The sequence below is a fragment of the Engystomops pustulosus genome, chromosome 7 (genome assembly GCF_040894005.1).
Source record: "Engystomops pustulosus chromosome 7, aEngPut4.maternal, whole genome shotgun sequence".
Classification (NCBI taxonomy): domain Eukaryota; kingdom Metazoa; phylum Chordata; class Amphibia; order Anura; family Leptodactylidae; genus Engystomops; species Engystomops pustulosus.
The window spans coordinates 10571762-10705122 of NC_092417.1; the positions used below are offsets into that span (position 1 = coordinate 10571762).

The following is a 133361-nucleotide window of genomic DNA, read 5'->3' on the forward strand; positions in this document are numbered from 1 at the left end:
GGCGATTCATGAAGGTCCTGCGTCCGATGTCCACCAGGTGTCGCTGCTGCGCCGAGGTCCGCCAAGTTGCGTCGGAGTTCACTGATCTCTTCCTGGTGCATGTAAGTATGGTGTGTGCGCCCAATTTTTTTTAAAATGCGCCGGTTTTTCCAAATCCGTCAGGTCTTTGTTCGGCCACGCCCCCGATTTCCGTCGCGTGCATGCCAGCGCCGATGCGCCACAATCCGATCGTGTGCGCCAAAATCCCGGGGCGATTCATGGAAAATCGGCGCAAATCGGAAATATTCGGGTAACACGCCAGGAAAACGCGAATCGGGCCCTTAGTAAATGACCCCCAGTGTTTTGTTTTGGGTACAAAACCCACTATTAGACCTCTTTATTTGGGTCTTGTCCTCTTGTAATCTCCGCCTCTCTGACTCTGGTGGTTGATGAGCTCCATGACTCCTGATAAACATGACTCCTCCACCTTCAAGGCAATTGTAATGGAACCACTAAACCTAGAAACCCAACAGAACCATAGAGAAGGCTCAAGAATATTGCTATAAAAATGAGTCCTGATATTTTCAGATAATAATATTATATTATAATTTCTCATTTGTTGATTATTTTTATCTGATAAATATAATATAAAAATCATATTGTTATGTAACATATTCAGAATGTCAGAAAAAAAGACAAATGACACAATTTTAGCCGCAGCACAAAAATGATGGTGATACATATAGACCATGGTAAAGATCTTAGAGTCCATGGATGGTCCAGAGGAGGCACAAAGGCCCCGCCTGCTCCATAAGAAAGGCATGCTGGGAAATCAAGGATACCGTAAGGTCATAAAGGACATGATATGTGTCCCCGGACAGGTCTTGTCTCCATCCATAAGACATAGTATAGAGCCAGGAGGACACATATGGATGGACATGAGACATCATCCATGTTTTCCTTCCATAGTTTTTGTCTTTTCAGTTTTTTGAAATTGGAAATTCTGTAACAAATAACAGAAAATGAGAAACTTTTGAATTTAAAGCAAAATTTCCCTGGATTAGAATGGTCCTTTAAAGGGCACCTACCACCACAAATCTACCTATAAAGGTAGATCGGGTGGTAGGTGGATCAATGGGACGTGAGGATAGCCCTTTAAAGGGCTAATCCTCACGTCCCCGCACTTCTTTAGTAACTTTTATTTGACTTTTATGGTAATTTTATTATGCGGCTACTGGGGCGTGGAGTAGCCGCATCTGAGGTTACACGAGGCGGCTACTCCGCGCCCCAGTAGCCACTTTAACCCTCCGACTCACCATCTTCGGCGCGCAGCTGCTCGTAGCTGCGCGCCCTCGTCCGACGATCCTGCCGTCTGCGCATGCGCAGAACAGCAGGCCCACGCCTGTGCAGCCCCGACTTCGGAGCAGTGACCGCGCAGGCGCGGGCCTGCTGTTCTGCGCGGTTGCGCAGACGGCAGGATCGTCGGACGAGCTGCGCGCCGAAGATGGTGAGTAGGAGGGGTAAAGTGGCTACCGGGGCGCGGAGTAGCCGCCTCGTGTAACCTCAGATGCGGCTACTCCACGCCCCAGTTGCCGCATAATAAAATTACCATAAAAGTCAAATAAAAGTTACTAAAGAAGTGCGGGGACGTGAGGATTAGCCCTTAAAAGGGCTATCCTTACGTCCTATTGATCTACCTACCACCCGATCTACCTTTATAGGTAGATCAGCTTGAAGTCGGCTGTAATGTTTAAGGGAGCCTGGAAGAAAGTGTTCACCTACAGCACCCCCGCAGGAGAAACAAGGCATTACACTGTTTTTAGTGAATTCATCCCAGAATAATACTGACCTTTAAAAGTTCTCCTCATTGTCCACGGCAACGACCTCATCTCCAATGGTTTCCATGGGCACTGGAGATACATGATAAGATAAGAGATGACACTATGGTTACAGCACACATCGCCCTATAACTCTACACCCAACCCAGATTGTTCAATGCCACTACAGATAACTTCTTGCCACATACAAAGTGCTACAGCCCAAAAGTCAATAATTTAGGGGTACAGGGGTACAACAACAAATTTGAAGTTTAGGTTTGGAAGAACTTCGGAAAAAAATTGCAATTCCTTCACTCGTATTTGACACGACCTTTAACCCTGACTTTGGTGGGGACCTGAGAGCCTAAAAAGAAGTACTTAACATAATAATATAAAAAAAAAATAAAAAAATAAAGAAATTATTTAAAAAATTATGTAAAAATAAATAAAATGCTGTTAATGTTACTGCGCTAGAAGACGGTACGGGTAGTGATGATTGGACCCGACCAGGTACTGTTTGTAGGTGAGGAAACAGCTAGAAATTTTGAATAATTGCCCTTTTTAGGGCAGTGTGAAGGGCTGTCTGTGTATTGCCATATCTACTAATGGAACAGTGACAAGAACTGTGCGTATGTTAAAATGAAGAAAGCCACCCTGGTGCTGCTGCTGGAGGTGATGGAGCTGTTGCTGTTACGTCTATGCTTAATAAAACTTCCAATGGTGCAGGCAGGTGCCAGGGTCTGCAGTGTATTCTTGTAGGCCAAAACATCATCGCCACCACCAGCAGCACAACCATCACCAACCCATTCCAAACCATCCCAGGGAAGGGATCAGCTTTCAATCCCCCAACAAACACTGAATTTCCTGCATAGTTTATAGTGCCAATAAATCTAGCAGAGGCACTAGAGGCCGAGTTTCCAACCAACGTTGAGGGTTCAGTGGCAGCATGAGGTGGAGAAGGATGAGGAGGAAGTCACCAACGCAGTGGGAACATCAGGGGAACCTGATGAAGAACAATCAGTCAAAGAAGACAGAGGAAACTAAGCTGAAGTTTTTGAAGAGATTTTTTATGAAGCTCTGTACACAGATGGTGAAGAACTAGGACCTGCCTAAGGACTGTCGGAACGGTACAAATTTGGCAGTTTTGGCCACACTGTGTTAAAATGTTTTTGAATTATGTCCCCTCCAAGATGCCAGTAAAAGAGACCATTAGTGATCTAAATACAACAGCGAGACCTTTGCAGGAGGACCACATAAATTTCACTGAAAAATCTTTTTCAGTTGTGGTCTTACTAAGGAACTGGTCATCCCATACAGAAGACCCTCTCTAGATTATGGAGAGTCAATGATTTAGTCTTTCGAGGAGGTTTCTCTAGACCTGAATTGTTGTCCCTACCCTTATTAAAGTATAATTCTTACCACTTTTTGGTTTTCCTTGAAGATGGTAAGGTATATGTATCTTGTTCTGATACATATAAACAAAAACTATGAAGATGGAGATCAGGAGGATGAGCGCCACCACCAGGACGATCACAAATGGTTGGAGGTAGGAGTCACCTTTACCTATTAAAAATAAAGATTTGATAAGTCGATTAGTAAGGCAGGATCTCTTAGTGCTGTTGTTATTCATGGTCAGAAAATGAACTGGAGACACAGACACAGTGGTCCCTGAACATTCGCACCGGCCTCCACATTAATGTCAGATGTCCAACAGAAATGTGACCACTTAGAGAACCAATCTTAGAGAACCAATAGGCACCCATTGCCTGAATAGACATGCTCAGAATCAAAGGAAGAGGATACTGGTTATTGACTGTGCTGTTATTAAATTCAAAACATGGTCTGGGCCACCATCCTTCTTCTCAACACGGTAGATATCTGCTCCCATTGGATGGTTAGATGGATGGATGTGTCCCTTCTGAAGGTGATCCTGTGTCTTGTCCCTCTGTGTCTGTGGCTTACAAACTGTAAGTAACTGCTCCTGGTTTATAATGATAATTATTGATTCTAGATTTTTTTACTGATTGAAAAAGTCAGTGTTTAAAGCGAGTCTTCTAGGGGGGCTCTTACTGGTTGAAAGTCACATGGTGCTTTTTGAACTCCTCAGCAGAGCATTTACCTTGGAGGGACAGAAGGCGAGATTCAGCACAAAGCAATATCATCTGGCTCAGGATAAAAGGAATCCAAGGGATGAGAAAAATAATCGATCCAGCCATCCCTCTACTTCCAGAGGAGGTTTGAGGGTCCAGGACTAGGGATCTCCTCGCAAAAGAGAGACAACTACTCTTACCATCTGGGCTCAGGGGGTATGGGGATTCACCCAGAAACACAGTAAACTCAACACACTGATTTTTCAAATTTATCAAGGTCACATGAGGAATGAACCAGGAGCAACATCTTGACCTTATGTCTGAAGGAGGGACTGTTGGACCATAAGTGGTGCTGATAAAGCCGTGTCCCGATGTTGTTAGAGAACATGTAGGTTAGCCAGCTCAGGACCCAGGCCTGCCAAACCCTCTACCCACTTCTCAAGATTTGGAATGGTGGTTATCTTAAACTGGACCAGGAGGAGATTTTTTGTCTTTGGGCCTGCTACAATGTTATGCAGGGAATAGAATGGGGACACAGACACAGATAGTGGGCTCTAAGTCTAAACTTCCCAGCTGTCTCTGCCTACTTTGCCAGTCAAACACAAGACAATACAAACAGAGAGGGAAAGTTGCCAAATATGAGTCAAAACAAAGAGGACAATGCAGTACAAAATAGCTAGGCAACTAGACAGTCAAGTATACAGACAAAGGGTCAAAGACACCAGAATACAGAATATCAGAGATCCATGTACAAGACCATAGCAAACACAAAATACTGATCCACAGGACCTTATGTCAGGATTCATAGCCCTGTTTAAGAAGGTGATTGGATCATTTGTATGGTAGGATGACAATGGAAGGGGAGACTCCACAGGAAGAAGATGAGGAAGGCACAGATGTAACGTTTATCTTTGATGTCTCTATGATACCAGACTGGTGGAGACTTACTTGAGATTTTCAAGATCCGAACACCACTTTTCGTAACAAATGTTGCTCCTGAGGGGGTGTCCTTTTCCACCCCACATTGGTAGGACCCCTCGTGATCAGGTTGTGCAGACTTTATGTGCAGAACTTTTCCTCCTTCCATGAACTCGTGTGTAGATGTGTTTTGTTTCAGGTTCTGCTCCTTGTGTATCCAGAAGAATTTGGATCCATTACCTTGAGGGGATGAGCAAGTAAATGTGATACTGTCTTCAGGCATCAAGTCAATGCCTTTTATGTCGGCCTTGAGGAAGGCGTCACCTACTGGCTCTATAAAAGAGAAACTTTCTATAGTGAGATGTCTTCAAAAATAGACTCTGGTTGTTGAGTTGGGATCTATTACATCTTATCTAGAAGTGTCTCTCACCTATGACCGTGATCTTCAGCTCATCACTCATACTAGAGGAGAAGTGATTACTGACATTACATCGATAGACTCCAGAGTGCTGCTGCCGAAGAGCTTCTATGAAGAGCACTCTACCTTGGAAGAGCATCCTATGAAAAACCTCTTCTTGGTGATTGGATGATTCACAGTTCTTGGCTATCTCCTTGTCATTATGGAGCCATGTATATGAAATAGGTGTACCCTCATGTACAGAACATGTGAGCGTTATATTACTTCCAGCCAACATATCGGGATCTTGCTGGTCAATGTTGATTCTTGCATCAACCAATAGTTCTGTAAAAAAAAAAAAAAAAAATTACCAAAAATTATTTCTGTCTGTAGAGCAATGGTCTACAGCAGGACCCCCCACTGCTCTGTAGGCTGGTGGTGTCCACACGTTCAGCTTCCTACCCTGGACGGTCTGCCTGACATAAGGATGGTTATTTTTCCTTTTGCAATAGGGTTTGCAGATGATAAAATCCAACATTCTGCATTTGGAGCAATTTTATTTGGACCCATATTTTGTGTGGTCATCCTTTTCGTTGTCCAAAATTCTTTAACAATTTTTTTTTAACACTGACCGATCATTGCATCTCTACTGACAATAGATGATGTCACAGCTTATCTCCTTCCCCTCCCTGCACAATGACCTCTATATAGATAACACTGACCCATCATTACATCACTACTGACAATAGATGATGTCACAGCTTATCTCCTCCCCCTCCCTGTACAATGACCTCTATATAGATAACACTGACCCATCATTACATCACTACTGACAATAGATGATGTCACACCTTATCTCCTCCCCCTCCCTGTACAAAGACTTCTATATAGATAACACTGACCCATCATTACATCACTACTGACAATAGATGATGTCACAGCTTATCTCCTCCTCCTCCCTGTACAATGACCTCTATATAGATAACACTGACCCATCATTACATCACTACTGACAATAGATGATGTCACAGCTTATCTCCTCCCCCTCCCTGTACAATGACCTCTATATAGATAACACTGACCCATCATTACATCACTACTGACAATAGATGATGTCACAGCTTATCTCCTCCTCCTCCCCCCTGTACAATGACCTCTATATAGATAACACTGACCCATCATTACCTCACTACTGACAACAGATGATGTCACAGCTTATCTCCTCCCCCTCCCTGTACAATGACCTCTATATAGATAACACTGACCCATCATTACATCACTACTGACAATAGATGATGTCACAGCTTATCTCCTCCCCCTCCCTGTACAATGACCTCTATATAGATAACACTGACCCATCATTACATCACTACTGACAATAGATGATGTCACAGCTTATCTCCTCCCCTCCCTGTACAATGACCTCTATATAGATAACACTGACCCATCATTACATCACTACTGACAATAGATGATGTCACAGCTTATCTCCTCCCCCTCCCTGTACATCGACCTCTATATAGATAACACTGACCCATCATTACATCACTACTAACAATAGAGGATGTCACAGCTTATCTCCTCCCCCTCCCTGTACACTGACCACTATATAGATAAAACTGACCCATCATTACATCACTACTGACAATAGATGATGTCACAGCTTATCTCCTCCCCCTACCTGTACACTGACCTCTATATAGATAACACTGACCCATCATTACATCACTACTGACAATAGATGATGTCACAGCTTATCTCCTCCCCCTCCCTGTACAATGACCTCTATATAGATAAAACTGACTCATCATTACATCACTACTGACAATAGATGATGTCACAGCTTATCTCCTCCCTCTCCCTGTACAATGACCTCTATATAGATAACACTGACCCATCATTACATCACTACTGACAATAGATGATGTCACAGCTTATCTCCTCCCCCCTCCCTGTACAATGACCTCTATATAGATAACACTGACCCATCATTACATCACTACTGACAATAGATGATGTCACAGCTTATCTCCTCCCTCTCCCTGTACAATGACCTCTATATAGATAACACTGACCCATCATTACATCACTACTGACAATAGATGATGTCACAGCTTATCTCCTCCCCCCTCCCTGTACAATGACCTCTATATAGATAACACTGACCCATCATTACATCACTACTGACAATAGATGATGTCACAGCTTATCTCCTCCCCCTCCCTGTACAATGACCTCTATATAGATAACACTGACCCATCATTACATCACTACTGACAATAGATGATGTCACAGCTTATCTCCTCCTCCTCCCTGTACAATGACCTCTATATAGATAACACCGACCCATCATTACATCACTACTGACAATAGATGATGTCACAGCTTATCTCCTCCTCCTCCCTGTACAATGACCTCTATATAGATAATTCTGACCCATCATTACATCACTACTGACAATAGATGATGTCACAGCTTATCTCCTCCTCCTCCCTGTACAATGACCTCTATATAGATAACACTGACCCATCATTACATCACTACTGACAATAGATGATGTCACGGCTTATCTCCTCCTCCTCCCTGTACAATGACCTCTATATAGATAACACTGACCCATCATTACATCACTACTGACAATAGATGATGTCACAGCTTATCTCCTCCCCCTCCCTGTACAATGTCCTCTATATAGATAACACCGACCCATCATTACATCACTACTGACAATAGATGATGTCACAGCTTATCTCCTCCCCCTCCCTGTACAATGACCTCTATATAGATAATTCTGACCCATCATTACATCACTACTGACAATAGATGATGTCACAGCTTATCTCCTCCCCCTCCCTGTACAATGACCTCTATATAGATAATTCTGACCCATCATTACATCACCTATTTAGTCCTCCTATCAACACACAGCATGAATAGCTCTAGATTATTGCTGTTTGCAGCCATGAACATCTTTTTAGCTATAGGGGCCATGGAAGTCCCAGATTGTTCCCATAGGACCCCTTGCTACTAGCAGAACATATGCTGGGGCCCTGCTAAATGTGTCTGGATAACATCACTGCGTCTACAGAGCCATCCAAATGTGCCATGAGCAGGGTCATAACAAGAAAAGACAGGGCCCCATAGCAGACTTCTGAATGGGGCCCCACTTCTCACTTTAAAATATATAAAAATATAGTGTTAGGTTAGATGATTGGGCCCCCTGACACTGTGGGCCCCATAGCAGCTGCTATGGCTGCTGCCACTGTAGTTACGCCCCTGGCCATGAGAGTTAAAGGGGTTGTCCACTTTCAAATAATTGATATGGTTTGTGTAAGGAACAGTTATACAGTTTTCCAATATACTTGCTGTATCAATTCCTTACTGTTCTCTAGATCTCTGCTTGCTGTCCTGCTATTGGAAGTATATGTTTACTTCCAGTGGATAGAAATCTGAAAAAATTCTCATTTAGTAGTGCAGCTCCTAAGTTTCTCTATTCTGGGTTGGGTGTGGACACTGATGTGTAGGGAGCAGGAGGTGCACCTATAATTGAGGACTTACCTTCCACCAGGACGTGCACGCTCTTGCTGACCTTGGTGACTGTACGGCTGGTATCTGATACCACACACTGATATTCTCCAGAATCAGAAAGTTGAGCAGAGGAAATGTGGAAACTGCTGTTCCCTGAATAATTCTGACCATTTTTGATGATAGAAAGCAAAAAAGTTTCCTGTGCCTTTTGTGGATGGATTGAGTAATCACAGGTTACATTCATTGGTTCTCCTTGCTGGATTAAGACAGGCTCCACCCTTAGGACAGGAGTAGTAAAAAGCTCTAAAATCAAGAACCCAACAAGACGTGAAGATATTATTATATTTTCCTATACAAACATCACACAGAAAGGCAAGCGGATATACAAAGTGAAAGTAAAAGTTCCAAATTCTCAAAGGAGGAGGCCGCCACTAGGGGGAGCTAAGGAGCGTAACTATATGTTTTTATGTTTAAAATGAGCTGTAAACACTCTGATCTTCCTAGTGGCACTTAAGGAAATAACAGGGAGTTAAAAAATGTGATTGAATGTACGATCAGAGATATGAAAAAAAGAAAAATTCAAAAAAATATGGGGGTGGGGCAACTTAAAAAATTTAAATGGGAACCCCAATTTTTTTTTTTGCAGAATCAGATACCCCAGGAGAAATTCCATTGGTTTGTTCCACGTCTTTTTCAATGTTGCTGACAGATGGCGCTGTAATTCACCTAAAATCAAAAAGTTTGCAAAAACATTGAAAAAGTGGATATTCTGATAAATGCAGATCCAAAATCTGAAAATAGACGTATGAAATATTTTTGTAAAAGCCCCAATGTTCCCAAATGCGAGCTCTTATTGTAGAGCATTCGAGATTTGAAAACATTGTAGCCGCTATTTATTATGTACTGTAAGACCCCAAATCTGAAGGGATCTTTAGCCCCTCGAAAAGTGTACAATAACTATGGAGGTTGGTGACAAGATCAAGGGCACCCAGTCCGTCACTGGTAACACTCTTCTCTGTTCACACATTCAATCAAATCCATCAGAATGCAAATTTTCCATTTTCGAGTTTAGATGATGTTAAGTGAATTATTGTTATATGTTTAATGTAATTTTTTAAAATTTTTTATATGCTTGCTGAATGCTGAAACTAAGAGGACGTCTGACTATGGCTGAAGCTGATCAAAGTCTACTCCTCTGCACCAAGGAATACCAGACTCCCTGGGCCAATGTTTATATACAGTGGGGCACATTTACTTACCCGGCCCATTCGCGATCCAGCGGCGCGTTCTCTGCACAGGATTCGGGTCCGGCTGGGATTTAAGATGGTAGTTCCTCCGCCGTCCACCAGGTGGCGCTGCAGCGCCGAAAATAATCTTAACGCCCCGGAATGCACCATCCCATAGAAGGTGAAGGTGAGCGCTCCCCAAGCGACACATTTTCGGTTTTTAAATGCGGCGGTTTTTCCGAATACGTCGGGTTTTCGTTCGGCCACGCCCCCCCGATTTCTGTCGCGTGCATGCCGGCCCCGATGCGCCACAATCCGATCGCGTGCGCCAAAAACCCGGGGCAATTCATGTACGAGCGGCGCAAATCGGAAATATTCGGGTAACACGTCGGGAAAACGCGAATCGGGCCCTTAGTAAATGACCCCCAGTATGTCACGAGTGATTTACTATACTATCTACTCCAGGGAAAACAGAGCCTTTGTTTCTGCGATGCCCATGTAATAATTTACTAACCAATGGACTATGGACATCACTTCTTTCTCCCCAAGTAACCAAGCCCAGGTCCTGCCCCACTGAAAGTTTCTGTATATTACTTAATAAAGCATCTCACATCTGCCTAGCCTTGCATGGCATCACTTCTCCACAGAGATTGAGATAATGGGGCAGATTTACTTACCCGGCCCATTCGCGATCCAGCAGCGCCTTCTCTGCGGTGGATTCGGGTCTTCCGGCGATTCACTAAGGTAGTTCCTCCGCTGTCCACCAGATGTCGCTGCTGCGCTGAAGAGCATCGGAACGCACTGGAGTACACCGAGCCGGGCTGAGTGAAGGTAAGCGCGTGCCGAGCGACAATTTTTTTTTTAAAATGCTGCGGAAAATAAATACAGGGAAAATCGTCGCAAATCGGAAATATTCGGGTAACACGTCGAGAAAACGCGAAGCGGGCCCTTAGTAAATGACCCCCATTATAGCATGCTTTGTCTTGGTGTGATTTCTTTGAGCCCACTCAGTGGATTTTATTAACAATTAGAGAACCTGAGGTTGTGTAAACATGGGCAGACCTCAACAGTTACTCCCCATCATCATGTGGAAATGTGGGAATAGTAAATTACAGACAAATCTAACATCTTAATGACTTAATATCTAGGGTGATTGGGCTGAGCTAGTTGTTGACCCCCAACCACCTCCCTCCCTGAAGATGGACATAACCCACCAAACTGGTCAATGTCCATTCTGATTACCTTTCACAATGATTTCCCACGCAGAGCCATGCTCAACTATGTCTCTGGGTTTGTACTTGTAGTAACATGTATAAAATCCAGAATCCTTTATCGTGGCTTTCGTGATCTGATATGTAGGACTTGCGCCATAATCCTGGACTTTTATGTATTCTTTGTTAAAATAAAATTCTAGCATTGTTATGCTACGCAGAGGTGTGAAGGTAGGATTCAGCTCAATAGAACAGGACAGGGTGATGGAATCGCCTTCAAATAGTTCAGACTTTACTGTTTGCATGTGTCGTGTGAGACCTAGGAAAAACAGAAAAATCTGCTGTAAGGGAGAAGCAGGTCCATCATAGACTGGAAGCTCGTGTGAGCAGGGCCTTTCTTCTCATTTATTTTACATGCTGAGAAATGCTGTGGAAAATTATATTACTATAGATTTATTATTATCAAGTGACAGGTCCAAACTATAATCTCAATTTTTATCTAGAATATAAAACCCACCGAGCAGATTGCAATAGTCCCATATTTTTTTATCCCGATATTGTGAGATCAGTAAAAATTCCTGGATCTATCACCAAAAACTGGTTGTGGCGATTCAGGCACTTGTACAAAGATCACCTGGCTGGGACTCGCATTACACCAGCCCCCGATGTGTGAGAGGCGGGGACTCACATTACACCAGCCCCCGATGTGTGAGAGGCGGGGACTCACATTACACCTGCCCCCGATGCGTGAGAGGCGGGGACTCACATTACACCTGCCCCCGATGCGTGAGAGGCGGGGACTCACATTATACCAGTCCCTGATGTGTGAAAGGCAGGGACTCACATTACACCAGCCCCCAATGTGTGAGAGGCGGGGAATCAAGTTACACTGGCCCCCGATGTGTGAGAGGCAGGGACTCACATTACACCAACCCCCGATGTGTGAGAGGTGGAGACTCACATTACACCAGCCCCCAAAGTGTTAGAGGCGGGGAGTCACATTACACCAGCCCCCGATGTGTGAGAGGCGTGGACTCACATTACACCAGCCCCTGATGTGTGAGAGGTGGAGACTCACATTACACCAGCCCCCAAAGTGTGAGAGGCGGGGAGTCACATTACACCAGCCCCCGATGTGTGAGAGGCGGGGAGTCACATTACACCAGCCCCCGATGTGTGAGAGGTGGAGACTCACATTACACCAGCCCCCGATGTGTGAGAGGCGGGGACTCACATTATACCAGTCCCTGATGTGTGAAAGGCAGGGACTCACATTACACCAGCCCCCAATGTGTGAGAGGCGGGGAATCAAGTTACACTGGCCCCCGATGTGTGAGAGGCAGGGACTCACATTACACCAACCCCCGATGTGTGAGAGGTGGAGACTCACATTACACCAGCCCCCAAAGTGTTAGAGGCGGGGAGTCACATTACACTAGCCCCCGATGTGTGAGAGGTGTGGACTCACATTACACCAGCCCCCGATGTGTGAGAGGCGGAGACTCACATTACACCAGCCCCCGATGTGTGAGAGGCGGGGACTCACATTACACCAGCCCCCGATGTGTGAGAGACGGGGACTCACATTACACCAACCCCCGATGTGTGAGAGGTGGAGACTCACATTACACCAGCCCCCAAAGTGTTAGAGGCGGGGAGTCACATTACACCAGCCCCCGATGTGTGAGAGGCGTGGACTCACATTACACCAGCCCCCGATGTGTGAGAGGCGTGGACTCACATTACACCAGCCCCCGATGTGTGGGAGGTGGAGACTCACATTACACCAGCCCCTGATGTGTGAGAGGTGGGGACTCACATTACACCAGCCCCCGATGTGTGAGAGGTGGCGACTCACATTACACCAGCCCCCGATGTGTGAGAGGTGGAGACTCACATTACACCTGACCCCGATATATGAGAGGCGGGGACTCATATAACACCAGCCCCTGATGTGTGAGAGGTGGGGACTCACATTGCACCAGCCCCCGATGTGTGAGACTGTAACCTCTTGTGTCACCCGCTCATCCTCATAGACTGTAACCTCTTGTGTCCCCCCTCATCCTCATAGACTGTAAGCTCTTGTGCCCCCCCCTCATCCTCATAGACTGTAAGCTCTTGTGTCACCCCCTCATCCTCATAGACTGTAAGCTCTTGTGTCACCCCCTCATCCTAATAGACTGTAATCTCTTGTGTCACCCCCTCCTCCTCATAGACTGTAAGCTCTTGTGTCACCTCCTCATCCTCATAGACTGTAAGCTCTTGTGTCACCCCCTCATCCTCATAGACTGTAAGCTCTTGTGTCACCCCCTCATCCTCATAGACTGTAATCTCTTGTGTCACCCCCTCCTCCTCATAGACTGTAAGCTCTTGTGTCACCTCCTCATCCTCATAGACTGTAAGCTCTTGTGTCCCCCCTCATCCTCATAGACTGTAAGCTCTTGTGTCCTTTCTCATCCTCATAGACTGTAAGCTCTTGTGTCATCCCTCATCCTCATAGACTGTAAGCTCTTGTGTCATCCCCTCATCCTCATAGACTGTAAGCTCTTGTGTCATCCCTCATCCTCATAGACTGTAAGCTCTTGTGTCACCCCTCATCCTCAAAGACTGTAAGCTCTTGTGTCACCCCCTCATCCTCATAGACTGTAAGCTCTTGTGTCACCCCCTCATCCTCATAGACTGTAAGCTCTTGTGTCACCCCTCATCCTCAAAGACTGTAAGCTCTTGTGTCACCCCCTCATCCTCATAGACTGTAATCTCTTGTGTCACCCCCTCCTCCTCATAGACTGTAAGCTCTTGTGTCACCCCCTCATCCTCATAGACTGTAAGCTCTTGTGTCACCCCTCATCCTCATAGACTGTAAGCTCTTGTGTCACCCCCTCATCCTAATAGACTGTAAACTCCTATGCCCCCCCTCATCCTTATAGACTGTAAGCTCTTGTGTCACCCCCTCATCCTCATAGACTGTAAGCTCTTGTGTCACCCCTCATCCTCATAGACTGTAAGCTCTTGTATCACCCCTCATCCTCAGAGACTGTAAGCTCTTGTGTCACCCCCTCATCCTCATAGACTGTAATCTCTTGTGTCACCCCCTCCTCCTCATAGACTGTAAGCTCTTGTGTCACCTCCTCATCCTCATAGACTGTAAGCTCTTGTGTCCCCCCTCATCCTCATAGACTGTAAGCTCTTGTGTCCTTTCTCATCCTCATAGACTGTAAGCTCTTGTGTCACCCCCTCATCCTCATAGACTGTAAGCTCTTGTGTCACCCCCTCATCCTCATAGACTGTAAGCTCTTGTGTCACCCCCTCATCCTCATAGACTGTAAGCTCTTGTGTCACCCCCTCATCCTCATAGAATGTAAGCTGTTGTGTCACCCCTCATCCTCATAGACTGTAAGCTCTTGTGTCACCCCCTCATCCTCATAGACTGTAAGCTCTTGTGTCACCCCCTCATCCTCATAGACTGTAAGCTCTTGTGTCACCCCTCATCCTCATAGACTGTAAGCTCTTGTGTCACCCCCTCATCCTAATAGACTGTAAACTCCTGTGCCCCCCCCTCATCCTTATAGACTGTAAGCTCTTGTGTCACCCCCTCATCCTCATAGACTGTAAGCTCTTGTGTCACCCCTCATCCTCATAGACTGTAAGCTCTTGTATCACCCCTCATCCTCAGAGACTGTAAGCTCTTGTGTCAACCCCTCATCCTCATAGACTGTAAGCTCTTGTGTCACCCCCTCATCCTCATAGACTGTAAGCTCTTGTGTCACCTCCTCATCCTCATAGACTGTAAGCTCTTGTGTCACCCCCTCATCCTCATAGACTGTAAGCTCTTGTGTCACCCCCTCATCCTCATAGACTGTAAGCTCTTGTGTCACCCCCTCATCCTCATAGTCTGTAAGCTCTTGTGTCACCCCCTCATCCTCATAGGCTGTAAGCTCTTGTGTCACCCCCTCATCCTTATAGACTGTAAGCTCTTGTGTCACCCCTCATCCTCATAGACTGTAAGCTCTTGTGTCACCTCCTCATCCTCAGAGACTGTAAGCTCTTGTGTCACCCCTCATCCTTATAGACTGTAAGCTCTTGTGTCACCCCTCATCCTCATAGACTGTAAGCTCTTGTGTCACCTCCTCATCCTCATAGACTGTAAGCTCTTGTGTCATCCCTCATCCTCATAGACTGTAAGCTCTTGTGTCACCCCCTCATCCTCATAGACTGTAAGCTCTTGTGTCATCCCTCATCCTCATAGACTGTAAGCTCTTGTGTCACCCCTCATCCTCATAGACTGTAAGCTCTTGTGTCACCCCCTCATCCTCATAGACTGTAAGCTCTTGTGTCACCCCCTCATCCTCATAGACTGTAAGCTCTTGTGTCCCCCTCATCCTCATAGACTGTAAGATCTTGTGTCCCCCTCATCCTCATAGACTGCAAGCTGTTGTGTCACCCCTCATCCTCATAGACTGTAAGCTCTTGTGTAACCCCCTCATCCTCATAGACTGTAAGCTCTTGTGTCACCCCCTCATCCTCATAGACTGTAAGCTCTTGTGTCACCCCTCATCCTCATAGACTGTAAGCTCTTGTGTCACCCCCTCATCCTAATAGACTGTAAGCTCCTGTGTCCCCCCTCATCCTTATAGACTGTAAGCTCTTGTGTCACCCCCTCATCCTCATAGACTGTAAGCTCTTGTGTCACCCCTCATCCTCATAGACTGTAAGCTCTTGTATCACCCCTCATCCTCAGAGACTGTAAGCTCTTGTGTCACCCCCTCATCCTCATAGACTGTAAGCTCTTGTGTCACCCCCTCATCCTGAAAGACTGTAAGCTCTTGTGTCACCCCCTCATCCTCATAGACTGTAAGCTCTTGTGTCACCCCCTCATCCTCATAGACTGTAAGCTCTTGTGTCACCCCTCATCCTTATAGACTGTAAGCTCTTGTGTCACCCCTCATCCTCATAGACTGTAAGCTCTTGTGTCACCTCCTCATCCTCATAGACTGAAAGCTCTTGTGTCATCCCTCATCCTCATAGACTGTAAGCTCTTGTGTCACCTCCTTATCCTCATAGACTGTAAGCTCTTGTGTCACCCCCTCATCCTCATAGACTGTAAGCTCTTGTGTCACCCCTCATCCTCATAGACTGTAAGCTCTTGTATCACCCCTCATCCTCAGAGACTGTAAGCTCTTGTGTCACCCCCTCATCCTCATAGACTGTAAGCTCTTGTGTCACCCCTCATCCTTATAGACTGTAAGCTCTTGTGTCACCCCTCATCCTCATAGACTGTAAGCTCTTGTGTCACCTCCTCATCCTCATAGACTGTAAGCTCTTGTGTCATCCCTCATCCTCATAGACTGTAAGCTCTTGTGTCACCCCCTCATCCTCATAGACTGTAAGCTCTTGTGTCATCCCTCATCCTCATAGACTGTAAGCTCTTGTGTCAGCCCTCATCCTCATAGACTGTAAGCTCTTGTGTCACCCCCTCATCCTCATAGACTGTAAGCTCTTGTGTCACCCCCTCATCCTCATAGACTGTAAGCTCTTGTGTCCCCCTCATCCTCATAGACTGTAAGATCTTGTGTCCCCCTCATCCTCATAGACTGTAAGCTGTTGTGTCACCCCTCATCCTCATAGACTGTAAGCTCTTGTGTCACCCCCTCATCCTCATAGACTGTAAGCTCTTGTGTCACCCCATCATCCTCATAGACTGTAAGCTCTTGTGTCACCCCTCATCCTCATAGACTGTAAGCTCTTGTGTCACCCCCTCATCCTAATAGACTGTAAGCTCCTGTGTCCCCCCTCATCCTTATAGACTGTAAGCTCTTGTGTCACCCCCTCATCCTCATAGACTGTAAGCTCTTGTGTCACCCCTCATCCTCATAGACTGTAAGCTCTTGTATCACCCCTCATCCTCAGAGACTGTAAGCTCTTGTGTCACCCCCTCATCCTCATAGACTGTAAGCTCTTGTGTCACCCCCTCATCCTCATAGACTGTAAGCTCTTGTGTCACCCCCTCATCCTCATAGACTGTAAGCTCTTGTGTCACCCCCTCATCCTCATAGACTGTAAGCTCTTGTGTCACCCCTCATCCTTATAGACTGTAAGCTCTTGTGTCACCCCTCATCCTTATAGACTGTAAGCTCTTGTGTCACCCCTCATCCTCATAGACTGTAAGCTCTTGTGTCACCTCCTCATCCTCATAGACTGAAAGCTCTTGTGTCATCCCTCATCCTCATAGACTGTAAGCTCTTGTGTCACCTCCTTATCCTCATAGACTGTAAGCTCTTGTGTCACCCCCTCATCCTCATAGACTGTAAGCTCTTGTGTCACCCCTCATCCTCATAGACTGTAAGCTCTTGTATCACCCCTCATCCTCAGAGACTGTAAGCTCTTGTGTCACCCCCTCATCCTCATAGACTGTAAGCTCTTGTGTCACCCCCTCATCCTCATAGTCTGTAAGCTCTTGTGTCACCCCTCATCCTTATAGACTGTAAGCTCTTGTGTCACCCCTCATCCTCATAGACTGTAAGCTCTTGTGTCATCCCTCATCCTCATAGACTGTAAGCTCTTGGGTCAGCCCCTCATCCTCATAGACTGTAAGCTCTTGTGTCACCCCTCATCCTTATAGACTGTAAGCTCTTGTGTCACCCCTCATCCTCATAGACTGTAAGCTCTTGTATCACCCCTCATCCTCAGAGACTGTAAGCTCTTGTGTCACCCCCTCATCCTCATAGACTGTAAGCTCTTGTGTCACCCCTCATCCTCATAGACTGTAAGCTCTTGTGTCACCCCCTCATCCTCATAGACTGTAAGCTCTTGTGTCACCCCCTCATCCTCATAGACTGTAAGCTCTTGTGTCACCCCCTCATCCTCATAGACTGTAAGCGCTTGTGCCCCTCCTCATCCTCATAGACTGTAAGCTCTTGTGTCACCCCCTCATCCTCATAGACTGTAAGCTCTTGTGTCACCCCCTCATCCTCATAGACTGTAAGCTCTTGTGTCACCCCTCATCCTCATAGACTGTAAGCTCTTGTGTCACCCCCTCATCCTCATAGACTGTAAGCTCTTGTGTCACCCCCTCATCCTCATAGACTGTAAGCTCTTGTGTCACCCCTCATCCTCATAGACTGTAAGCTCTTGTGTCACCCCCTCATCCTAATAGACTGTAAGCTCCTGTGTCCCCCCTCATCCTTATAGACTGTAAGCTCTTGTGTCACCCCCTCATCCTCATAGACTGTAAGCTCTTGTGTCACCCCTCATCCTCATAGACTGTAAGCTCTTGTATCACCCCTCATCCTCAGAGACTGTAAGCTCTTGTGTCATCCCCTCATCCTCATAGACTGTAAGCTCTTGTGTCATCCCCTCATCCTCATAGACTGTAAGCTATTGTGTCACCCCTCATCCTCATAGACTGTAAGCTCTTGTGTCACCCCCTCATCCTCATAGACTGTAAGCTCTTGTGTCACCCCCTCATCCTCATAGTCTGTAAGCTCTTGTGTCACCCCTCATCCTTATAGACTGTAAGCTCTTGTGTCACCCCTCATCCTCATAGACTGTAAGCTCTTGTGTCACCTCCTCATCCTCATAGACTGTAAGCTCTTGTGTCATCCCTCATCCTCATAGACTGTAAGCTCTTGTGTCACCTCCTTATCCTCATAGACTGTAAGCTCTTGTGTCACCCCCTCATCCTCATAGACTGTAAGCTCTTGTGTCACCCCTCATCCTCATAGACTGTAAGCTCTTGTATCACCCCTCATCCTCATAGACTGTAAGCTCTTGTGTCACCCCCTCATCCTCATAGACTGTAAGCTCTTGTGTCACCCCCTCATCCTCATAGTCTGTAAGCTCTTGTGTCACCCCTCATCCTCATAGACTGTAAGCTCTTGTGTCACCCCTCATCCTCATAGACTGTAAGCTCTTGTGTCACCTCCTCATCCTCATAGACTGTAAGCTCTTGTGTCCTCCCTCATCCTCATAGACTGTAAGCTCTTGTGTCACCCCCTCATCCTCATAGACTGTAAGCTCTTGTGTCATCCCTCATCCTCATAGACTGTAAGCTCTTGTGTCACCTCCTTATCCTCATAGACTGTAAGCTCTTGTGTCACCCCCTCATCCTCATGGACTGTAAGCTCTTGTGTCATCCCTCATCCTCATAGACTGTAAGCTCTTGTGTCACCCCCTCATCCTCATAGACTGTAAGCTCTTGTGTCACCCCCTCATCCTCATAGACTGTAAGCTCTTGTGTCACCCCCTCATCCTCATAGACTGTAAGCTCTTGTGTCCCCCTCATCCTCATAGACTGTAAGCTCTTGTGTCACCTCATCCTCATAGACTGTAAGCTCTTGTGTCACCCCCTCATCCTCATAGACTGTAAGCTCTTGTGTCCCCCCTCATCCTCATAGACTGTAAGCTCTTGTGTAACCCCCTCATCCTCATAGACTGTAAGCTCTTGTGTCCCCCCTCATCCTCATAGACTGTAAGCTCTTGTGTAACCTCCTCATCCTCATAGACTGTAAGCTCTTGTGTCACCCCCTCATCCTCATAGACTGTAAGCTCTTGTGTCACCCCCCTCATCCTCACAGACTGTAAGCTCTTGTGTCACCCCTCATCCTCATAGACTGTAAGCTCTTGTGTCCTCCCCTCATCCTCATAGACTGTAAGCTCTTGTGTCACCCCCTCATCCTCATAGACTGTAAGCTCTTGTGTCCCCCTCATCCTCATAGACTGTAAGCTCTTGTGTCACCCCCTCATCCTCATAGACTGTAAGCTCTTGTGTCACCCCCTCATCCTCATAGACTGTAAGCTCTTGTGTCACCCCCTCATCCTCATACTCTTTAAGCTCTTGCGTCACCCACTCATCCTCATAGACTGTAAGCTCTTGTGTCATCTCCTCATCCTCATAGACTGTAAGCTCTTGTGTCACCCCCTCATCCTCATAGTCTGTAAGCTCTTGTGTCACCCCTCATCCTCATAGACTGTAAGCTCTTGTGTCACCCCTCATCCTCATAGACTGTAAGCTCTTGTGTCACCTCCTCATCCTCATAGACTGTAAGCTCTTGTGTCCTCCCTCATCCTCATAGACTGTAAGCTCTTGTGTCACCCCCTCATCCTCATAGACTGTAAGCTCTTGTGTCATCCCTCATCCTCATAGACTGTAAGCTCTTGTGTCACCTCCTTATCCTCATAGACTGTAAGCTCTTGTGTCACCCCCTCATCCTCATGGACTGTAAGCTCTTGTGTCATCCCTCATCCTCATAGACTGTAAGCTCTTGTGTCACCCCCTCATCCTCATAGACTGTAAGCTCTTGTGTCCCCCCTCATCCTCATAGACTGTAAGCTCTTGTGTCCCCCTCATCCTCATAGACTGTAAGCTCTTGTGTCACCCCCTCATCCTCATAGACTGTAAGCTCTTGTGTCACCCCCTCATCCTCATAGACTGTAAGCTCTTGTGTCACCCCCTCATCCTCATACTCTTTAAGCTCTTGCGTCACCCACTCATCCTCATAGACTGTAAGCTCTTGTGTCATCTCCTCATCCTCATAGACTGTAAGCTCTTGTGTCACCCCCTCATCCTCATAGTCTGTAAGCTCTTGTGTCACCCCTCATCCTCATAGACTGTAAGCTCTTGTGTCACCCCTCATCCTCATAGACTGTAAGCTCTTGTGTCACCTCCTCATCCTCATAGACTGTAAGCTCTTGTGTCCTCCCTCATCCTCATAGACTGTAAGCTCTTGTGTCACCCCCTCATCCTCATAGACTGTAAGCTCTTGTGTCATCCCTCATCCTCATAGACTGTAAGCTCTTGTGTCACCTCCTTATCCTCATAGACTGTAAGCTCTTGTGTCACCCCCTCATCCTCATGGACTGTAAGCTCTTGTGTCATCCCTCATCCTCATAGACTGTAAGCTCTTGTGTCACCCCCTCATCCTCATAGACTGTAAGCTCTTGTGTCACCCCCTCATCCTCATAGACTGTAAGCTCTTGTGTCACCCCCTCATCCTCATAGACTGTAAGCTCTTGTGTCCCCCTCATCCTCATAGACTGTAAGCTCTTGTGTCACCTCATCCTCATAGACTGTAAGCTCTTGTGTCACCCCCTCATCCTCATAGACTGTAAGCTCTTGTGTCCCCCCTCATCCTCATAGACTGTAAGCTCTTGTGTAACCCCCTCATCCTCATAGACTGTAAGCTCTTGTGTCCCCCCTCATCCTCATAGACTGTAAGCTCTTGTGTAACCTCCTCATCCTCATAGACTGTAAGCTCTTGTGTCACCCCCTCATCCTCATAGACTGTAAGCTCTTGTGTCACCCCCCTCATCCTCACAGACTGTAAGCTCTTGTGTCACCCCTCATCCTCATAGACTGTAAGCTCTTGTGTCCTCCCCTCATCCTCATAGACTGTAAGCTCTTGTGTCACCCCCTCATCCTCATAGACTGTAAGCTCTTGTGTCCCCCTCATCCTCATAGACTGTAAGCTCTTGTGTCACCCCCTCATCCTCATAGACTGTAAGCTCTTGTGTCACCCCCTCATCCTCATAGACTGTAAGCTCTTGTGTCACCCCCTCATCCTCATACTCTTTAAGCTCTTGCGTCACCCACTCATCCTCATAGACTGTAAGCTCTTGTGTCATCTCCTCATCCTCATAGACTGTAAGCTCTTGTGTCACCCCCTCATCCTCATAGACTGTAAGCTCTTGTGTCACCCCCTCATCCTCATAGACTGTAAGCTCTTGTGTCACCCCCTCATCCTCATAGACTGTAAGCTCTTGTGTCACCCCCTCATCCTCATAGACTGTAAGCTCTTGTGTCACCCGCTCATCCTCATAGACTGTAAGCTCTTGTGTCACCCCCTCATCCTCATAGACTGTAAGCTCTTGTGTCACCCCCTCATCCTCATAGACTGTAAGCTCTTGTTTCCCCCTCATCCTCATAGACTGTAAGCTCTTGTGTCACCCCCTCATCCTCATAGACTGTAAGCTCCTCCCCCACCATTGTAACTCATCAGGACATAAGTAAAACAAAGGACAATGATGAATTTGAGAAACATTGATATGATATATATTATTTTACCGTTGATTGGAACAAAGAGTTGTGCTGTGTAGTATTCTGGTGGATACCTACTCAGGCAGGTATAGACTCCATACATACGCTGTTCAGCTTTTCCTAGTTGCAGATGAAGTCTGTTTTGCAGATTTTGTATTTGTTCACCATACCTATAGAAATTTACCAATGGTACACGTAGACCTCGACGCATGTGACAATTAAGGGTCAGGTTGTCACCTTTTAAGATCAACGCAGGACCCCGAAGAATGAAATCACCTGGAAGACAGAAGACACAGTATAGAGATAAGGACGTCTGTATGTAGGAGCAACATTCTGCCCGTCCTTCCAGTTGCTGTTGGAATAATTTAGCAGGATTGTCAACAATCTTCGAAGATTATCTTATAGACATGCCCGAGAGGAGGCCTGAAGAGGGGAAACCGGGGTCAGGCGAGGTGCTTTGGTATCATGTGATATTGAAGTGATTTTATACTGTTACACTGTTTATATAACTTTTTTTTAATTACAGTTTCTAAAGGTTTTTAAAGGACACCTGTCATCAGCATAGACAGGGGGCATCCTCTACACCTAGAGGAGAAGAAGTTCTACTATCACCATAGACAGGGGACATCCTCTACACCTAGAGGAGAGGAGGTTCTACCATCACCATATACAGGGGGCATCCTCTACACCCAGAGGAGAGGAGGTTCTACCATCACCATAGACAGAGGACATCCTCTACACCTAGAGGAGAGGAGGTTCTACCATCACCATAGACAGGGGACATCATCTACACCTAGAGGAGAGGCGGCTCTACCATCACCATAGACAGGGGCATCCTCTACACCTAGAGGAGAGGAGGTTCTATCATCACCATAGACAGGGGGCATCCTCTACACCTAGAGGAGAGGAGGTTCTACCAGCACCATAGACAGGGAACATCCTCTACACCTAGAGGAGAGGTGGTTCTACCATCACCATAGACAGGGGCATCCTCTACACCTAGAGGAGATGAGGTTCTACCATCACTATAGACAGGGGGCATCGTCTACACCTAGAGGACAGGAGGCTCTACCATCACCATAGACAGGGGGCATCGTCTACACCTAGAGGAGAGGAGGTTTTACCATCACCATAGACAGAGGACATCCTCTACACCTAGAGGAGAGGAGGTTCTACCATCACCATAGACAGGGAACATCCTCTACACCTAGAGGAGATGAGGTTCTACCATCACTATAGACAGGGGGCATCGTCTACACCTAGAGGACAGGAGGCTCTACCATCACCATAGACAGGGGGCATCGTCTACACCTAGAGGAGAGGAGGTTTTACCATCACCATAGACAGAGGACATCCTCTACACCTAGAGGAGAGGAGGTTCTACCATCACCATAGACAGGGGACATCCTCTACACCTAAAGGAGAGGAGGTTCTACCATCACCATAGACAGGGGGCATCCTCTACACCTAGAGGAGAGGAGGTTCTACCATCACCATAGACAGGGGGCATCCTCTACACCTAGAGGAGAGGAGGTTCTACCATCACCATAGACAGGGGACATCATCTACACCTAGAGGAGAGGCGGCTCTACCATCACCATAGACAGGGGACATCCTCTACACCTAGAGGAGAGGAGGTTCTACCATCACCATAGACAGGGGACATCATCTACACCTAGAGGAGAGGCGGCTCTACCATCACCATAGACAGGGGGCATCGTCTACACCTAGAGGACAGGAGGCTCTACCATCACCATAGAAAGGGGGCATCGTCTACACCTAGAGGAGAGGAGGTTCTACCATCACCATAGACAGAGGACATCCTCTACACCTAGAGGAGAGGAGGTTCTACCATCACCATAGACAGGGGACATCCTCTACACCTAAAGGAGAGGAGGTTCTACCATCACCATAGACAGGGGGCATCCTCTACACCTAGAGGAGAGGAGGTTCTACCATCACCATAGACAGGGGGCATCCTCTACACCTAGTGGAGAGGAGATTCTACCATCACCATAGACAGGGGGCATCCTCTACACCTAGAGGAGAGGAGGTTCTACCATCACCATAGACAGGGGCATCCTCTACACCTAGAGGAGAGGAGGTTCTACCATCACCATAGACAGAGGACATCCTCTACACCTAGAGGAGAGGAGGTTCTACCATCACCATAGACAGGGGGCACCCTGTAAACCTAGAGGAGAGGAGGTTCTACCATCACCATAGACAGGGGCATCCTCTACACCTAGAGGAGAGGAGGTTCTACTATCATCATAGACAGGGGGCATCCTCTACACCTAGAGGAGAGGAGGTTCTACCATCACCATAGACAGGGGGCATCCTCTACACCTAGAGGAGAGGAGGTTCTATCATCACCATAGACAGGGGGCATCCTCTACACCTAGAGGAGAGGAGGTTCTACCATCACCATAGACAGGGGGCATCCTCTACACCTAGAGGAGAGGAGGTTCTACCATCACCATAGACAGGGGGCATCCTCTACACCTAGAGGAGATGAGGTTCTACCATCACCATATACAGGGGGCATCCTCTACACCTAGAGGAGAGGACGATCTACCATCACCATAGACAGGGGACATCCTCTATGCCTAAAGGAGAGGAGGTTCTACCATCACCATAGACAGGGGGCATCCTCTACACCTCGAGGAGATGAGGTCTTACCATCACCATAGATAGGGGGCATCCTCTACACCTAGAGGAGAGGAGGTTCTACCATCACCATAGACAGGGGGCATCCTCTACACCTAGAGGAGATGAGGTTCTACCATCACCATAGACAGGGGCATTCTCTACACCTAGAGGAGAGGAGGTTCTACCATCACCATAGACAGGGGACATTCTCTACACCTAGAGGAGAGGGGGTTCTACCATCACCATAGACAGGGGGCATCCTCTACACCTAGAGGAGAGGAGGTTCTACCATCACCATAGACAGGGGGCATCCTCTACACCTAGAGGAGAGGAGGTTCTACCATCATCATAGACAGGGGGCATCCTCTACACCTAGAGGAGAGGAGGTTCTACCATCACCATAGACAGGGGCATCATCTACACCTAGAGGAGGTTCAACCATCACCATAGACAGTGGACATCCTCCACACCTAGAGGAGAGGAGGTTCTACCATCACCATAGACAGGAGGCATCCTCTACACCAAGAGGAGAGGAGGTTCTACCATCACCATAGACAGGGGACATCCTCTACACCTAGAGGAGAGGAGGTTCTACCATCACCATAGACAGGGGGCATCCTTTACACCTAGAGGAGATGAGGTTCTACCATCACCATAGACAGGGGGCATCCTCTACACCTAGAGGAGAGGAGGTTCTACCATCACCATAGACAGGGGGCATCCTCTACACCTAGAGGAGAGGAGGTTCTACCATCACCATAGACAGGGGGAATCCTCTACACCTAGAGGAGAGGAGGTTCTACCATCACCATACACAGGGGGCATCCTCTACACCTAGAGGAGAGGAGGTTCTACCATCACCATCGACAGGGGGCATCCTCTACCCCTAGAGGAGAGGAGGTTCTACCATCACCATAGACAGGGGGCATCCTCTACACCTAGAGGAGAGGAGGTTCTACCATCACCATAGACAGGGGGCATCCTCTACCTCTAGAGGAGAGGAGGTTCTACCATCACCATAGACAGGCGGCATCCTCTACACCTAGAGGAGAGGAGGTTCTACCATCACCATAGACAGGGGCATCCTCTACACCTCGAGGAGAGGAGGTTCTACCATCATCATAGACAGGGGGCATCCTCTATACCTAGAGGAGAGGAGGTTCTACCATCACCATAGACAGGGGCATCCTCTACACCTAAAGGAGAGGAGGTTCTACCATCACCATAGACAGGGGGCATCCTTTACACCTCGAGGAGATGAGGTTCTACCATCACCATAGACAGGGGGCATCCTCTACACCTAGAGGAGAGGAGGTTCTACCATCACCATAGACAGGGGGCATCCTCTACACCTAGAGGAGAGGAGGTTCTACCATCACCATAGACAGGGGCATCCTCTACACCTAGAGGAGAGGAGGTTCTAAAATCATCATAGACAGGGGGCATCCTCTACAGCAAGAGGAGAGGAGGTTCTACCATCACCATAGACAGGGGGCATCCTCTATACCTAGAGGAGAGGAGGTTCTACCATCACCATAGACAGGGGGCATCCTCTACACCTAGAGGAGAGGCAGTTCTACCATCACCATAAACAGGGGGCATCCTCTACACCTAGAGGAGAGGAGGTTCTACCATAACCATAAACAGGGGCATCCTCTACACCTAGAGGAGAGGAGGTTCTATCATCACCATAGACAGGGGACATCCTCTACACCTAGAGGAGAGGCGGTTCTACCATCACCATAGACAGGGGACATCCTCTACACCTAGAGGAGAGGCCGTGCTACCATCACCATAGACAGGGGGCATCCTTTACACCTAGAGGAGAGGAGGTTCTACCATCATCATAGACAGGGGGCATCCTCTACACCTAGAGGAGATGAGGTTCTACCATCACCATAGACAGTGCACATCCTCTACACCTAGAGGAGAGGCGGCTCTACCATCACCATAGACAGGGGGCATCCTCTACACCTAGAGGAGAGGCGGCTCTACCATCACCATAGACAGGGGACATCCTCTACACCTAGAGGAGAGGCCGTGCTACCATCACCATAGACAGGGGGCATCCTTTACACCTAGAGGAGAGGAGGTTCTACCATCATCATAGACAGGGGGCATCCTCTACACCTAGAGGAGATGAGGTTCTACCATCACCATAGACAGTGCACATCCTCTACACCTAGAGGAGAGGCGGCTCTACCATCACCATAGACAGGGGGCATCCTCTGCACCTAGAGGAGAGGCGGCTCTACCATCACCATAGACAGGGGGCATCCTCTACACCTAGAGGAGAGGAGCTTCTACCATCACCATAGACAGGGGGCATCCTCTACACCTAGAGGAGAGGAGGTTCTATCATCACCATAGACAGGGGCATCCTCTACACCTAGAGGAGAGGAGGTTCTGCCATCACCATAGACAGGGGGCACCCTCTACACCTAGAGGAGAGGAGGTTCTGCCATCACCATAGACAGGGGACATCCTCTACACCTAGAGGAGAGGTGGTTCTACCATCACCATCGGCAGGAGGCATCCTCTACACCTAGTGGAGAGGAGATTCTACCATCACCATAGACAGGGGGCATCCTCTACACCTAGAGGAGAGGAGGTTCTACCATCACCATAGACAGGGGGCATCCTCTACATCTAGAGGAGAGGAGGTTCTACCATCACCATAGACAGGGGGCATCCTCTACACCTAGAGGAGAGGAGGTTCTACCATCACCATAGACAGGGGGCATCCTCTACCCCTAGAGGAGAGGAGGTTCTACCATCACCATAGACAGGGAGCATCCTCTACACCTAGAGGAGAGGAGGTTCTACCATCACCATAGACAGGGGGCATCCTCTACACCTAGAGGAGAGGTGATTCTACCATCACCATAGACAGGGGGCATCCTCTACACCTAGAGGAGAGGAGGTTCTACCATCACCATAGACAGGAGGCATCCTCTACACCTAGAGGAGAGGCGATTCTACCATCAACATAGACAGGGGGCATCCTCTACACCTAGAGGAGAGGAGGTTCTACCATCACCATAGACAGGGTGCATCCTCTACACCTAGAGGAGAGGAGGTTCTACCATCACCATAGACAGGGTGCATCCTGTACTAGAGGAGAGGTGGTTCTACCATCACCATAGACAGGGGGCATACTCTACACCTAGAGGTGAGGAGGTTCTACCACCACCATAGACAGGGGGCATCCTCTACACCTAGAGGAGAGGTGATTCTACCTTCACCATAGACAGGGGGCATCCTCTACACCTAGAGGAGAGGAGGTTCTACCATCACCATAGACAGGGGACATCCTGTACTAGAGGAGAGGTGGTTCTACCATCACCATAGACAGGGGGCATCCTCTACACCTAGAGGTGAGGAGGTTCTACCACCACCATAGACAGGGGGCATCCTCTACACCTAGAGGAGAGGTGATTCTACCTTCACCATAGACAGGGGGCATCCTCTACACCTAGAGGAGAGGAGGTTCTACCATCACCATAGACAGGGGGCATCCTCTACACCTAGAGGAGAGGAGGTTCTACCATTACCATAGACAGGGGGCATCCTCTACACCTAGAGGAGAGGAGGTTCTACCATCACCATAGACAGGGGGCATCCTCTACACCCAGAGGAGAGGAGGTTCTACCATCACCATAGACAGGGGGCATCCTGTACACCTAGAGGAGAGGAGGTTCTACCATCACCATAGACAGGGGGCATCCTCTACACCTAGAGGAGAGGAGGTTCTACCATCACCATAGACAGGGGACATCCTCTACACCTAGAGGAGAGGAGGTTCTACCCTTAGCATAGACAGGGGGCATCCTCTACACCTAGAGAGCTATACTATACTATCATGCTATACGATTGCCTATGTGCCTTTACTGCTTTAATAATTATATCTGATGCCTCCTTTATTGCTGCCTGTAGACTCTCTGTGCACTCCGTAAACAAAGATCCTGACTAATAGGAGGGACCTACAGCAGTAGATTATGGCTCATCCATAGGGACGGAGAGAAAACAGACAAACTGGAGGCTGCCATGGTGGACAAAAGGAGCAAGAAACAGGAAATTGTGTAGGGATGAAAAGTGCAGCATGTGGAGAAAGGGAAAGATTCTCTTTGCCGATGTCATGCCGCAGGAAGGGCTTGAGGCAATGGGGCAGATTTACTTACCTGGTTCGTTCGCGATCCAGCGGTGCGTTCTCTGCGGTGGATTCGGGTCCGGCCGGGATTCACTAAGGTAGTTCCTCCGCCGTCCACCAGGTGGCGCTGCTGTGCTGAAATTCACCGAGCCGGACCAAGTGAAGGTAAGCGCGTCCCAAGCGACACTTTTATTGTTTTAAATGTGGCGTTTTTTCCGAATCCGTCGGGTTTTCGCTCGGCCACGCCCACAGATTTCCGTCGCGTGCATGCCGGCGCCGATGCGCCACAATCCGATCGCGTGTGCCAAAATCTCGGGGCAATACAGGGAAAATCGGCGCCAATCGGAAATATTCGGGTAACACGTCGGGAAAACGTGAATCGGGCCCTTAGTAAATGACCCCCAGTATGTCACATATAAACATGCCCCTCCCCCTTTTTATTTATATGATCATTTCTAAAAAGACTATAACCATCTATAGCAACAGCCCAGTCATATTTATTGTCCAGCCATGTCTCGCGGATATCATGCTTCCCTCCAACATGAGGAGTTCCAGTTCCTCCATTGTGTTTGTGAGGCTTCTGGCATTTGTGTACATGCACTTTATATGGTTTTCCCTATTCCTTTGGTTCTCCGATCTTATCCCAGCCCCCCTTCCTCCCCCATGTATCATGACTCTTCCCAGTTCGCTATCTACACTGTCTCTTTGCCCTTCCCCCCCAAGTCCTCCAACCTTCTAGCCATTTTTACCCCAGAACAGCTGCCCCCTCCCCATTGAGGTGCAGCCCATCCCTACTGTAGAGCCTGTAGCCCACAGAAAAGTCAGTCCAGTTCTCCATGAACCCAAAACCCTCCTTCCTACACCAACTTGGGAAAAGCAAGGCATAGGAAGCTTGTGAGTGAGCAGAAATGAGAGGTGGTAAAGGGTATGGGGGTTGTTGAATAGGAATTTAGAGAAGAGGGCCACTGCGGCTTGCTAGATGCTGGGGGAAGGGGAGACTCAATATTGCTAAACTGGGTGCAGAAGAATAAGTACTGAGAGATCTCGTGAGAGTTAGCATGGTGGGGGGTGGGGGGGGGGGGGGGGAGGCGGGAGTTGTATCCTGTGGCGTTTGCTGTTGTTGTTTGTCCTGCTCCCTGCGGTAGCGATACCATGTGAGGTCAGAAACCAATGAATGTCGTCACTGCTGAGACTTATTAAGTTTTACCAGTTCTCCTGTATTTTACGGGTCCCTTTGACCATCAGGGGATGAGGAAGGTCTGGCTAAGGATTAAAAGCTGATGAAAGTAGAGGCTGAGTTTTCACTCAATGCATCTCAATCATTCTATCTCTAGTCCAGGACCATTAAAAGTAGGAATAAGAAGTCCTGAATAACCAGGGGGGGGGGAGGGGGGAGGGTTCCATAGACCAAGTGAAAGGGTTAATGTCGCCAGCAAGGAGAAAGGATATTGCTTGGAGATGAGTGTAGGGGTCCTCCACCAAAGTCTCCCAGGGTCTAGCAGCCCTTCTGATATCCAGCTGAAATTATGAGGCCTGACAGGTTGAATTAGGCTCTGCAGATGACTGTAGGTCAGGAGGCCATGTTGAGGGGTGCACACAAAGAGTCCAGGGGTCATACGTGGTCTTGGAGAGGCTGGTGGAAGTTACCAGAGCTGGCGGGAGACAATCGCCATGATCAGCTGCTAGGCCAAAGCCAAGAATCCTGGCTGTAGTAAGCTGCAATCACACAAAACTCACCCAGGAGTCTTAAACTTCCTCCTAAAGTCTCCTGAGGGTAGCGGAGGGTGAGCCAAGCCACAGGGAGGCTGGATTACCAGCGACACAGGTCCCAGATGATAGCGGAACCTGGAGAGATTAAGGGTGCCCCCCGACTGCCTAAGGAGGGTGCCCTCGGACTTGGGGTGTCACGGAGTATATATATTTAACTCTGTGGTGTTTGCACTTTAAGGGGGTGGTGTGCTCCCTTGTTCTCCTCCCTGTTGCTGCGCAACCCCTCCCCCAAGTAAGACTATATAGTGGTGGCGCGGGGCTAGGCACTTCCTCCTGCCCGCCCCTTCTGTGGAAGCTGTCCCTCCCTCCAGTGGCGTACCGACCGCGGTCGCAGCGGTCGCCATTGAGACCGGGCCCATCAGACGGGGGGGCCCGGACGACCGTCTCAATGGCGACCGCGGTCGATACACCACTGGCAGTCGGGCAGGGGCCTCCGTCCGTCCGGACAGGAAGCTCCTGCCTGTCACTGAATAGTGCTCGATGCGGCAGTAAGCGGCCGCTCGAGCACTATTACTGGAGCGATGTGGCCGGAAGACAACCCCGGCGCACATCGCTCCATGAACTGGGATGCGCGGCTGCGTGATGACGTCATCACACTGCCACGCACCCCTTCCTGCCCGCCCGCGACAAGAAGATAGAAAACGCGGGACCCGCTGCCAGAGGTGAGTATAGGGTTTTTTTTAATGGGGCTTATTTTATAAAATCATTAATTTGATCTGATAACTCATTGGGGGGGGGGGGGGAATATGTAATAATTCATTGTGGGGGGAGAGTATATTTAATTCATTGTGGGGGCAGAATATGTAATAATTAGTTGTGGGGGGGGAGATTGTAATAATTAATTGTGGGGGGCAGAATATGTAATAATCACTGAAATTTCAGTTAGCAGAAAGGGTTTTTTTAGGTTTTTTGTTTTTTTTTAGGTATGGTTGGGAAGGGTGGGGCCCCATTAGGAATTTTGTCCCGGGGCCCAGTGGACTCTAGTTACGCCACTGTCTCCCTCCCTACTGTTATATTTTTCATATTTCTGTTTTGTAGTAATCAAGTGAAGTCACAGCTGATGGAAAAGAGAGTTGATGGAGATTTGCCCGGAAGTCTGTTTGGGAGTCCGGCCGAGCAAACCGCTTCGGGCAGCTGCGGTTTCATAAAGAAAGAACTAAACCGATGGCGGTAAAATTTAGAGAATAAGCCAAGATGAATAAATAGCTGCCCAACAGGAAGCACCGTGTCATCTTTTTACTATTAGTTACGTGGGGTTAGTAATTATGTTGGTTTAATGTTACGGGTATGGGGCAGGTGCCTTAAGTGTGAGTTATGGGTAATGTTTACTACCTCCCAGTCTCCCAAGGATCAATAAATCCAGTTAGGATGTAGTTACATTGTTACAGGCTACAGACTGTGTTTCCTGTATATATAATTTCATATCAATTTCTATGTGAAAAAGTTAATCCTCCATTAAATTTAAAGGAAACCTACCACTTTAAAATGACCCTTCTGACCCACAAATACCTTTAGCTAGCTCAGGATGAACTGATGCCGGACCATATTTTCATTTAACACAGAAACCGCTGTAGTCGAACATATTTTATTTCTTTCCTTTAGTAAAATCTTCCTTCGGCGCTTCTGTGTGCGTCACACAGCGCGCACCACGGATCCTGCTCCTCCATCAAGCTCGCGACCGTCGATCGCGTCGGCGCCGCGCCAGTGTGAAATTTTGTCGTGCCCGAGAGCCGGTGACGTCACTGAGCTCTCGGGCACACTAGCGCATGCACACCACCTTGTCAACTCGCGTCTCGGCCGGCTTTTCACTGCGCCTGCGCGAAGTCCCGAAGCCTCGTAGTATCGCGAGGCTTCGGGGAGAAGACCGTGGGGGTTCCCTCCACTGCCACCAATGATAGATAAAGTTTTAATGCACCTCAAGCCCCCTGACAAATTTTCACACTGGCGCGGCGCCGACGCGATTGACGGTCGTGAGCTTGATGGAGGAGCAGGATCCGTGGTGCGCGCTGTGTGACGCACACAGAAGCGCCGAAGGAAGATTTTACTAAAGGAAAGAAATAAAATATGTTCGACTACAGCGGTTTCTGGGTTAAATGAAAATATGGTCCGGCATCAGTTCATCCTGAGCAAGCTAAAGGTATTTGTGGGTCAGAAGGGTCATTTTAAAGTGGTAGGTTTCCTTTAAGAAATGAGAAGGATATTAGGGATGGACAATAGGTATTTTACCGACTTGCCGCCTATTGATGCAGTAAAGGTTCCTTGGGGGACGGTTGCGTCACTTCGAAGTCTGGAAAGAGTAGAGCCAACGTGAGAGCATTGCAGAGCATTGGAGGCTGCCGGACCATCATGCATTGTCCCTAAAGTGCCAATGTAAAATGGTAATGTAGTCACCTCCGTAGCTCTACAATGTTCCTTACTCTGAACATATTGGGAATAGTTGGATGTTTGCTTAGAAGAAATAGACTTAACTCTTAAAAGAAGTGTAATGTGATGTATTTCCTATATCAGGGGAATCGGTATGCTGGGTCTCAGGTTATCATAGGGACAAGAACCAGGCACCTCTGGTCTACACCCTGAATTTGGCAAATTTACATTGTATATGTTGTACAAAATCATGGTTTAAGATTGCCCATGACTTACCATTAGAGACGTCCAGCCTGAGGGCCTCGCTCATATGAGTATTAGTGGAGCGGCACTGGTAATACCCGCTGTCACTGACACCCGCATCCTGAATAGTGAAGCTCTGATGAGTTCTGTCCATCTGGATCCCGTCCTTGTACCAGAAATACTCTTGTTTGTCTGTGATTTTAGGATCCACGTTACACGTCAGGGTCATCTTTTCTGTCGTCAGGATTTTTCCAAAATTGGGAGTAAAATTCACCACGGCCAGACCTGATGGAAGAGGTAACACAGAGATTAAGGGGCAGTTGGGGGCTCAGGGTTATTACACTTCTTGATAGGACTGACGGGAGAAGAACATTATGGGTTTGGGTTCCTGAGTTTAGACTTCAGCCTGAAGGTTCTGGGAAAAGCTGGGTGATGGGCTGCTGAGCAGATTTTCTGGTGATCTGTAACAGTCACTGACAGACCATTAGAAATCTGTCGGAATGACATGTCCTGGAGTCTTGCAGAGGGTCATCCTCTCCACCCCTATTAACGTCACATTTGGGGGGGGGGCAGCATAACGGCAGCACTGATGCGCTGCGGGCATTTATATACTGGTGTAGCTTTGGCAGAGCCAATTAAATAGCTAACTCTAATGATGTGCGAACCAGAAGCACACAATTTGGGTCTGTACTAAATTTGGCATCCAAATAACCCATAGACTGAACAAGTGCTACTGTTCGGGATCTGGGTCCATGTCCAGGAAAAAATTCATTGAAACAGCCAATCAAGCAGACCGGAAGGCACTTCTAAAAACACCAGCAATTGCCTTGTAAAGGGCAATTTGGTGTATAGAGGAAATCTGAAATAATTGCCCTTATCAGGGCACTCTGAAGAACTGCATTTGGCTACTCAAAGGCTGCAGTTAGTGCAGAAATGTTCTAACTGATTATAGAGGATTATGGAGCAATTTTGCATAGACTTTTGTGGACAAAATCAGATGCGCACTACACAATGCTAATAGCCCTCTCTTGCTTTTTCAGCACAGCACCCACACAGTTTTTTAGCAAAAACATCTGGAAGACCACACACCGCTCCGGAGCTGTGGACTGCGATCGAGAAGCAAACAGATGACTGGTTGCTGCCACTGGACCTAAAGCCCGGTAAGGCGGAGTGCAACAAGAGTCGGAAGCTTGTAGCAGCTTTGGGCCAAGTCACAATGACGCATGTCAAATGTATTGCGCATGTGTTCCACGTGGTGGTGCAAAGGTTCATGGCCAACCATGCAGACCTGCCAGAGCTTCTGCTTAGAGTATCACCACTGAGGTCGACGCGGTCCAAATCTCACAGTAATTCCTAAGGGTAGTTGGACAGCAAAGCAAAGTGCGACACTTTTTGGATAAAACATATAATTCATTTTATTTATCTACTCATAAAGAGTTAAAAGCCCACGCTTTGTAACTTCCTAAGGTTAACATTTTTTTTCAAAATACGTGTGTAACGAGAATTAAAGGAACAGGAAACTTGCCAACGACCTGCCCCAGATGAAGCCGGAGGAGGCAAAACCAAAGTCAGGGGAGGCGACTTTGGAAACTTAAGATTTTGATACGTGTGCTTTTAACTATTTATGAGTAGGTAGATAAATAAAATGAATTATATGTTTTATCCAAAAAGTGTTGCACTTTGCTTTGATGTCCAACTACCGTTAGGAATTACTGTGAAATCTGGACACGCTTAAGAGTCGACCCCAGTGGTGATATCGAGTATTGGGAGTTGGAATACTGGATATTTCTAAAGAGGGCTCATCCTTAAACTTCTCCGTCTTGCGTTGATTTCAAATTTAAAAAAAACTCCCATCTCCCATATAGCTCCTCCCCCCATTGCTTACTCCCTCAGGATGTCATGAATGTTTGCCCCCCTCCTCACTGGCCACTCCCATGGGACTAGGGACACTGCTCTACATACAGAAAGGTAAACTTTCATCTAACTTCTTCGGAAATAGACAATTTTACTATAAAACCTCTTTGGCAATGTGTACACTATTCTCTATGGGGACAAGGAGGAGCCAGAAAAAGGCTCCTGATGACAGGTTCCCTTTAAGTGGCTAAGGAACCTCAATTTTACAAGACCCTTTCAAACAATTGAAGGACATTTTTCATTACTAGACACACAGTTGACTTACTTTGTACATTAATGAATATGGTCTTGCTTATTTTCTTCACTAAATATTGCACCTCACAGGAATAATTCCCAGAATCCTCCAGCTGGGCCGGAAAAAGTTTGTATTTATTTGACTTAGAAAAATCTTGCACAATCTTTCCATCTTTATAAAAGGCAAATGTCAAGATGGAGTATCTGAGTGGACTGTGTGTAGTGTGACAAGTCAGCGTCATGTCAGCTCCTTCCACCACCGGATGTAGATTTAGTCTGATTTCTGGGGAGGTGAAAAGCTCTGAAACGAGATTATACATAGAAGAAAGTGATTACCACATCTCACAAACCAATATAACTACTAAGTACCAGTAGGACATTAGCGCACTAGAAGAACTACCGTCAGCAGCGCTATGTCAGCTCCTCACCTGATCTCCAATACATTGGTCAGGAGAGACCGGCAGTGCTGAATCCTCCTGACCTGCGGACTATAAGACACAGGCACTTTTTAGTGTCAGGATTTGGGATCAGTGGATCCTCTGGACCAGTGCTGGAGATGGTACTAGCTGACACCTGGGACAGGAATCTAAGTGGCACCTGGTCTTCACCAGAGCCCGGTGCAAAGCGGGATGGACTTGATACGGCGTGGTGCTACCAGGTCGTTCCACAGGTGCGACTATCCTAGGTCGGGGTACCTTTGCAGGAGACAGTCTCGTGGTAAAGTTCAGGCATAAGGTCAGGGCAGGCGGTAGAGATGCAAGGTCAAGTCCAATCCGGGGTCAGCAACGGGAGGTCCAGAAGGGAAATGGGAACGCAGCAACAGACTGGAACACACAGGAGCACATGAGCAGGAAGGCAGGAACACAAAGGAGCACAGGAACAGGAAGGTAGGAACACAAAGGAGCACGGGAACAGGAAGGCAGGAACACAGAGGAGCACATGAGCAGGAAGGCAGGAACACACAGGAGCACATGAGCAGGAAGGCAGGAACACACAGGAGCACGGGAACAGGAACGCAGGAAGATCACAGGGAGACTTTCACAATGGCATAAGCACAAAGATTCGTCAGGAAGAGGCTTGGCATATACAGGTAGTCACATGGCCAGTGCCAATTAGCGGTGCGTTGGCCCTTTGAATTGCAGATACCCAGTGAGACCATCGGTGGAGCGCGGCAGGGTGAGTGAGACTGCTGGTGAGAGGATGCACACGAGTTCACCTGCAACCCGTGACATTTAGCAATATTTTTTCGTGCTAAAAAGTGCCACTTATAGCCCGAAAAATATGGTAAGTACATTCTCCAAGTATTATAAAGATGTAAATGATAGAATTACGAAGTAAATTTACCTGTAACTGAAACATTCTCCTCAGCAACATAAGTTTTAGAGCCGGATCCCGTGTTTATAACTCTTGTACATTTATATTTCCCTGTAGCGTTTTTATAAACTTGTCCAAGATTTAGGTCAGTTCCAGAACCCAAAAACTTTATCATCTTGTCGTCTTTGTAAAAGGTGGTATTTACAGCGGAGCCGCTGTGCCACGTGTTACACCTCAGCGTCACCTCGTCCCCTTCATGGATGTCAGGAGGCATCTGCAGGATGAGATCCTCTGAAATACAAACATAAAACATAAGAGAATCTCAGTGAGGATCAGACAGGAATAAATGATCCCAGCGGCACAGGAACAAGAACAGGAAACTGAGGCTACAATTTGCACAAGCTCATCGAAATTGGACAGTAGAAGATTGGAAAAACGTTGCCTGGTCTGATGAGTCTCGATTTCTGCTGCGACATTCGGATGGTAGGGTCAGAATTTGGCGTCAACAACATGAAAGCATGGATCCATCCTGCCTTGTATCAGCGGCTCAGGCTGGTGGTGCTGGTGTCATGGTGTCTTTGGGCCCCTTGGTACAACGCCACAGCCTACCTGAGTATTGTTGCTGAGCATGTCCATCCCTTTATGAGCACAATGTACCCTGTAACATCTGATGGCTACTTTCAGCAGGATAATGCGCCATGTCATAAAGCTGGAATCATCTCAGACTGGTTTCTTGAACATGACAATGAGGTCACTGGACACAAATGGCCTCCACAGTCACCAGATCTCAATCCAATAGAGCATCTTTGGGATGTGGTGGAACGGGAGATTCGCATCATGGATGTGCAGCCGACAAATCTGCGGCAACTGTGTGATGCCATCATGTCAATATGGACCAAAATCTCTGAGGAGCTTCCAGCACCTTGTTGTATCTATGCCACGAAGAATTGAGGCAGTTCTGAAGGCAAAAGGGGGTCCAACCCGTTACTAGCATGGTGTACCTAATAAAGTGGCCGGTGAGTGTATGTGTGTATAACATATGCATTTGTACATAAGTATATGCTGTATGGGGCCTCATTCTATACCATAAAGAATTGTGTGATGGCGACTTATCCATCACCTGCTGAACTTACCATAGGCGACATCCAGATGGACGCGGTTGCTGCGTTCACCATAACTGCCCGAGCACTGGTAATAGCCGACATCAGCATAAGAATTTGCCTTTATACTTAGAGTATCAGATCCTGAGTGGAAGTGGACATTATCCTTATACCAGGCGAATGTCACGGCACTGTCCGAGTCCCCGCATCTCATATGTACGGTGTCCGATTTGTAGATTTTGTCCCAGTCAGTTGTCAGGACTGGTCTGTAATATTCTATGAATAAAACAATATAATTTACTATAATATACATCTGGAAACCTCTATAAAGGTAACACAGGGTCCAATGCTTTAGTTCCTCTCAGCCTGGACAATAATTCTCAATAACTTCACTGATTCAGTACATTAACCCCTTAACGACCATTAACCCCTGTTTTTTTCATTTTTCATTCTATAAAATCTATAACTTTTTTTATTTTCCCTGTACAGCGCTGTGCGAGGGCTTGTTTTCTGCGTAACAAATTGCACTTCATATTGATGGTATTGAATATTCCATGTCATGTACTGGGAAGCGGGAAAAAATTTCCAATTGTAGTGAAATTGGTGAAAAAAACACATTTGCTCCGTTTTCTTATGGGCTCGGATTTTACGGCTGTCACTGTGCGCCACAAATGACGTGTTTACTTAATTCTTTGGGTCGCTGCGATCACAGGGATGCCAAACTTGTATAGGTTTTATAATGTTTTCATACATTCAAAAAAATTAAAACCTCCTATAAAAAAAAAAATTCTTTATTTTGCCATCTTCTGGTGCTAGTAACTTTTTCATACTTTGGTGCACGGGGCTGTGGGTGGTGTCATTTTTTGACACTTTTGATGACGCTTTCAATGCCGCCATGATGAGGACTGTACGGCCTTTTGATCACTTATTATTGAATTTTTAATATTTTTCAAAATGGCATAAAAGTGACATTTTTTCGGCTTTGGGCGCTATTTTCTGTTACAGGGTTAAACACCGGGGATAACTGTTATTATATTGGAACGCGGCGATACCTTCTCACAGTATACACTGGCTTATTGGACAATGGGCCACATTAATAAAGCCGTCGGCACCAGTATTCTGGCATTACATACAGTGTACATACATTTATGAACTGTTTATGGCGGAAGTCCAACATAATTTTGGCGCACGCCGGTAAAACTGGTGCATTCAGTCCATGCACTTTGAGCTCCCCCAGGGGGCGCCATGGTGCTCTGTTCTAAATGAATTGGGAGCACTCTGCACAATACTGAGGAAAACTAAACGTGGGTCAATGAGGTTTACTGTTTGATATACGATTTTCCTGTGGATTTGAATTCATGGGAAAACGCCTTTTAAACATCAGCAGAACTTCAGCTGGAAGGAGACAGATGGTCGGAGTCAGGGCCGGCGCTATGGGTAGGCAAAGGTGGCAATTGCCCAGGGCCCCTGGGAGAAAGGGGAGAATCTCTTCTTTCAAATGAATCTTGAATTTTGTTTCTAGGTGATATGGATCCAGAGATATTCAGGTTTAAAGTGAGAATATCAGGTGCTATTCTTATATATAAAAATCACTCCCAACGGCAGTTTAACAGTTATTATCTCAGTTTTCCTAAATTTTAGAAACACAAATTTATATAAAAGAGGAGACTCTCTTCTTCCATAAGAAAAAAGAAGTGAGGTTCTATGTGTCACAGAACCAGAGATACAGCCCCCTGAAGTGTCTCCCCCATCTCCAGATTCTTAGCCAATAGGCTGCAGGGAGAATTAGCTGCACACAGGAGCTGCTGCACCTCACAGATAATGGAAATATTCACTGTATATGTTACTACATTTTGAGAAGGGATAATATCAACTAATATTCATGTTTTTAACCCTTCTCTATGCAGAATTATCTAAGAACACACTTTGGGCCACATGTATCAAGCGTTTTTTTCTGTTGTTTTTGCGCCTTTTCATTCAGGCGCACCGTTTTTGTGCCATTTTTGCGACTAAACGCCAAACTAGCTGCGCAGCAAATAAGCAGCTTTCCCTCATTTATCCTAGCAATCCAGATGTTTTGCTGCGCCTAATGATATTCATCACTTGCAACGTTTCATTTAGGCGCAAAAACAGGCGCAAAAACACTCCAGCCCGAAGGTGCCGTTATCTGAGAAGAAAGCACTGGGCCCCTTTGCAGAACAGCTCATTTCTAGCAGCAAAGCTCAGCCAGACACTGCAGACACTAGTACAGATCATACAGACATGAGATACTCTGCAGACACTAGTACAGATCATACAGACATGAGATACTCTGCAGACACTAGAACATATAATACAGACATGAGATACTCTGCAGACAGGAGCTGCAGACTCTATTTACACTTCATCACCTTCTATTTACAAAATATTCTGCAGAATCCTGAGCTCAGAGTAAGAGAGGAGAGAACGTTACAGAATGTTGCACATAGTACTGACAAGTGTCCCCATGTAATTCTGCGCAGTATCACCAGTGTGTCTGGGGGGGATACTGTGCAGAATTACAGGGGTGCAGCAGGAGACCAGCACTGGGGGATCCCCTCCAGGAGAAGCCCCTGCTGAGGAGGTCACTGGGTGCTGGGTGTCACACACCTGGGTGCTGCTGTGAGTGTTATCTTCATTCTGGGCTGTGGGAGAAGCAGAGAGGAGCTTGTAGCAGGATCACATGTAACTGCCTGAATCTAACATTGCGCCTAAACTGCACCTAAACTGTGTTAAAGTAAAGTGATTAATAAGAGGCAGGAAATTACCTTATCACAGATGGTTGTAGCTTGTGATAATTCTGGAAAACAGTTCGCCAGAATTTAGGCGAAACTACTACACTTAGGCGCACAAAAGTGATAAATGTGGCCCTTTCTCTCTTATTCCCTTTTATTTTGTGATAGTTTTTTTTTGTTGGGAAAATTGATTGATACGATGAACATTTGATCCTCTTCGCCTAATGTGACTACACCGCGACCAGAACATGTCCATAAAGTTATATGTAACACCAAAAACACACACATGTCCTGGAATAAAGTTTTTATTTCCCATCATCCTCCATTATTTACACCCATTTTATGACATTCTCACTGGTGAATACAGTATATTGGTGTGGGGTCTGTATGCTCTCCTCACTGTTTTAGGAAAGCAGATTTTCTTTATATAAGTATCTGGATTTGTACAGATTTTAGAGGAAATTTTGTATGTTAATTGCCAAATGCATCGCCTGGTTGTCTGCTTTAAAAATTCTATAGGTTTTATGGCGCCTTTACTTTTTATTCTGTTTTATTGATATATTTTGCAGGTTGTGACTGTCTTATTATTTGTAGCTGAAAAGCAGATATCTAGTTATTACATATTAGTGATATTATGTGGATTTATTTATGTGAACATATCAATATGAGGCATTTGTGAACTCTACAAATGTCCATGTATTACATTTTGGAGATGTGAAGGGAAATATTTTCTGTTTGGATCAAATTTTTTGCCATCAAAGTCAAATTTTAAGTATTTTTAATAAAATGTTTCAATTTGAATCAAAATTGCATGAAGGCGCCTATGTCTATAAAATCTTTGATGCAATTTTGAAAATGGGGCAAGTGTCTGCTTTCAGAAAATATCGGTCCCTCTCCCCAATGGGCCTCACAGTCTAATCAACCTACCAGTAATTTTTTGGAGTGTGGCAGGAAACCGGAGGACCCGGAGGAAACCCACGCAGACACAGAGAGAACATACAAAATCTTTGCAGATGTTGACCAGCGCTGCAAGGCTGTAGTGCTAATCACGGAGCCACCATGCTGCCCATAAATCTCCCTATCATTTATCTATCTCCTATAAAATTCTCCCATATTACAGTTTGTTTTACCATACTAAATGGAGCCTCTTGCTGACTGTGACTGGTCATAAAATAGTTTTATTTTGGGGCCCCACTTTTAGTTTTGCCCAGGGCCCCACTTTGTCTAGAACCGGCCCTGGTCGGAGTGCAGGTCTGCAAGAAGGTGGTTCACAACCAGGTTAATAGCTTCAGGCTTGGCTGGTAGAGGGTGGAGCTGAGTCCAGATGGTGGACCTCTGCTCTGGGCCTTAGTTTCCTGACTACACAACAGAGACACCTCTGTTTCCTGATCTATAACACTGTGCACATGTGCTGCACATTGACTGCTTATGGAATGCATGTGCTCCCACCCACAAGGGCTTTTATAAACTCCCCTCGTGAGGTAGCAAGCCCTTGTCCCACCAGCCTACTACTTCCTTCACAGTAATCACAGGGCATACAATTGTATAGTACATTTAACTCTTTACCTTCCAGGCTGAGTCTTATAGTTGTAATTACCAAGTTTCCAGTTTGGAGACCTCCTAGAGAGGTGATCAGTCTCCTTAGACAGCTCCAGACATGGAGAGGGAAACTTTCGCAACACCTACCTAACCCTATGCATCGGCAGGGGTGTTGCACTTACTTGTCCATGTATCAGTTTTGAGCTGCACCTCAGGACTAAATAGCATTGTGCAGTGCACGCCTGATTTTGTCCGCAACAGGGACTACCTGTCAAGAAAAGGAATTTGTGGCTGGGAACTTCATACTGCGGAACAGCCGCCATCAAATCTTTATAGCTGTCTTATATGATCTTATTCAGGCTGGTGGAGACAAAGGCCTGCAATCTGGAAATTCTCTTATTCAGAACCAGAGCTCCAGAGTAAGATGGTCCATTTTATAAAGTGTCTGCAACATAAATGTGTCGCAGCTGGACTATACACGACACAACACAAAATTCTGCATAGTCGGACTGTGCAACACATTTATTACTGCATCACAACAGAAATGTATCGCCCATGTTAAAGGTACACCAAAATAAGATGGTGCACTCTGTCGGAGTAGTTCTGGGGGCACCACATTCACGGAGAATTTTTAGATCATCAGCCAAACTAACGTATAGACGCTGTTTCTTCTGTCCTAACCTATGTGTGAACTAGTGTTAAGCATGAATATCCATTACCCAGACCTCGGATTGTCCATCGTTGACTTTACTCTTGGGCTTGTCTGATGCAATGGATGATCTCCACTTACCGTGTACTTCTACCACTTTCGATAAAGTTATCTTCCTCACACTGTTCCATATTGTACTGACTACACATGTGTACTTCCCAGAATCCTCCACAGTAGTGTATGGGACAATGTATTTATTGGAGGAGCCAAATCCTTGGACGGGCCAACCATTTCTATAGAAAGCAAATTGTAATTCTGTGTCTGCCCTTAATGGATGAAGAGTCGTCTCACACGTCACAGTCTGGTCCATTCCTGTGTATAACACATCTGAACTGAATTTTATCTCCGGATCCGAGAACAGAGCTGGAAGATACAACAAGACGAGGGTGAGCAACACATTGGTCCATATATGGTCCTATATACCTAGGTCATAGCAGCCTGGGATACACCACACTTTACCTGTCAGTTGAATTGTCTCACCGGCTTCCGATTCGTTCACCTTGTTCTCCAGGAGGACCTGCTTTGTACACATGTAATCACCATGGACAGTTGTGTCCACTTTTCCCAAAAAAAAATAGGTTTCCTCATTCATAGGTTTTAGTAATTCAATGGCCCTAAAGGTATGGGTTCCTCTAGAATTTTTGGAAAATGAGGCTTTAGCACCGGTTGTGTTCATGTCAGGACGACTGTCACACGTCAGGTTCAGGATGTCACCTTCGAAGACTCGTAGCGCGACTCTCAGTATAGTAAGGTCTGGTGGAGGGAGACAAGACATGAGACCCATGAGGAATGTTTGATGCACAATCTAAAAATATTACCGACTTATTCTACTCGGCTTTCCTTTACCACCCCACAGGCTGTTAAGGATGGATGGACTTCTCATCACTTGGTCCTTCAAAGTGACCTCATAGACAGCAAGAGTCAGGAAGTGAGATAAAGCATCAAAATGACCAAATTATGAATACATAAAACCACATTTTCATGGACAAAATAATCATTCAAGTATCAAAAAATGGTTGGAAAAGATGTTGGTCACCAATCAATTGGTCTAAAATGTGGCAGGTCAACACTAGAGGTCCTGGAGATTTCACCATAAGAGGTATGAGAGGACCCAATGTGAAAAGTAGACACCGGAGCTCTGCAAAAGGTCACCATTAAAGTTAAAAAGACCTGATGGGGCACATTTACTTACCCGGTCCAGTCGCGATACAACGCTGATTCAGGTGTGCCGGGAATCACCAAGGTCTGTGCGCCCGATATCCACCAGATGTTGCTGCTGCGCCGAGGTCCGCCGGAGTTCACCTTCTTCTTTCCACGGTGCATGTGAGTGCGACATAAATGGTTTTTTTAAATTCCGCAGTTTTTCTGAATCCATCGGGTTGTCCGACGGCCACGCCCCCCAATTTCGGTCGCGTGAAAGCCGGCACCGATGCGCCAAAATCCGATCGCGGGCGCCAAAATCCTGGTGCAATTTGGCGCCAATCAGAAATCATTGGGAAGCCCGACGAAAGTGCGCAAATCGGACCCTTAGTAAATGTGCCCCAATGTGTCAGGCTGCCACCAGGGGCAGGAGAACACAGTTTCGATGCCCAGAGGTATGGAAACCCAAAGTAGCCACATATGATGGCTCATGGGGAAATATTACCCACAGGGATATGAGGACCTATAATGAGAGGCCCAAACCCAAAGTATAAAGGTTCAGTTTGACTATTTTCCACCACAAGTGTAAAAAAACAGAGACATTTGTAGACCACAGCCGGCATTAATGATGACCAAATACAGCTTCCAAACTTTCATACATATTCCGACTATACAACATGGAGGTGACTTACCTGTTGTAACACAGAGTCGTACGATGTCACTTATGGCACTGCTGTTGGTCTGGCACTGGTAATTTGCCCGATCAGAGAACTGAATGGAGGAGATAGTGAAGTTCTGAGCATGTACATCCATCTTGGCGCCATTCTTATACCACGTATATGTCTCATCCTCCGGAGCCTTAGGTGACTGGTGGCAGGATATGGTCACCGTCTCATTGTAGAAGAAGGTTCTCCAGTCTGGTGTGAAGGAGATCACCGGCTTCTCTACATCTATGATGGGGGACAAGACACCAACATTACTATCAAGGTATCTCATACCTACACTATGGGGCAGATTTACTTACCCGGCCCATTCGCGATCCAGCGGCGCGTTCTCTGTACAGGATTCGGGTCCGGCCGGGATCTATGAAGGTAGTTCCTCCGCCGTCCACCAGGTGGCGCTGCTGCGCTGAAAATCATCTCAACGCGCCAGAATGCACCACCTCGGACCAGGTGAAGGTAAGCGCTTCCCAAGCGACACTTTTTTGGTTTTTAAATGCGGCGGTTTTTCCGAATACGTCGGGTTTTCCTTCGGCCACGCCCCCCGATTTCCGTCGCGCGCAAGCCGGCGCCGATGCGTCACAATCCGATCCTGTGCGCCAAAATCCCGGGGCAATTCAGGTACAATCAGCGCAAATCGGAAATATTCGGGTAACACGTCGGGAAAACGCGAATCGGGCCTTTAGTAAATGACCACCAATGTATCTGCTTGGTGTGAGATAGTAATGGGGAAAGTAGTCCAGGTCCCATATATTTTTCCTATTACAGTTTATTATACCTGCTCCAGGGTGGTTGTTGTGTTTAGTGGAATGCAGAGACCTGCCCATGCTGGCTCCATGTAAAAACCGAAATAAAGGAATCCCTGGAGCTGGATTGGGAATTCCCTATCCCTGGTCCGTCTCGGCTATTGGACCATATGTCCGTCCTATCAGCTACACCTGAAGCAGCCCTATAAATAAGGTGACTGGGGAGGTGACTTTGCGCCTGTTTTCTGTCTGACTTTCCATGTTCTTTTCCGTGTAAGCTGTTTGTACAGGTATTGAAGAAGTGTCTGCACCACAAATGTGTCGCACCTGAGCATTTTGAGGCGTGGCTGCACTATTCTTCACGCAACACATATTTCTGCACCGGAACGGTGCTCAGTCGAACCGTGGGTCAGATTTATCATGCAAAGTCCAACAGAATTGTGTTGCGCCCCGTGTTGCACCAAAAAAAGTGGTGCCCTCCGTCGGGGCAGTGCAGGGGGGCCAGATTCCTGAAGAATGTGCGCCAGAAAGACTGAATCTGGCGCCCCCTGCACAATACAAAGGCAAAACTCGGACAAGCAGGTCTTTTTTTTTTGTTGTTGTGCTGTGTTTGTTTACATTTTTTTTTTAATAAAGCACAGTCCTGTTTTTGGAATCTATCGTTCTATCCACTACCTATCTTTCCGCCTCCTATATGTCGGATTTCCAAATGAAATACACCTCTATATGACATGAATGTATCCACTCACCTGGGTTGTCGGTGTCTGGAGCTGTAAAAAAACAAACGGATAATAAAATTGTTTCTGGGATTATGTGTGTTATTTGTGAAATTATAGAAATATTGGACTTTTATTATAAAATCTACTCCAATGTCCTTATATTAGAGACCTTGGTGGTCCCAAAGCTTAAACCACAGGTCCATAATTCTAACCCCCCCCCCCCCCAATATTTTCGAAATAAATAAGAAATATGAACCATTGAACAAAAGTTTATTACATGTAATAAAAAGTAAGTGAACGCCTCCAGACTCCTCCCACCTGTCAGCCCCCGACCATAGAAGCGTTTTGGCAAATTACAATGACTTTGTGGGTGGGACGTTCCCACCATAGAATCAGGAAGCTCCAGGCTGTAATACAACCCCTATCCCCGAAAATCCAGGAAAAGACAACCCAATGTGAGAACAGAGGCCAGAACTTCAAAATTATTTTATGTATTGTGCACTAAGACGACCCGTCCAACACTGGAAGATACTCACCAAAAACTCCGGGAAAACCCACTGCATAGAAAGAAGAGAAAGAAATGAATTGTATAAATACATCGTGTACTATGATATGTTATATTATACAATGTTATATTCAGGATACAGAGACATCAGCTGATGTATGAGCTCAGTGTGATGGATATCACTCATCATACAGAGAAATAATTATTCACTTACCTCCATGAAGAAAAGTAAATGGGGGACTACACAAGCGAGCTCCGAGTACAATATCACTTTTATTAGAATCCTCCGCCCTGACCATATTTGTGGCGTGTTAGAAGCAGTGCAGGTTGACACAAATGGTCCATATGGCATTTCAAAAGCCAGCAATTTTGTAACACCTCTATTCAGAACCAGAGGTCTGGCATGAAATGGCCCAAACTTTCCCTTCCTTGTTTGGGCGATCGAAAGGAAGGTGTGGAGAGACGTGGTGGCGTTGGTGGTGGTAGTGGTGGTGTCACCTGCTCCCTTTGCATGGAGACGTGTCACTCGGGAGGTAGTGGTGGAGGCTGAGGGAACCTCAGGCATTTGCAGGATTGTTTGGTGTCTCATGTTTACTTTGCAGGTGCCTGGTCATACATGAGGTGCTCAGCTTGTCCACATTGTGGCCACACTATGATTTGGTGGCATAGTGTGCCAATGACACATGTTCCGTCTTCTGACCTCTGGGTAAAAAAAATGCCACATTGTGGAGTACCTCTGGGCTGACCTTTGTATGCTGAGTCTCTGGCCACTCTGGGCAGTAGAAGGCTAAATAATTGGCTTTGGACTGACCATTGTGCATCTTCTGCTGGTTACCTGAGTGCCCCCTCTTCATCTGAATGCTCAACGCCTTCAAACATGATGGGTCTTGGTCCTTGTCTTAAACTCTCATTTCTTCTACCACCAACCCTGGAACCTGCTCGCACAAGAAGAATCTGTAGCAGACACAGGTGGAAGATGTCCTTTCCCTGTCCAAACAGCTCCATCACCACCAGCAGCAACACCACAGCCCCATCCCATTTCCTTAATTTTGGAAAACTTACATAGGATGCAGTAAGTTCTCACTCACATTTCTTCAGGGCACTTTTTTCTATCTGTCCCTCACAGCATTCTCTCCCTACCTATAGGAGCTCTGCAACTCACTGTTCCTCAAGCTGAGGGCACGTGACCCTTCCGCTATACAGATGGGTTACACTTACCGCTTGGGCAACCAAAGCCGTACCCATACGGGGCATGACTGTGGTTGCTAGGGGCTGAAGACTAGTTGATTGGCCTCTTAGCTTTCTGGCTTCCCTGAAGCCTGATGTTTAGGTTCAAGGATTTGGACTGGCAACATGCAGCACAGACCCTAAGTTTGCAATTCTGGACCCCTCATCCATCACAGGAATAAACTGAACTCAAATAAAATCTTTTTAATGGGGCCTCTGGACTAAGGGACATCCGACAAGACAGGGATCCCTATAACTCCAGCCCCCGACACCTGTGGCCCCTTGCCTCTGCACATGCTGATATGGAACAACCCTGAAGATGATCCCTCCGTGAGCCAAAGTGTAGACACAGAAAAAGACAAGCAAATAGCGCAAAGGCAATGTAAGCAATTAGGATCCCAAAAGAGAAAGCAAATCAGATACAAAATTGCAAATGCAAATAATAGTCAAGAACAAAAGCCATAGACACTACTAATGTGGAGGACTCTGACACCGATGTGGAAATCTCAAAAAAAGAATTAAATAGAATAGAAAAGATTAACTAAATAAGGAACAAATAACAATAGGAATTACAATACAAAATAATTAACTAAAAAAGGAAGAAAATAAACAGAAAATAAATGAAGCGAAAAAAACATTTATTATGATGTAAAATCATAATAAAATAAAAAATAAAATTTATGTAAATTAAAAATAATATAACATTTGGTATATAACTAACATTTAAATAGAACATAGAATCATATATTAGAATGAAATAATATACACAGGGATCATTTTCAATTTAAAATACAAATTTACAAAAATTTGGAAAATAAAATATGCAAGAATAAAACAGAATAAAACGTAACATCTAAAAATAAAACAATAGATAAGTTGCAAGAAACGTATGAAAAAAAATCGGAAAAAACAGACTCGAGTCATGGGAATAAAATCGACTTTTAAAAAAATATTCGACAGACACACGATCCATGTACAATAGAAAGTACACAGAATATTTTCAGCATTTTTCTTTACATTCAGACATATGATTGATATCACAATGGGGGTCATTTACTAAGGGCCTGAATCGCGTTTTTCCGACGGGTTATTCGAAAATTTTCGATTTGCGCCGATTTTCCATGAATTGCCCCGAGATTTTGGCGCACGCGATCGGATTGTGGTGCATCGGCGCCGGCATGCACGAGACAGAAATGGGGGTGTGTGGCCATAAGAAAACCTGACGGATTCGGAAAACCCGCCGCATTTAAAAAAAAAAAAAGTGTCGCTTGACACGTGCTTACCTACACCAAGCGTAGGATGGTGAACTTCAGTGCACTCCAACCAATTTTAGCGCAGCAGCAACACCTGGTGGACATGGGGGGAACTACCTTAGTGAATCGCCGGAAGACCCGAATCCACCGCAGAGAACGCGCCGCTGCGAGTGAAATAAAGTCCATACACAATGGGGCAGATTTACTTAGACGGTCCATTCGCAATCCAGCGGCTCGTTCTCTGCGGAGGATTCGGGTCTTCCGGCAATTTACTAAGGTAGTTCCCCCGATGTGCACCAGGTATCGCTGCTGCGCTGAAGTTTGTCGGAGTTAAATGAAGTTCACCAAGCCAGGCCGGGTGCAGGTAAGTGGTTGTCCAGCGACACTTTTTTTGTTAAAATGCACCATTTTTCAAAATTCGTCGGGTTTTCTTACGGCCACGCCCCCCGATTTCCGTTGCGTGCATGCTAGTGCCAATGCGCCACAATCTGATCGCGTGCGCCAAAATCCTGGGGCAATTCAGGGAAAATCGGAGCAAATCGGAAATTTTCGTATAACCCATCGGAAAAAAACCATTCGGGCCCTTAGTAAATGACCCCCAATATATTATATACAATATCGTATAACACTGTATAGTGGTATAATACTACATACATAATACTCACCCAGCAGCTGTATAGCGGTATAATACTACATGTATAATACTCACACAGCAGCTGTATAGCGGTATAATACTACATGTATAATAGTCACACAGCAGCTGTATAGCGGTATAATACTACATGTATAATACTCACACAGCAGCTGTATAGCGGTATAATACTACATGTATAATAATCACACAGCAGCTGTATAGCGGTATAATACTACATGTATAATAGTCACACAGTAGCTGTATAGCGGTATAATACTACATGTATAATAGTCACACAGCAGCTGTATAGCGGTATAATACTACATGTATAATAGTCACACAGCAGCTGTATAGCGGTATAATACTACATGTATAATACTCACACAGCAGCTGTATAGCGGTATAATACTACATGTATAATAGTCACACAGCAGCTGTATAGCGGTATAATACTACATGTATAATAGTCACACAGCAGCTGTATAGCGGTATAATACTACATGTATAATAGTCACACAGCAGCTGTGTAGCGGTATAATACTACATGTATAATAGTCACACAGCAGCTGTATAGCGGTATAATACTACATGTATAATACTCACACAGCAGCTGTATAGCGGTATAATACTACATGTATAATAGTCACACAGCGGCTGTATAGCGGTATAATACTACATGTATAATAGTCACACAGCAGCTGGATAGCGGTATAATACTACATGTATAATAGTCACACAGCAGCTGTATAGCGGTATAATACTACATGTATAATACTCACACAGCAGCTGTATAGCGGTATAATACTACATGTATAATAGTCACACAGCAGCTGTATAGCGGTATAATACCACGTGTATAATAGTCACACAGCAGCTGTATAGTGGTATAATACTACATGTATAATAGTCACACAGCAGCTGTATAGCGGTATAATACTACATGTATAATAGTCGCACAGCAGCTGTATAGCGGTATAATACTACATGTATAATAGTCACACAGCAGCTGTATAGCGGTATAATACTACATGTATATTAGTCACACAGCAGCTGTATAGCGGTATAATACTACATGTATAATAGTCACACAGCAGCTGTATAGCGGTATAATACTACATGTATAATAGTCACACAGCAGCTGTATAGCGGTATAATACTACATGTATAATAGTCACACAGCAGCTGTATAGCGGTATAATACTACATGTATAATAGTCACATAGCAGCTGTATAGCGGTATAATACTACATGTATAATAGTCACACAGCAGCTGTATAGCGGTATAATACTACATGTATAATACTCACACAGCAGCTGTATAGCGGTATAATAATACATGTATAATAGTCACACAGCAGCTGTATAGCGGTATAATACTACATGTATAATAGTCACACAGCAGCTGTATAGCGGTATAATACTACATGTATAATACTCACACAGCAGCTGTATAGTGGTATAATACTACATGTATAATAGTCACAAAGCAGCTGTATAGCGGTATAATACTACATGTATAATAGTCACACAGCAGCTGTGTAGCGGTATAATACTACATGTATAATAGTCACACAGCAGCTGTATAGCGGTATAATACTACATGTATAATAGTCGCACAGCAGCTGTATAGCGGTATAATACTACATGTATAATAGTCACACAGCAGCTGTATAGCGGTATAATACTACATGTATAATACTCACACAGCAGCTGTATAGCGGTATAATACTACATGTATAATACTCACACAGCAGCTGTATAGCGGTATAATACTACATGTATAATAGTCACACAGCAGCTGTATAGCGGTATAATACCACGTGTATAATAGTCACACAGCAGCTGTATAGTGGTATAATACTACATGTATAATAGTCACACAGCAGCTGTATAGCGGTATAATACTACATGTATAATAGTCGCACAGCAGCTGTATAGCGGTATAATACTACATGTATAATAGTCACACAGCAGCTGTATAGCGGTATAATACTACATGTATAATACTCACACAGCAGCTGTATAGCGGTATAATACTACATGTATAATAATCACACAGCAGCTGTATAGCGGTATAATACTACATGTATAATAGTCACACAGCAGCTGTATAGCGGTATAATACTACATGTATAATAGTCACACAGCAGCTGTATAGCGGTATAATATTACATGTATAATAGTCACACAGCAGCTGTATAGCAGTATAATACTACATGTATAATACTCACACAGCAGCTGTATAGCGGTATAATACTACATGTATAATACTCACACAGCAGCTGTATAGCGGTATAATACTACATGTATAATAGTCACACAGCAGCTGTATAGCGGTATAATACTACATGTATAATAGTCACACAGCAGCTGTATAGCGGTATAATACTACATGTATAATAGTAACACAGCAGCTGTATAGCGGTATAATACTACATGTATAATAGTCACACAGCAGCTGTATAGCGGTATAATACTACATGTATAATACTCACACAGCAGCTGTATAGCGGTATAATACTACATGTATAATAGTCACACAGCAGCTGTATAGCGGTATAATACTACATGTATAATAGTCACACAGCAGCTGTATAGCGGTATAATACTACATGTATAATAGTCACACAGCAGCTGTATAGCGGTATAATACTACATGTATAATACTCACACAGCAGCTGTATAGCGGTATAATACTACATGTATAATACTCACCCAGCAGCTGTATAGCGGTATAATACTACATGTATAATACTCACACAGCAGCTGTATAGCGGTATAATACTACATGTATAATAGTCACTACATGTATAATAGTCACACAGCAGCTGTATAGCGGTATAATACTACATGTATAATAATCACACAGCAGCTGTATAGCGGTATAATACTACATGTATAATAGTCACACAGCAGCTGTATAGCAGTATAATACTACATGTATAATACTCACACAGCAGCTGTATAGCGGTATAATACTACATGTATAATAGTCACACAGCAGCTGTATAGCGGTATAATACTACATGTATAATACGCACACAGCAGCTGTATAGCGGTATAATACTACATGTATAATACTCACACAGCAGCTGTATAGCGGTATAATACTACATGTATAATAGTCACACAGCAGCTGTATAGCGGTATAATACTACATGTATAATACACACACAGCAGCTGTATAGCGGTATAATACTACATGTATAATACTCACACAGCAGCTGTATAGCGGTATAATACTACATGTATAATAGTCACACAGCAGCTGTATAGAGGTATAATACTACATGTATATTAGTCACACAGCAGCTGTATAGCGGTATAATACTACATGTATAATACACAGCAGCTGTATAGCGGTATAATACTACATGTATAATAGTCACACAGCAGCTGTATAGCGGTATAATACTACATGTATAATACTCACACAGCAGCTGTATAGGGGTATAATACTACATGTATAATAGTCACACAGCAGCTGTATAGGGGTATAATACTACATGTATAATAGTCACACAGCAGCTGTATAGCGGTATAATACTACATGTATAATACTCACACAGCAGCTGTATAGCGGTATAATACTACATGTATAATAGTCACACAGCAGCTGTATAGCGGTATAATACTACATGTATAATACTCACACAGCAGCTGTATAGCGGTATAATACTACACGTATAATAGTCACACAGCAGCTGTATAGCGGTATAATACTACATGTATAATAGTCACACAGCAGCTGTATAGCGGTATAATACTACATGTATAATACTCACACAGCAGCTGTATAGCGGTATAATACTACATGTATAATAGTCACACAGCAGCTGTATAGCGGTATAATACTACATGTATAATACTCACACAGCAGCTGTATAGAGGTATAATACTACATGTATAATAGTCACACAGCAGCTGTATAGCGGTATAATACTACATGTATAATAGTCACACAGCAGCTGTATAGAGGTATAATACTACACGTATAATAGTCACACAGCAGCTGTATAGCGGTATAATACTACATGTATAATAGTCACACAGCAGCTGTATAGCGGTATAATACTACATGTATAATAGTCACACAGCAGCTGTATAGAGGTATAATACTACATGTATAATAGTCACACAGCAGCTGTATAGCGGTATAATACTACATGTATAATACTCACACAGCAGCTGTATAGCGGTATAATACTACATGTATAATAGTCACACAGCAGCTGTATAGCGGTATAATACTACATGTATAATAGTCACACAGCAGCTGTATAGCGGTATAATACTACATGTATAATAGTCACACAGCAGCTGTATAGCGGTATAATACTACATGTATAATAGTCACACAGCAGCTGTATAGCGGTATAATACTACATGTATAATAGTCACACAGCAGCTGTATAGCGGTATAATACTACATGTATAATACTCACACAGCAGCTGTATAGCGGTATAATACTACATGTATAATAGTCACACAGCAGCTGTATAGCGGTATAATACTACATGTATAATACTCACACAGCAGCTGTATAGCGGTATAATACTACATGTATAATAGTCACACAGCAGCTGTATAGCGGTATAATACTACATGTATAATAGTCACACAGCAGCTGTATAGCGGTATAATACTACATGTATAATAGTCACACAGCAGCTGTATAGCGGTATAATACTACATGTATAATAGTCACACAGCAGCTATATAGCAGTATAATACTACATGTATAATAGTCACACAGCAGCTGTATAGCGGTATAATACTACATGTATAATAGTCACACAGCAGCTGTATAGCCGTATAATACTACATGTATAATAATCACACAGCAGCTGTATAGTGGTATAATACTACATGTATAATAGTCACACAGCAGCTGTATAGCGGTATAATACTACATGTATAATAGTCACACAGCAGCTGTATAGCGGTATAATACTACATGTATAATAATCACACAGCAGCTGTATAGCGGTATAATACTACATGTATAATACACACACAGCAGCTGTATAGCGGTATAATACTACATGTATAATAGTCACACAGTAGCTGTATAGCGGTATAATACTACATGTATAATAGTCACACAGCAGCTGTATAGCGGTATAATACTACATGTATAATAGTCACACAGCAGCTGTATAGCAGTATAATACTACATGTATAATAGTCACACAGCAGCTGTATAGCGGTATAATACTACATGTATAATACTCACACAGCAGCTGTATAGGGGGTATAATACTACATGTATAATACTCACACAGCAGCTGTATAGCGGTATAATACTACATGTATAATAGTCACACAGCAGCTGTATAGCGGTATAATACTACATGTATAATAATCACACAGCAGCTGTATAGCGGTATAATACTACATGTATAATAGTCACACAGCAGCTGTATAGCGGTATAATACTACATGTATAATAGTCACACAGCAGCTGTATAGCAGTATAATACTACATGTATAATAGTCACACAGCAGCTGTATAGCGGTATAATACTACATGTATAATAGTCACACAGCAGCTGTATAGCGGTATAATACTACATGTATAATAGTCACACAGCAGCTGTATAGCGGTATAATACTACATGTATAATACTCACACAGCAGCTGTATAGCGGTATAATACTACATGTCTAATACTCACACAGCAGCTGTATAGCGGTATAATACTACATGTATAATAGTCACACAGCAGCTGTATAGCGGTATAATACCACATGTATAATAGTCACACAGCAGCTGTATAGCGGTATAATACTACATGTATAATACTCACACAGCAGCTGTATAGCGGTATAATACTACATGTATAATAGTCACACAGCAGCTGTATAGGGGTATAATACTACATGTATAATAGTCACACAGCAGCTGTATAGCGGTATAATACTACATGTATAATAGTCACACAGCAGCTGTATAGCGGTATAATACTACATGTATAATACTCACACAGCAGCTGTATAGCGGTATAATACTACATGTATAATAGTCACACAGCAGCTGTATAGGGGTATAATACTACATGTATAATACTCACACAGCAGCTGTATAGCGGTATAATACTACATGTATAATAATCACACAGCAGCTGTATAGCGGTATAATACTACATGTATAATAGTCACACAGTAGCTCTATAGCGGTATAATACTACATGTATAATAGTCACACAGCAGCTGTATAGCGGTATAATACTACATGTATAATAGTCACACAGCAGCTGTATAGCGGTATAATACTACATGTATAATACTCACACTGCAGCTGTATAGCGCTATAATACTACATGTATAATACTCACACAGCAGCTGTATAGCGGTATAATACTACATGTATAATAGTCACACAGCAGCTGTATAGCGGTATAATACTACATGTATAATAGTCACACAGCAGCTGTATAGCGGTATAATACTACATGTATAATAGTCACACAGCAGCAGTATAGCGGTATAATACTACATGTATAATACTCACACAGCAGCTGTATAGCGGTATAATACTACATGTATAATAGTCACATAGCAGCTGTATAGCGGTATAATACTACATGTATAATAGTCACACAGCAGCTGTATAGCGGTATAATACTACATGTATAATAGTCACACAGCAGCTGTATAGCGGTATAATACTACATGTATAATACTCACACAGCAGCTGTATAGGGGTATAATACTACATGTATAATAGTCACACAGCAGCTGTATAGCGGTATAATACTACATGTATAATAGTCACACAGCAGCTGTATAGCGGTATAATACTACATGTATAATACTCACACAGCAGCTGTATAGCGGTATAATACTACATGTATAATAGTCACACAGCAGCTGTATAGTGGTATAATACTACATGTATAATAGTCACACAGCAGCTGTATAGCGGTATAATACTACATGTATAATAGTCACACAGCAGCTGTATAGCGGTATAATACTACATGTATAATAGTCACACAGTAGCTCTATAGCGGTATAATACTACATGTATAATAGTCACACAGCAGCTGTATAGCGGTATAATACTACATGTATAATAGTCACACAGCAGCTGTATAGCGGTATAATACTACATGTATAATACTCACACTGCAGCTGTATAGCGCTATAATACTACATGTATAATACTCACACAGCAGCTGTATAGCGGTATAATACTACATGTATAATAGTCACACAGCAGCTGTATAGCGGTATAATACTACATGTATAATAGTCACACAGCAGCTGTATAGCGGTATAATACTACATGTATAATAGTCACACAGCAGCAGTATAGCGGTATAATACTACATGTATAATACTCACACAGCAGCTGTATAGCGGTATAATACTACATGTATAATAGTCACATAGCAGCTGTATAGCGGTATAATACTACATGTATAATAGTCACACAGCAGCTGTATAGCGGTATAATACTACATGTATAATAGTCACACAGCAGCTGTATAGCGGTATAATACTACATGTATAATACTCACACAGCAGCTGTATAGGGGTATAATACTACATGTATAATAGTCACACAGCAGCTGTATAGCGGTATAATACTACATGTATAATAGTCACACAGCAGCTGTATAGCGGTATAATACTACATGTATAATACTCACACAGCAGCTGTATAGCGGTATAATACTACATGTATAATAGTCACACAGCAGCTGTATAGTGGTATAATACTACATGTATAATAGTCACACAGCAGCTGTATAGCGGTATAATACTACATGTATAATAGTCACACAGCAGCTGTATAGCGGTATAATACTACATGTATAATAGTCACACAGCAGCTGTATAGCGGTATAATACTACATGTATAATAGTCACACAGCAGCTGTATAGCGGTATAATACTACATGTATAATAGTCACACAGCAGCTGTATAGCGGTATAATACTACATGTATAATAGTCACACAGCAGCTGTATAGCGGTATAATACTACATGTATAATAGTCACACAGCAGCTGTATAGAGGTATAATACTACATGTATAGTAGTCACACAGCAGCTGTATAGCGGTATAATACTACATGTATAATACTCACACAGCAGCTGTATAGTGGTATAATACTACATGTATAATAGTCACACAGCAGCTGTATAGCGGTATATTACTACATGTATAATAGTCACACAGCAGCTGTATAGCGGTATAATACTACATGTATAATACTCACACAGCAGCTCTATAGCGGTATAATACTACATGTATAATAGTCACACAGCAGCTGTATAGCGGTATAATACTACATGTATAATAGTCACACAGCAGCTGTATAGCGGTATAATACTACATGTATAATAGTCACACAGCAGCTGTATAGCGGTATAATACTACATGTATAATACTCACACAGCAGCTGTATAGCGGTATAATACTACATGTATAATAGTCACACAGCAGCTGTATAGCGGTATAATACTACATGTATAATAGTCACACAGCAGCTGTATAGCGGTATAATACTACATGTTTAATAGTCACACAGCAGCTGTATAGTGGTATAATACTACATGTATAATAGTCACACAGCAGCTGTATAGCGGTATAATACTACATGTATAATAGTCACACAGCAGCTGTATAGCGGTATAATACTACATGTATAATAGTCACACAGCAGCTGTATAGCGGTATAATACTACATGTATTATAGTCACACAGCAGCTGTATAGCGGTATAATACTACATGTATAATACTCACACAGCAGCTGTATAGCGGTATAATACTACATGTATAATACACACACAGCAGCTGTATAGCGGTATAATACTACATGTATAATAGTCACACAGCAGCTGTATAGCGGTATAATACTACATGTATAATAGTCACACAGCAGCTGTATAGCGGTATAATACTACATGTATAATAGTCACACAGCAGCTGTATAGCGGTATAATACTACATGTATAATAGTCACACAGCAGCTCTATAGCGGTATAATACTACATGTATAATAGTCACACAGCAGCTGTATAGCGGTATAATTCTACATGTATAATACTCACACAGCAGCTGTATAGCGGTATAATACTACATGTATAATAGTCACACAGCAGCTGTATAGCGGTATAATACTACATGTATAATACTCACACAGCAGCTGTATAGCGGTATAATACTACGTGTATAATAGTCACACAGCAGCTGTATAGCGGTATAATACCACATGTATAATAGTCACACAGCAGCTGTATAGCGGTATAATACTACATGTATAATACTCACACAGCAGCTGTATAGCGGTATAATACTACATGTATAATAGTCACACAGCAGCTGTATAGGGGTATAATACTACATGTATAATAGTCACACAGCAGCTGTATAGCGGTATAATACTACATGTATAATAGTCACACAGCAGCTGTATAGCGGTATAATACTACATGTATAATACTCACACAGCAGCTGTATAGCGGTATAATACTACATGTATAATAGTCACACAGCAGCTGTATAGGGGTATAATACTACATGTATAATACTCACACAGCAGCTGTATAGCGGTATAATACTACATGTATAATAATCACACAGCAGCTGTATAGCGGTATAATACTACATGTATAATAGTCACACAGTAGCTCTATAGCGGTATAATACTACATGTATAATAGTCACACAGCAGCTGTATAGCGGTATAATACTACATGTATAATAGTCACACAGCAGCTGTATAGCGGTATAATACTACATGTATAATACTCACACTGCAGCTGTATAGCGCTATAATACTACATGTATAATACTCACACAGCAGCTGTATAGCGGTATAATACTACATGTATAATAGTCACACAGCAGCTGTATAGCGGTATAATACTACATGTATAATAGTCACACAGCAGCTGTATAGCGGTATAATACTACATGTATAATAGTCACACAGCAGCAGTATAGCGGTATAATACTACATGTATAATACTCACACAGCAGCTGTATAGCGGTATAATACTACATGTATAATAGTCACATAGCAGCTGTATAGCGGTATAATACTACATGTATAATACTCACACAGCAGCTGTATAGCGGTATAATACTACATGTATAATAGTCACACAGCAGCTGTATAGGGGTATAATACTACATGTATAATAGTCACACAGCAGCTGTATAGCGGTATAATACTACATGTATAATAGTCACACAGCAGCTGTATAGCGGTATAATACTACATGTATAATACTCACACAGCAGCTGTATAGCGGTATAATACTACATGTATAATAGTCACACAGCAGCTGTATAGGGGTATAATACTACATGTATAATACTCACACAGCAGCTGTATAGCGGTATAATACTACATGTATAATAATCACACAGCAGCTGTATAGCGGTATAATACTACATGTATAATAGTCACACAGTAGCTCTATAGCGGTATAATACTACATGTATAATAGTCACACAGCAGCTGTATAGCGGTATAATACTACATGTATAATAGTCACACAGCAGCTGTATAGCGGTATAATACTACATGTATAATACTCACACTGCAGCTGTATAGCGCTATAATACTACATGTATAATACTCACACAGCAGCTGTATAGCGGTATAATACTACATGTATAATAGTCACACAGCAGCTGTATAGCGGTATAATACTACATGTATAATAGTCACACAGCAGCTGTATAGCGGTATAATACTACATGTATAATAGTCACACAGCAGCAGTATAGCGGTATAATACTACATGTATAATACTCACACAGCAGCTGTATAGCGGTATAATACTACATGTATAATAGTCACATAGCAGCTGTATAGCGGTATAATACTACATGTATAATAGTCACACAGCAGCTGTATAGCGGTATAATACTACATGTATAATAGTCACACAGCAGCTGTATAGCGGTATAATACTACATGTATAATACTCACACAGCAGCTGTATAGGGGTATAATACTACATGTATAATAGTCACACAGCAGCTGTATAGCGGTATAATACTACATGTATAATAGTCACACAGCAGCTGTATAGCGGTATAATACTACATGTATAATACTCACACAGCAGCTGTATAGCGGTATAATACTACATGTATAATAGTCACACAGCAGCTGTATAGTGGTATAATACTACATGTATAATAGTCACACAGCAGCTGTATAGCGGTATAATACTACATGTATAATAGTCACACAGCAGCTGTATAGCGGTATAATACTACATGTATAATAGTCACACAGTAGCTCTATAGCGGTATAATACTACATGTATAATAGTCACACAGCAGCTGTATAGCGGTATAATACTACATGTATAATAGTCACACAGCAGCTGTATAGCGGTATAATACTACATGTATAATACTCACACTGCAGCTGTATAGCGCTATAATACTACATGTATAATACTCACACAGCAGCTGTATAGCGGTATAATACTACATGTATAATAGTCACACAGCAGCTGTATAGCGGTATAATACTACATGTATAATAGTCACACAGCAGCTGTATAGCGGTATAATACTACATGTATAATAGTCACACAGCAGCAGTATAGCGGTATAATACTACATGTATAATACTCACACAGCAGCTGTATAGCGGTATAATACTACATGTATAATAGTCACATAGCAGCTGTATAGCGGTATAATACTACATGTATAATAGTCACACAGCAGCTGTATAGCGGTATAATACTACATGTATAATAGTCACACAGCAGCTGTATAGCGGTATAATACTACATGTATAATACTCACACAGCAGCTGTATAGGGGTATAATACTACATGTATAATAGTCACACAGCAGCTGTATAGCGGTATAATACTACATGTATAATAGTCACACAGCAGCTGTATAGCGGTATAATACTACATGTATAATACTCACACAGCAGCTGTATAGCGGTATAATACTACATGTATAATAGTCACACAGCAGCTGTATAGTGGTATAATACTACATGTATAATAGTCACACAGCAGCTGTATAGCGGTATAATACTACATGTATAATAGTCACACAGCAGCTGTATAGCAGTATAATACTACATGTATAATAGTCACACAGCAGCTGTATAGCGGTATAATACTACATGTATAATACTCACACAGCAGCTGTATAGCGGTATAATACTACATGTATAATAGTCACACAGCAGCTGTATAGCGGTATAATACTACATGTATAATACTCACACAGCAGCTGTATAGCGGTATAATACTACATGTATAATAGTCACACAGCAGCTGTATAGCGGTATAATACTACATGTATAATAGTCACACAGCAGCTGTATAGCGGTATAATACTACATGTATAATAGTCACACAGCAGCTGTATAGCGGTATAATACTACATGTATAATAGTCACACAGCAGCTGTATAGAGGTATAATACTACATGTATAGTAGTCACACAGCAGCTGTATAGCGGTATAATACTACATGTATAATACTCACACAGCAGCTGTATAGTGGTATAATACTACATGTATAATAGTCACACAGCAGCTGTATAGCGGTATAATACTACATGTATAATAGTCACACAGCAGCTGTATAGCGGTATAATACTACATGTATAATACTCACACAGCAGCTCTATAGCGGTATAATACTACATGTATAATAGTCACACAGCAGCTGTATAGCGGTATAATACTACATGTATAATAGTCACACAGCAGCTGTATAGCGGTATAATACTACATGTATAATAGTCACACAGCAGCTGTATAGCGGTATAATACTACATGTATAATACTCACACAGCAGCTGTATAGCGGTATAATACTACATGTATAATAGTCACACAGCAGCTGTATAGCGGTATAATACTACATGTATAATAGTCACACAGCAGCTGTATAGCGGTATAATACTACATGTTTAATAGTCACACAGCAGCTGTATAGTGGTATAATACTACATGTATAATAGTCACACAGCAGCTGTATAGCGGTATAATACTACATGTATAATAGTCACACAGCAGCTGTATAGCGGTATAATACTACATGTATAATAGTCACACAGCAGCTGTATAGCGGTATAATACTACATGTATTATAGTCACACAGCAGCTGTATAGCGGTATAATACTACATGTATAATACTCACACAGCAGCTGTATAGCGGTATAATACTACATGTATAATACACACACAGCAGCTGTATAGCGGTATAATACTACATGTATAATAGTCACACAGCAGCTGTATAGCGGTATAATACTACATGTATAATAGTCACACAGCAGCTGTATAGCGGTATAATACTACATGTATAATAGTCACACAGCAGCTGTATAGCGGTATAATACTACATGTATAATAGTCACACAGCAGCTCTATAGCGGTATAATACTACATGTATAATACTCACACAGCAGCTGTATAGCGGTATAATACTACATGTATAATAGTCACACAGCAGCTGTATAGCGGTATAATACTACATGTATAATACTCACACAGCAGCTGTATAGCGGTATAATACTACGTGTATAATAGTCACACAGCAGCTGTATAGCGGTATAATACTACATGTATAATAGTCACACAGCAGCTGTATAGCGGTATAATACTGCCTATATAATAGTCACACAGCAGCTGTATAGCGGTATAATACTACATGTATAATACGCACACAGCAGCTGTATAGCGGTATAATACTACATGTATAATAGTCACACAGCAGCTGTATAGTGGTATAATACTACATGTATAATAGTCACACAGCAGCTGTATAGATGTATAATACTACATGTATAATAGTCACACAGCAGCTGTATAGCGGTATAATACTACATGTATAATAGTCACACAGCAGCTGTATAGCGGTATAATACTACATGTATAATAGTCACACAGCAGCTGTATAGTGGTATAATACTACATTTATAGTAGTCACACAGCAGCTGTATAGCGGTATAATACTACATGTATAATACTCACACAGCAGCTGTATAGCGGTATAATACTACATGTATAATAGTCACACAGCAGCTGTATAGCGGTATAATACTACATGTATAATAGTCACACAGCAGCTGTATAGCGGTATAATACTACATGTATAATACTCACACAGCAGCTGTATAGCGGTATAATACTACATGTATAATAGTCACACAGCAGCTGTATAGCGGTATAATACTACATGTATAATAGTCACACAGCAGCTGTATAGCGGTATAATACTACATGTATAATAGTCACACAGCAGCTGTATAGCGGTATAATACTACATGTATAATAGTCACACAGCAGCTGTATAGCGGTATAATACTACATGTATAATAGTCACACAGCAGCTGTATAGCGGTATAATACTACATGTATAATAGTCACACAGCAGCTGTATAGCGGTATAATACTACATGTATAATAGTCACCCAGCAGCTGTATAGCGGTATAATACTACATGTATAATAGTCACACAGCAGCTGTATAGCGGTATAATACTACATGTATAATAGTCACACAGCAGCTGTATAGCGGTATAATACTACATGTATAATAGTCACACAGCAGCTGTATAGCGGTATAATACTACATGTATAATAGTCACACAGCAGCTGTATAGCGGTATAATACTACATGTATAATACTCACACAGCAGCTGTATAGCGGTATAATACTACATGTATAATACTCACACAGCAGCTGTATAGCGGTATAATACTGCATGTATAATAGTCACACAGCAGCTGTATAGCGGTATAATACTACATGTATAATAGTCACACAGCAGCTGTATAGCGGTATAATACTACATGTATAATAGTCACACAGCAGCTGTATAGCGGTATAATACTACATGTATAATAGTCACACAGCAGCTGTATAGCGGTATAATACTACATGTATAATAGTCACACAGCAGCTGTATAGCGGTATAATACTACATGTATAATAGTCACACAGCAGCTGTATAGCGGTATAATACTACATGTATAATAGTCACCCAGCAGCTGTATAGCGGTATAATACTACATGTATAATAGTCACACAGCAGCTGTATAGCGGTATAATACTACATGTATAATAGTCACCCAGCAGCTGTATAGCGGTATAATACTACATGTATAATAGTCACACAGCAGCTGTATAGCGGTATAATACTACATGTATAATAGTCACACAGCAGCTGTATAGCGGTATAATACTACATGTATAATAGTCACACAGCAGCTGTATAGCGGTATAATACTACATGTATAATAGTCACACAGCAGCTGTATAGCGGTATAATACTACATGTATAATACTCACACAGCAGCTGTATAGCGGTATAATACTACATGTATAATACTCACACAGCAGCTGTATAGCGGTATAATACTGCATGTATAATAGTCACACAGCAGCTGTATAGCGGTATAATACTACATGTATAATAGTCACACAGCAGCTGTATAGCGGTATAATACTACATGTATAATAGTCACACAGCAGCTGTATAGCGGTATAATACTACATGTATAATACTCACACTGCAGCTGTATAGCGGTATAATACTACATGTATAATAGTCACATAGCAGCTGTATAGCGGTATAATACTACATGTATAATAGTCACACAGCAGCTGTATAGTGGTATAATACTACATGTATAATAGTCACACAGCAGCTGTATAGCGGTATAATACTACATGTATAATAGTCACACAGCAGCTGTATAGCGGTATAATACTACATGTATAATAGTCACACAGCAGCTGTATAGCGGTATAATACTACATGTATAATACTCACACAGCAGCTGTATAGCGGTATAATACTACATGTATAATAGTCACACAGCAGCTGTATAGCGGTATAATACTACATGTATAATAATCACACAGCAGCTGTATAGCGGTATAATACTACATGTATAATAGTCACACAGCAGCTGTATAGCGGTATAATACTACATGTATAATAGTCACACAGCAGCTGTATAGAGGTATAATACTACATGTATAATAGTCACACAGCAGCTGTATAGCGGTATAATACTACATGTATAATAGTCACACAGCAGCTGTATAGCGGTATAATACTACATGTATAATACTCACACAGCAGCAGGCACAGCGCTCGCCCTGACATGACGCTCGGGAGATCTGTGACACTTTCCATACATCTTTCTGTGCTGGAGAATGTAAATGATAAATCTCTGTTCCTCTTTCCTGGGGGGTGCGGGGGGGGGGGGGGGGGTCCTGGGGGGTGCGGGGGTGGTGGGTTTCCAGGATATCTGGACACAGAAGCTGCTCCGTCACCTTGTCTCTGACCCTCACATGATTCCTGGGGAAGATGCGCAGTATATCAGGGATCATATGTATTACACGTGATATACACAGCGACCTCTATCCGGGGTCAGGAGTATCGGATATAGTCAGGGATAACCTTAGGTTGTGTGGTGTCGAGCAGGAGTTTATTGCAGGACACCACAGCCCCCCCCCCTCCCCATCCTATAAAACCATGGACATTAATGCTTGTCTAATGTCCACACATTGACTAAACAGTAAAGGACATAACCATCAGATTACTGATAATGTACCGTCCACATAATCTCGCTCGTCACCTTACGGGTTTGTTGCCCCTCTTTCCGTGTGGTTACATAGTGTCAGGACTTTGGAATAAGCTTTGCCATACTATGCACATGGCCTCCATATCCTGCCCACTTTTCCCAGAAAGCCGGTGACGTCAGCCGATTGTCTGAAACCCTCATGCCTGCACGAGAAATCCATTCCTGAGGGCGATGTCCATGTCCCAACATGGATGAAAGGCAATGATAGCTCCTAGCAAGAGGTGGGGGAGCCCTAGTTAGGCAGCAGAATATGTATGGAAAGATGAATTGGGCAGCACATAGCAATGACATAGTAATGACATCGCCTGCTATTGCCCCCACATGACCAGACCCCAAGATAACACATGGCCAGGCCCCAAGATAACACAACATTACCAGGCCCCAAGATAACACAACATGACCAGGCCCCAAGATAGCACAACATCACCAGGCCCCCACATGACCAGGCCCCAAGATAACACAGCATGACCAGGCCCCAAGATAACACAGCATGACCAGGCCCCAGGATGACACAACATGACCAGACCCCCACATGACCAGGCCCCCAGATAACACAACATGACCAGGCCCCAAGATAACACAGCATGACCAGGCCCCAGGATGACACAACATGACCAGACCCCCACATGACCAGGCCCCCAGATAACACAACATGACCAGGCCCCCAGATAACACAACATGACCAAGCCCCCAGATAACACAACTTGACCAGGCCCCCAGATAACACAACATGACCAGGCCCCCACATGACCAGGCCCCAAGATAGCACAACATGACCAGGCCCCAGGATGACACAACATAACCATCCCCCCAGATAACACAACATGATCAGCCCCCAGGTAACAACATGACCAGGCCCCCACATGACCAGACCCCAAGATTACACATGACCAGGTCCCAAGATAACACAACATGACCAAGCCCCAAGATAACACATGACCATCCCCCCAGACAACACAACATTACCAGGCCCCCAGATAACACAACATGACCAGGCCCCCACATGACCAGACCCCAAGATTACACATGACCAGGTCCCGAGATAACACAACATGACCAGGCCCCCAGATAACACAACATGACCAGGCCCCCAGATAACACAACATGACCAGGCCCCCACATGACCATCCCCCCAGACAACACAACATTACCAGGCCCCCAGATAACACAAAATGACCAGGCCCCCACATGACCAGACCCCAAGATTACACATGACCAGGCCCCCAGATAACACAACATGACCAGGCCCCCAGATAACACAACATGACCAGGCCCCCACATGACCAGGCCCCAAGATAACACAACATGACCAGGCCCCAAGATAACACAACATGACCAGGCGCCCTCATGACCAGACCCCTGGATAACACAACATGACCAGGCCCCCAGATAACACAACATGACCAGGCCCCAAGATAACACAACATGACCAGGTCCCAAGATAACACAACATGACCAGGCCCCCTCATGACCAGACCCCTGGATAACACAACATGACCAGGCCTCCAGATAACATAACATGACCAGGTCCCCACATGACCAGGCCCCAAGATAACACAACATGACCAAGCCCCCAGATAACACAACATGACCAGGCCCCCACATGACCAGACCCCTGGATAACACAACATGACCAGGCCCCCAGATAACACAACATGATCAGGCCCCCATATGATCAGCTCCTCACATGACCAGGCCCCCTCATGAACAGGCCCCTAGATAACACAACATGACCAGGCCCCCAGATAACACAACATGATCTGAGGTGGATAACGCACCAAAAAAAACATGGGAGCACCTGAGGCTCTCTCATCTGCTTTGGCTTTCTAGGCCTCGTCCACCATCTACCGAGTGACCAGGACAAATGTCTCCCCACTAAGAGGTTGTGACAACCTCACCACTATCACAATTACAACCATCACTAAGCTTGTGAACACCATTCTAGGGAAGCGTTCAGCTTTCCATCCACCAAAAAATGAAGAAACAGCAGAAGTTTGGCCATATTTCTTTACAAAGACGAAAAAGAAATGCGGCTCCTGTGACTTCTCTATAGGACGGTATCGGTATAGTCACTGCACTATAGTAACATCAGTAACATCAGTGTGCAACACCCCTGCCAATGCGTATGGCAGAGGAGTGACTGCGAATAAGCCCCTTGTACCATTCAGTACACCAGGAAGGAATATGCAGTGGTAGATACTGCCTGGATAGGCAAGGGTTAACCTGTTTTACTAATGTCATCCAATGATGTTCTACCTTTGTAACTGGAGTGTGATTGGAGAGTGAGACCACCTGACCAGGGGCTGATGAGAAGTGACAGTTAGTTAGTACTGAGTTCTCACCTCATGAGCAGCTCTTAGGCCCCAGCTTCTGACAGAGGGGCAGAGCAACTCCACACTGAGTGACCAGAGACAGCGTGTGCCTCACACCTCTAGTGGGCTCACATAGAAGACCCAGGACAAAGCTGCAGCTTCCAGCATTGGACACAGCTACATCCCAGCCTGCCCCTGCATCCAGGCTGGTGACCGAACTCCTGAGGTTCCCTCTCCAAGATCACTCCAGTAATCCGACTATCTGTAAGGAATCGTTTGGCCTGTTGCTGCTGTTGGTTGGAATAAAGAGCTGTAAGTTACTTTTATGCACAACGTTGCCTCTGTCTGGCCCCTGCTACGGCTGTATCACCATCAAGGGCGCCCCATCCATCTACCAGGGACACGTACTACAGACTCTAAGGGCTGCCCCATCCATCTACCAGGGACACACACTACAGACACTAAGGGGTTGCCCCAGGGAGAACCAGTACCTCAGCCTCTCCCTCTATATCATTTCTTGCACACACCACCTGCTGGAGAGCTGCCAGGCTGTAGGACAGCCCTCTGGTCCCCCATATCAAGCACCGTGACAATAGCGCGCCTAGGCCGCAACCACCAGCCACTCCGGTATTCTGGGCCCCGGCTGACTCCAGGCCCCAAGAAAAAGCCCCGGTGGGAGATGTTACAAGTTGCAAGTGTATACATTCAGTTCCTCAGAAATAATCCCTTACTGACCTGTCCCCATTGTCTCCCTGGCTCTGCCCTGACCATATGAGGATACTCTATAGGTGTAATTAGTACTAAGTTACTAAGACATTAAAATACACTTGATGCAAAAATCTTAATATCTATGGTTTCCTAGAATACAGGATGGGGGGGGGGGGGAGTATTGTGTCTGGCACTGCATACCCTAAGGTTATCCCTGACTATATCCGATATTCCTGACCCCGGATAGAGGTCGCTGTGTACATCACGTGTAATACATATGATCCCTGATATACTGCGCATCTTCCCCAGGAATCATGTGAGGGTCAGAGACAAGGTGACGGAGCAGCTTCTGTGTCCAGATATCCTGGAGCCCCCCCCCCCCCCCAGGAACCCCCCCCTCCCCCCAGGAAAGAGGAACAGAGATTTATCATTTACATTCTCCGGCACAGAAAATATATGGAAAGTGTCACAGATATCCTGAGCGTCATGTCAGGGCGAGCGCTGTGCCTGCTGCTGTGTGACTATTATACATGTAGTATTATACCGCTATACAGCTGCTGTGTGAGTATTATACATGTAGTATTATACCGCTATACAGCTGCTGTGTGACTATTATACATGCAGTATTATACCGCTATACAGCTGCTGTGTGACTATTATACATGTAGTATTATACCGCTATACAGCTGCAGTGTGACTATTATACATGTAGTATTATACCGCTATACAGCTGCTGTGTGACTATTATACATGTAGTATTATACCGCTATACAGCTGCTGTGTGACTATTATACATGTAGTATTATACCGCTATACAGCTGCTGTGTGACTATTATACATGTAGTATTATACCGCTATACAGCTGCTGTGTGACTATTATACATGCAGTATTATACCGCTATACAGCTGCTGTGTGACTATTATACATGTAGTATTATACCGCTATACAGTTGCTGTGTGACTATTATACATGTAGTATTATACCGCTATACAGCTGCTGTGTGACTATTATACATGTAGTATTATACCGTTATACAGCTGCTGTGTGAGTATTATACATGTAGTATTATACCGCTATACAGCTGCTGTGTGAGTATTATACATGTAGTATTATACCGCTATACAGCTGCTGTGTGACTATTATACATGTAGTATTATACTGCTATACAGCTGCTGTGTGACTATTATACATGTAGTATTATACCGCTATACAGCTGCTGTGTGACTATTATACATGTAGTATTATACCGCTATACAGCTGCTGTGTGACTATTATACATGTAGTATTATACCCCTATACAGCTGCTGTGTGAGTATTATACATGTAGTATTATACCGCTATACAGCTGCTGTGTGACTATTATACATGTAGTATTATACCGCTATACAGCTACTGTGTGACTATTATACATGTAGTATGATACCGCTATACAGCTGCTGTGTGATTATTATACATGTAGTATTATACCGCTACACAGCTGCTGTGTGACTATTATACATGTAGTATTATACCGCTATACAGCTGCTGTGTGACTATTATACATGTAGTATTATACCGCTATACAGCTGCTGTGTGACTATTATACATGTAGTATTATACCGCTATACAGCTGCTGTGTGACTATTATACATGTAGTATTATACCGCTATGTAGCTGCTGTGTGACTATTATACATGTAGTATTATACCACTATACAGCTGCTGTGTGACTATTATACATGCAGTATTATACCGCTATACAGCTGCTGTGTGACTATTATACATGTAGTATTATACCGCTATACAGCTGCTGTGTGACTATTATACATGTAGTATTATACCGCTATACAGCTGCTGTGTGACTATTATACATGTAGTATTATACCGCTATACAGCTGCTGTGTGACTATTATACATGTAGTATTATACCGCTATACAGCTGCTGTGTGACTATTATACATGTAGTATTATACCGCTATACAGCTGCTGTGTGACTATTATACATGTAGTATTATACCGCTATACAGCTGCTGTGTGACTATTATACATGTAGTATTATACCGCTATACAGCTGCTGTGTGAGTATTATACATGTAGTATTATACCGCTATACAGCTGCTGTGTGAGTATTATACATGTAGTATTATACCGCTATACAGCTGCTGTGTGACTATTATACATGTAGTATTATACCGCTATACAGCTGCTGTGTGAGTATTATACATGTAGTATTATACCGCTATACAGCTGCTGTGTGACTATTATACATGTAGTATTATACCGCTATACAGCTGCTGTGTGACTATTATACATGTAGTATTAAACCGCTGTACAGCTGCTGTGTGACTATTATACATGTAGTATTATACCGCTATACAGCTGCTGTGTGAGTATTATACATGTAGTATTATACCGCTATACAGCTGCTGTGTGACTATTATACATGTAGTATTATACCGCTATACAGCTGCTGTGTGACTATTATACATGTAGTATTATACCGCTATACAGCTGCTGTGTGAGTATTATACATGTAGTATTATACCGCTATACAGCTGCAGTGTGACTATTATACATGTAGTATTATACCGCTATACAGCTGCTGTTTGACTATTATACATGTAGTATTATACCGCTATACAGCTGCTGTGTGAGTATTATACATGTAGTATTATACCGCTATACAGCTGCTGTGTGACTATTATACATGTAGTATTATACCGCTATACAGCTGCTGTGTGACTATTATACATGTAGTATTATACCGCTATACAGCTGCTGTGTGACTATTATACATGTAGTATTATACCGCTATACAGCTGCTGTGTGAGTATTATACATGTAGTATTATACCGCTATACAGCTGCTGTGTGAGTATTATACATGTAGTATTATACCGCTATACAGCTGCTGTGTGACTATTATACATGTAGTATTATACCGCTATACAGCTGCTGTGTGACTATTATACATGTAGTATTATACCGCTATACAGCTGCTGTGTGACTATTATACATGTAGTATTATACCGCTATACAGCTGCTGTGTGAGTATTATACATGTAGTATTATACCGCTATACAGCTGCTGTGTGACTATTATACATGTAGTATTATACCGCTATACAGCTGCTGTGTGACTATTATACATGTAGTATTATACCGCTATACAGCTGCTGTGTGAGTATTATACATGTAGTATTATACCGCTATACAGCTGCTGTGTGACTATTATACATGTAGTATTATACCGCTATACAGCTGCTGTGTGACTATTATACATGTAGTATTATACCGCTATACAGCTGCTGTGTGAGTATTATACATGTAGTATTATACCGCTATACAGCTGCTGTGTGACTATTATACATGTAGTATTATACCGCTATACAGCTGCTGTGTGACTATTATACATGTAGTATTATACCGCTATACAGCTGCTGTGTGAGTATTATACATGTAGTATTATACCGCTATACAGCTGCTATGTGACTATTATACATGTAGTATTATACCGCTATACAGCTGCTGTGTGACTATTATACATGTAGTATTATACCGCTATACAGCTGCTGTGTGACTATTATACATGTAGTATTATACCGCTATACAGCTGCGGTGTGAGTATTATACATGTAGTATTATACCGCTATACAGCTGCTGTGTGACTATTATACATGTAGTATTATACCGCTATACAGCTGCTGTGTGAGTATTATACATGTAGTATTATACCGCTATACAGCTGCTGTGTGACTATTATACATGTAGTATTATACCGCTATACAGCTGCTGTGTGAGTATTATACATGTAGTATTATACCGCTATACAGCTGCTGTGTGACTATTATACATGTAGTATTATACCGCTATACAGCTGCTGTGTGACTATTATACATGTAGTATTATACCGCTATACAGCTGCTGTGTGAGTATTATACATGTAGTATTATACCGCTATACAGCTGCTGTGTGACTATTATACATGTAGTATTATACCGCTATACAGCTGCTATGTGACTATTATACATGTAGTATTATACCGCTATACAGCTGCTGTGTGACTATTATACATGTAGTATTATACCGCTATACAGCTGCTGTGTGACTATTATACATGTAGTATTATACCGCTATACAGCTGCGGTGTGAGTATTATACATGTAGTATTATACCGCTATACAGCTGCTGTGTGACTATTATACATGTAGTATTATACCGCTATACAGCTGCTATGTGACTATTATACATGGAGTATTATACCGCTATACAGCTGCTGTGTGACTATTATACATGTAGTATTATACCGCTATACAGCTGCTGTGTGACTATTATACATGTAGTATTATACCGCTATACAGCTGCTGTGTGACTATTATACATGTAGTATTATACCGCTATACAGCTGCGGTGTGAGTATTATACATGTAGTATTATACCGCTATACAGCTGCTGTGTGACTATTATACATGTAGTATTATACCGCTATACAGCTGCTGTGTGAGTATTAAACATGTAGTATTATACCGCTATACAGCTGCTGTGTGACTATTATACATGTAGTATTATACCGCTATACAGCTGCTGTGTGACTATTATACATGTAGTATTATACCGCTATACAGCTGCTGTGTGACTATTATACATGTAGTATTATATCGCTATACAGCTGCTGTGTGATTATTATACATGTAGTATTATACCGCTATACAGCTGCTGTGTGACTATTATACATGTAGTATTATACCGCTATACAGCTGCTGTGTGAGTATTATACATGTATTATTATACCGCTATACAGCTGCTGTGTGACTATTATACATGTAGTATTATACCGCTATACAGCTGCTGTGTGACTATTATACATGTAGTATTATACCGCTATACAGCTGCTGTGTGATTATTATACATGTAGTATTATACCGCTATACAGCTGCTGTGTGAGTATTATACATGTAGTATTATACCGCTATACAGCTGCTGTGTGACTATTATACATGTAGTATTATACCGCTATACAGCTGCTGTGTGAGTATTATACATGTAGTATTATACCGCTATACAGCTGCTGTGTGACTATTATACATGTAGTATTATACCGCTATACAGCTGCTGTGTGACTATTATACATGTAGTATTATACCGCTATACAGCTGCTGTGTGAGTATTATACATGTAGTATTATACCGCTATACAGCTGCTGTGTGAGTATTATACATGTAGTATTATACCGCTATACAGCTGCTGTGTGAGTATTATACATGTAGTATTATACCGCTATAAAGCTGCTGTTTGACTATTATACATGTAGTATTATACCGCTATACAGCTGCTGTGTGAGTATTATACATGTAGTATTATACCGCTATACAGCTGCTGTGTGACTATTATACATGTAGTATTATACCGCTATAAAGCTGCTGTGTGACTATTATACATGTAGTATTATACCGCTATACAGCTGCTGTGTGACTATTATACATGTAGTATTATACCGCTATACAGCTGCTGTGTGACTATTATACATGTAGTATTATACCGCTATACAGCTGCTGTGTGACTATTATACATGTAGTATTATACTGCTATACAGCTGCTGTGTGACTATTATACATGTAGTATTATACCGCTATACAGCTGCTGTGTGACTATTATACATGTAGTATTATACCGCTATACAGCTGCTGTGTGACTATTATACATGTAGTATTATACCGCTATACAGCTGCTGTGTGAGTATTATACATGTATTATTATACCGCTATACAGCTGCTGTGTGATTATTATACATGTAGTATTATACCGCTATATAGCTGCTGTGTGACTATTATACATGTAGTATTATACCGCTATACAGCTGCTGTGTGAGTATTATACATGTAGTATTATACCGCTATACAGCTGCTGTGTGACTATTATACATGTAGTATTATACCGCTATACAGCTGCTGTGTGACTATTATACATGTAGTATTATACCGCTATACAGCTGCAGTGTGAGTATTATACATGTAGTATTATAGCACAATACAGCTGCTGTGTGACTATTATACATGTAGTATTATACCGCTATACAGCTGCTGTGTGAGTATTATACATGTAGTATTATACCGCTATACAGCTGCTGTGTGATTATTATACATGTAGTATTATACCGCTATACAGCTGCTGTGTGAGTATTATACATGTAGTATTATACCGCTATACAGCTGCTGTGTGATTATTATACATGTAGTATTATACCGCTATACAGCTGCTGTGTGAGTATTATACATGTAGTATTATACCGCTATACAGCTGCTGTGTGACTATTATACATGTAGTATTATACCGCTATACAGCTGCTGTGTGACTATTATACATGTAGTATTATACCGCTATACAGCTGCTGTGTGACTATTATACATGTAGTATTATACCGCTATACAGCTGCTGTGTGAGTATTATACATGTAGTATTATACCGCTATACAGCTGCTGTGTGAGTATTATACATGTAGTATTATACCGCTATACAGCTGCTGTGTGACTATTATACATGTAGTATTATACCGCTATACAGCTGCTGTGTGACTATTATACATGTAGTATTATACCGCTATACAGCTGCTGTGTATTGTCACCATCACTGTCATGTGACCATTAGATAACATTGTATAATATATATAGTGTAGTATATAATACGTTGTGTATGGTCCTTCCTTTGCTCCTTGTGATGTCAATCATATATTTATGTATTAAGAAAATCCAGAAAGTGCGTTGTACAAGTGTCTCTGGGATATTTTTTTCAAAGTTGATTTTAATTTTGTGAATCTTGATTCAGTTTTTTTTTAGATTTTTTCATTTTCTTGCCAATTTACTTTTAGATTTTATTTGAAGTTTTATTTAAAAAAATGTTTTGTGCTATGATTTCTTAAAATGGAAAGAATCGGTGCATATATGATTTCCTTCTCATTCATTCTTCTGTTTTACAGTGTAAAGTATTGTTATGTAACATATTTTATTTTAATGAAAGATTTCACTTTTTACTGTTTATTTTTACATAATTTTTCTTATTTTATTTTTGTTTTAGACCTTATTTTTATAGTTTTGTTTTGGCACCAGAAAACAGAATATTTCATATTTATTTTTTCACGTTTTTATAAAAATGAACATATGAAATAAAAGGAATTGTACTATACTGATGATAAATAGACAATGGGGGTCATTTACTAAGGGCCCGATTCGCGTTTTACCGACGTGTTACCCGAATATTTCCGATTTGCGCCGATTTCCCCGGGATTTTGGTGCACGCGATCAGATTGTGGTGCACCGGCGCCGGCACGCACGTGACGCTAATCGGGGGGCGTGGCCAAACGAAAACCCGTCGGATTCGGAAAAACCGCCGCATTTAAAAAAAAAAATTGTCGCGGAGCTTGCACTTACCTTCACTCAGGCCGGCTCGGTGTATTCCAGTGCGTTCTGGGGAACTTCAGCGCAGCAGCGCCACCTGGTGGACGTCGGAGGAACTACCTTAATAAATCCCGGCCGGACTCGAATCCACCGCAGAGAACGCGCCGCTGGATCGCGAATGGACCGGGCAAGTAAATCTGCCGCAGTATTTTGTTTTTGCTTCATTTGAATCATAAAATATATTTATTCATTAATTAATTATAACATTTTTAAGCTAAAAACATAATTTTCGATTTTAACTGAATCCTGATAAAATTTACTACTTCGAAATGAATTTCTAAGAATTAGTCTTGACTTCTGAGCTAAATGACTTTTTCCCTCTTATATTCTGAGTTCCCATCTATTTGTAACCATTAATGTGATGGCTTTGGGGTCCTTGTGGTTCTTAATCCCATCCTGTAAATGTACAAATATCCATTTTTTGGCGGGTTAACATTTTAGGGGCATTTGACATGAAACGAGTCTCCCTATGGATGATCTGGTAAATCTGTAGAGTATCAGGTGTGAGAACCCAGGACCATGGAAGGTCTTGAGGACAGCAGAAGGACCTTCTCTTGGGTCTTAGACCATCAACAATTCTGTAAACTGGAAAAACACTTTATTTCCTTGGCCACATATGTAACCACCCTGTCCATGGCTTGTGTCACAGCCTCTGATTAGTCAACTTATTCATGGTCAACCCCTTTAAGACCCAAAATGGGACAAATGTAACATCCCCCATCTGAGCCTAGACTTTTTTCTGGCTTGGGGGCAGCTGGATCCCTGGTACAGGAGCGGCTGGTGGAGGGCGGCCTACCACTCCCCTGCGGTCACGGTGCTGGGTACCAGGAGAAGACACCTCGTCCACAGCCCGGCAGCTCTCCGATAGCTGGAAGCACCAGAAAGGAGGGAGAGGCGGAAGGTGTAGGATGTTTCTCCCTGAAGCAACCCCGATGTAGGTGTAGGGATCCCTGGGTGATGGTAAATGGGGCGCCCTTGATGGTATCAGCTTTATGTAGGGATCACTCAGAGATAAGGGATGTCAATCATTAAACTTACATTTCGTTTACTCAGGAACACAGCAATGGCCACTACAGCAGTAACTTCAACTGGTTGGAGGTGGCTTGTTTTATGGTGTTGGGAGCCTGGTACAGGTAGCTTCAGGCTGGAGATGGATGGATAGCTGCTTATGCAGGAGGATGATGCCCAGTCCTGAAGGTGGAGGTCTGTAGGGGCCTGATGGCTTCAGGACATGTGCTGAGGAGTGCCGTGCCTCAGCAATCTCTGGGCTCTCCCTGAGGAGACCGTCCACCCTAAGGGTTTATGTCACTTTTGGGAGTGGTCAGCCCAGGTATATCATCCAACCAGCACCTCTGTACAATCTACGAATAACAGTGCATGTGATTGGTCAGAGTAATTTTACATTCCTTCTTAGGCAGATACATCGGTCTTTGTGGCACATGTATACGTATTGGGAGCATTATTTGGTAACACACTGCGTTGGCAGGGGCGTTACACAGAGCTTGTCCTGTGTCTCTTAGTCTTCTGTCCCTTTATATACTGTATGTATCAGATCTGTGACCTGGGAACATGATGTGCCTTCATATAAAGAGCTGATGTATCATCGGATGTCTCTCTACTCAGAATACATAATACACTATATTGTAGTATAACATATCAAAGCGCATAATACAGACATAGGTTTCATAGAAACTTTCTCTTCTTTCCATGCAGTGGGTTTTCCAGGTGTTTTCGGTGAGTATTTTCCAGTGTTTCACTGGTCTTCTTTGGGTCCATTATATAGAGGTTGTCTTTTCCTGGATTTCCTGTGCCGAGGGTTGTGTTACAGCCTGGACCTTCCCGATGATCCCCTGATTCTATGGTGGGAACGTCCCACCACTGAGTATGTGTAACAAGTTTCCATGGTCGGGTGCAGACAAGTGGGAGTATTCTGGAGGGGTTCACTTACTTCTTATGATATGGATGTTATAAACAAGGGTCCACACTTCTTACTTATTTAGAAGAAATTTGATGGGAGGACGTTATTATGGATCCAATGTTTCAGCTGCCGGAACTGACGAGGGTCAAACCTAACGACACTGGAGCAGAGTTTATTATAAATGTCCCATGTTTACATCATTTCTAGATGGAAATAATCCACATAATCCCATAAACTATTTTTTGTCGGTTTTTGTTTTTGTACAGCTAAAGACTCTGACATCCCAGGTAGGTGGACACATACGGTATGTCACATAGAGGTGTATTTCATTTGGAAAGATAGATGGAGTGAAAGATATTTCTAGGAGATCTACCGCTGCTTTTATCTTTCTTAGAACCTGTAGAAAAAGAGAGGAAAATGTTCTATAAAAATATTCATATGAGCGGCTGGTTCTCTCGGGAATAACTACTTCCCTGCTGTGCGCTCCGGCAATAGATAATTATTCACGACCCTTCATAAAATATTCCCTCCTACCTGCCCTGGCCGAGAGCCGCTGACGTCGCTGAAGCGCCCAGTGGGAAAGTAGTTCTCCCCTAGAGCACCAGACGCTCATTTGGATATTTTTATCAAATATTTTCCTGCAGGTTCTAGGAAAGATAAGAGCAGCGGCGGTGTCATCCAGTGAGTGGCTATCGGTAAGTGAGATCGGCTAGTGGTAGATTTCTTTTAAAAGATTCTGAATACGTTGGTGTCTTGTCCCCCATCATATCTGTAGAGAAGCCGGTGATCTCCTTCACCCCAGACTGGAGAACCTTCTTCTACAATGAGACGGTGACCATTTCCTGCCACCGGTCACCTAAGGCTCCGGAGGATGAGACATATACGTGGTATAAGAATGGCGCTAAGATGGATGTACATGCTCAGAACTTCACTATCTCCTCCATTCAGTTCTCTGACCGGGCAAATTACCAGTGCCAGATCGGGAGCAGCAGTGCCATAAGTGACATCATACGACTCCGCGTTACCAAAGGTAAGTCACTTACATGTATTATAGTCTGGATAAGGTGTATGTTTAAAGTTTGGAAGTTTTACTTGGTCCTCATTAATGCCGGCCTTGGTCTACAAATGTCTCTGGACCTCCACACTTATGGTGATAGACTGTCACGTTATACCTCTGGTTTTGGACTCTCTCACTTGGTCCTCCTATCACTGGTGGTAACATTTCACAATGGGTCAGTGCACTGTTTTCAGAACCCGCTACTTCGGGTCCCCATACTTCTGGTTGCTATAAAATTGGGTCTACTGGTGGTGACCTGACACATTTGGGGAAGATTTTTTATTCCTTCTTTGTCGGCATGTGACTCTCCCCAACCAAGTCAAGTCAGGTGCTTTGTTGAACTCCCGGCCTGAAGCATTTTCTATAGTCCTCACCGGCAGCAATCTCCAGGTCAGACCTGGTCCAGATAGGTTTTAGCCTGATGGAGATCACAACTGGATCTACTTAGAGGCCCCTGCCCGATGCCCGAAGGTTTGAAATGCCAATCTTAATAAATTCCCCAGCTGGGTCTTTTTACTTCTAATGGAGAACTTCCAAGGAGCGTTGGTACCCAACATATTACATTGGGTCCTAAACTGCTTCTGGTGACCTGTCTGAGACTTCTGGTGGAGAATTCCCACTAACGATACTCATACCTCTGGTGTTGATCTACCACTTTGTGTTTTAGACCAATGAATTAGTGACAGACAAAAACAGACATCTAACCAATTACATGAATGGTCACTTTCATGACGGGTAAGTTATCATGACACAGCAAGGAGGGCGGAGTCAGGTAGCTAAGGAGGGAGGAGAAATTATAGGGTTGCTAGGGGGAGGTAATAAAAAGGATAGCGTAGGGAGAAGGAGAAGCCATTTTAGGTTAGCAGAAGTTAGCAGGGGTCAGAGGCAGGGGTTAGAAAAGTTCTTCGTTATGTTTTTTACTAAAATGGCTGCTATGGCCAAAAATTATCCTACGAGAATTTGGTGTCGTTGTGTTTTCTATCCGAAGAAGGGAAAAGGGGTTGGAAGGCTGCAGGAGCTGGTGAGAAGGTACAGGAGTTAAGGTCGGAGCAGGTCCACATTGCCGGGGTCAAGGAAAGTGGACAAGAGGAAGTTGGGACTATGCATCAGTCATGTTCTTCTAGGGTCTCATGTCTTGTCTCCCTCCACCAGACCTTACAATACTGAGAGTCCCGCTACGAGTCTTCGAAGGTGACATCCTGAACCTGACGTGTGACAGTCGTCCTGACATGAACACAACCGGCGCTCAAGCCTCATTTTCTATAAACTCCAAACTTCCAGCTCACACATCATTGACCGTTAAATTAATAAAACCTATGAACGAGGAAACTTATTTTTATTTTGGAAAAGTGGACACAGGGATGTATGGGAATTATATGTGTACAAAAAAAGCTCTCCTAGATAATGAAGTGAAGGAATCGGAAGCCGGTGAGACCATTGAAGTGACAGGTAATGCTCTTATACCCTTATTGTACCCCAGAGTGATTTGGCCCAGGTACCATGGACCATATTATCAGAACTTACCTTACGATGCGTTGTTCACCCTGTGTCCTACTTATACATGTTATCCCTCACTATCCCTTCCAGATCTGTTCTCGACTCCGGAGATAAAATTAAGCTCAAAAATGTTATATAAAGGAATGGAACTGACTCTGACGTGTGAGACGTCTCTTCATCCATTAAGGGCAGACACAGAATTACAATTTGCTTTCTATAGAAATGAATGTCCCGTCCAAGGATTTGGCTCCTCCAATAAATACATTGTCCGATACACTACAATGGAGGATCCCAGGCGGTATTCATGTGAGGTCAGAACAATGATGAACAGTGTGAGGAAGATGAGTTCATGGCAATGGCTAGATATATACAGTAAGTCAACATCATCAATTGCATCAAACAAAACCAAGAGTAGAACTATCAGCAACACTGATATTCAAAATGATCGTGTTCCTATGATACCCAGAGAGAAGACCAATGACCCAGTTTTAGTTAACCACATCTCTTTAGCACATCAATTTAATGCAGTTCTTGTAAGTTCCCTAAAAAGAGCAATTATTTCCGATTTCCACATGTCTATAATAACAGCAGCCTGCTGTACCTACCAAAGTGCCCTGATAAGGGCAATCACTGGTATTTCAGTTTTCCTTGTCTATCTGAGTGACCCTATGCACTGCAGCAACCTCTCCTTAGCTCTGTCTCCTGTACGTAATGGCCAATCACTGCTACGCCCACCGAGGACATGCCTGTGGTTTATAAGCAGCCGCAAGCTGTTTGATTGGCTGCCCATCAGTCAATCAAGCAACTTTGTACTTTTTTCCCCAAACAAGGATCCAGATGCCCTAAAAAATAAACATGTTTACGTTCTTCAGGTCCATGGTTGCCAAATCTGTCTAATTGGGTCTGGACACTAACTTTGCATGTTAGGTGTTCTATTCATTCTGAATATTACAAAACAGAAACTACAGAATGGAAGGTTAGACAAGATGTGAACTTAGATGCAAAATAGAGCAATCACCCTGCCCATGGGGGGGGGGGGATTTGTGACCCCAGTTGAGAAGACCCCACTGGCATGCTGTGAAATCGATGAGACTTCTGGAGCGGTGTAGAACATTCCTTGGCTAGAAGCTTCTAGACATTACACCCATGATTAGATATGAATATGAATGTTACATACATGAATCAGTAACGGGGACGTGCAGGGGTGTGTAGGTGACCTCCTCAGCTGTAATGTTCTATATCATTGCAGTTATGGAGATTTATTGTCTGTGTCCAGGCGAAGCATTGGACCCCGTGTTACCTTAGTAGAGGTTTCCATAGGTCAGATGTATATTTTAAGAAACTATATTTTTGATTTGTTCATTCACAGATAATTACAGACCAGTCTTGACAACTAACTGGGACAAAATCTACAAATTGGACACCGTGTTAATAAGATGCATTACAGACGGACGCAATTCATATGCCTTGTATAAAGATAATGTTCATTTCAAGTCACAATTTTCTTCGATAATCATAACGGCTAAAGGTGACCAGGATGTTGGATACTACCAGTGCTCGGATACATATGGTGGACGCAGCAACCGTGTTTTTCTGGATGTTGTCTACGGTAAGTTTATCAGGTGATGGATAAGTCACCATCAATCCCTTATGCCTGATTATTCTATCCACCAATATCCGCTGTCAGGTCAGGAGATTACGATGTGGTCCTACCGAAAATCAGAGGGTCCCACATGAAAATTGACTGACGATACTCATTCCATCTGCTAGTTATCTATAACCAATATCTGAAATAAGGACTGTATAGTCATTTTATGAGATTAGATCCTTCTCTTGTGTGTTAAAATCTTTTGTAATTCCCAACTATAATGTGTTGGGCTTAAAGGCAGCCTCCTGGCATTGCCCTCTAGTCTGTGGATCATGTCTATATTATTCCTATCTGTGCTCCTTAATTCACATATAGGGGCACATTTACTAAGGGACCACATTTTCGTTGAGGTATCCCGACTTTTTCCCAATTGGGTCCCATTTTTGGCGCAGGCAGTCCGATTTTGGCGTCGACTTGCATGTGACACAAATCGGGGGGCGTGGCCGACGGACAACACGACTGATTTGGAATGATTTAAAATTCAAATTGTGTTGCAAGCCAAGCACTCACATTCACCGGGAAGAAGATGGTGAATTCAGGGGACCTGAGCGGGGAAATGACACATGCAGGATCTCCGGCGCACAATCTTGAAGAATTACACCGGACTTCATCCTTGTCGGACTACGCACCTCGGGGATCGCGACAGAACCGGGGAAGTAAATGTGCCCCATAATTTCAACTCAGGTTCCCGCTACCATTTTGTATCTTTATTTCAGAGGATCTCATCCTGCAGATGCCTCCGTACATCCATGAAGGGGACGAGGTGACGCTGAGGTGTAACACGCGGCACAGCGGCTCGGCTGTAAATACCACCTTTTACAAAGACGACAAGATGATAAAGTTTACAGGTTCTAAGATCATTCTATATCTTGGAAACGTTTACAAAAACGCTACAGGAAAATATAAATGTACAAGAGTTATAAACACGGATTCAGGATCCAAAACTTATGTTGCTGAGAGAAATGTTTCCATTGCAGGTAAATATTTTATATAATTTTATAATTCCCGTCTTATAATTTATTTCTCCTAGTGCTCATGGCTGGAGTCACATCTATAGTCATAGAGGTTCTTAGTAGACGTATCTCTGGGTGTAAGATGTGGTAACTATGTTATTCTGTATATAATCTCATTTTAGAGCTTTTCACCACCCCAGAAATCAGACTAAATCTACATCCGGCGGTGGAAGGAGCTGACATGACGATTACTTGTCACACTTCAAGTAGTCCTCTCAGATACTTCTTCTTGAGCTATGCCTTTCATAAAGATGGGAAGATTGTGCAAGACGTTGGTACATCCAAAATATACAAACTTACAGCCGCCCAGATGGAGGATTCTGGGAGTTACACCTGTGAGGTGTCCAGCGGGATAATTAAGAAGATAAGTAAGCCTGTATCTGTAAATGTACAAGGTGAGTAATGTAAATTTTAATGTCAATTTTGGAAATGTCTTGTAAAATTGTTTCCTTAATTTCACTTGAGCTGTTGGATTACTATGCTGTTCTGGGTCGTATTTGCCCAAAGGCACCATGGACGTGGACCCGATCACCAGGGGCAGTCAGGTGTTGTTGTAGCCAGCGCCGGGCTCATCCAGTGCCTGCATCATTTACTACTTGGGGGTGGGATCCCACTTGTTGCAGCAGAGCACAGGAATACTCTACTCCTGTGCCCGAGATGCGGCTCAGGAGACTTGTAATGACATGTCCACTTGTGCTGATTCAAAGGCCTGTGGCCTTAGACTTTGTTCAGGTTGACGTTATCACCTACACACGAGGAGAAAGAAGAATGTGCCTAGAGGTAAGATGAGTATGTCTTTTTTTACTATTGGCTACTGGGGGCAGCGCTCTGTGACTACTGGGGAATGGGGCAGACAGACTAAGTACTTGGGGGAACACTGGCTATTTGTGGCAGCACTGGGTACTGGGGGCAGGACTGGCTACTAGGGGCAGCCCTGGCTACTGGGGGCAGGACTAACTATTGGGGGCAGGACTGATTACTTGTGGCATCCTCGGCTACTGGGGGGCAGCACTGTGGGTACTGGGGGTAGGATTGGCTACTGGGGACAGAACTCTGTGACTACTGGGGCATGCAGCACTGTGGCTTCTGGGGCATGACTGGCTACTGGAGCATGGGGGCAGAACTGTGGCTAATGGGGGCAGCACTGGCCACTAGGGGAAGCACTCTGTGACTACTGTGGCAAGGGGCAGCACTCTGTGTCTACTGGGGCATGGGAGCATCACTGTGACTACTAGGGCAAAACTGGCTACTGGGGGCAGCACTCTGTGACTAGTGTGGCATGGGGCAGAACTGTGGCTACTTGGGCAGGGCTTGCCCCTGAATGAAGCACTCTGTGACTGGCTACTGTGGAGCACTGGTTACTGGGGCATCACTGTGACCACTGGGGCGAAACTGGCTACTGGGGGCAATAATCTGTGACTACTTGCACATGGGGCAGAACTTTGGCTACAGGAGGCAGGACTGGCCAGTGGGGGAAGCAATCTGTGACTACTGGGGCCAGGGGCAGCACTCTGTAATTACTGGGGCATGGGGGCATTACTGTGACTACTAGGGCAAAACTGGCTACTGGACTGGCTACTTTACCAGTTTATCCTAAGCACCTTAACTTATGTAAACACCTAAAAATACCTTAAAAATGATAGCAGCACACATTAAATTTTTGCTGCACATAACAGCACAAATATAGCACATTCGTTTGACATCAGTTTTGTTTGATTCAATTAATGTGGGGAAAGGGAGGCTGGCTGAACTCTTGACCTTAACAATTTTGTTAATATCTTCTAAACAAAAGCTGCACAAACAAAGCACAAATGATTGTTTCATTTGGGTAATGTGGGGGAGGGATGGTTGAACTCTGATGACCTCTGGAAACTTTTATTAATATTTTAAAAACTATAGCTGCACAAACTTCTGCTGCAACCAGTGCTACGTTTGTGCTTAAAGCATGTCTCCAAGCACGTTCTGTGGTGAGGAGGTTACTATCAGGGGTAGAAATGGTGGATTGGGATGGAGGTCTCCCCTCTTGCAGCCTTCTTCCACAGCGGCCAAGCCACGCCCCCCCCCAATCAATCCTTTTTTCACTGTCCATCCACCATAGTCACAGCCCAATAACATGCCGGTCCTATGCCTGTCCTCACTTATTGCATCAGATGTGGTGACCTCAAGTCTACAACTAGCTAAGGTACTGCATATTTACATATACTCACATGGTCCAAGAAGTGTCATATCATTAGCCTGCCCCCGCCCTCCGGGAGCTCATTCTCATCAATTCCATCATCTCTGGAATTTCCTTTCCATCAGGTCTGGCCGTGGTGTCTTTTACTCCCAATTTTGGAAAGATCTTGACGACAGAAAACATGACCCTGACGTGTAATGTGGATCCTAAACTCAGAGACAAACAAGAGTATTTCTGGTACAAGGACGGGATCCGGATGGACAGAACTCATCAGAGCTTCACTATTAAGGACGCGGGTGACAGTGACAGCGGGTATTACCAGTGCCGCTCCACTAATACTCATATGAGCGAGCCCCTCAGGCTGGACGTCTCTAATGGTAAGTCATGGACAAGGGTTTTGGATCTTCTTACGCCATATTGGGGAGTACTGGGGAGTCAAACTTAAATAAGCAATGAGACCAAATGTAAAAAACGGACAAAGACGTGGGGCAAATTTGACTTTGAAAAAGTGTGGAAGTTTTTCCTTCGCATCAGATATAATGATAAAAACTTTCAAATAGAAATAAACATAAATGGTATCATAATCAATTTTTGATACACTTTGATTACAGCTACATTAGATCAATGCAAGACACATAGATGTGTTGTTCATATCTGTAAATAGATCTTCTTCTTCCTACTTCTCACTGCGTGATCATTGTAGGCGGCTGTATTTAAGCTGGAGAATATCCACTGTAGGATCATTGTAGGTTGCTGGAGGTAAGTGTCAGGATTCAGGGGTAGTGGACCCACTGAACCATCATGGATGACGTAAGCTGATACCTGGGACCGGAGTCTAAGTGGTATCCGGGTTTTCACCGGAGCCCACCACAAAGCGGGTTGGACTTACTGTGGTGAGGTACCACCAGGTCGCTCCACAGGCACAATTTTGTCCGCGGTGGTGGCCAAGGTGAGGTCCAGAGTTATGAGGCAGAATCATAGTCAGGGCTAGAGAGGAGGTCGAGACTGGCCGCACAGAATCGAGGTCAGAGGCAGAGCAGGACGACAGGGCAGGCAGCGGAGAAGTGTAGTCAGGAAGAGAACTGAGGTCACAACAGGAATTCAACAATTGCAGGGTACAACAAACAAACTTTTCACCAAGGCACAAAGATCCGGCAGGGCAAGGGAAGAGGCTGGCTATTTATTAGACTTCCAGGTGGCTAGCACCACTAGGAGGTGGATACACGCACCGGACCACAGGAGCTGCTGGATCACAAGGTGGTGAGTCAGACTGCTGGCGTGGAGGGGCACACAGAGGAGCACCAGTACACCTGTGTCCCGAGACATGGACATCCATTGGAGGATCATTGTAGGGTGCTGGAGGTAGGCTGGAAAACAGAGATTCACCGCAGGATCATTGTTGAGTTCTGGAGGTAAGCTGAAGAATGTAGAACCACTGCTGGATCATTGTAGGGTTCTGTAGGTTAGCTGGAGAAGGTAGAACCACTGCAGGATCATTGTAGGGTTCTGTAGGTTAGCTGGAGAAGGTAGAACCACTGCTGGATCATTGTAGGGTTCTGTAGGTTAGCTGGAGAAGGTAGAACCACTGCTGGATCATTGTAGGGTTCTGTAGGTTAGCTGGAGAAGGTAGAACCACTGCAGGATCATTGTAGGGTTCTGTAGGTTAGCTGAAGAATGTAGAACCACTGCTGGATCATTGTAGGGTTCTGTAGGTTAGCTGGAGAAGGTAGAACCACTGCAGGATCATTGTAGGGTTCTGTAGGTTAGCTGGAGAAGGTAGAACCACTGCTGGATCATTGTAGGGTTCTGTAGGTTAGCTGGAGAAGGTAGAACCACTGCTGGATCATTGTAGGGTTCTGTAGGTTAGCTGGAGAAGGTAGAACCACTGCAGGATCATTGTAGGGTTCTGTAGGTTAGCTGAAGAATGTAGAACCACTGCAGGATCATTGTAGGGTTCTGTAGGTTAGCTGGAGAAGGTAGAACCACTGCAGGATCATTGTAGGGTTCTGTAGGTTAGCTGGAGAAGGTAGAACCACTGCTGGATCATTGTAGGGTTCTGTAGGTTAGCTGGAGAAGGTAGAACCACTGCAGGATCATTGTAGAGCGCTGGAGGTAAGCTGGAGAAGGTAAAACCACTGCTGGATCATTGTAGGGTTCTGTAGGTTAGCTGGAGAAGGTAGAACCACTGCTGGATCATTGTAGGGTTCTGTAGGTTAGCTGGAGAAGGTAAAACCACTGCAGGATCATTGTAGGGTTCTGTAGGTTAGCTGGAGAAGGTAGAACCACTGCTGGATCATTGTAGGGTTCTGTAGGTTAGCTGGAGAAGGTAGAACCACTGCTGGATCATTGTAGGGTTCTGTAGGTTAGCTGCAGAAGGTAGAACCACTGCTGGATCATTGTAGGGTTCTGTAGGTTAGCTGGAGAAGGTAGAACCACTGCAGGATCATAGAGAACAATTAGAGGTGAGCATGAGACATTAGCAGGATTATTTTAGGTGCTACAGGTAAACTGGAGAATGTAGAGTTACTGCATTATCATTGTAGAGTGCTGGAGGTAAGCTGGGGAACATAGAGCCACTGCAGGAGCATTGTAGGGCGCTGGAGGTAATATTTTGGCCTCCCATTGCCTCCAAATATTGAGGCCATTTTACTCTCTCCCTCATTTTATGGCACTCCTCATCTTCAGCTCATAATGAGACCTCTTTCATAACCCCTCACCTGTTGGCCCACTCATCTCCTACTCATATTGTGGCCCCTTCCATATCCCCCTCATAATGTGACCCTCTCAACATCTCCCCCTCTTATTGTATCTTTTTTTATGTTCCCCTCTTATTGTGCCCCCATCACCCACCATTAATATTGTGATCATTGGCCCCTATCATATTGTTACTCCCCTTAACTCCCCCTCATCCTGTGGGTCCCTTTTATCTCCTCCACATGTTGCCCCCCCCCCACACTCACCCTCATATTGTGGCCTTAACTCTACCTCAACCTGTGGGTTCACATTATCTGCTCTTTATAATGCCCCTCCCCCTCATCTTGCAGTCCCCTCTCCTGCTCCTCTCCTTGTTTCTGGTCAATAAAAAATAACAAACACTGAATACTTACCTCTTCCCATTCCCGGGCAGTTGTTATCCTTTTAATTTCTTCCTCTGTTGCTGCTATGTGCTGTGATACCAGCAAATGGGATCATGTCATCACATTACGTCTGCCGGACACACAGCTGGGGCAGGGGAACACGGATGATTCGAGAGATGGTAGCTCTCTGCATCAACATCTTACTCAACTCTATATGAGTCCAGAGGGAGCAGCGAGAGCTGAAGGGGCAGTGGGCAATGAGGGCAGAGTCGGTGGTGGTGGTAGGCGGCGCCAACAGTTTTCGTGGCTGCTAGAGCTGTGGGGCCCCCCGACCCTGAACCTACACTTTCAATAAGCTATACACTTTTCGAGTCATTTCATGTGGGAGACACTTTCAACTCCTTCTCTATTGTCCAGCTAACATTCACAGAGTAGGATTAACAATCCTGTGATCCATTTCCAAAGGCAACTAGAAAGATCAGCAAAATGTTGCTCCGAGGTGGACGCATCCTTCAGCTCTATACTGTGTGTTCTGTCTTTCAGGTGACCTCATTCTACAAGCTCCTCCCCTAATATTAGAAGGTGACAACCTGACCCTCACCTGTCACCTGCGTAACGGTGAACGTTTACCCCCAAATATCACTACGTTTTATAAGGACGACGTTCTTTTAGGATTTCCAGGAACCGGCTCCGACCTGCAGCTTGGAAGAGTCCGACCTAGTATGAATGGAATATATAAATGTATGAAACCTCTCCCCACACTTTCTATTGATGAAACATCATATACCGCAGAATATTCTGTTTCTGTCAAAGGTAAGAACTTGTATTTCTATATATGTTTCAGAAATTCATCATCAGGCTTGTTTTTCATGCAGCGTCAAGAAAACCACCCTTACCAAGGACTTGTAGATACGGATGTCGATAGGCTCTCTCATGTATTTGCTCCCTGTGTCGTGGCATGGAGAGAGCGGGTTCACCACAGTGGATGATAAACCTTGTCTTTAGAAACCGGCAATGTTCGATTGGGCTTCTTTAGGACCACCAGAGAAAATCAATTTGGGGGCCCAATCTTCATTGTCTCTAGAAGCCTCCAAATTGTGGTGTTTTCTAAAGGACCTCTAGAGTTCAGTATTGGGTTGAGCCAGGCGCCCACCGGAGGATCCTCTGGTACTCTGGTGGGCCAGTCCGACACTGGCAACCGGTGTCAGGCAGCTGCTGCCATGGCAAATGAAATTATCCGTGGGATCTAGCTTTACCCTTACTGGTCAGACCCCACATGGAATATTGAGTACAATAAGTCTTTGTATGTACATTGGATCAATTGTGAAGTTATTGTGGGTTTGGCTAAACAAAAATAGCTGTGGACTGCCCTGATTATATGATTACACCATTAATGATCACCATTACCAGGATTGTTTACTTGAGTTGAGTCGCGATATAATAATACGGAACTATAGGAATCTGCACGATGGGTTATTTTCTCTAGAGCAAAACTAGGATCATAGTTAGGACCTGTCACTTGATGGACCTGTGTCTCCCTTATACCATCCAATTAGCATTTTGTTTTTGTTTTTTTCTAGATTTCTTACGAAGTGTGGAAACCACATGTGGCGTTTATAATAGAATCGTAGGCTTTCCTCTCAGTCTCTCCTGCAAAGTTGAGCTAAATCCTTCCTTTTACCTTCTCTTTGACAGTAAAAAACTAGAATTTGCTTTTTTCAAGGATGGAAAGAAAGTCCAGGATTATGGTACAAGTCCCTCATATGTGGTCACCTCGGCATTGATGACGCATTCTGGGAAATATACATGTAACGTCAAGTACAGATCTAGAGAAATAGTATGGAGCAGCCCAGAACTGGAAGTCATTGTGGAAGGTAACCAGAAGGGACCTTGACCAGTTTGGTGGGTTCATGGGCACCTTTAGGGACCTTCAGGGAGGTTGATTGAGGTTCCTCAACTCCACTGCATCACTCCCCATATTTGGTCATAAAGACTGTAGACTTTTCTGAAAAGTACTATTTCCAGTGTTAACATAGTCATATAATACTGCTGGTCCTCATAAATTGCCATGCTGTTGGATATGACTGGACCTTTTAGCATAGAAGAGTCCCACCAGTGATGGATTGGGTGCATTGGGCTTATTAACAACCACCTTTGTTATTGTACACTTACTGAGGGGCTAAAGATTCCTGCTGATTTGTAGTATTTTGATACAAAATAAATCGTTTCCTTGGTGGGTCTACATCTTAATCCTACTTCAAATATAACACCATAACCAGACCCAAAGTATTCCCTTCCAATAACATTCTGTTTTTGTAGCTAATGAACTCATTACTTGGAGGTAAGTACATGTTTGTTTGTTTTTTTAATCCGCCCCATCCCATACCCTCGGAGAACCCCTTTAATCCCTAGAGCTGAAGTCTGAAAATGTAAAGCTCACTTAGAATATGATAAAATACAAAAAAGCTCCATAGTGGTGGCCCCCTTCTGCAATAATTAGTAAGAGATGTCGTAGAGAAACATTAACTTAAAGGGGTTTTCCCATCTGGGCATTCATATATAATTAAATTCATTTGCCATATATAAACATTTCTTCAATTGGATGTTATTAAAAAAAATGTTCCTGTGTGAAGATAATTTCTCATAAACATAGCCATGTTGTCCCTTTGAAACGAGATGGCTTTCTCGGATATGACCACCTCATATTTTGGCAGCGGTGGCCAGACATGGCCTACTGACCCTTGCCTGACCACCTGGCTCCAACAATCATAGGACGGCGATGGGTCATGCAGTAACTCCCGGACACTTTATATACAAAAACTTTTTGTTTCTTTGTGCATTCCCTCCAGTAGAGGTGGTCGTATCCAAGGATACAGTCTTGTTTCTAAAGGACCATATGACTACATTTATTATCTTCACACAGGAACATCTGATTGAAGAAATGTTTATATATGGCAGATTAATGAAACCCCTTTAAACTTAAAGGGAACCTACCACCACGATTCTACCTATAAAGGTAGATCGGGTGGTAGGTGGATGTATGGGGCGGGAGGATAGCTCTTTTTAGAGATAATCCTCACGTCCCCGCTAACTTTTGGTAAACTTTATTCCCCTAATATGTAAATTTTGATATGCGGCTACTGGGGCGTGGAGTAGCCGGACACGAGGCTACACGGCGCAGCTACTCCACGCCCCAGTAGCCACGTTACTCCTCCTACCCGGTTGTGTGCGGCGTGCAGCTCCTTGTAGCTGCTCGCCCTCGTCCGACATGCTGGCCTTCTGCGCAGAACGCAGGTCCGCGGCTGAGCAGCCACAGCTCCGAGGCCGAAGCTACTGCGCATGCGCAGAACTCCGGCTTGTCGGACGTGGGCGAGCAACTACGAGGAGCTGCACGCCGCACACAACAGGGTAGGAAGAGTAACGTGGCTACTGGGAGTAGCTGCGCCGTGTAGCCTTGTGTCCGGCTACTCCACGCCCCAGTAGCCACATAACAAAACTTACATATTAGGGGAATAAAGTTTACCAAAAGTTAGCGGGGACGTGAGGATTATCCTCACTAAAAAGAGCTCTCCTCCCGCCCCATACATCTACCTACCACCCGATCTACCTTTATAGGTAGAATCGTGGTGGTAGGTTCCCTTTAAATCCCTATGTGTTTATGCGTAGCCTGTGTACAGGAAAATATAATTATTATTTCTTTTCTTTTCATTTAGAGATCTGTCCTACGCCTGTTCTAAAGGTAGAGCCCGCCTTCATTAAGCAAGGAGAACCAATGAGTGTAATATGTTACTATTCAGAAAATCCTGATTTGACATACTCCACGAACTACGGTGTTAATTTCAAGAAAAATGGCCACTATTATACTCACTATTATACACATGGCAGCTATTTCCACATTCCCTCCACTAAGAAGTCTGATTCTGGAGAATATCAGTGTGAGTTATATGCAGAGAATCCATATACAGGTATCAAAGTCAGCAACACCCTGCACATCATAGTGGAAGGTAAGGACTTCCCCTCTGCTGATTGAGCTCTCTTTGTATGTCATGGCTCCTGTTCTGCTCTTCTCCACTGTACGATCCATTTCTACCAACGTAATCTCTCTCCATCTTTGTTTCCCCCTATATAATTTTTCTGCTCTGTTCCCATTCAATCTATGTGAAATTGTAAAAGCTGCAATGAAGAAGATATGAGGTCGTAAGGGGAGGGAGGTCATTGTACAGGGAGGAGGAGGAGATAAGCTGTGACATCCTCTATTGTCAGTAGTGATGTAATGATGGGTCAGTGTTATCTATATAGAGGTCATTGTACAGGGAGGAGGAGATAAGCTGTGACATCATCTGTTGTCAGTAGTGATGTAATGATGGGTCAGTGTTATGTATATAGAGGTCATTGTACAGGGAGGGGGAGGAGATAAGCTGTGACATCATCTGTTGTCAGTAGTGATGTAATGATGGGTCAGTGTTATCTATATAGAGGTCATTGTACAGGGAGGGGGAGGAGATAAGCTGTGACATCATCTATTGTCAGTAGTGATGTAATGATGGATCAGTGTTATATATATAGAGGACATTGTACAGGGAGGGGGAGGAGATAAGCTGTGACATCATCTATTGTCAGTAGTGATGTAATGATGGGTCAGTGTTATCTATATAGAGGTCATTGTACAGGGAGGGGGAGGAGATAAGCTGTGACATCATCTGTTGTCAGTAGTGAGGTAATGATGGGTCAGTGTTATCTATATAGAGGTCATTGTACAGGGAGGGGGAGGAGATAAGCTGTGACATCATCTATTGTCAGTAGTGATGTAATGATGGGTCAGTGTTATCTATATAGAGGTCATTGTACAGGGAGGGGGAGGAGATAAGCTGTGACATCATCTATTGTCAGTAGTGATGTAATGATGGGTCAGTGTTATCTATATAGAGGTCATTGTACAGGGAGGGGGAGGAGATAAGCTGTGACATCATCTATTGTCAGTAGTGATGTAGTGATGGGTCAGTGTTATCTATACAGAGGTCATAGATCTCTTTCACCATGGAGCACAACCACTCCCTTATTAATCTTCTAGAACTAAGACTTGAAAACAAAGAAGGACGCATAATCACTTTCACATTTTTTAAAGATGTTTATGCCAACCGCCATCTCAACTATGACAGTTCCCATTTCCAAGGATGGAAAGACAACATTCCTTTTAGCCAGTATCGAGAAATTGCACCAAGGAGGCCCCAGCGATTGTGATCCAGCTGCAAATGACGGTCCCCATGGACATATAAGGCCCCTGGTCGCACATGCTGTCTCACTGCACTGTGAGTGAGCACCGGAAATTATGTTAAATATCCAGTTCCCAGTGTTCAATAAACATCTCTCAGTGATCGCAATGTGTGATTCTCTGTACAGGCTGTTGTTTTAACAGCCTTGTCATAAGAGCCGGGGAGCCGGATTCAATCCCTGCACATCCATTTGTTGGAGGGGGTCCCCAGAGGAGCAAAGTGGTGAGGGCCCCGGGGCACGTGCCCCAGTAGACATCCCCATAATCCGGCCCTGTGTCCAATCCTGGCTGAATGTAAGGGTAACTTACCAATTTATGTTAAGAAAATAGTCAAGGAAGAAGAGAAGCTAAACATTGTAGATGAGTAGTATTCTTTTCTTTTTGTGTGTTTTTACAGAACTATTGGTTGATGCAAAAATCAGTATCGACCAGCAGGATCCCGATATGTTGGCTGGAAGTAATATAACTTTCATGTGTTCTGTACATGAGGGTACACCTATTTCAGTTATATGGTTTCACAATGACAAGGAGATAGTCAAGAACTGTGAATCATCCAATCACCAAGAAGATGGTAGAGTGCTCTTCATAGGAGATCTTCGGCAGGAGCACTCCGGGGTCTATCGATGTAATGTCAGCAATCACTTCTCCTCTAGTATGAGTGATGAGCTGAAGATCACGGTCATAGGTGAGAGACACTTAGATCCCATCCCAACAGTCTATTTTTGAAGACGTCTCACTATGGAAAGTTTCTCTTTTACAGAGCCGTTCCTCACGACCGACATAAAAGACATTGACTTGATGCCGGAAGACAGCATCACATTAACTTGCTCTCTGACTCAGGGTAGAAGTTCCAAATTCTTCTGGATACACAACGATCAAAACCTGAAACAAGACGCATCTAGATATGAGTTCAAGGAAGGAGGAAAAGTTCTGCATATAAAGTCTGCACAACCTGATCATGAGGGCTCCTACCAATGTGGGGTGGAAAAGGAGATCCACCCAGGAAGAACATTGGTTTCAGAAAGTGGTATTTGGACCTTAAAAATCTCAAGTAAGTCTCCAGTACAATGTCATACGTGGAGCATATACTTCCACCACCAAGTATTGCTGCCCATCACTCCTTGCCTCCTCATTCAGTCATCGTTGACCTGTCACCACCAGTTTCAGCTCAGTGATGCGGGAATCGGCAATAGTTCATGCTGTAACCCACCTGTCTGGGCAAAAGACCACATACCGTCCAAAGTAGGAAAAAATTCCCCCAACATCTACAGTAACTTGTTGGATAATTTTAAACTATTTTCAAAAAGAGAGACTTTATAAAAATAGAAAACTAAACTTTTTAGAAAAACAAACTATTTACATCTCACAACAGATGCCTCCTTCAATGAAATGTCCACAGCAGAGCCCCCCTTTAACTTAATGTCCACAGCAGAGCCCCCCTTTAACTTAATGTCCACAGCAGAGCCCCCCTTTAACTTAATGTCCACAGCAGAGCCCCCCTTTAACTTAATGTCCACAGCAGAGCCCCCCCTTTAACTTAATGTCCACAGCAGAGCCCCCCCTTTAACTTAATGTCCACAGCAGAGCCCCCCCTTTAACTTAATGTCCACAGCAGAGCCCCCCCTTTAACTTAATGTCCACAGCAGAGCCCCCCTTTAACTTAATGTCCACAGCAGAGCAGATATTGTTAAATTATCACAGCAGATCCCCCCTTTAACTTACAGCACATCTCCCACCAGGATCAATGCTTGTAAACCAAGCACACTGACATACTGGTGTGCGCCCTCTCTGGCAGGATCTGCTCTTCTTTTAGCTTCTTATGCCCATGTTTTTAAGAATAAAGGCAAATGAACCTTAGAGGCTTCAAGCTCCATTGACAGCTTTGGAACCTGGAGCCCCTCATGTTAGTTTGTATAATTTTAAAATACTTTTTTTTGTAAAAACAAGGGCAAAAGAAGCTAAAAGAATGGTGGATCCTGCCCGATGCAGCCCACACCAGCATGTAGGTGTGCTTGGTTTACAATACTTGATCCTTGTGGTAGATTTCCTTTAATATCCACAGCAAAGCCCCCTTTAATGAAATGATCACAGCAGATCCTCCCTTTGACTTAATATCCACAATGTAGCAGTGTAATGTAATGTACAGGCGGTCCCCTACTTAAGAACACCCGACTTACAGACGACCCCTAGTTACAAACGGACCTCTGGATGTTGGTAATTCACTGTACTCTTTCCTTAGGCTACAATAATCAGCTGTAACAGTTAGTAATGCAGTTTTCAAGTCCTTACGTGCACCTGGTGATTAAAACTTAACTTTTACTTCCAAATTGATAAATCTTCAAAAGCCATAGTCAAGTTACCAGGAAAAATACGAAAGACTGCAAATGTAGCAAATAAATTGAAAGTAATTGTAACAAGGGGTGCTGGGTCCTAAGGCATTTTCGCCCCCTATATATTTTGTATATCCAATGCATATCTGAAAGGGGTCTCACCTTAGGAACTCAACAGTTCTCCAAAGTCTTGTGTGGTTTGAGGAACTCAAGTATATTGTAGTGCACTCCTGGTGTCTGTTCCATTATTATGTGGTCACAGGGCATAATAGGGACACCCCTTAGTGACACGGCCTGAAAAGGCTCTAGTGACTGGGCACCTTTAGCGAAATTTTTTATTTTTGCATGCTACCTTGACATTTTTTGCAGTGTTTTTTTTTTTTCGGGACACACAGAGCTAGTTAAAAACGTAATAAAAGTTGAAACATTTTCTTTTCATTGTTATTTTTATTTGGGGTTAAAAGTGGAGAAAAATTATTTATAGTGCATATTATTTTTTAATTTTCAGATGAAATGAACATTTTTTTTTAATGAATTCCTTCTTTTGTTTCGGTTGTTTTGATATATAATATGTATAGTCTCGGGCGAACGGGGAACTATGGCGATGATTTTTGTAGTGTAGCGGGGGATTTTTTTTATAATATGTATTTTTATGAAAATTTGTTAATATATTTGGTGTATGTGTTTTTTTCACTTATATGTCCCCCAAAAGGTCATAAAATATCCCTGCGGACATTTTCACTTTTATTTTTTTATTTTTTTTTCGTATTTTATTTTTTTATAGAGCCTGGGGAATGTATAAGAGCTTCAGTTACAGGGGAAACGACCGCCTGTCACTGCTGAGGCTGACCAGAGCTGCACTGGTTCTGATTAGACCCAGCAGCTCTGATTAACTCATGGTCATGTGACCACCAAGTCTATAGAGCCGGCAACAATCAATCCCTTCAATTCTTTAACTGAGCTTCTTTCACTTTGTACAATGTGGAACACAATCACGGGTATACATCACAACAAGAGCTCCCGTCCTGCACTGTATAAACACACATGTGCCTTACTTAGCGGTGCAAGGCTTCCTGACAGAAAGTGGGTGCTGCAATGTTTCTGCTGCTCCTTGCCTTTCGGCACGGCAGAGGAACCTTGGCCTTCCCATCCACTGCCTCCTATGTCATGTGCCACCCAGGTGGAATTACAGCTTACACATGTTGAATAGGGTGTGTGATCAGCAGGCAATAGTTGAATTCCAGCTGCAGAAGCCCCGGGTGAGTTGAAGTAGTGACCAACACCAATGCACCGCCGAGTGGGCCAACATGAAGGACGTTTGTGCTTCCAATATGCTACCAATATGGCCAGCGCTGATAATGCCATCGTCCGCAATACTATCTCCATATTTTGCCTGGAAAAACCGTGACAAAGGATGTAATGGTGGCACAGGAGGAAGCAGAGGGAGAGTGTTTATTTTTTTTATTGCCCTCATAGGGTCTTCTGCCACAGTGAGGATAACTGCTCGTGGGAACCCATGGCATCTTCTACTGTAGTAAGAATAACTGTGACCAGATACCCGTAGCATCATCTACCAGAGAGACAATGGGGCCGATTTACGTACCCGGTCCTGTCGCAATCTCCGTCGAGGATTCGGGTCTTCTGGTGAATCACTAAGGTAGTGCGCCCGATGTCCACCAGGTGTCGCTGCTGCGATGAAGTCCACCGGAGTTCACTGGAGTTTACCATCCTATCCTGGGTGCATGTAAGCGCAAGTCAAGCGACACATTTTTTTAAAAAATACCACCGCTTTCCCGAATGCATCGGGTTTTCCGATGGCAAGGCCCCCGATTTCCGTCGCATGCAAGCCGGCGCCGATGCGCCACAATCCGATTGCGTGCGCCAAACCGGTACTTTTCGGGAAACCCGACGAAAAAAAGCGATTCGGGCCCTTAGTACATGACCCCTAATAACTGCATCTGTAACCCCATAGTGGGAGATTGGGCCTCTTTCTGGCAGTGGGGGATTGTAAATCTTCCCATCTCAGTTCATAGCTTTTCTCTTTCCATCCTGGTTAAAGCCTGAAAAAGACAGCAATGTTAGGCTGATAAAAGTCATAAGTATCTACCGGGGAAGCAGGTTTGTTTGTCTTCCAAGAATCTGCAGTTTAAGGTTCTGTCTGGAAAGTTTGTTCCATGGTACAGTGGATTGTATTCAAAAAGTAAAAACATTAATCCAGTGTCCTTCAGATTGCGGCAACCTTGCATGTTCTGTTTTATACAACGTTTTTTTATAAATATCTTTTGGAAAATTACATCTCTCCAACTCCAGTTCTGGTCCTTGTTGAATTGGAATTTGAAGTGGAAAAGATTCTAGATTCTCATTGGGTCCAAAATTCCATCTAGTATCTGCTACATTTCCTCAGACTAAATTATTACCAAAATCCTTCTGTTACATTTGTGCCCGCATCCTCCACCACTTGTGGAGGATGCGCTGATAGTGCCAGTTTGTTTCATTCTCCCTCTTGTTAGTCTGAACAATGTTCTATTCTAGAAACTCTCCTATAGTCCTATACTTGGCAAGCATTGTTATTCTGTCATTCTGCATGCTGGTGTTGTGACACTAGGGGTACACAAGGTCAATAAATCATCGCTTTTATAGACACTCCCTGAACACATGGGTTCTGGAAGCCACAAGAAGCGAGTTAGAGTTGTCCACACAAATTCTGTATAGCACTACAACATCTCACAACCCTGAATGGCTGTAAGACCCCTTTCACTATCCTCAGCGAAATAGAACCATATCAGCCTAGTAGGCTGCCACCAGCTCTCATTTGATATAAGCCTAGTCTGTAACAGGATTATGTCGCGTGAGGAGCCAACCCTGTAGCATGTGTTAAACCGAGACATGGATGTGGGGATAAAAGAGCAACACAGCTATTGCAATTAGCACATTGTAATGAATGGGTTAACACGAGTCAGCCTTGGGTTTTCGGAAGACGAGCGACGATCCTCGGCAAGATGGCTGCGCCCAAGCAACGCCATCTTTTTGAAGCCAACGGCAGCTTTTCTGGCCGCTATTGCCGGGATATCACCGGCGTTCGGTGCTAGCACCGATCGCAGGTGTTACTGGTAAGTCTTTGCTTCAATATGTAGCAAAGACTTACCGGCTTTGGAGAGGCTCAGCCCGTGAGTCCTCTCCATGCACCGGGACCCGACCCCCGCCGTGAATACTAAGTTATAATACTAAGTTAAGCTAAGTTATTCGAAGTGAGGCTGTAGAAAGTGGGTGACTAGGTACTAACACTGTTGAATATAATGCCCCTTGGGTGTCTTTGACTCTTTGCCTGTAATCTTGACTATCCATTTGCCTAGTGATTTTGTACTACATTATCCTCTTGGTTTTGACTCACTTTTGGTGACTATCCGCCTCCATTTGTATTGTTTTTTCTTTATCTCTGTGTTTGCAATTTGGGGCAGTTAGAAATGGATAAATTGTCTAACTAGCACCTTAGATAAGCTGGGAAGAAGGCAGGGTCAGTGCAGAAGGGGCTTAGTTTCAGAACCCAATGTCAAGGTCTGTGTCTCCAGTTTCTTCTCTGATCCTGCATAACAAAGATGCCTAAAAAAAACAAACTTAACATGTTTAAGAATCCTACCATACTAATCTACTTAACAAATCTTTATTTGTCATAGGTAGAGGAGGCTCATTCCTCAAACCGTTTGTAATTGTCCTAGTGGTGGCGCTCATCTTCTTCGTCTCCCTGTTCATCATTGTCGTGTACATATATCAAAGCAAGATTTATAAGCCCAACTTTCTCCAAAGAAAACCACAAAACACTAGAGGTAAGGAAGAAATGTTTTCAAGCAAGAGAAGTTACATCAATTGAGGTCTAGAAAAACCTCCCTGAAAGACCAGATCATTGACTACCCCCAGCCTGGACCAGATCTTCTGTACAGGATGACCTCTTCCCTAGAAGGACCTCCCTCGAAGAAGACATTTTAAGATCATACAATTTGTATTAAATAGTTGTATCAAATAACAATAAACCTCAGAACATAAGACCTGATACTAATCTTAATCATCAGCTATTGGACTGCAGACCTTTGTATGTCGGAGGGAGCAGCCCCACAGTTATCAGATGCTGGGAATCTATACATGGTGGCATTTAACAATCTGGGTTGGGTATAGAGTAATGTGTGTTGTGAGTATTGTATTGTCTCTCATCTTATGATTTATCTCCAGTGCCTAAGGAAAACATTCAAGATGAGGTTGTTCTCCTGGACAACGAGGAGAACCTTAAAAGGTCAGTATTATAAAACTTTCCATGACTCTGTTACTTAGAGAACAGTCTTCCATTACAGGAAACCTACCACTATGGACCTACCTATTAAGGTAAATCTGGTGGTAGGTGCATCTAATGTATGTTTGGATAGTCCTTTTTAGGGCTATTTCTTCACTCCCCTATATCTTTGCTAATCTTTAATCAGGGGAATATGCAAATTTTCTAAAGAGGCTACTGGGGTGTGGAGTAGCCGGAGCTGAGGCTACACGGCGCAACGACTCCACGCCCCAGTAGCCTCTTTGATCCTCCTACCCAGACATCTTCAGAGCGCAGCTACAAGGAGCTGTGTGCACTCGTCCGTGAAGACGGAGTTCTGCGCATGGACAGAACTTCGGTCGAGTGCGCGCAGCTCCTTGTAGATGTCTGGGTAGGAGCATCAAAGAGGCTACTGGGGCGTGGAGTAGCCGTGTGGCCTAGCCTCAGCTACAGCTACTCCACGCCCCAGTAGCCTCTTTAGAAAATTTGCATATTACCCTGATTAAAGATTAGAAAAGATAGAGGGGGGTAAAGGATTATCCTTACATACATTAGATGCACCTACCACCGAATCTACCTTAATAGGAAGATCCATAGTGGTAGGTGTCCTTTAAGGATAGATTAGCCAGTGTAGAGGAAAACTGCAAGCGATATCTCTCTTTCTTCGGAGGACTGTGAATCCCACACAATACATAAAGAGTGTAATGCCTCGCCTCTCCTGCAGGGGCGCTGTAGAGTAAACATTCACTTTCTTCCAGGCTGATCATTACAGCCGATTGTCAGCTGATACTTGGGGCATAATTCGGAGTTAGAGAGATTTCTCTTTAAATTAAAAAAGTTTCCGATTTCCGATTCCCAATTTCTGTTATTTGTTTTCAGAATTTCTAGTTCACAAAACTGAAAAGACAAGAAAACTTTGGAAGGAAAACCTGGATTATATCCTATGTCCATCCATGTGTGTTCTCTTGGCTCCTCCCCCAATACTATGGCTTATAGACGGTAACAAGACTCGACCGGAGACCCATATGATGTCCTTACCGTGTCCTTGATTTCCCAGCATGCATTTATTATGCCCCAGATGGGGTCTCTGTGCCTCCTGTGGATAATACATGGACTTGATGATCTTTGGTCTATATGTATCAGCTTTGGTGATTTTTATATTCTAAATATCTGACGTAACAATTCATATTGTTGTATTTTTACTTAATAAATCTGAGAAAAATAACAAATGTGAAATCATAATATGATTATTGTATAAAAATATAATTGATTTTATTGATACTGGCATTGATTGAAGCAATATTCTTTGGTCGTCTCTATGGTCCAGTTGGGTTTATGGGTTCAGTGGTCCTTTTACAATTCCCCCCCCCCCCCAAACTGTTTTAAATATCTTTATTAGAGATGAGCGAACATACTCGTCCGAGCTTGATGCTCGTTCGAGCATTAGCGTACTCGAAACTGCTCGTTGCTCGGACGAATACTACGCCCGCTCGAGAAAATGGCATCTCCCGCCGTTTTGCTTTTTGGCGGCCAGAAACAGAGCCAATCACAAGCCAAGAGACTCTGCACTCCACCCAGCATGACGTGGTACCCTTACACGTCGATAGCAGTGGTTGGCTGGCCAGATCAGGTGACCCTGGGATACACTAGCCCCTGCCTGCGCTGCTCTCATCATTCTGTGTCTGGATGCCGCTAGGGAGAGAGCTGCTGCTGGTCAGAGGAAGCGTTAGGGTGTTCTATTAGAATAGTGTTAGGCAGGAGTGATTCTACAAGAACCCAACAGCCCTTCTTAGGGCTACAATAACGTTATATATATTTTTTTTTATTTGCTTGTGGCTGGGCTTGCTGGCACTAGTAGTGCAGCTAGTACCATATTGTGAGGAATTTGCAGGGGGACTTGCTACCGTTGTGTTTAGCTCTTAGTGACACACAAATCCACCTCAAACACCAAAGTGGGACAATTTATTAGGGGTTTGATTAGAATTAGGCAGAGTCTGCTGATTTATTTATTTTTTACCTTTATTTCATTTTATAGCTCAAACTCATCAGGCACAGCACAAAATCCAGTTGTGTGCTGTCAGTGTAGGTTAGAAACTAGCCATAGCAATAGGATAGCATCGTTTTGTTAAAAACAAAAACAAAAAAAAAAAAATAAACACAAAAATAAAAATTTAAAGTTTACTCTTTAATTTGGAAAATGTTTAACCCGAGGGCTAGGGGTAGAGGACGAGGGCGTGGACGTGGGCGTCCAACTACTGCAGGGGTCAGAGGCCGTAGTCCTGGGCGGGTTGAGACACCACCTGCTGATGGGGGAGCAGGGGAACGCCGCAGAGCTACACTCCCTAGGTTCATCATGTCTCAAGTTACTGGGACTCGTGGTAGAGCACTGTTGAGGCCAGAACAGTGCGAAGAGGTGATGTCGTGGATTGCGGACAATGCTTCTAGCCATTTGTCCACCAGTCAGTCTTCCACGCAGTCCACCCATGTCACCGAAATCGGCACTCCTCCAGCTCCTCCACCTCAGCCTCCTTCCCCCCAGTCTGCCCCCTCCCACCAAAATTTGGCATTTGAACCGGCATACTCTGAGGAACTGTTTTCTGGACCCTTCCCACAGTCACAAACCACTTGTCCTGCTGCTGCTGAGCTATTTTCCGATGCCCAGGTTTTCTCCCGGTCGCAGTCTGTGGGTGATGAAGACATTATTGACGTAGTGGAAGAAGTGTGTAAAGAGGTGTCGGACGATGAGGAGACACGATTGTCAGACAGTGGTGAAGTTATTGTCAGGGCAGGAAGTCCGAGGGGGGAGCAGACTGAGGGATCGGAGGATGATGAGGTGACAGACCCAAGCTAGGTTGATAGGCCGGGTGAAGACAGGGCTTCTGAGACGGAGGCGAGTCCTATAACAGAACAGGTTGGAAGAGGTAGTGGTGGGGCCAGACGGAGAGGCAGGGCCAGAGCTGGTGCATCAGCGCCAAATGTTGCCCGTAGTCAAGCTCCCGTGGCGAAGGCTAGATTTTCAGAAGTCTGGAGGTTCTTTAAAGAAACACCGGATGACCGACGGACTGTGGTGTGCAACCTTTGCCAAACCAGGATCAGCAGGGGTTCCACCACTACTAGCTTAACTACCACCAGTATGCGCAGGCATATGAATGCTAAACACCCCACTCAATGGCACCAAGCCCGTTCACCTCCGGCCGGGCACACCACTGCTCCTTCCCCTGTGTCATCTGCTAGTCAGCCCCCTGCCCAGAACCCCGGCACAAACACCTCCCGTGCGAAAACCCCATCTTCGCCTCCACGATCCTCCACAGCATCCACCAGCGTTCAGCTCTCCATACCCCAGACGCTGGAGCGCAAAAGGAGGTATAGTGCAACCCACCCACACGCCCAAGCGCTCAACGTCCACATCTCCAAGTTGCTTAGCCTGGAGATGCTGCCCTATAGGCTGGTAGAGACCGAGGCCTTTCGAAACCTCATGGCGGCGGCCGCCCCTCGGTATTCGGTCCCTAGCCGCCACTACTTTTCCCGATGTGCCGTCCCAGCCCTGCACAAGCACGTGTCAGAGAACATCATCAGTGCCCTGACCAACGCCGTTTCTGACAAGGTCCACCTGACCACAGACACGTGGACGAGTGCTGCCGGGCAGGGCCACTATGTATCGCTGACGGCACATTGGGTTAACTTGGTGGAGGCTGGGACCGAGTCTGCCCCTGGGGCTGGTCATATACTGCCGACGCCGAGGATTGCGGGGCCTACCTCGGTCCAGGTCTCAAAGGCCTACTATGCCTTCTCCTCCTCCCACCCCTCCTCCACCTCCTCCTCTGAATTACCATCCGTGGGCATGGCGCCATCAGTCGGTAGCTCTAGGCACAGCAGCAGTGCCATCGCTAAGCGACAGCAGGCGGTGCTCAAACTGCTGAGCCTAGGCGATAAAAGGCACACCGCCCAAGAGCTATTACACGGCATTACAGCGCAGACTGATCTGTGGCTGGCACCACTGAACCTGAAGCCAGGCATGGTTTTGTGTGACAACGGCCGTAACCTGGTGGCGGCTCTGCAACTCGGCAGACTGACACATGTGCCCTGCCTGGCCCATGTGTTAAATCTCATAGTTCAGCGTTTCCTCAAGACATACCCCAATCTGTCTGATTTGCCCACGAAGGTGCGCCACATCTGTGCGCATTTCAGGAAGTCCAGCACAGATGCTGCCACTCTCAGGGCAGCGCAGCGCCGCCTCCAACTGCCCGCTCACCGACTGTTGTGCGACGTGCCCACGAGGTAGAATTCAACATTAACCATGTTATCCAGAGTTTACCAGCAGCACAGAGCGATTGTAGACTGCCAGATGTCACCACCAGAACTGGTAGTCAGGTCAGTCAGCTTCCTCAAGTCTACAATGAGGAGTGGACGTGGATGTCTGATATCTGTCAGGTGCTGAGTAACTTTGAGGAGTCAACACAGATGGTCAGTGGCGATGCCGCCATCATCAGCCTCACCATCCCGCTGCTTGGCCTGTTGAAAAACTCTCTGGTCAGCATGAAGTCGGAAGCTTTGCGCTCGTCACAAGAGACGGGGGAAGAAGATTCCCTTGTTGATAGCCAAAGCACCCTTAGGTCTGTTTCTCAGCGCATATCGGAGGAGGTGGAGGAGGATGAGGAGGATGAGGAGGAAGAGGAGAAAGAGGAGGAGAATGTTGGCGAGACAGAAGAGGGGACCATTGTTCAGTCCTTCACTGTTCAGCGTGTATGGGCAGAAGAAGAGAAGTTGGAGGAGTTGGAGGAGGAGGAAATGGACAGTCAGGCCAGTGAGGGGAGTGAATTCTTGCGCGTTGGGACTCTGGCGCATATGGCAGATTTCATGCTAAGCTGCCTATCCCGTGACCCTCGCGTTCAAAGAATTTATTCCAGCACCGATTACTGGGTATTCACTCTCCTGGACCCACGGTACAAGCAAAATCTTTCCACTCTCATCCCTGGAGAGGAAAGGAGTGTGAGAATGCATGAATACCAGCAGGCCCTGGTGCACAAGCTGAAACAGTATTTCCCTTCTGACAGCGCTAGCGGCAGAGGGCGTACTTCTGCGGGACAAGTAGCGAGGGAGAGTAGGCGAGCAGGCAGCTTGTCCAGCACTGGCAGGGGTACGCTTTACAAGGCCTTTGCCAGTTTTATGTCACCCCAGCAAGACACTGTCACCTGTCCCCAGTCTCGGCAGAGTAGGGCTGATCTTTACAGAAAGATGGTGAGGGAGTACGTAGCTGACCATACCATCGTCCTAAATGATCACACAGCCCACAACTACTGGGTTTCAAAGCTGGACATGTGGCACGAACTGGCGCTGTACGCCTTGGAGGTTCTTGCCTGCCCTGCCGCTAGCGTGTTGTCCGAGCGGGTTTTCAGTGCAGCTGGTGGCATCATCACCGATAAGCGTACACGCCTGTCGACTGACAGCGCTGACAGGCTGACGCTTATCAAGATGAATAAAGCCTGGATTTCTCATAATTTCCATTCTCCACCAGGTGAAAGAAGCTCAACTTGAATAATGTATGCACTCCTCCTCCTCATTGTCCTCCTTCTCCTCCTCTTTGTACACTAAAGCAGAGGAAACTGGCTATTTTTTGGCTCTGGCTCTAGCTATAGTACTCTATGTGTTTAATTTTTCTGGAGGGCCACCTACCCGGTCCTCTGTTTTAAGCAATTTTTGGGAGTGCCACATACAGGCACTCAATTTATTTAGTTTTTCTGGAGGACCACCTACCTGCTCCTCTGGTTTGAAAACTTTTTTGGACTGCCACATACAGGCACTCAATTTATTTAATTTTTCTGGAGGACCACCTACCTGCTCCTCTGGTTTGAAAACTTTTTTGGACTGCCACATACAGGCACTCAATTTATTTAATTTTTCTGGAGGACCGCCTACCTGCTCCTCTGGTTTGAAAACTTTTTTGGACTGCCACATACAGGCACTATCCAAATTAAATTGTCTCCATAGCAGCCTCCACATGTCGTCTTTGTAGCTGGCTCCACACGTTGTCTCCATTGCTACCTCCACACGTCATCGCCATAGCTGACTCCAAAAGTCGTCCATATAGCTGCCTCCATACATTGGGGCAAATTTACTTACCCGGTCCATTCGCGTTCCAGCGGCGGCTTCTCCGCTCTGGATTCGGGTCCGGCCGGGATTTAATAAGGTAGTTCTTCCGCCGTCCACCAGGTGGCGCTGCTGCGCTGAAAGTAAACTCATCGCGCCGGAATGCACCGAGCTGGACCAGGTGAAGGTAAGCGGTCCTTATGCGACACATTTTCGGTTTTTAAATGCGGCGGTTTTTCCGAATACGTCGGGTTTTCGTTCGGCCACGCCCCCCGATTTCCGTCGCGCGCATGCCAGCGCCGATGCGCCACAATCCGATCGCGTGCGCCAAAATCCCGGGGCAATTTAAGTACAAGCGGCGCAAAACGGAAATATTCGGGTAACACGTCGGGAAAACGCGAATCGGGCCCTTAATAAATGACCCCCATTGTCTCCTTATCAAACGAACTGTGTCAGGCAGAATTTTGGGTTGTTTTCATGGATTCCACATCAAACTTGTTAACTTTGTCGCCACCCTGCTGTGTACCAGCTCCATGCCAAGATCCAACTAACATAGTTTTAACTGCAGCACCTTTAATCTACTACTACCTTACTGCCTCCATACATCGTCCCCTTATCAAATGAGCTGTGTCAGGCAGAATTTTCAGGTGTTTCACCAGATACATAGTGGAACTCTGCCCATCTGTCGCCGCCATGCTGGAGACCTGAAGTTGCAATCATAGCAGTGCTATATGGATGCCCCATACTGTCGCTCTTAATCATGGAACCATTTCCATAAAAACAATTAAAAATAGAATCACTATGCTATTCTATTATTCTTAGGTGAAATATTCAAACGACCCGGCCTGCTTTGAAAATTATAATTTTTTCAAAGTAAACACTTCTGGCCCCCAGGCCCATTTTGGGTGGGGAGGAGCCGAGAGACAGGGGCTTGGACAGGCGAAATCTCGCCTGGCAGCGGACCGCCAGCTCCATCCCAAGATTAGGCAGCCTCAGAGGCATCCATGCATGCTGCCCCTGCTGTTTCCTGTCCATTTTGCCTCCACGATCCTCCACAGCGTCCACCAATGTCTCATTTCAACTCTCTATACCCCAGACGCTGGAGCACGAGAGGATATGCAGCACATCATCCCCTTATCAAACGAGCTGTGTCAGGCAGAATTTTCAGGTGTTTCACCAGATACATAGTGGAACTCGGCCCATCTGTCGCCGCCATGCTGGAGACCTGAAGTTGCAATCATAGCAGCGCAATATGAATGCCCCATACTGTCGCTCTTAATCATGGAAGTCGTCTCCATGGCTGCCTCCACATGTCGTCCCCTTATCAAAAGAGCTGTGTCAGGCTCATTTTTCGGGTGTTTCACCAGATACGTTATGGAACTTGGTCACGATGTCGCCACCATGCTGTGTTATCGACTAAATATACCGTCAACCTTTTGTTCACATAGGAAATTATTTCACCTCTGGTGAAACCTGAGTCCATTTAGGGTATGTCGCCATGAGACTCTCTAGCCTGCCGCTGCTGCCGCTGCCTCTGCATGCCGTCCCCTATAGTGTCAGGGTCAATTATTGGGTGTTTTAGATGCTATCTAGCCTCATTCGGTCACTCTGTCATGGCCATGCTGTTGCCCATAATTTTGGCATAATGGTGCGATTAAGCAGCCTCAGAGGCATCCATGCATGCTGCCCCTGCTGTTTCCTGTCCATTTCCGTGGTGTTTCCATCCTTTTCTGAGGTTCCCAGGTGTTTGGCCAAGCTTCCCTGTGCAGAGCCTTGGTCCCCTTGAAAAATGCTCGGGAAAAGTTCGTCTCGAATAACGAGTACCCGAGCATTTTAGTGCTCGCTCAGCTCTAAGTGCCACCTAATCAGATAGTTTCTGCACGTTTCCCTCTAATCAGTTCTTTTATACATATAGTAATGTGAAATGTAACTGATTAGAAACAAACAATCAGATGAAAAAGGTAAGGACAGACATGGACAATGAGACCTTAGGCTAGTCTCACCCGGCTGTCACTACCTACTTGCCGGTCCTACCCTCAATGACGGGTGACAACTGGGCAACGTTCCCCTCCTTCGCCAAAGTTAATTACAGAGGAAGAAAAACAGGAAAAAACAAGCAAAGAAGGATAATAGAACCAAAACAGGTAGAAAACCTAAAAAACAACTGGATACAGAGTAAGAGATGGTCAAATCAATGGTCAGAAGACAAGCAAGGGTCAGATATACCAGAGGGTACAGATTACATAATGCCCACTTAAAGGACATCACCAGGATGAAGGATTGTAAACCAAGCACACTAACATACTGGTGTATGTCCCCTCTGGCAGAATCCGCTCTTCATTTAGCTTCTTATGCGCTACTTTTTACAAAAAAAAGGCTTAAAAAATTATGCAAATGAATCTGGTGATATCAACATCTATGGAGCCACTCAGGCTCATTTGCATACATTTTAAAGCCTATTTTTCATATAAACAAGGACATAAGTACCTAAGAGTAGAGCAGGTACTGCCTGTATGTCAGTGCTTCGTTTACAATTAGAGATGAGCGAACATACTCGTCCGAGCTAGATGCTCGATCGAGCATTAGCGTACTCGTAACTGCTCGTTGCTCGGACGAGTATTTCGCCCGCTCGAGAAAATGGCATCTCCCGCCGTTTTGCTTTTTGGCGGCCAGAAACAGAGCCAATCACAAGCCAGGAGACTCTGCACTCCACCCAGCATGACGTGGTACCCTTACACGTCGATAGCAGTGGTTGGCTGGCCAGATCAGGTGACCCTGGGATAGACTAGCCGCTGCCCGCGCTGCTCGGATCATTCTGTGTCTGGATGCCGCTAGGGAGAGAGCTGCTGCTGGTCAGGGAAAGCGTTAGGGTGTTCTATTAGCTTACTGTTAGGCAGGAGTGATTCTACAAGAACCCAACAGCCCTTCTTAGGGCTACAATAACGTTCTACTTTTTTTATTTTAATTTGCATCTAGTACCATTTTGTGAGGAATTAGCAGGGGGACTTGCTACCGTTGTGTTTAGCAAACATATCCATAGCAAAGACCGAAGTGGGAAAATTTAGTAGGGGTTGGATTTCAATTAGGCACTAACTCAGTGTCATCTCATCTGACAGTAGTGTGCTTTGATACTTGGCTAGAAAATAGCCATAGGAGAATACAAAGAGCTTACTTACGCATACAGTAGCGTTCTATATATTTGATTTCTGGTTGATCTGCTGGTGGCTGTACTTTCTGCAGTGCATGTACTAGCCAATTCTGAGCAATTTGTAGTGACGAGACTTGCGACCGCTGTGTTCTGCGCTTAGTGACGCACATATCCATAGCAAAGACCGAAGTGGGAAAATTTAGTAGGGGTTGGATTTCAATTAGGCACTAACTCAGTGTCATCTCATCTGGCATAGTAGTGTGCTTTGATACTTGGCTAGAAAATAGCCATAGCAATAGGATAGCATTGTTTGGTTTTAAAAACTCAAAAAAAAACAAAAAACACAAAAAAAAAAAAAAAACACAAAAAAAAAAAAGTAAAAAAAAAAATAAAGTTATAACTCTCATTTTAAAAATGTTTAACCCGAGGGCTAGGGGTAGAGGACGAGGGCGGGGACGTGGGCGTCCAACTACTGCAGGGGTCAGAGGCCGTGGTCCTGGGCGGGGTGAGACACCACCTGCTGATGAGGGAGCAGGGGAACGCCGCAGAGCTACACTCCCTAGGTTCATGTCTGAAGTTACTGGGACTCGTGGTAGAGCACTGTTGAGGCCAGAACAGTGCGAACAGGTGATGTCGTGGATTGCTGACAATGCTTCGAGCAATTTGTCCACCACCAGTCAGTCTTCCACGCAGTCCACCCATGTCACCGAAATCGCCACTCCTCCAGCTCCTGCACCTCAGCCTCCTCCCCCCCAGTCTGCCCCCTCCCAGGAAAATTTGGCATTTGAACCGGCATACTCTGAGGAACTGTTTTCTGGACCCTTCCCACAGTCACAAACCACTTGTCCGGTTGCTGCTGAGCAATTTTCCGATGCCCAGGTTTTCCAACAGTCACAGTCTGTGGGTGATGATGACCTTCTTGACGTAGTGGAAGTGTGTAAAGAGGTGTCCGACGATGAGGAGACACGGTTGTCAGACAGTGGGGAAGTTGTTGTCAGGGCAGGAAGTCCGAGGGGGGAGCAGACTGAGGGATCGGAGGATGATGAGGTGACAGACCCAAGCTGGGTTGAGAGGCCGGGTGAACACAGTGCTTCTGAGACGGAGGAGAGTCCTCGACCAGAACAGGTTGGAAGAGGCAGTGGTGGGGCCAGACGGAGAGGCAGGGCCAGAGCTGGTGCATCAGCGCCAAATGTGTCAACTAGTGAAGCTCCCGTGGCGAGGGCTCCTGCGGCGAGGGCTAGATCTTCAGAAGTCTGGAGGTTCTTTAAGGAAACACCGGATGACCGACGGACTGTGGTGTGCAACATTTGCCAAACCAGGCTCAGCAGGGGTTCCACCACTACTAGCTTAACTACCACCAGTATGCGCAGGCATATGAATGCTAAACACCCCACTCAGTGGCAACAAGCCCGTTCACCTCCGGCCGTGCACACCACTGCTCCTTCCCCTGTGTCAGCTGCTAGTCAGCCCCCTGCCCAGGACCCTGCCACAAAAACCCCATCGTCGCCTCCACGATCCTCCACAGCATCCACCAGCGTTCAGCTCTCCATACCCCAGACGCTGGAGCGGAAACGCAAATATAGTGCAACCCACCCGCACGCCCAAGCCCTTAATGTGCACATCTCCAGATTGCTTAGCCTGGAGATGCTGCCCTATAGGCTAGTAGAGACCGAGGCCTTTCGCAACCTCATGGCGGCGGCCGCCCCTCGGTATTCGGTCCCCAGCCGCCACTACTTTTCCCGATGTGCCGTCCCAGCCCTGCACCAGCACGTGTCAGACAACATCATCCGTGCCCTGACCAACGCCGTTTCTGACAAGGTCCACCTGACCACGGACACGTGGACGAGTGCTGCCGGGCAGGGCCACTATATATCGCTGACGGCACATTGGGTTAACTTGGTGGAGGCTGGGACCGAGTCTGACACTGGGGCTGCTCATATACTGCCGACGCCGAGGATTGCGGGGCCTACCTCGGTCCAGGTGTTTCAGGCCTACTATGCCTCCTCCTCCTCCCACCCTCCTCCACCTCCTCCTCCGAACTACCATCCGTGGGCACGGCGCCATCAGTCGGTAGCTCTAGGCACAGCAGCAGTGCCGTCGCTAAGCGACAGCAGGCGGTGCTCAAACTGCTGAGCCTAGGCGACAAAAGGCACACCGCCCAAGAGCTATTACAGGGCATCACGGCGCAGACTGATCTGTGGCTGGCACCGCTGAACCTCAAGCCGGGAATGGTTGTGTGTGACAACGGCCGTAACCTGGTGGCGGCTCTGCAACTCGGCAGACTGACACATGTGCCATGCCTGGCCCATGTGTTAAATCTGATAGTTCAGCGTTTCCTCAAGACATACCCCAATCTGTCTGATTTGCTCACGAAGGTGCGCCGCATCTGTGCGCATTTCAGGAAGTCCAGCCCAGATGCTGCCACTCTCAGGGCAGCGCAGCGCCGCCTCCAACTGCTCGCTCACCGACTGTTGTGCGACGTGCCCACGAGGTGGAATTCAACACTGACCATGTTATCCAGAGTTTACCAGCAGCGCAGAGCGATTGTAGACTGCCAGATGTCAACTTCCACCAGAACTGGTAGTCAGGTCAGTCAGCTTCCTCAAGTCTACAATGAGGAGTGGACGTGGATGTCTGATATCTGTCAGGTGCTGAGTAACTTTGAGGAGTCAACACAGATGGTCAGTGGCGATGCCGCCATCATCAGCCTCACCATCCCGCTGCTTGGCCTGTTGAAAAACTCTCTGGTCAGCATGAAGTCGGAAGCTTTGCGCTCGTCACAAGAGACAGGGGAAGAATATTCCCTTGTTGATAGCCAAAGCACCCTCAGGTCTGTTTCTCAGCGCATATCGGAGGAGGTGGAGGTGGAGGAGGATGAGGAGGAAGAGGAGGAGAATGTTGGTGAGACACAAGAGGGGACCATTGTTGAGTCCTTTACTGTTCAGCGTGTATGGGCAGAAGAAGAGGAGTTGGAGGAGTTGGAGGAGGAGGAAATGGACAGTCAGGCCAGTGAGGGGAGTGAATTCTTACGCGTTGGTACTCTGGCGCACATGGCAGATTTCATGCTAGGCTGCCTATCCCGTGACCCTCGCGTTCAAAGAATTTATTCCAGCACCGATTACTGGGTGTTCACTCTCCTGGACCCACGGTACAAGCAAAATCTTTCCACTCTCATCCCTGCAGAGGAAAGGAGTGTGAGAATGCATGAATACCAGCAGGCCCTGGTGCACAAGCTGAAACAGTATTTCCCTTCTGACAGCGCTAGCGGCAGAGTGCGTAGTTCTGCGGGACAAGTAGCGAGGGAGAGTAGGCGAGCAGGCAGCTTGTCCAGCACTGGCAAGGGTACGCTTTACAAGGCTTTTGCCAGCTTTATGTCACCCCAGCAAGACACTGTCACCTGTCCCCAGTCTCGGCAGAGTAGGGCTGATCTTTACAGAAAGATGGTGAGGGAGTACGTAGCTGACCATACCATCGTCCTAAATGATCACACAGCTCCCTACAACTACTGGGTTTCAAAGCTGGACATGTGGCACGAACTGGCGCTGTACGCCTTGGAGGTTCTTGCCTGCCCTGCCGCTAGCGTCTTGTCCGAGCGGGTTTTCAGTGCAGCTGGTGGCATCATCACCGATAAGCGTACACGCCTGTCGACTGACAGCGCTGACAGGCTGACGCTTATTAAAATGAATAAAGGCTGGATTTCTCAGAATTTCCAATCTCCACCAGGTGAAGGAAGCTCAACCTGAATAATTGATCCACTCCTCCTCCTCCTCATTTTCCTCCTTCTCCTCCTCTTTGTACAGTAAAGCAGAGGAAAATGGCTATTTTTTGACAGGGCCCACTGGCTCTTGCTATAGTACTTCATGCATTTAATTTTTCTGGAGGGCCACCTACCCGGTCCTCTGTTTGAAACAATTTTTGTGAGTGCCACATACAGGCACTCAATCTATTCCATTTTACTGCAGGGCCACCTACCTGCTCCTCTGGTTTGAAACATTTTTGGGACTGCCACATACAGGCACTCAATCTATTCCATTTTACTGCAGGGCCACCTACCTGCTCCTCTGGTTTGAAACATTTTTGGGACTGCCACATACAGGCACTCAATCTATTCCATTTTACTGCAGGGCCACCTACCTGCTCCTCTGGTTTGAAACATTTTTGGGACTGCCACATACAGGCACTCAATCTATTCCATTTTACTGGAGGGCCACCTACCTGCTCCTCTGGTTTGAAAAATTTTTGGGACTGCCACATACAGGCACTCAATCTATTCCATTTTACTGCAGGGCCACCTACCTGCTCCTCTGGTTTGAAAACTTTTTTGGACTGCCACATACAGGCACTCAATCTATTCCATTTTTCTGGAGGGCCACCTACCTGCTCCTCTGGTTTGAAAACTTTTTTGGACTGCCACATACAGGCACTCAATCTATTCCATTTTTCTGGAGGGCCACCTACCTGCTCCTCTGGTTTGAAAACTTTTTTGGACTGCCACATACAGGCACTATCCAAATTGAATTGTCTCCATAGCAGCCTCCACACGTTGTCTCCATTGCTACCTCCAAAAGTCGTCCATATAGCTGCCTCCATACATCGTCCCTTTATCAAACGAGGTGTGTCAGGCCGAAATTTGGGTTGTTTTCATGGATTCCACATCAAAGTTGTTAACTTTGTCGCCACCCTGCTGTGTTATCCACAAAATACACTGGCAAACTTTTACCATTTACGGATATTATTTCAGCGCTTCTTGCGCATCTGTTTACATTCCCCTCACCCGCCATATCCTAAACTTATAAGAACGCTACTACACTTGATCTTATACAAAAGGTTCTTAGAAGTGCTGTTTGGGGAGTAGCCTAGAGACAGGGGCTTGAATTGGCGAAAGCTCGCCTGGCAGCGGAGCGCCAGCTCCATGCCAAGATCCAACTAACATAGTTTTAACTGCAGCACCTTTAATCTACTACTAGTTCACTGCCTCCATACATGGTCCCCTTATCAAACGAGTTGTGTCAGGCAGAATTTTGGGTTGTTTTCATGGCTTCCACAACAAACTTGTTAACTTTGTCGCCACCCTGCTGTGTAATCCTCAAAATATACTGGCAAACTTTTACCATTTACGGATATTATTTCAGCGCTTCTTGCGCATCTGTTTACATTCCCCTCACCCGCCATATTCCAAACTTATAAGAACGCTACTACACTTAACTTGGTGCAGGCTGGGACCGAGTCTGACCCTGGGGCTGGTCATATACTGCCGACGCAGAGGATTGCGGGGCCTACCTCGGTCCAGGTGTTTCAGGCCTACTATGCCTCCTCCTCCTCCCACCCCTCCTCCACCTCCTCCTCCTCCTCCGAATTACCATCCGTGGGCATGGCGCCATCAGTCGGTAGCTCTAGGCACAGCAGCAGTGCCGTCGCTAAGCGACAGCAGGCGGTGCTCAAACTGCTGAGCCTAGGTGATAAAAGGCACACCGCCCAAGAGCTATTACAGGGCATTCCACATCAAACTTGTTAACGTTGTCGCCACCCTGCTGTGTAATCCACAAAATATACTGGAAAACTTTTTTCATTTACGGATATTATTTCAGCGCTTCTTGCGCATCTGTTTACATTCCCCTCACCCGCCATATCCCAAACTTATAAGAACGCTACTACACTTGATCTTATACAGAAGGTTCTTAGAAGTGCTGTTTGGGGAGTAGCCTAGAGACAGGGGCTTGGATTGGCAAAAGCTCGCCTGGCAGCGGAGCGCCAGCTCCATGCCAAGAACCAACTAACATAGTTTTAACTGCAGCACCTTTAATCTACTACTAGTTCACTGCCTCCATACATGGTCCCCTTATCAAACGAGCTGTGTCAGGCAGAATTTTGGATTGTTTTCATGGCTTCCATGTTAACTTTGTCGCCACCCTGCTGTGTAATCCACAAAATATACTGGCAAACTTTTATCATTTACCGATATTATTTGAGCGCTTCTTGCTCACCTCCTTTGGTTCCTCTCTGACACCCATTGGTTTGAAGCCTGAGTCCATTTAGGGTATGTCGCCATGCCACTCTCTAGCCTGCCGCTGCCTCTGCCTCTGCATGCCGTCCCCTATAGTGTCAGGGTCAATTATTGGATGTTTTAGATGCTATCTAGCCTCATTCGGTCACTCTGTCATGGCCATGCTGTTGCCCATAATTTTGGCATAATGGTGCGATTAAGCAGCCTCAGAGGCATCCATGCATGCTGCCCCTGCTGTTTCCTGTCCATTTCCGTGGTGTTTCCATCCTTTTCTGAGGTTCCCAGGTGTTTGGCCAAGCTTCCCTGTGCAGAGCCTTGGTCCCCTTGAAAAATGCTCGAGTCTCCCATTGACTTCAATGGGGCTCGTTACTCGAAACGAGCACTCGAGCATCGGGAAAAGTTTGTCTCGAATAACGAGTACCCGAGCATTTTAGTGCTCGCTCATCTCTATTTACAATCCTTCATCCTGGTGGTAAATATCCTTTAATGGTTCTAACTATCATTGATCCCAAGATGGGGACATCTGCAGCCTCATCTCATTTCAGACAAAATCTGACTCTTCTTTAGTTATTTTCACATGACTTTGGAGGAGATTTTATAAAGTGCTGTAATGTATGGAGTATTGTTACTTGTTGGCGCACACTGAGGGCATATTATTTGGTGGGAGACCACAATGAGGGTGAAGTCACACATTGGGGCACATTTACTGACTTGTCCTGTAACGATCCCCGAAAGTGCATTATCCAACCGGAATGTACTCTGCGGGATTCATGAAGATCCTGCACCCGATATCCTGCATGTGTTGCTTCCCCGCTCAGGTCCCTGGAGTTCACCTTCTTCTTCCTGGTGCATGTAAGTGCATTGTCCGTGTATAATGCGCTGTGCAGAGAGTCACTAAGATCCTGCGCCCGATATCCTGCATGTGTCGCTTCCCCGCTCAGGTCCCCTGAGTTCACCTTCTTCTTCCTGGTGCATGTAAGTGCATTGTCCGTGTATAATGCGCTGTGCGGGGAGTCACTAAGATCCTGCGCCCGATATCCTGCATGTGTCGCTTCCCCGCTCAGGTCCCCGGAGTTCACCTTCTTCTTCCTGGTGCATGTAAGTGCATTGTCCGTGTATAATGCGCTGTGCGGGGAGTCACTAAGATCGTACGTCCGATATCCTGCATGTGTCGCTTCCCCGATCAGGTCCCCAGAGCTCACCTTCTTCTTCCTGGTGCATGTAAGTGCATTGTCCGTGTATAATGCGCTGTGCGGGGAGTCACTAAGATTGTGCCCCCGATATCCTGCATGTGTCGCTTCCCCGCTCAGGTCCCCGGAGTTCACCTTCTTCTTCCCGGTGCATGTAAGTGCATTGTCCGTGTATAATGCGCTGTGCGGGGAGTCACTAAGATCCTGCGCCCGATATCCTGCATGTGTCACTCCCCGCTCAGGTCCCCGGGGTTTACCTTCTTCTTCCTGGTGCATGTAAGTGCATTGTCCATGTATAATACGCTGTGCGTGGAGTCACTAAGATCCTGCGCCCGATATCCTGCATGTGTCGCTTCCCCGCTCAGGCCCCCGGAGTTCACCTTCTTCTTCCTGGTGCATGTAAGTGCATTGTCCATGTATAATGCGCTGTGCGGGGAGTCACTAAGATCCTGCGCCCGATATCCTGCATGTGTCGCTTCCCCGCTCAGGTCCCTGGAGTTCACCTTCTTCTTCCTGGTGCATGTAAGTGCATTGTCCATGTATAATGCGCTGTGCAGAGAGTCACTAAGATCCTGCGCCCGATATCCTGCATGTGTCGCTTCCCCGCTCAGGTCCCCGGAGTTCACCTTCTTCTTCCTGGAGCATGTAAGTGCATTGTCCGTGTATAATGCGCTGTGCGGGGAGTCACTAAGATTGTGCCCCCGATATCCTGCATGTGTCACTCCATGCTCAGGTCCCCGGAGTTCACCTTCTTCCTGGTGCATGTAAGTGCATTGTCTGTTTATAATGCGCTGTGTGGGGAGTCACTAAGATCGTGCGTCCGATATCCTGCATGTGTCACCTCCCCGCTCAGGTCCCCGGAGTTCACCTTCTTCCTGGTGCATGTAAGTGCATTGTCCATGTATAATGCGCTGTGCGGGGAGTCACTAAGATCCTGCGCCCGATATCCTGCATGTGTCGCTTCCCCGCTCAGGTCCCTGGAGTTCACCTTCTTCTTCCTGGTGCATGTAAGTGCATTGTCCATGTATAATGCGCTGTGCGGGGAGTCACTAAGATCCTGCGCCCGATATCCTGCATGTGTTGTTTCCCCACTCAGGTCCCCGGGGTTCACCTTCTTCTTCCTGGTGCATGTAAGTGCATTGTCCGTGTATAATGCGCTGTGCGGGGAGTCACTAAGATCCTGCGCCCGATATCCTGCATGTGTCGCTTCCCCGCTCAGGTCCCTGGAGTTCACCTTCTTCTTCCTGGTGCATGTAAGTGCATTGTCCATGTATAATGCGCTGTGCGGGGAGTCACTAAGATCCTGCGCCCGATATCCTGCATGTGTCACTTCCCCGCTCAGGTCCCCGGAGTTCACCTTCTTCTTCCTGGTGCATGTAAGTGCATTGTCCGTGTATAATGTGCTGTGCGGGGAGTCACTAAGATCCTGCGCCCGATATCCTGCATGTGTCACTCCCCGCTCAGGTCCGCAGGAGTTCACCTTCTTCTTCCTGGTGCATGTAAGTGCATTGTCTGTTTATAATGCGCTGTGTGGGGAGTCACTAAGATCGTGCGTCCGATATCCTGCATGTGTCACCTCCCCGCTCAGGTCCCCGGAGTTCACCTTCTTCTTCCTGGTGCATGTAAGTGCATTGTCCGTGTATAATGTGCTGTGCAGGGAGTCACTAAGATCGTACCCCGATATCCTGCATGTGTCGCTTCACCGCTCAGGTCCCCGGAGTTCACCTTCTTCTTCCTGGTGCATGTAAGTGCATTGTCCGTGTATAATGCGCTGTGCGGGGAGTCACTAAGATCGTGCGCCCGATATCCTGCATGTGTCGCTTCCCCCGCTCAGGTCCCTGGAGTTCACCTTCTTCCTGGTGCATGTAAGTGCATTGTCCGTGTATAATGCGCTGTGCGTGGAGTCACTAAAATCTTGCACCCGATATCCTGCATGTGTCACTTCCCCGCTCAGGTCCCCGGAGTTCATCTTCTTCTTCCTGGTGCATGTAAGTGCATTGTCCGTGTATAATGCGCTGTGCGGGGAGTCACTAAGATCCTGCACCCGATATCCTGCATGTGTCACTTCCCCGCTCAGGTCCCCGGAGTTCACCTTCTTCTTCCTGGTGCATGTAAGTGCATTGTCCGTGTATAATGTGCTGTGCGGGGAGTCACTAAGATCCTGCACCCGATATCCTGCATGTGTCGCTTCCCCGCTCAGGTCCCCGGAGTTCACCTTCTTCTTCCTGGTGCATATAAGTGCATTGTCCGTGTATAATGCGCTGTGCGGGGAGTCACTAAGATCGTGCGCCTGATATCCTGCATGTGTCGCTTCCCTGCTCAGGTCCCCGGAGTTCACCTTCTTCTTCCTGGTACATGTAAGTGCATTGTCCGTGTATAATGCTCTGTGTGGGGAGTCACTAAGATCGTGCGCCTGATATCCTGCATGTGTCGCTTCCCTGCTCAGGTCCCCGGAGTTCACCTTCTTCTTCCTGGTGCATGTAAGTGCATTGTCCGTGTATAATGCTCTGTGTGGGGAGTCACTAAGATCGTGCGCCTGATATTCTGCATGTGTCGCTTCCCTGCTCAGGTCCCCGGAGTTCACCTTCTTCTTCCTGGTGCATGTAAGTGCATTGTCCGTGTATAATGCTCTGTGTGGGGAGTCACTAAGATCGTGCGCCCGATATCCTGCATGTGTCACTTCCCCACTCAGGTCCCCGGAGTTCACCTTCTTCTTCCTGGTGCATGTAAGTACATTGTCCGTGTATAATGCGCTGTGCGGGGAGTCACTAAGATCCTTCACCCAATATCCTGCATGTGTCGCTTCCCCGCTCAGGTCCCCGGAGTTCACCTTCTTCTTCCTGGTGCATGTAAGTGCATTGTCCGTGTATAATGCGCTGAGCCGGGAGTCACTATGATCGTGCGCCCGATATCCTGCATGTGTCGCTTCCCCGCTCAGGTCCCCAGAGTTCACCTTCTTCTCCCTGGGGCATGTAAGTGCATTGTCCGTGTATAATGCGCTGAGCCGGGAGTCACTAAGATCCTGCACCCGATATCCTGCATGTGTCACTTCCCCGCTCAGGTCCCCAGAGTTCACCTTCTTCTCCCTGGGGCATGTAAGTGCATTGTCTGTGTATAATGCGCTGTGCGGGGAGTCACTAAGATCCTGCGCCTGATATCCTTCATGTGTCACTTCCCTGCTCAGGTCCCCGGAGTTCACCTTCTTCTTCTCGGTGCATGTAAGTGCATTGGATGCGATACAAATTAAATGTAAAATCCCGTGCTTGCACCGCCCCCCGATTTCTGTCGCATGAAAGACGGTGCCGATGCGCCAAAATCCGATGCGGCAAAAGCCCAAGTGAAATGCGGCACAAATAAGAAATCGTCGGAATATCCTACGATAGTGCGGTTCGCAGACCCTTAGTAGATGAGCTCCAATGTGTGGGTAGAAGACAACACATGGTGGCCTGGTCCTAACGGAGAAGATAAAGAGCAAAAATAAATGGTGGCTTAATGGTTAGCACTACAGCCTTGCAGCGCTGGGGTATAATACAGGATGTAACTCAGGATGGCTCAGTGGTTAACACTACAGCCTTGCAGTGCCAGGGTATAATACAATAACTTGCCGTACTGGGGTCCTGAGTTCAAGTCTCATCCAGGTCAGCATCTGCAGAGTTTGTATGTTCTCTCTGTGTTTGTGTGGGTTTCCTCCGGGAACTCTGGTTTTCTCCCACACTCCTAAATACTGGTAGGATGATTAGATTGTGAGCCCCATGGGGGACAGAGAACACTTTGGGAAGCTCTGTGTACGCTATATAAATAAAGAATTATTATTATTGACAATGAGTCACTGGATGTAATAGGAAGGTATTTCTAATAGGCTTTTGGTGTTGTGTATGATTTATATGATACCTTTTGGTCCCAGCACATGTTTGGGCAGTGTAAGTGGGGGAGGGGGGGGGGGCTGTATTGAGAATTTGGTACAACTGATTAAGACTCAGACCCCGGATCTTTTGCAAACCTGAAAACAATCCTGACACATTATAACGACGGACTCATCAAGCAGAGAGCCACCCTCCCTTCCCAGGAGAAGCTCAAATCCCCGAGGTGGGACCTGCACCCGTCACATGGGAGAAGCCCCCAAACAACTAAGAGGAGGAAACAACAGAAGGAAAAGACTTGGACCTAAGGAATAGTGAGGGATAACAATGGTCCCTGCCCGATACTATACACCCCTGACACTCCTGACCCCGGATAGAGGTCGCTGTGTACATCACGTGTAATACATATGATCCCTGATATACTGCGCATCTTCCCCAGGAATCATGTGAGGGTCAGAGACAAGGTGACGGAGCAGCTTCTGTGTCCAGATATCCTGGAAACACCCCCCCCCCCGCTACACCCCCCAGGAACCCCTCCCCCCCCCCGCACCCCCCAGGAAAGAGGAACAGAGATTTATCATTTACATTCTCCAGCACAGAAAATATATGGAAAGTGTCACATCTCCAGAGCGTCATGTCAGGGCGAGCGCTGTGCCTGCTGCTGTGTGAGTATTATACATGTAGTATTATACCGCTATACAGCTGATGTGTGAGTATTATACATGTAGTATTATACCGTTATACAGCTGCTGTGTGACTATTATACATGTAGTATTATAGCGCTATACAGCTGCTGTGTGAGTATTATACATGTAGTATTATACCGTTATACAGCTGCTGTGTGAGTATTATACATGTAGTATTATACCGCTATACAGCTGCTGTGTGAGTATTATACATGTAGTATTATACCGTTATACAGCTGCTGTGTGACTATTATACATGTAGTATTATACCGCTATACAGCTGCTGTGTGATTATTATACATGTAGTATTATACCGCTATACAGCTGCTGTGTGAGTATTATACATGTAGTATTATACCGCTATACAGCTGCTGTGTGACTATTATACATGTAGTATTATACCGCTATACAGCTGCTGTGTGACTATTATACATGTAGTATTATACCGCTATACAGCTGCTGTGTGAGTATTATACATGTAGTATTATACCGCTATACAGCTGCTGTGTGAGTATTATACATGTAGTATTATACCGCTATACAGCTGCTGTGTGACTATTATACATGTAGTATTATACCGCTATACAGCTGCTGTGTGACTATTATACATGTAGTATTATACCGCTATACAGCTGCTGTGTGAGTATTATACATGTAGTATTATACCGCTATACAGCTGCTGTGTGATTATTATACATGTAGTATTATACCGCTATACAGCTGCTGTGTGACTATTATACATGTAGTATTATACCGCTATACAGCTGCTGTGTGACTATTATACATGTAGTATTATACCGCTATACAGCTGCTGTGTGACTATTATACATGTAGTATTATACCGCTATACAGCTGCTGTGTGACTATTATACATGTAGTATTATACCGCTATACAGCTGCTGTGTGACTATTATACATGTAGTATTATACCGCTATACAGCTGCTGTGTGACTATTATACATGTAGTATTATACCGCTATACAGCTGCTGTGTGAGTATTATACATGTAGTATTATACCGCTATACAGCTGCTGTATGACTATTATACATGTAGTATTATACCGCTATACAGCTGCTGTGTGACTATTATACATGTAGTATTATACCGCTATACAGCTGCTGTGTGAGTATTATATATGTAGTATTATACCACTATACAGCTGCTGTGTGACTATTATACATGTAGTATTATACCGCTATACAGCTGCTGTGTGACTATTATACATGTAGTATTATCCCGCTATACAGCTGCTGTGTGACTATTATACATGTGGTATTATACCGCTATACAGCTGCTGTGTGACTATTATACATGTAGTATTATACCTCTATACAGCTGCTGTGTGACTATTATACATGTAGTATTATACCGCTATACAGCTGCTGTGTGACTATTATACATGTAGTATTATACCGCTATACAGCTGCTGTGTGACTATTATACATGCAGTATTATACCTCTATACAGCTGCTGTGTGACTATTATACATGTAGTATTATACCGCTATACAGCTGCTGTGTGAGTATTATACATGTAGTATTATACCGTTATACAGCTGCTGTGTGACTATTATACATGTAGTATTATACCGCTATACAGCTGCTGTGTGAGTATTATACATGTAGTATTATACCGCTATACAGCTGCTGTGTGACTATTATACATGTAGTATTATACCGCTATACAGCTGCTGTGTGACTATTATACATGTAGTATTATACCGCTATACAGCTGCTGTGTGACTATTATACATGTAGTATTATACCGCTATACAGCTGCTGTGTGACTATTATACATGTAGTATTATACCGCTATAGAGCTGCTGTGTGACTATTATACATGTAGTATTATACCGCTATACAGCTGCTGTGTGAGTATTATACAAGTAGTATTATACCGCTATACAGCTGCTGTGTGACTATTATACATGTAGTATTATACCGCTATACAGCTGCTGTGTGACTATTATACATGTAGTATTATACCGCTATACAGCTGCTGTGTGACTATTATACATGTAGTATTATACCGCTATACAGCTGCTGTGTGACTATTATACATGTAGTATTATACCGCTATACAGCTGCTGTGTGAGTATTATACATGTAGTATTATACCGCTATACAGCTGCTGTGTGACTATTATACATGTAGTATTATACCGCTATACAGCTGCTGTGTGACTATTATACATGTAGTATTATACCGCTATACAGCTGCTGTGTGACTATTATACATGTAGTATTATACCGCTATACAGCTGCTGTGTGACTATTATACATGTAGTATTATACCGCTATACAGCTGCTGTGTGACTATTATACATGTAGTATTATACCGCTATACAGCTGCTGTGTGACTATTATACATGTAGTATTATACCGCTATACAGCTGCTGTGTGACTATTATACATGTAGTATTATACCGCTATACAGCTGCTGTGTGACTATTATACATGTAGTATTATACCGCTATACAGCTGCTTTGTGAGTATTATACATGTAGTATTATAACGCTATACAGCTGCTGTGTGAGTATTATACATGTAGTATTATACCGCTATACAGCTGCTGTGTGACTATTATACATGTAGTATTATACCGCTATACAGCTGCTGTGTGACTATTATACATGTAGTATTATACCGCTATACAGCTGCTGTGTGACTATTATACATGTAGTATTATACCGCTTTACAGCTGCTGTGTGAGTATTATACATGTAGTATTATACCTCTATACCGCTGCTGTGTGACTATTATACATGTAGTATTATACCGCTATACAGCTGCTGTGTGACTATTATACATGTAGTATTATACCGCTATACAGCTGCTGTGTGACTATTATACATGTAGTATTATACCGCTATACAGCTGCTGTGTGACTATTATACATGTAGTATTATACCGCTATACAGCTGCTGTGTGACTATTATACATGTAGTATTATACCGCTATACAGCTGCTGTGTGACTATTATACATGTAGTATTATACCGCTATACAGCTGCTGTGTGACTATTATACATGTAGTATTATACCGCTATACAGCTGCTGTGTGACTATTATACATGTAGTATTATACCGCTATACAGCTGCTGTGTGATTATTATACATGTAGTATTATACCGCTATACAGCTGCTGTGTGACTATTATACATGTAGTATTATACCGCTATACAGCTGCTGTGTGACTATTATACATGTAGTATTATACCGCTATACAGCTGCTGTGTGACTATTATACATGTAGTATTATACCGCTATACAGCTGCTGTGTGACTATTATACATGTAGTATTATACCGCTATACAGCTGCTGTGTGACTATTATACATGTAGTATTATACCGCTATACAGCTGCTGTGTGACTATTATACATGTAGTATTATACCGCTATACAGCTGCTGTGTGACTATTATACATGTAGTATTATACCGCTATACAGCTGCTGTGTGACTATTATACATGTAGTATTATACCGCTATACAGCTGCTGTGTGACTATTATACATGTAGTATTATACCGCTATACAGCTGCTGTGTGACTATTATACATGTAGTATTATACCGCTATACAGCTGCTGTGTGACTATTATACATGTAGTATTATACCGCTATACAGCTGCTGTGTGACTATTATACATGTAGTATTATACCGCTATACAGCTGCTGTGTGAGTATTATACATGTAGTATTATACCGCTATACAGCTGCTGTGTGACTATTATACATGTAGTATTATACCGCTATACAGCTGCTGTGTGACTATTATACATGTAGTATTATACCCCTATACAGCTGCTGTGTGACTATTATACATGTAGTATTATACCGCTATACAGCTGCTGTGTGACTATTATACATGTAGTATTATACCGCTATACAGCTGCTGTGTGACTATTATACGTGTAGTATTATACCGCTATACAGCTGCTGTGTGACTATTATACATGTAGTATTATACCGCTATACAGCTGCTGTGTGACTATTATACATGTAGTATTATACCGCTATACAGCTGCTGTGTGAGTATTATACATGTAGTATTATACCGCTATACAGCTGCTGTGTGAGTATTATACATGTAGTATTATACCGCTATACAGCTGCTGTGTGATTATTATACATGTAGTATTATACCGCTATACAGCTGCTGTGTGACTATTATACATGTAGTATTATACCGCTATACAGCTGCTGTGTGACTATTATACATGTAGTATTATACCGCTATACAGCTGCTGTGTGACTTTTATACATGTAGTATTATACCGCTATACAGCTGCTGTGTGACTATTATACATGTAGTATTATACCGCTATATAGCTGCTGTGTGACTATTATACATGTAGTATTATACCGCTATACAGCTGCTGTGTGACTATTATACATGTAGTATTATACCCCTATACAGCTGCTGTGTGACTATTATACATGTAGTATTATACCGCTATACAGCTGCTGGGTGTTGTCACCATCACTGTCGTGTGTCTGATACATATCATAGTACACTATACACTGTGGCATATAATATATTGTGTACAGACTTTCCTTTACTTATTGTGATATCAATTATTTATTTGAGTTTAAAAAATATCTAGAAAAATATTGTGTATATTTACCGTATATACTCGAGTATAAGCCGACCCAAGTATAAGCAGAGGCCCCTAATTTCAACACAAAAAACTGGGAAAACCTATTGACTCGAGTATAAGCCGAGGGTGGGAAATGCATTGGTTACAGCCTCCCAGTATATAGTCTGCCAGCCCCTGTAACATAGAGCCTGCCCAACCCCTGTAGTAGGAAAAAAAAAAACACTGTATTCATCTTTCTGACGTCCCCCATAGGTCCTCTTCTGTCTCAGACTGTCTCAGACAGAAGAGGACCTACGGGTGACATCAGAAAGGTGAGTTTTGTCTTTATTTTTTTAGTTGACTCGAGTATAAGCCGAGTTAGGGTTTTTGAGCACAAATTTTGTGCTGAAAAACTAGGCTTATACTCGAGTATATAAGGTAATTAATTTTATGAACTTGTAGCTTGTGAATCTTTTTTTTTAAGATTTATTTTTTATTTTTTTCCTTCAATATGCAAAAATAGAGCATACATATCTAGAGTTAACATATAATACAACTCCTTTACAAAGCTTAATAACATAGTTGTCACGGGTACACCCGTGCTCCGCTGCTTGCCGGTCCCCGTCTCCCTGCCCTCACTTACCTCTCCTGGCTCCTGTCTGTGCTCCGGCTCCCGGCGTGTAGGCTGCACGCCTCCTTGTCTGCAGTCGCACGCTCTCTCCACTAGAGGGCACGCGCGGACTTCTCAAGCCTTAAAGGGCCAGCGTCCTCCTGATTGGCTCCTGCTAATCCGGCACGCCCTTATAATCCGGCACCTCCCTTCACTCCCCGCCGGATCTTCAGCATCATTCCTGCTAAGAGAAAGCCCTCCTGAGTTCCCTGTGTATCCTGTGTTCCAGCGTTACCAGCGATCCTCTGCGTTGCTACCATTGCTGTTAACTGCTGTGCCTTCCAGGGTTCCTGTCCTGCTGTGCCTTCCAGGGTTCCTGTCCTGCTGTACCTTACAGGGTTCCTGTCCTGCTGTACCCTCCAGGGTTCCTGTCCAGCGGAAATGCACGCGATGGAAATCGGGGGGCGTGGCCGAACGAAAACCCGACGGATTCGGAAAAAACGCTGCATTTTTAAAAAAAAATGTGTCGCAGAGCTCGCACTTACCTTCACTGGGAATAGGCCGGTGAACTTGAGTGCGTTCCGATGCTCTTCAGCGCAGCAGCGCCACCTGGTGGTTGTCGGAGGAACTGCCTTAATGAATCCCGGTCGGACCCGAATCCACCGCAGAGAACGCGCCGCTGGATCGTGAATGGACCGGGTAAGTAAATCTGCCCCATTATGTTTCTGAACATATTTGTGCCAATGAGTTCAGTCCCCTCTGTCTCCAAACATCCGTCTCAGTGATTAATCTTTTCAAAATTAAAATTATCCCATATTGGTGAAAACGGGAAAATCCCCTTCAAATGTAATAACTCTTTCAGTGCCGTCCAGACTTTATTCAGCAACCTTGCAATATGCATACCTCTATATCGTCCCTGTGTAAGTTCCCCGCTCTCTAATAATGTGAAAATTGAATCCCTTCTTCCTACACTAACTAACCTATGATACGCATCGCAATTGCGTCAACTAACTAGAAATTTCAATTGGGCTGCTATATAGTAACCAAAAATCCAGGGGATTCCCATTCCCCCTTGTTCTACTGTCCTGCACGTATTGGTAAATTTCATCCTAGCCCTTTTTTTTCCCCCCCAAATCAGTTCACTCAAAGTAGAGTCTATTACTTTGAACAATTTTTTGGGGATCCATACTGTACAGACCGTTAGTGGATATAATAGTTGTGGGAGTAAAAACATCTTTATCAGTCCGACCCTGTCAGCTCTTGAAAAGGGCATTCTGAGCCAGTTGGTAATATTATGCCCCATTTTTTCCATTATTGGAGTGATATTCAAGTCCACGTATTTGCTCAAATCAGATGTAACCATAACCCTCTAGATATTTAATTGCATCTTCTTTATGCAATAAAGGTTATTTCTCCATCCAACGGGAGTAATACAGTTTTTTCCCAGTTGATTTTTAATCCCGAAAACTGTCCGAATTTTGAAACAAAGCTAAAAACTTCTTTTAGTATTTTTTTTCTGGGGTTTGGATAGTCATCAAGATATCGTCGGCGATATGATTTCTTGTCCTTCTCGCCCCCAGATCCCCACCCCTTACATCCGCCTGTCTAACAAGTATTGCAAGGGGTTCTATAAATAACCCAAAAAGTAGGGGGGAGAGGGGGCACCCCTGTCGGGTGCCACAATATATAATCGGAAGGAGTTTGAAAAACTGCCGTTGATATTCATTCTAGCTGTGGGGGCGTCATATAGAGTACAAACCCACTTAATAAATTCTGCCAAACCTTTCCAAAACTTTCCAGAGAAATCGCCACTCCACCCTGTCGAAGGCTTTAACAGCGTCCAACGACAGGATGGAGCGGTCCTCCCCTTTTCCCAACTGTATATCCAAGAAGAGCCTATGCAGATTATAGTCCCCCTATCCGGGATAAACCCGTTTTGATCCGGATGCACAATGTCCCCAATCACTTCTTTTAGCCTAGTGGCCAAAACTTTGGCCAGAATTTTTATATCGCAATTAAGTAGGGAGATGGGTCTATACGATCCCATATCTAATGAGTCCTTACCTTTTTTTAGAAATACAACTATCGATGCCTCAGTCATTGAATCCGTAACATGGGCATTCTCAAATATTGCATCTGCACTGGGATGGGAATCAATGCCTTGCCAATGCCTAATTTTTTATAGAATGGAAACGGTAATCCGTCCAGCCCGGGTGCTGAGTCAGCTGAAGCTTCGTTAATGGCTCTCTGGATCTTGTCCCCCGACACCAACCCCCCCAGCCTACGTTTCTTACCCCCTGGGAGACTAGGGGGGGGGATGGAGTCGAGGAAGTCATCCAGCGCCATATCGGTGTAAGTGGCTTCTGATTGATATAGGGAGGAGTAAAATTTGCTAAATAATTCCTGAATCTCACCTTGTTCCTGGATAATCCTACCCTCCTGATTCCCTCTCTTTGTCTGACCTTGGATGCTTTGGCTGCCAGGAGTTTCCCGGATCTTCCCCCTTCTGAGAAGCTCCTTTGGACAGAGAAAATAAATTATAGGCGGCCTGGGCATTTATCAATGAATCTTTATTCTCTGATGAGGGGTTTACTGTTACCTGATTTAATTTTGTTACTACTTCCTTCTTCAATTTGTACCTTGTGAATCTTGGCTCTGTCTATATTTTTTGTTTACAATTTTCTTGCAATTTTAATTGTGTTCTATTTGAAGATTTTATTTCACATTCTATTTTATTTTCGATATTTTTTTTAGAATGGAAATGATCCCTCTGTGTTTTATTTCATTCTGTTTTTAGGCTTTACGTCCGATGGTTTAATTCGTTGTTATGTATCATATTTAATTTTATTGAAAGATTTCACTTTTTAGAGTTTTTATTTTTACATTCATGTTTGTTTTTTTTTAAATGTATTGTTTTTTTATTGTTACATTGTCCGGTTATTTATTTGAGGTTTTGTTTTTTTCTCACATTTTTATGTTCTCCCAATTTTTTTTAAATTCAATTATTTTTTCAACCAATTAACGATTGAATTCTTATGCAACACCTCAACTTTTGACCTTTTATTTTAACTATTACTGATAAAATGTTATACTATAAAATGAATTTTTGACTTGTAACCTAAGTTACCTTTGAAAGGAGTCTCCCTATGGATGATCTGGTAAATCTGTAGAGTATCAGGTTTGAGAACCCGGGACCATGATGAAAGGTCTTGAGGGCAGCAGAAGGACCTTCTCTCAGGTCCTAGACCATTAACAATTCTGTAAACTGGAGGTAGATGGGCAAAAATATTTTTTTCTTCCCTGGTCCAGTATGTAACTACCCTGTCCATGGCAGGAATAGAGGATAGGCCAGAAATAATTAGTCCTGGTCAACCACATTAGAAACAAAATGGAACAAAATATGCTGTGCCTCATGACAGAGGGAACAAAAGATAGCAATTGGAGATGAGCGAGCACTAAAATGCTCGGGTGCTCGTTACTCGAGTCAAACTTTTCCCGATGCTCGAGTGCTCGTCTCGAATAACGAGCCCCATTGAAGTCAATGGCCAAACACCTGGGAACCTCAGAAAAGGATGGAAACACCACGGAAATGGACAGGAAACAGCAGGGGCAGCATGCATGGATGCCTCTGAGGCTGCTTAATCGCACCATTATGCCAAAATTATGGGCAACAGCATGGCCATGACAGAGTGACAGAATGAGGCTAGATAGCATCTAAAACATCCAATAATTGACTCTGACACTATAGGGGACGGCATGCAGAGGCAGCGGCAGCAGCGGCAGGCTAGAGAGTGTCATGGCGACATACCCTAAATGGACTCAGGCTTTAAACCAATTTAATAAATTCCTTTTGGCGAGGATAACGTGTAGCACGTGTAACGTGTACGTATCAGTATTTGGCCTGGTTATGGCAGCAGAGAGGAACCAAAGGAGGTGAGCAAGAAGTGCTGAAATGCTTTCCTATGTGAACAAAAGGTTGACGGTATATTTAGTCAATAACTCAGCATGGCGCCGACAGAGTGACCAAGTTCCATAACGTATCTGGTGAAACACCCGAAAAATGAGCCTGACACAGCTCGTTTGCTAAGAGGACGACATGTGGAGGCAGCTATGGAGGCGACATGTGGAGGCAGCTATGGAGACGACATGTGGAGGCAGCTATGGAGATGACATGTGGAGGCAGCTATGGAGACGACATGTGGAGGCAGCTATGGAGACGACATGTGGAGGCAGCTATGGAGACGACATGTGGAGGCAGCTATGGAGACGACATGTGGAGGCTGCTATGGAGACGACATGTGGAGGCTGCTATGTAGACGGCGTGTGGAGGCTGCTATGTAGACGGACTGTGGAGGCTGCTATGTAGATGACGTGTGGAGGCAATGGGGACGGTTATGGCACCCGAGGTGAATGTAAGGAGGTGAGAAAAGAGGAGTGAAAAGATAGATTTTAGAGGTAAAAGGTTATAGGTTGAAGGTTGCTGCAGCTCAAACAAAGTTAGTTGGATGTTGGGATGGAGCTGGCGGTCCGCTGCCAGGCGAGCTTTCGCCTGTCCAAGCCTATGCCTCTCGGCTCCTCCCTACACAAAATGGAACTGGGCGCCCGAAGCGTTTACTTTGAAAAAATGATCATTTTCAAAGCAGGTGGGGGCTGCAAACAGCATTTCTAAAAACCTTTTGTGTACAATCAAGTGTAGTACTGTTCTTATAAGTATTTGGCCTGGTTATGGCGATGGAGGGGAACGTAAAGAGATGCGCATGTAGCACTGAAATAATATTGGTCAATGATAAAAGTTTGGCGGTATATTTTGTGGATAACACAGCAGGGTGGCGACAAAGTTAACAAGTTTGATGTGGAAGCTGTTAAAACAACCCAAAATTTTGCCTGACACAGCTCTTTTGCTAAGGGGACGAAGTATGGAGGCAGCTATGGAGACGACGTGTGGAGGCGGCAATGGAGACGACGTGTGGAGGCGGCAATGGAGACGACGTGTGGAGGCGGCAATGGAGACGACGTGTGGAGGCGGCAATGGAGACGACGTGTGGAGGCGGCAATGGAGACGACGTGTGGAGGCGGCAATGGAGACGACGTGTGGAGGCTGCTATGGAGACGACGTGTGGAGGCTGCTATGGAGACGACGTGTGGAGGCTGCTATGGAGACGACGTGTGGAGGCTGCTATGGAGACGGCGTGTGGAGACGGCGTGTGGAGACGGCGTGTGGAGACGGCGTGTGGAGACGGCGTGTGGAGGCTGCTATGGAGACGGCGTGTGGAGGCTGCTATGGAGACGGCGTGTGGAGGCTGCTATGGAGACGTAGTGTGGAGGCTGCTATGGAGACGGCGTGTGGAGCCTGCTATGGAGACAATTACATTTGGATAGTGACTGTATGTGGCAGTCCAAAAAGTTTTCAAAACAGAGGAGCGGGTAGGTGGCCCTCCAGAAAAATTAAATACATAGAGTACCTGTATGTGGCACTCCCAAAAATTGTTTAAAACTGAGGAGCGGGTAGGTGGCCCTCCAGAAAAATTAAATGGATATAGTACTATAGCTAGAGCCAGTTGGCCCTGGCAAAAAATAGCCAGTTGCCTCTGCTTTAGTGTACAAAGAGGAGGAGAAGGAGGAGAATGAGGAGGAGGAGTGCATACATGAGAATTATTCAGGTTGAACGACTTTCACTTGGTGGAGAATGGAAATCATGAGAAATCCAGGCTTTATTCATCTGGATAAGCGTCAGCCTGTCAGCGCTGTCAGTCAGCACCTGACAGATATCAGACATCCACATCCACTCCTCACTGTAGACTTGAGGAAGCTGACTGACCTGACTAGTAGTTCTGGTGGAAGTTGACATCTGGCAGTCTACAATCGCTCTGCACTGCTGTTGGAGGCGGCGCTGCGCTGCCCTGAGAGTGGCAGCATCTGTGCTGGACTTCCTGAAATGCGCAAAGATGCGGCCCACCTTCGTG

General features: G+C 44.7%; 2 protein-coding genes across 2 annotated transcripts; one reads left to right on the forward strand and one right to left on the reverse strand.

Annotated features, from left to right (window-relative positions):
* Positions 1–651: 651 nt before the first annotated feature.
* LOC140069200 (Fc receptor-like protein 5) lies at positions 652–66110 on the reverse strand. The gene is made up of 18 exons (XM_072114618.1): positions 65990–66110; positions 46801–46821; positions 46295–46315; positions 44773–45030; positions 43400–43693; positions 43022–43303; positions 37973–38215; positions 36870–37130; positions 35557–35826; positions 33411–33662; positions 22226–22474; positions 11198–11485; positions 8760–9032; positions 5235–5546; positions 4835–5137; positions 3216–3359; positions 1829–1889; positions 652–982 (listed from the first exon to the last, which is right to left on the reverse strand). Exons 1-17 carry the CDS (start codon positions 66048–66050, stop codon positions 1831–1833), a joined length of 3591 nt encoding a protein of 1196 aa, XP_071970719.1. The 5' UTR covers positions 66051–66110; the 3' UTR covers positions 652–982; positions 1829–1830.
* An 11358-nt stretch (positions 66111–77468) lies between these two features.
* On the forward strand, positions 77469–102361 carry LOC140069973 (hemicentin-1-like). The gene is made up of 19 exons (XM_072116301.1): positions 77469–77567; positions 78663–78683; positions 79134–79154; positions 79512–79548; positions 79643–79897; positions 81077–81373; positions 81512–81793; positions 82791–83030; positions 83786–84046; positions 84205–84477; positions 86384–86635; positions 89879–90148; positions 90916–91209; positions 93049–93339; positions 95005–95292; positions 95368–95658; positions 100612–100761; positions 101162–101222; positions 102117–102361. The coding sequence occupies exons 1-19, from the start codon at positions 77469–77471 to the stop codon at positions 102136–102138; spliced, it is 3705 nt and encodes a 1234-aa protein (XP_071972402.1). The 3' UTR covers positions 102139–102361.
* Positions 102362–133361: the final 31000 nt, after the last annotated feature.

Bases quoted from the DNA above. Each gene is read 5' to 3' on its own strand.
- LOC140069973 (XM_072116301.1), top strand. From the start codon at position 77,469: ATGGAAGGTCTTGAGGACAGCAGAAGGACCTTCTCTTGGGTCTTAGAC. The intron at 84,047-84,204 runs GTAAATATTTTA...ATCTCATTTTAG, and splicing joins GAGAAATGTTTCCATTGCAG to AGCTTTTCACCACCCCAGAA. The intron at 100,762-101,161 runs GTAAGGAAGAAA...ATTTATCTCCAG, and splicing joins AAAACCACAAAACACTAGAG to TGCCTAAGGAAAACATTCAA.
- LOC140069200 (XM_072114618.1), bottom strand. From the start codon at position 66,050: ATGGAAAGTGTCACAGATCTCCCGAGCGTCATGTCAGGGCGAGCGCTG. The intron at 46,822-65,989 runs GTGAGTATTATA...CTTTCTATGCAG, and splicing joins AGCGCTGTGCCTGCTGCTGT to TGGGTTTTCCCGGAGTTTTT. The intron at 5,547-8,759 runs GTAAGTCCTCAA...TTTTTTTTACAG, and splicing joins CGTGCACGTCCTGGTGGAAG to AACTATTGGTTGATGCAAGA.